The sequence below is a fragment of the Geotrypetes seraphini genome, chromosome 4, assembly GCF_902459505.1.
Source record: "Geotrypetes seraphini chromosome 4, aGeoSer1.1, whole genome shotgun sequence".
Taxonomy (NCBI): domain Eukaryota; kingdom Metazoa; phylum Chordata; class Amphibia; order Gymnophiona; family Dermophiidae; genus Geotrypetes; species Geotrypetes seraphini.
In genome coordinates this window covers 128,845,932-128,990,110 of record NC_047087.1, presented here as the reverse complement: position 1 = coordinate 128,990,110, position 144,179 = coordinate 128,845,932, and the positions used below count along the sequence as shown (strand labels likewise).

At 44.1% G+C, this 144,179-nt stretch overlaps 2 protein-coding genes and 1 pseudogene across 2 annotated transcripts; 1 reads left to right on the top strand and 2 right to left on the bottom strand.

The window, feature by feature from the left end:
- Positions 1 to 1,184: 1,184 nt before the first annotated feature.
- On the bottom strand, positions 1,185 to 5,221 carry LOC117358702 (E3 SUMO-protein ligase KIAA1586-like). Its single transcript, XM_033940244.1, has 2 exons — positions 5,165 to 5,221; positions 1,185 to 3,604 (listed from the first exon to the last, which is right to left on the bottom strand). The coding sequence occupies exon 2, from the start codon at positions 3,569 to 3,571 to the stop codon at positions 1,547 to 1,549; it is 2,025 nt and encodes a 674-aa protein (XP_033796135.1). The 5' UTR covers positions 3,572 to 3,604; positions 5,165 to 5,221; the 3' UTR covers positions 1,185 to 1,546.
- Positions 5,222 to 60,127: 54,906 nt separating this feature from the next.
- Positions 60,128 to 115,957, top strand: LOC117359710 (beta-1,3-galactosyltransferase 5-like). Its single transcript, XM_033942925.1, has 2 exons — positions 60,128 to 60,421; positions 114,986 to 115,957. Exons 1-2 carry the CDS (start codon positions 60,128 to 60,130, stop codon positions 115,955 to 115,957), a joined length of 1,266 nt encoding a protein of 421 aa, XP_033798816.1.
- A 2,102-nt stretch (positions 115,958 to 118,059) lies between these two features.
- On the bottom strand, positions 118,060 to 121,347 carry LOC117359528 (annotated as a pseudogene).
- Between the last annotated feature and the right edge of the window lie 22,832 nt (positions 121,348 to 144,179).

Below are 144,179 nucleotides of genomic sequence, written 5' to 3'. Positions count from 1 at the left end.
AATTGCAAAATGCAGAAAGTGAGGGAACAACATATTACACAGAAATTGACAGAGGGAAAATATAACTTTGTAAGTAGTGAGGCTTCTGTTTAGGAGATAAATTTGTCAAACAGTACAGTTTTAATTGCTCTCCGGAAGGCGCCTTAGGTCAGCATGGCTCCTTTGATGTAATTACCCTGCCAGGACTGCTGTTTACTTGCTTAGAACATGAAGGACCTGTCCAAAAAGGATTTGTATTTGCAGCCTGTGATCTTTGGGTATGTAAATATGTTACGGTTTCTGGTTGACCATGTGGTGTTATGTAGTACGAAATGTGATAGTAGGAAAGAAGGCGCTAGTCGCCAGACCTGCTTGAAACAAGTACAGGCAAACTTGAACATTATTAGCACCTCCATTGGCAACCAGTGCAACCTTCTATAGTAAGGGCTAATGTGGTCGTTTTTCCTCAATCTGAAGATCAAGCGAACCGCAGTGTTTTGCACTATTCTTAATTTTTGTACTGTTTTCTTTGGGATACCTAGTGAGAGGAGGAGGAAGATGGAAAGAAGGATTATGGAAAGTTCTGGTATGACAAATCCTTGTAAGTCCTGGTATAAAACAGGTGAAGTAGGATAAGAAGACACCAGAGCTCACAGAAGCACCCCCTCCCTCTCTTCCTCTCTCTGCAACTGATATCTATTTCTGCAACTGATAATAACAGTAGATTAACTGTGAAAAGATATTTCACACCATTTACCAGAAGGCATACAAGGATGGGGAAATACCCTGTTTGTAAGTTAGCTACTGTGTCAGTGGAACTTGAGAGAAACAACAGGTCCTAATCAGTGTTCCCTCTAAGCGGGCGGGTGTTGTGAGCAAACTTTTTTCACTGTGAGCTAAAAATATCGGGCGCCAGCAAGTTATGAGCCAAATAAATATGTTGTCAAAGTTGCTGATACATGAGGACGAGGTATTCAAAGGAATTTTAGGCCTACACGCTAAATTAAATAACGTTAAATAATATTTTTAAGAACACAAAACAACGCATTAATTCTTGAAAGTACAAAATTCTTTTTTTTTTTTTTTACCAGAAAAACTCAAATTTATTTTAAAACAGTCTACAGAAATTGTAGGGATGAAATGATATCTTAATAAATGTTTTACAACAAATGTAGTTATGTCTGTTACATCCATATGTGTAAACTGTAAATTAAAAACAGTCCAGAAGACAATACGTTTGATGCTTTCAATTTCTAGACAATCTATCAATTCCAGCTTCTACACAAAAGTATAAATACATTAAAACAAAATATTGAAAACCATTTTATTGGGCACAAAGTTTGCCTTCAGTGAGAAGAGTTCACTCAATATGTTGTAGAATAATTGTTGTGAAACTGGAATGGAATCAATTCTTCACTCAAGTTAGATATCATCAATATCTTCATCATCATCCCCAATATCATCAAACTGGATTTCATCGTCATCACCGGGGCCAAATGTGTCCGTTTCATTGATTTTAGCATGTTCTGGAAGTTCTCCATAGGCTTTTAGGCTCCAAAATTCTTTATTAAGATTGTTCTCTTCTGCCTTTTTCTGATTTCCAAAAATTGTAAACACTGTCTATGTTTACATTATTTCCTGTGGCTAAATAAAGTTTGATTCTAATTAGGCATTCCAAATGTTCTACTCTTAACTTATTACGAGTCTTTGTCTTTATAGCATTCATCAAGCTAAATCCTCTCTCACAATCGGCACTTGAAGCCTGAAAGGTGCCACACACGTCTAATAGAGCATTTAGTCCACTGAACTGTTTATGCTGCTGAGCAAAATTGTACATTTCCTGAATCGTTTGTATAGCTCCTGCTTTTACTTTTTCAGCAATAATATATTTGAACTCCGAATATTCTGAAATAAGCTGCCTTTTGAAACAATGTTCATCATCTTTGTTCATTAACAGAAAATAACGGTTAGATAATCGTGAAAATTGTTCGTTTCCAAATGTAAATTCCTCTAAGTTGGACGGATTTGAGATACAGTCTTTGTCGAAAACACGCCAGTCCTCTAATTCATTGTCAGGAAATCTTTTGTCCATATGATCACAAGTTTGTGTAATAAATGTAAGAATATGATCTGTTTTAATTACAGAATTACAAGATGAAATGAGAGTTTCAACATTTTCATTGAAATGTGGTTTTTCTCCCAGATATTGAGATCTGAGTTTCCTTAATTTGGCTTTAGTGAACTGGAATGCATCCAAAGGTGCCAAACAACTCTTCTGAAGAAGCTTACACAGTGATCCAAGCTCCTCAAGAACATCGCAGAGAATAAATAGCGCAACTTTAAATTCCAGATTACTCAATTTAGTCAGGCAGTATTTGTGCACGGGATCATTGTCTTCTTCCACCTGTTCTTGACAATATTCTAACAGGATGTCATAATTTCTAACCACTGCACTTACAGCAAAGTGCCGAGACAGCCACCTAACATCATGTATAGCTTTAAATGAAATGACATCTGAGTCTGCAGCATTAGCAATATCCTCCAGTTTGGCTTTTCGTACGCTCGATCTACTGAAAATCGTATACACGGTGCGTATTAGAGTTTCGATCTCTTTCATGAATGGGATCGTTTTCCATGCATCGTCTATGCCTAGATCTTCGCGGTGAGCTACACAGTGTTGCTCTAGAAGATGAGGAACTGATTGACGTAACTTTGCAGCTACACCATTATGCTTCCCAAGCATGACTGATGCTCCATCGGACGTGAACATGACCATACGACTGAAATCTAAATCGTTCTCACTATAAAACTGCTTTATAGCATCAACTATAGCTGTGCTGTCACAAGCAGTTAGATGTTTGATGCCAGCAAAAACTGTCTCATGAATGTTGCTGCCACTTCTTCTAAATTTAATGTATATTATGAGCATTTTCGAAACAGAAATATCAGTACTTTCATCAATTATTAGGGTATGAAAAGGAGACCTCCGGATTTCTGTAAATGTTTCCCGTTTAACAATGGCATTTATGCAGTCAAGGAACTCGAAAGCATAGTTTTTGCTTTTCCAGCTATCAGGTATTTTTACGTATTTAGCCATGTGATTGTGAATTTCCTGGACGGATAGCATGGACGAATTCAACTTTACCGCTAGCAATATATTATCAATTAAAATGTTAACTTCCTCTGGACTTGATTTATATCTCTGTGCGTATTCGATTCTGTTGTTCCGACTATCGGGAGTTTCTTTCAAGAAATTCATTAGAAAACCTCGGCTTTGATTGTGAAGCTTTTGAACCGCTTCTAAATGAGAATTATGATTCAGATGACGCTTTAAATAATCAATTTTCCACTCAGACCAAGTCTTCCCTGTGCTCCATTCTCCGTTAACACCTGCTTTTCGGCATAGGGAGCAAATTAATGCGTTGTCCGTGTCGCTATATTCGAATATTTCTTTCATCGCCACTGTTTTCCGTCCACTCGCGTGCGGCAACGTGGTGTCAACCAAAAACTCGGTCAGCCATTCCTTCTTAAATTGGCTGCGCTTTTTCTTTGTGCTGCTACCAAACTCTTCATTCTCTTTACGCTTCGACATTTTCGAATGGATGTAAAAATTATTTGACTGAATCTATGGAAGATCGCAAAAGAAAGTTTATGCACACGCTTCAAACGATCGAAACTTGAAAAGAACTTGCTTCATGCATGTATAGATAAACAATGGCGCTCGTGCGGCCTCAGTTTTGTAGCGCATTACTAATTTACTAGTAGTAGTACCGTGTTTCCCCGATGATAAGGCAGGGCCATCAAATAAGACAGCTCCCCCTTTTTAGACAAAAATATAAAATAAGGCACCCCCGCAAATAAGCCACCCACCGATACCTGCGCTTACCCGAATCGAGTGGTACGGTGGGTGACTTCATGTGGTGCCTAGTGCAGGAAATCACTCGCGTCTGCTCTGACCGCCTCTTCCTGCACGAAGTCGGGCCTTATCCAATCAGGAGCTGCATGTCAAAGCAGCTCCTGATTGAATAAGACCCGGCTTCTTGCAAGAAGAGGCGGTCGGAGCGTACGCGAGTCCGGCTGCCTCTCCTTGTTGGCGAGCTGAGCGGACCGTCGGGATCGACCCCCCGCACCCCCTAGGTACGCCTCTGCAAGTCTTGCCTTGCCCGGATTTGCCGCTCTCTTCCGGTGTTACTCCCCCCCCCACCCGACTCTCCTCTCGCCGCCCTGCCATCTGCCGTACGCCTCTTCCGATCGCCCCCCTCCCTGCTCGCACCCGGGATCCGGAAGGTTCGCCCCCCACATTTCGCCCCCAGCAATTCGCCCCTCATATTTCGCCCCCCACATTTCGCCCCCAGGTATGTTTCGCCCCCACACATTTCGCCCCCACACATTTCGCCCCCCGGATGTTTTGCCCCCACACATTTCGCCCCCGCACATTTCGCCCCTGAGCCCTGCAGCCCTGAAATCAACCTGCTCTCTGCCTCCCCCAACTCTCTCTCTGGCTCCCCGGCTCTCCAGTGCATCGCGCCCTGCCCGGGGCCGGAGCAGGGCGGCTGGGAGACAGCGACGCGGCCGCCAGGGTCGGAAACCCCAATCCCCCCTCCCACACAGCCGGGCCGCCCAGGGAGGGGAAGACAGCGACGCGGCCGCCAGGGTCGGAAACCCCAATCCCCCCTCCCACACAGCCGGGCCAGGGTCGGAAACCCCAATCCCCCCTCCCACACAGCCGGGCCAGGGTCGGAAACCCCAATCCCCCCTCCCACACAGCCGGGCCAGGGTCGGAAACCCCAATCCCCCCTCCCACACAGCCGGGCCAGGGTCGGAAACCCCAATCCCCCCTCCCACACAGCCGGGCCGCCCAGGGTCGGAAACCCCAATCCCCCCTCCCACACAGCCGAGCCGCCCAGGGAGGGGAAGACAGCGACGCGGCCGCCAGGGTCGGAAACCAAACCCCAATCCCCCCTCCCACACAGCCGGGCCGCCCAGGGAGGGGAAGGACTCCAGCCACGCTGAGCAGATGAGACGGCGGCAGCCACACCACCGGGGGCGAAACATACCTGGGGGCGAAATGTGGGGGGCGAAATGTGAGGGGCGAATTGCTGGGGGCGAAATGTGGGGGGCGAAACTTCCGTGAACCCTCGCACCCCCACCCCGACGTCCGATTCCTCCCCCAGCCTCCCCTTACCTTTGCGACGCGTGTGTGCGCTGTGACGAGAAACTTGTGCGCTGCGATGTAATATTTTGTGCGCCAGCGCACGCCAGCGCAGCTTAGCGGGAACACTGGTTAATGTTGAGGTTTGGCACCAGGGCCGCACCCAGGCGGATATCATGCAAAGATGAACACAGCCCATGATCAGAAGATAGAATTCTCAAGAATTATCATCTAATAACATATGCCAGAAATGTGTTAGGACACCACAGCAGGGAGGGGGTTTGATGCTCGGAATTGCTTATATGGTATAGGGAAGGGGCATTTACGGGAAAAGTTTAGGTCTTACGGTAAACAGAGCAAACGTATAACATGACGCAAATAAACAAGCCAATAAATGAATTTAGTTAGGTAGTGATGCATAGGAAAATAGCCAATAAAGATGTATCAGGTGATTTAGGACAACGTGGTGTTGGCCACCAAGAAATGTATAAAACCAGGCCTGTAGGAGGAAGTAAGCAGAACAGACATCAGAGGATCCTCAGGCCTGAACATCACCTTCTGTTATGCTATATGCTAAATGCTTTATTTCTGTAAGCTGTTATTGATTGGCTAAATAAATATATACTTATTGAAATCAGTATATAGCGTGTGAGGTCTCCTTTGAGGTAGGACTAAACAGCGGCCTACTTCAGTGGTGACCCTCGACTGTGTAAGAGGGGATAAAGACACGCGCCTTAAGCGACCTCAATTGCAGGCCTATACTCAGCTTGTCAGATTGCCTCTCCATTACTTTTGGCCAAAAGTTCGCTTCTGGGTTTTTACGTTTTACTTATGCATTGTCTGTATCTAAACTTCATTATTTTCTTGCAGATTTGCTAGTTTGTCCTTCGTATCTTGCTCGCCCTTTCATACTGCTTCTTTCCTTTCTAGCTTAAAAACCAGCAATGGAATATGGTCGGCCCTAAACACCGGTTTCTCCTTCCTTACTAATCCTGTTTGTCTTTCTTTGCATAGGCCCAGTGGCGTCAACTTTGGACGATCCCGGACCCTGGAGCAGGATTCTACGTCGATTCGCCCGGGACCGGGCTCCCATCTTTAGTTATCCTACTGGTCCTGCACAGACTGGCGGGAAACGTAGTCAGGATAAAGTTCAGGAATAAGGGATAAGTTCACGACTGACGGGAAACGTAGTCAGGATATAGTTCAGGAGTCAGGATATATTCAGGGCTGGCGGGAAGCGTAGTCAGCATATATAAACGTAGTTAATAACTGGCGGATAGCGCAGCCAGAATAGAACCAAGAAGAGTGACTAGGAAAACATAGATATAGTTCAACGCAGCCATATTTTCACCCACTAACACTTCTCTTTATATACCTTCTTGTTTACGCTCCTTTAATTTTTCTTTTTGGTTCAGACTCTGATTCGATTGCTGGTTGAATTCTTTCCCCTGCAGCAATTGTTAAAATCAAAGCCCACGACAACACAGACAGGTCCTTCCCTCAAAAGGCACATCAGCATGTTGATCTTTTGGCTAAAGAAACCACCACATATTCACATTCTGCTCCTTTGTATGTAAACACAAGGGCCCGCTCTACTGAGCTAGCAGCCTCCTTTGCCGAAGGAGCCACGTTAGAAGTATTACAACAATGGCAGGAAATGGGGTGTAAACAGGTAAAAGGCGTCTGGAGAACACAAGATATGAGAACATGTATATCCACAGCTTCTTTATGGCTGTATGCCCAAGATTACCATGTGAAAACACATGCTCCTTTCTCATACCTTAGTGCCCGACTCAAAACGTTAGTTTGGCACCCCAAACTAGATGCCATCTTGAAAGAAATAATCCGGTCATGTCCAACTTGCATTAAAACGAATCCTAGAGGCACTCCCACCCCCCTAGGGGTTATACCCATTCCAGAAGGGCCATGTAGGAAGTGGCACATTGACTACACATATATGATATTTGAAAACCAAGGGAAAAGGTACCTCTTGGTATGTATTTGCCCTTTTTCACAGTGTATCGAAGATTATCCATGTGCCTCCGAAACTGGGAAAGACGCAGCTCAGAATATTTGTACCGAAATTGTAAGTAGACATGGTGTACCGGAAGCCATTATTTCAGACAATGGAAGTCACTTCCGAAACGACCTCCTAAAGGAACTATGTGGCTCGTTGGGCAATGAACAAAAATTTGTTACTGTTTATAGACCACAAGCTAATGGACTAGTCGAGAAGGCCAATGATCTCATTAAAGTGGCCTTAAAGAAACTAATGCCTTTAGAGTCCAAAAATTGGCTGAAATATTTGCCGGCCGCGCTCTATGCAGTCCGGATTCAGACCCTTCAATTTAAGGATCTTGTAACCAGTCCATTCCAGTTGTGCACTGGAAGGTTACCATATTTTCCGCCTTTCCAACAGCCTGGCCAGAGAGCCTTGCCCCAAGTCATATCTGATTATGTGTTTTCCTTGCAGACAGCACTACAATTACTGGACGACAAAAGACAATCCTCAACAAGGGCCCCAACGCCGTGGGTCTACAAATACCATAAGGGACAGCAGGTATACAAACGCAACTACCAAAAGCAGAACTGGAAGCAGCTGGCCTTCCACGGACTGTATACTATCGAGGAAGCATACCCATTCGCAGTCAAGCTGCAAGGACAAGTTACATTGGTGCACCATAAAGACCTCAAGCCGGCTCCTACTGAAGAGTCAGCCTCAACTGAAACTCAACGCAAATAAGTAATCCAGCTTATGAGCTGGTGGACTAGATTACTGTCTTCTGACTTTATTTGTTTCTTATATATATTCAGTATTTCTTGGTTGGTATTAGTATTGTGTTCCAAAAAGTGTAGAACGGCCATAGACTTTGGGTTTCATATGCACTTTCTTAAATGACAACACACATACCCCCTTACCTTTCATGAGCACCCACAACGAGATATGTGTTAGCATAGTTAAAACCCTAGCATATTCATTTGCCGCCCTTATTCTGTTTTTTGCTTTGTGGGGCTTCCTTTCTGCACTGCAAGCCCTCGTCTGGTTTTGGGGTTACCAACTTCCCTGGTGGATCTGTTGTATAGGCAGCTGTTTTCCCCCGCTAACCCAATCCCGTCCTCCTTCTCCCGATTCTCTAACCGTGTGACCCAGTAATCTGAAATGGGAATTCCGTGTAGCCTCTTTCCCGATCCCCATCCAAGTAGACTCTCACTCCTCCGGTTCATGGGGCATAAATTATAAAGCCTAATACAAAGATTGATTATCTTTTTCTGGCTATGCACAGTTGTTCTTACGTCCCCTCCAGGTGAATCCAGACCTAGGACACCTCCCCCTTTACAGGCTTGCACCCCTTGTGTGCATCAGACACGAACGGCACCCACATCACTAATACGCTGATTTATTACAAGCAGTTTACCTGTAATACTACCATCACAGAGTGTGCATATAAAGACTATACCTACCATATGTGCGCAGCTAACAGGGGGGGGGGAAATACCTCCACTCATATTTGTTTCGATCCTCAAGCCCGACCCTCTTATCAGTTGTATTTACGTTCCTGTGACAACCATAGACGCACTGGAGGGTTTCGCTGCTGGAATACAAAGAGCAGCACTTCCACAAAAATCACTTCTCTTAACACACCTATGGGTTTTTCCTTTGATGTTTGTACAGTCATCAACTATCAGAAGTTTTCGCATCATATCTGTGATAAGCGCAAACCCTTCAAATATTTCCCCCTTAGGAAATTTCTCTGTCCACAACGGGACTGGTACACCTATGATAAAGACGGGTACTATTGGTGTAGTACCTGGTCCCTGGTGATAGCAGACACCCAAAATCCTGCTTTTGGGGGAGATCCTTTAGTAAAAATAACACAAAGTTCCACAGCCCCATCAAGACAATGCGTTCGCCACAACAATTGTTTCTTAATCTATTTTCATATACAGAAACCTAAGGCTTTCTTGACCCCTCAGCGATATCAGATAGCTATTGAGGTCAGAGGAACTGCCCCCTATGGGTTTATGGAAAAAGGCATTAGACTAACCCAACCAGTCTCCTTCCATAAGACCCATCATATTGAGGAAATAGAACATCCAGTTGAGTACGGCACCTCCGCGAACAACCTCTTTCTCACCTTAGCTGAAACCATAGCAAGCAGTTTAAATATCACCGATTGTTATGTTTGCGGTGGTACCCATATGGGGGAACACTGGCCGTGGGATGCACAGGAAATTGACCTTACTAAGACATCTTCATTTGTAGTGAACCTCACTAGGCCTCCCCTGGTAACAATAGGCTCCCCTTGGGTTTTGAAAGCCCTTTTTGTACCCCGTTATTGCCTTGTAAGACCCCAAACCTCCCAAACCTCAGGGGCTTTCCAAGCAGGATGGTCCGCCTGCACCCATACCTATTCCTGGAATCATTCCCGGTGGGTCACATGGCCCACTGACAACTGACCCTTCAAAGATACCTTCTTTCAGCTATTACACCATTCCCGTTATTCTAAGCTTCAGAAAGGCCCCTCTGAACTAGTTAATTGGCCATCCCCAGATGGTCTTTATTGGATATGTGAGAATAAAGCTTATGCTTGGCTACCCAAAAATTGGGAAGGATCATGTGCCTTAGGTATAATCCGCCCCAGTTTCTTTCTACTTCCACATGAACATGGAGACCGTTTAAGGTTCCAAGTGTACCAATCTCTCAGCCGATCCAAGCGGGCTTTAGATGTTAGTAAGAACTTGCAAATTGGTACCTGGACAGATAAGGATTGGCCCCTGCACGTATTATCAGTTACTATGGGCCTGCCACTTGGGCAGCTGATGGCATGTGGGGATATCGTACCCCTATTTATATTCTGAATAGACTTATTCGACTCCAGGCGGTTGTCGAAACCATTACTAATGCTACCTCACTTGCCCTAAACCTTTTGGCTGTCCATGATGATCAACTTAGAAATGCCATTTACCAGAATCGTTTAGCTTTGGACTATTTACTGGCTGCCGAAGGTGGGGTGTGTGGTAAATTTAATTTGTCTAATTGCTGTTTGCACATTGATGAAATAGGCCAGGTCGTGAAAGATATAACTGATAGTATGAAAGAAGTCGCACATGTCCCTGTACAGACTTGGAGTGGAGTTGCACCTTATTAGTTCACCTCCTGGTTTCCTATCATTGGTGCCTTGCGTCCTATTTTGGTCTTCTTAGGTATCCTGTGTCTCCTTTTCTTACTCATACCCTGTTGTGTCCGCTGTTGTATCAGTCTTGTATGCAGTACTACGGCGCAGGTGTCTCGACAAATGCTGGCCACACATATATATTGTCCTCTCAACCCCCAAACGGCCGATGCCGGATACCAGACTATGAGACCCTTACACAATCATTTTAACGATAGTGACCTGGCTGATATTGACGCCCCATCTTATGAAACAACAGCACCTGATGTTCTTTCCCAAGAGCTGATACCGCCACCACCACCACCTATCCTCACTACATCGGTAATCTATGCTGATGTTTCTAACACATCAGTATAACCTTAACAGTATAAAGTCATTTATTTAGATCTTAAATGCCCATTTGATTTCTGCTTCGCACAATATCTTAATCAGTGGCTGCTTATTTTAGTATTGTAAGTAATAAGTGCATTGTGACATGTTATGCTGCTCTGTCCTCGGTAGTATAGTAAGGGTGGGTACTTGTCCCTTTCATTTTTATCATATACAATTCCTAGCACGTAGCCCTGGGCCTATGCTGTACACTTACTGACACAATCTAACCCTTCGCCAAATGTCCGGATGTCAAAGCCACCGGGAGGGGCTTTGAAGAGGGGATGAGAAGAGAAGGAAGATGGAAAGAAGGATTATGGAAAGTTCTGGTATGACAAATCCTTGTAAGTCCTGGTATAAAACAGGTTAAGTAGGATAAGAAGACACCAGAGCTCACAAAAGCACTCCCTCCCTCTCTCCCTCTCTCTGCAACTGATATCTATTTCTGCAACTGATAAAAACAGTAGATTAACTGTGAAAAGATATTTCACACCATTTACCAGAAGGCATACAAGGATGGGGAAATACCCTGTTTTTAAGTTAGCTACTGTGTCAGTGGAACTTGAGAGAAACAACAGGTCCTAATGTTGAGGTTTGGCACCAGGGCCGCACCCAGCCAGATATCATGCAAAGATGAACACAGCCCATGATCAGAAGATAGAATTCTCAAGAATTATCATCTAATAACATATGCCAGAAATGTGTTAGGACACCACAGCAGAGAGGGAGTTTGATGCTCGGAATTGCTTATATGGTACAGGGAAGGGGCATTTATGGAAAAAGGTTAGGTCTTACGGTAAACAGAGCAAACGGATAACATGACGCAAATAAACAAGCCAATAAATGAATTTAGTTAGGTAGTGATGCATAGGAAAATAGCCAATAAAGATGTATCAGGTGATTTAGGCCAACGTGGTGTTGGCCACCAAGAAATGTATAAAACCAGGCCTGTAGGAGGAAGTAAGCAGAAGAGACATCAGAGGATCCTCAGGCCTGAAGATCACCTTCTGTTACGCTATATGCTAAATGCTTTATTTCTGTAAGCTGTTATTGATTGGCTAAATAAATACATACTTATTGAAATCAGTATATAGCGTGTGAGGTCTCCTTTGAGGTAGGCCTAAACAGCGGCCTACTTCACTAGATAAACGATATTGCAGTAGTCCAGAATTGATAGGATCAGAGACTGCACTGCCTCATACAAGTAAGGGTAAAAAAATATCCTAACACTGCGATCTTCGGGCTGCCAGTTGGACTGAGACCTCAGGCCCACTAAAATGGTGTTGGGGAAAAAGAAAAGCAGCTAACACCCTCTAAAACCCACCATACTGCAATGGTGTATTACCAAAACAGCGAACTATGTTGGGTTGAGCAAGAAAAAATTGCATGACAGTTGTAGATTCTCATTTAACAAGATTTTGGATCAGATAAGTTGGACAGCATATCTACATTAAAAAAAAAATAAATAAAAAACTTTGGTTGCACTAAAGCAGCTTTGGATTTTGACATAGGGCTAGATTCACTAAGCCCATGGATCTGATCCGATCCGTGAACAATCCGATCTGATCCGTGGGCGGGGGGCTGATTCATGAAGTGTCCTCATACAAATGAGAATACTCGGAATCACACTCCCAACCGACTGCACAGATCGTTGAGTAGCGATCCCAACGCATGCGCAGCCAGGCTAGTAAATCCATGTATGGGATGGTTGTTTTGTCTTGTATTTTTAGGTTTACGGTGTTTCTGACTATGATGGCAATTCCTCCTCCTCTTTTATTTTCTCTGCAGATCATTGTTATCTTATGACTCTTTGGGCAGTCTTCCATTATTCTGGGATCTGAGTCAGAGGTGAGCCAGGTCTCTGTGAGGAAAAGGTAACCTAGGTTTTCTCTTCTATCCAGATTTTTATGTGTTCTGTCTTCGGGCCTATGATTCTGATGTTCACGTTTGCAATGTGAGAGTGGTGTAGTCTGTTGGTGTGTTGTGAGTTGTTTTCGGGTAGATGAGTGATCTTTGGTGGGGTTGTGTTTTGGTCTTGTAAGGGTTTGTCGGTCTTCTTGTTGTTTGTGAGGCGGGTTGGTAAGTGTGTGTCTGGTAGTTTCAATTTCTGTCTATAGTGGGTGCCTGTTTGGATGGGTAATTTCTTTGGAGTCTGCTATAGTTGGTATTGGAGATATGTTGTTTGCTGTTGCTTTCCAGTTGGTTAGGAGCAGGGTAATTAGTAGGAAAGCTAGCGGGTATTTTCGTAGTGTGGTTATCATGGTGGTGCTAAATGTGGTAGATATTGCATCTGTGTGGAGTAGTGAGGAAGATCTGTTCCTTCTTGGTTTGCTGAAAGTTTGTGATGGAGCGGGTGATTTTGTCGTTGTATGTGGGTAGAGTTGGATTGTAGTTAGCAGGACTGGGTTGACAGTTTTGTGAGGATATTGGTTTGGTCGCTTCGCAAAGGCACTCGCTAAGGCAACTTTGACATGTGCCTTAGATGGTGCGTCGAATGGCTGAGTGCCGTTATGCGCTGAGCCTTTTATCTGGCTCAGCGACTAGCAGCGGTGGGGAGGGGCAGAGTGCTCTCCCGCGTTCGGGTCCCACAGCTCCCGGTCTGTCGAGAAAGAGGTGAGTTGGCAAAGTAGAGAGTAAAAATTCAAACTAGAGTCGCTGGCCTTCCAACTGGCTCAGTGACTAGCAGGGGGGGGGAGGGGCTGCTTTTACAAAACTGCGGTAGAGGTTTTTACCAAGGGCCAGCGAAATAATGTTCCAATGCTCATAGAATTCCTATGAGCGTCAGAGCATTTACCTCGCTGGCCCGCACCAGAAACCTCTACCACAGGTTTATTAAAGGAGCCCTTAATTAGCAAGACACAGTTTTACAACTTTGAAAAATTTTCATGTTCTTTTATTAAGGATTCTGTTCCTTCTCCTGAAACATTTTGAATTTGGAAATATGTGTTATTTCCAATTTATTCAGGAGAAATCACTGTCTTTACATTTACAGTAAAATAGTCTTGTAACCAGGGCTTGATTTGCAGAGAAAAACAGATGTGGAACTGTGGAGCCAGGCAAGGAGGCAGATGGGCTAGGCAGTAGCAACAGGATAAGAGGGAACGAATTAGGGAATAAAAAGTCTGTTTTCTGCTCTGCTCCACGTTTACTCCATCCCCTCCTGCTGTAAGCAGGCTTCCTGAAAGAGAGGTCAATCAAAAAAACTAGCGCCGTATATAGAATCACACCTAGCGGCACCAAAACAGACAGGCATCACTAGGCATCATAGAAATAGGTGCTGCTCCATTAGGTCAGCTTTTCACACTCATAGAATACAATGGGTGCTGTACCATTTGGTGCATGCTAAATCGGTTAGCGCGCCTTAGTAAAAGGACTCCCTAATTTGGTGACATCTATGTCAGATACCTAAATCAACCACACTTATTCTCCACCCATAAGCATGTCTTGTCTACTTTTAACATAGACGTCATTAGGTGTCCTTAAGTGTGGGAGGGCGCCTCCACTCAGGTGTCCTAAGAGTTTGGCGCTGAACTCTTAAATTGTTTAATTTTTAAAAAAATTAGCTGAAAACTGCCATGGTCAATTACCACGCCGATTAAGCCAATTAAAAAATAAAAAGTAGGCACAGATCCCGAACTTAGGCATTGCTAAGTGACTACAATTAGGCGCCATTTATAGAACATAGCTGTTAATGCCTTAACAAATGAAAATATTCTGGAGCTATTTATAAAAGAGTCGTGGCCACATTCTATAAACCTCCTTTGGGCCTGTTTTTGTGGAATCAAAGCAGAATCCTTTTGGAGGCCCTTTTGGGACATTATCTCACGAGCTCCCGATGTAGTTGCTTTTTATTGTGAATATATTTTTATATTTTCAAAGACAGCAACAGCTTGTGACAGTTTACTTATTTCTCAAGGATGAGGTTTGGTTAGTGGGGAAGATGACGCTGGAGACTATGGGAGCATTCTTTGATTTCTGGAGGTAAAGTCAAACCATTGGCTCCCAGCATGCCACTCATGCTTTATGATTGTACAAGCTGATAAGTGTAACTAAGTGAATGCAGTATTTTCTCCTCATCTCCGCCAATCTCCCATCTCACAAAGTCCTAAATTTCTAATTATTCCCAAACTCTCCCGATGCTACATTCCCCAACAACATCTGTCCTGGGCTCAGAATTCCCATGCTAGTATCCTCCAGACCCCATCATTTCAAAAAGCACCGAGGTGCAAACCTCTCCTCCCTAAAACCTGTTCCCCCAGCAAACCTGCCCATCCTTACCTCTGACTCTCTCACCCCAGTCCCTACTCTCTATTGTAATGCCAGGTCCGTCAGAAATAAGACCCAAATAGTAAAAGATTTACTTGAGGATTTTGATCCGGGTTTTTTGTGCATCACTGAATCATGGATCGAAAAAGATGACTTACTCACACAAAATGAACTCTGTCCCCCAGGCTACCACGGTCTTTTCTCTCCTAAATTAAATTGAAAAGGAGGAGGTCTAGCCCTTCTCTACAAATGATTCTTTAATGTTGAGCTCTTAGAAAAGGGTAGTCACCCCTCCCTGGAATTCATGGTAGCCTCAATAAATGATGAACTTCGCCCCCACCCATTAGGCATCCTGCTACTTTACCGCCCACCCAACCCCTGGAATAAATCCTCTGACTTTGTTCTTGAGACCATAACAAAGGCCTATCTAAAATTCCAAAGACTACTGATCATAGGTGACATAAACCTTCACCTAGACGACAACACCAACAATGACTCAACTGAGTTCAAAGACTTCCTCACCTCCTTAGGCTTCACTGCTTACCCGCCCACCTCTACCCATGAAAAGGGGCACTCCATTGACATCATTAGCTTTCTTGACCTGACTGAGCATAAAACTTCCACAGATACGACCCGTTGGGAACATGTCCCCTGGTCGGATCACCTCCTAGGCTCTTTCTGCCTCCCTGTCTTCATGTCAGCCCTTGATATCCCAACCCGTGCCACAAACTCCATCACCTACCGCAAAAAGATCTCAAATGAACTATTCTGGTCCCAGTTTCTCAACAAACTCCCTCCCCTTCCCACTCACACGAACCCTGACTCAATCTGGCACAACTGGGTGACTCTTTACGAATCCACGTACCGTGCCCTTGCCCCTCTAACTACTAAATCCATCTCCTATTCTCACAAGGCTCCCTGGTACCTCCCTTACCACAGAGAATTAAAACAGAAATGTCGGGCCCTGGAACGGAGATGGAAAAAATCAAAATCCCCCCTAGATAAGCAATCCTGGAGAGAAAACATCAAATCCTACAACTCCGTACTAAAAAAAGCTAGGAAGAATTACTATGGAGACAAAATCTCCAGGTCAAAAAACCAAAACAGTACACTGTTCCACATCTGGCGGAACCTAACTTCTAAAAATGACTCCGCCCCCCTCCCCCCCATCTCCAAATGACCTAGCCAAATTTTTCAACGAGAAGATCACTACCATAAAGAGCTCGTTTCCCTCAGCTATCTCCTACAACTCTCTCCCCCCGAAAGACTCCAACGCTATCCCTGTCAACAGATCATGGACTACATTCGAACTTGTATCCGAGACCCAGATCTCTAAACTTTGCCTCAAACTTAAATCCTGCAAGTGCATCCTAGATCCCTTCCCATCCTACCTTTACGAAAAAATCCCTACACAGGCCATCTCTTCCCTTACTAACCTCATAAACAAAGTCTTACTATAGGGCCTGTTCTCCACCGAAATGGGACACATTGCCTTATCCCCTCTTCTGACAAAACCCGATCTTGACCCTTCCTCACCATCGAACTATCGCCCCATAGCAAACATCCCTCTTTTAACAAAACTTCTAGAGACCATAGTCGCCACTCAGCTCTCCTCTTACCTAGAGAGATTCTCCATTCTCCAACACTACCAATATGGATTTAGGCCCAATTTCAGCACCGAGTCCCTCCTAGTTTCCCTAATCTCAAAGGTGCAACAACTACACGTCCGAAACAAATTTTCTGTTCTCCTACAGTTTGATCTCTCCGCGGCTTTCGACGTCGTGCATCACGACATACTAATCTACCAACTTTCCAAGATTGGGATAGACTCTTCTGTCCTAAAGTGGTTCTCAAACTTCCTTTGCGATCGTTCCTACATTGTCAACACAAACGGCTCCAAATCCGCTTCATGGACACCATCCTGTGGTGTTCCACAGGGCTCTCCCCTATCCCCTATTCTCTTCAACATATATATGACCTCCCTGAAGCTCCTTAAACTATCCCCCCTTGAAACAATTTACACATATGCAGACGATATCCTCATCCTCCTCGAAACAGATCCAAACCTTACAAACCTCCAAGAGAACATCACATCATGCATAATGAGACTTCACGCCTGGTCCCTCTCAGTACAGATGAAATTAAATGAATCAAAAACAAAATTACTCTGGCTCGGCCCAAAATTAGCTCACCTGCCCGCCCTCTTCACCCTACCCACAGGCCTTGCTCTACACCTTGAGTTCTCAAGCAAGGTCCTTGGCATCACTATCGACTCCTCCCTTTCCCTCAACGATCACCTGAATTCCCTGGCAAAATCTTGTTTTTTCAGCCTCCACATGCTGAGGAAAGTTAGATCCTATTTTCACCAAAAGCATTTCACCGTCCTTGTACAATCCATCATCCTATCCAAACTCAATTATTGTAATGCCATCTACTTAGGCCTAACGAAAAAAAGTCTTCGCAGACTCCAGCTTATCCAGAACACTGCGGCTAAGCTGATTTTTGCTAAACGCAAATATGACCACGTCTCCCCTCTACTTACCAATCTTCACTGGCTCCCAGTACTTTCCAGAATTCATTTCAAATGCTCCTGCCTGGCTTTAAAGATCATTCCGCCCCTAATCCCTCTATCCTTCCTCGCCCCGACACCAACTACCACCAGATCTGCCCACAGACATAAACTATCCTTCCCCTCTCTACACAGCATCCTCCACGCAGGTAAACTGGGTAGATCCTCCTCTCCAAAATCACCGGCCTCTGGAATGACCTCACTGTCCCGCTGCGGAACCTGGACTCCCTTCAACTATTCCGAAAACAAATGAAAACCTGGCTTTTCTCTAGCATATAATAATCTCTTCTCCTGATTACATCCCCTCTTTTTATGCTTTGTAAACTCTTTCTCTTCTCTCTTCCCATATTTTTTAAACTCTGTAAACCGTGTCGAGCTCCACTTCAGTGGAGAAGATGCGGTATATAAACCTAAGGCTTAGTTTAGTTTAGTTTAGTTTAGTTAATTTTGCCCTTGGGATACCCAGCAGTCCATACAGATCTGTGCTCAAGCCTCCCAATAGGCGTACAACCTCTCTCCTATCTGCAGAGGCATGACCAATGACTTGGTATGATTGGGATCTCTTGGAGGCTGTTGTAGTGTGAGAACCAGGGGGTTGCAGTTGCCTGGCGCTTCTTTACCACTGTCAAGATCCCTGATATGATCACTGTGTCGAGGATGCTCCAGAATATTGACGAAATCGCTGAGAATCTCAAATTACCTCAACCAGAATTCCCTAGGCATATGTGGTCTGCTGTCTAACAAATCTTTAGAATGACAATCTGCCACACTGGCCATAAGGTCGTAAAATCCCTTACCAAAGAGCATTTGTCCTTTAAAGGGGAGCCTACTTAAAGTGGCTTTAGAGGCAGAATCCTCTGCCCATTGTTGAATCCAGAGCATTCTGTGGGTGGAAATCAAATAAGAAGAAACGTTGCTCATACTCTGATTATGTCATATAGCGCATCAGCTACATAATCCACTCCTGCCATTACCAATTGGGGGTAAATGTTGTCAACCACTATGGGAATCTAACATAATCTTATATGGCAGGTGTGTGTCACAAAAGAGGCTGCTGCTGCTGCTGCCACCTTAATTCCAAGGCTTCAAATTGCCTCTTGAGAACTACATCCACCCTGTAATCTGGCACATCCTTTAAAATCACTCCCCCTTCACTAGGCAGGGAGGTATGTTTGGTGACTTGAGCAACCAATAAATCTACCTTAGGCTGAACATAGTTGCTGAAAGTCAGGAGCCATTGGGTATAGCTTTGACATAATCTTAGCAACCAGCAAGGAGCCCGCAGGGGTCTCCCAGTACTCCAAAACTAGCATTGTAATGCCTAGATGTGAGGGGAAAAAATGTGGTATGAGCTCTAGAGCTGCTCATGACAAGAGCATTCTGTAGCTGAGAACTGCAGGGGTTCAAAATTCAGTTCTTGCAGTGAATCAGTAATAAGTTTAAGCAAAGCAGTCAACTTAAAAAGGCAGCATACCATCAGGTTCTACCCCTGGTCAAGGGCTACGACTACCTCTTGACTAACAGCCTTTATCTGAGACCCTGAATCTCCCAAAACTGAAGATTCACTCTGGGGCACTAAAAGCATGGATTCTGACCCCCAGAACCTCTCTGACTGGTCTTCTGGTTCTTGATCATGGGCCTTTACAGGGGGGGGGAGAACGCTTTGTGAGGGGGAGAGAGCAGCCACCGGCATACCCTCAGATGATGCAGGCAAATCCCAACAGCTTAACTAAGTTTTCCACATCAGACTCACAAAATCACCTTGTCTTCTCTTGGACTCTAAGGCGTCCATACATCTACACTTTGCCATGTTGCTATCCGAGGGCTCCAGAAAGGATTTTCTCACTGAAAAGCGAGCCACCTCCAATTCTCCAACCCTAAAGGGACCAGAGGAGGCTAAGCTCATGGTTCCCATCCCTCCCTCATGTGCCCCACAGCATGAGGCACACAAATGCTCCTCAGTCAGCCATCCAGTGCAAACCTGGCATGATATAGTGATAGAAAAAGTGGGTAATAAGATGGTTAAATATTTGTTTCTAAACCTATTTATTAAATACTGATAATTGCTGAAACCTGCTGATCAAAATTAATATTCCATCAACTTGGCAATAAGCTTTTGAACAACTCTCTCTATTTAGTTGTACAGAAAATCCCCATCAAAGATTATAATAAACTGTAATAAATTATAATGAACATGGGAAGTGAGCATATCATATTGTGAGAAAAGGTCAGTTAATAGAACCTCTTATGATTTAGATATCATTCCAAGTCCACATCTTGTGTCCCTATTATATAATCATGTATGGTCACCCCTCCTCCTCTGCCCTACCTTTGATCAAAAAGCCTAAGTACTAATCCTTTGCGTGTGAAAACACTGTGTAACAGAAAGGCAACACTATCTCTAAGCGGCTGTTTACATCAGCGCTGTTTGTGGCAAACAATCACTTTGAGATATTTAACCATCTTATTATCCACTTTTTCTATTCAGTTTTCATCATAGGTAAGATTTTATTTTGAGGCCTGTATTTTGGTAGTATCTCTGATGATATAGTAATAAAACAGTCTGAGGAATTCATTCGATTTTAATTAAAATAGATGAGTTTTGAGGCATAGAAACTTTTAAATTTTAAATTGGGAAATCCAGGGTGGCTGCGGTGGCAGCGTTTTGGCACTAGAAAATGGCCCAGAAGAGGTATATCAAAGTTTAACAGACTCTGGGAAGGGATTTTTGGTGATTGGGGCCCTATACCAATCCCCAGAAACCACCAAAGCAGCACTTTTCAGACACCCCCCTCAGGCTTCAATAGTCAGTACTCACTATGCTCTGCCGGTGCTGGTACCTGCTTCAACTTACACTGCAGCTGGAAACAGGAGAATAACTTTAATAATAATAATAATAATAACTTTATTCTTCTATACTGTCACAGTCGAATGACTTCTAGGCGGTTCACATCGAAAAAGGCTGGACAATCAGCAAATTACAGAATGCAAGAAGCGAGGGTACAATTTATTACATAAGAAATAGATAAAAGGAAAATATGAATCTTAAGTATGTAGTATAGATCTCTTGTATGCAACCCAAGGAATAAAGCTGGACAATCTATGAATTTTAGAATAGAGCTGGACAATAAGGCGAATTTCAGAATGAAGCGAATTACAGAATAAAGCGAGTTACAGAATAAAGCGGATTATAGAATAAAACTGGACAGTCAGCGAATTACAGAATGTAAGTACTGAGGGTACAACTTATTAACAAGAAATAGTTAAAAGGAAAATATGAATCTTAAGTATGCAATTTAGGTCTCATGTATGCAACCCAAGGAATAATGCTGGACAATCAGCGAATTGCAAAATGCAGAAAGTGAGGGAACATATTACACAGAAATTGACAGAGGGAAAATATAACTTTGTAAGTAGTGAGGCTTCTGTTTAGGAGATAAATTTGTCAAACAGTACAGTTTTAATTGCTCTCCGGAAGACGCCTTAGGTCAGCATGACTCCTTTGATGTAATTACCCAGCCAGGACTGCTGTTTACTTGCTTGGAACATGAAGGACCTGTCCAAAAAGGATTTGTATTTGCAGCCTGTGATCTTTGGGTATGTAAATATGTTACGGTTTCTGGTTGACCATGTGGTGTTATGTAGTACGAAATGTGATAGTAGGAAAGAAGGCGCTAGTCGCCAGACCTGCTTGAAACAAGTACAGGCAAACTTGAACATTATTAGCACCTCCATTGGCAATCAGTTCAACCTTCTGTAGTAAGGGCTAATGTGGTCGTTTTTCCTCAATCTGAAGATCAAGCGAACCGCAGTGTTTTGCACTATTCTTAATTTTTGTACTGTTTTCTTTGGGATACCTAGTGAGAGGAGGAGGAAGATGGAAAGAAGGATTATGGAAAGTTCTGGTATGACAAATCCTTGTAAGTCCTGGTATAAAACAGGTTAAGTAGGATAAGAAGACACCAGAGCTCACAAAAGCACTCCCTCCCTCTCTCCCTCTCTCTGCAACTGATATCTATTTCTGCAACTGATAAAAACAGTAGATTAACTGTGAAAAGATATTTCACACCATTTACCAGAAGGCATACAAGGATGGGAAAATACCCTGTTTTTAAGTTAGCTACTGTGTCAGTGGAACTTGAGAGAAACAACAGGTCCTAATGTTGAGGTTTGGCACCAGGGCCGCACCCAGCCAGATATCATGCAAAGATGAACACAGCCCATGATCAGAAGATAGAATTCTCAAGAATTATCATCTAATAACATATGCCAGAAATGTGTTAGGACACCACAGCAGAGAGGGAGTTTGATGCTCGGAATTGCTTATATGGTACAGGGAAGGGGCATTTACGGAAAAAGGTTAGGTCTTACGGTAAACAGAGCAAACGGATAACATGACGCAAATAAACAAGCCAATAAATGAATTTAGTTAGGTAGTGATGCATAGGAAAATAGCCAATAAAGATGTATCAGGTGATTTAGGCCAACGTGGTGTTGGCCACCAAGAAATGTATAAAACCAGGCCTGTAGGAGGAAGTAAGCAGAAGAGACATCATAGGATCCTCAGGCCTGAAGATCACCTTCTGTTACGCTATATGCTAAATGCTTTATTTCTGTAAGCTGTTATTGATTGGCTAAATAAATACATACTTATTGAAATCAGTATATAGCGTGTGAGGTCTCCTTTGAGGTAGGCCTAAACAGCGGCCTACTTCACTAGATAAACGATATTGCAGTAGTCCAGAATTGATAGGATCAGAGACTGCACTGCCTCATACAAGTAAGGGTAAAAAAATATCCTAACACTGCGATCTTCGGGCTGCCAGTTGGACTGAGACCTCAGGCCCACTAAAATGGTGTTGGGGAAAAAGAAAAGCAGCTAACACCCTCTAAAACCCACCATACTGCAATGGTGTATTACCAAAACAGCGAACTATGTTGGGTTGAGCAAGAAAAGATTGCATGACAGTTGTAGATTCTCATTTAACAAGATTTTGGATCAGATAAGTTGGACAGCATATCTATATTAAAAAAAAAAAAAAAAAAAACTTTGGTTGCACTAAAGCAGCTTTGGATTTTGACATAGGGCTAGATTCACTAAGCCCATGGATCTGATCCGATCCGTGAACAATCCGATCTGATCCGTGGGCGGGGGGCTGATTCATGAAGTGTCCTCATACAAATGAGAATACTCAGAATCACACTCCCAACCGACTGCACGGATCGTTGAGTAGCGATCCCAACGCATGCGCAGACCAGGCTAGTAAATCCATGTATGGGATGGTTGTTTTGTCTTGTATTTTTAGTTTTACGGTGTTTCTGACTATGATGGCAATTCCTCCTCCTCTTTTATTTTCTCTGCAGATCATTGTTATCTTATGACTCTTTGGGCAGTCTTCCATTATTCTGGGATCTGAGTCAGAGGTGAGCCAGGTCTCTGTGAGGAAAAGGTAACCTAGGTTTTCTCTTCTATCCAGATTTTTATGTGTTCTGTCTTCGGGCCTATGATTCTGATGTTCACGTTTGCAATGTGAGAGTGGTGTAGTCTGTTGGTGTGTTGTGAGTTGTTTTCGGGTAGATGAGTGATCTTTGGTGGGGTTGTGTTTTGGTCTTGTAAGGGTTTGTCGGTCTTCTTGTTGTTTGTGAGGCGGGTTGGTAAGTGTGTGTCTGGTAGTTTCAATTTCTGTCTATAGTGGGTGCCTGTTTGGATGGGTAATTTCTTTGGAGTCTGCTATAGTTGGTATTGGAGATATGTTGTTTGCTGTTGCTTTCCAGTTGGTTAGGAGCAGGGTAATTAGTAGGAAAGCTAGCGGGTATTTTCGTAGTGTGGTTATCATGGTGGTGCTAAATGTGGTAGATATTGCATCTGTGTGGAGTAGTGAGGAAGATCTGTTCCTTCTTGGTTTGCTGAAAGTTTGTGATGGAGCGGGTGATTTTGTCGTTGTATGTGGGTAAAGTTGGATTGTAGTTAGCAGGACTGGGTTTGCAGTTTTGTGAGGTTATTGGTTTGGTCGCTTCGCAAAGGCACTCGCTAAGGCAACTTTGACATGTGCCTTAGATGGTGCGTCGAATGGCTGAGTGCCGTTATGCGCTGAGCCTTTTATCTGGCTCAGTGACTAGCAGCGGTGGGGAGGGGCAGAGTGCTCTCCCGCGTTCGGGTCCCACAGCTCCCGGTCCGTCGAGAAAGAGGTGAGTTGGCAAAGTAGAGAGTAAAAATTCAAACTAGAGTCGCTGGCCTTCCAACTGGCTCAGTGACTAGCAGGGGGGGGGAGGGGCTGCTTTTACAAAACTGCGGTAGAGGTTTTTACCAAGGGCCAGCGAAATAATGTTCCAATGCTCATAGAATTCCTATGAGCGTCAGAGCATTTACCTCGCTGGCCCGCAGCAGAAACCTCTACCACAGGTTTATTAAAGGAGCCCTTAATTAGCAAGACACAGTTTTACAACTTTGAAAAATTTTCATGTTCTTTTATTAAGGATTCTGTTCCTTCTCCTGAAACATTTTGAATTTGGAAATATGTGTTATTTCCAATTTATTCAGGAGAAATCACTGTCTTTACATTTACAGTAAAATAGTCTTGTAACCAGGGCTTGATTTGTAGAGAAAAACAGATGTGGAACTGTGGAGCAAGGCAAGGAGGCAGATGGGCTAGGCAGTAGCAACAGGATAAGAGGGAATGAATTAGGGAATAAAAAGTCTGTTTTCTGCTCTGCTCCACGTTTACTCCAACCCCTCCTGCTGTAAGCAGGCTTCCTGAAAGAGAGGTCAATCAAAAAAACTAGCGCCATATATAGAATCACACCTAGCGGCACCAAAACAGACAGGCATCACTAGGCGTCATAGAAATAGGTGCTGCTCCATTAGGTCAGCTTTTCACACTCATAGAATACAATGGGTGCTGTACCATTTGGTGCACGCTAAATCGGTTAGCGCGCCTTAGTAAAAGGACTCCCTAATTTGGTGACATCTATGTCAGATACCTAAATCAACACACTTATTCTCCACTCATAAGCATGTCTTGTCTACTTTTTAACATAGACGTCATTAGGTGTCCTTAAGTGTGGGAGGGCGCCTCCACTTAGGTGTCCTAAGAGTTTGGCGCTGAACTCTTAAATTGTTTAATTTTTTAAAAAATTAGCTGAAAACTGCCATGGTCAATTACCACGCCGATTAAGCCAATTAAAAAATAAAAAGTAGGCACAGATCCCGAACTTAGGCATTGCTAAGTGACTACAATTAGGCGCCATTTATAGAACATAGCTGTTAATGCCTTAACAAATGAAAATATTCTGGAGCTATTTATAAAAGAGTGGTGGCCACATTCTATAAACCTCCTTTGGGCCTGTTTTTGTGGAATCAAAGCAGAATCCTTTTGGAGGCCCTTTTGGGACATTATCTCACGAGCTCCCGATGTAGTTGCTTTTTATTGTGAATATATTTTTATATTTTCAAAGACAGCAACAGCTTGTGACAGTTTACTTATTTCTCAAGGATGAGGTTTGGTTAGTGGGGAAGATGACGCTGGAGACTATGGGAGCATTCTTTGATTTCTGGAGGTAAAGTCAAACCATTGGCTCCCAGCATGCCACTCATGCTTTATGATTGTACAAGCTGATAAGTGTAACTAAGTGAATGCAGTATTTTCTCCCCATCTCCGCCAATCTCCCATCTCACAAAGTCCTAAATTTCTAATTATTCCCAAACTCTCCCGATGCTACATTCCCCAACAACATCTGTCCTGGGCTCAGAATTCCCATGCTAGTATCCTCCAGACCCCATCATTTCAAAAAGCACCGAGGTGCAAACCTCTCCTCCCTAAAACCTGTTCCCCCAGCAAACCTGCCCATCCTTACCTCTGACTCTCTCACCCCAGTCCCTACTCTCTATTGTAATGCCAGGTCCGTCAGAAATAAGACCCAAATAGTAAAAGATTTACTTGAGGATTTTGATCCGGGTTTTTTGTGCATCACTGAATCATGGATCGAAAAAGATGACTTACTCACACAAAATGAACTCTGTCCCCCAGGCTACCACGGTCTTTTCTCTCCTAAATTAAATCGAAAAAGAGGAGGTCTAGCCCTTCTCTACAAATTATTCTTTAATGTTGAGCTCTTAGAAAAGGGTAGTCACCCCTCCCTGGAATTCATGGTATCCTCAATAAATGATGAACTTCGCCCCCACCCATTAGGCATCCTGCTACTTTACCGCCCACCCAACCCCTGGAATAAATCCTCTGACTTTGTTCTTGAGACCATAACAAAGGCCTATCTAAAATTCCAAAGACTACTGATCATAGGTGACATAAACCTTCACCTAGACGACAACACCAACAATGACTCAACTGAGTTCAAAGACTTCCTCACCTCCTTAGGCTTCACTGCTTACCCGCCCACCTCTACCCATGAAAAGGGGCACTCCATTGACATCATTAGCTTTCTTGACCTGACTGAGCATAAAACTTCCACAGATACGACCCGTTGGGAACATGTCCCCTGGTCGGATCACCTCCTAGGCTCTTTCTGCCTCCCTGTCTTCATGTCAGCCCTTGATATCCCAACCCGTGCCACAAACTCCATCACCTACCGCAAAAAGATCTCAAATGAACTATTCTGGTCCCAGTTTCTCAACAAACTCCCTCCCCTTCCCACTCACACGAACCCTGACTCAATCTGGCACAACTGGGTGACTCTTTCCGAATCCACGTACCGTGCCCTTGCCCCTCTAACTACTAAATCCATCTCCTATTCTCACAAGGCTCCCTGGTACCTCCCTTACCACAGAGAATTAAAACAGAAATGTCGGGCCCTGGAACGGAGATGGAAAAAATCAAAATCCCCCCTAGATAAGCAATCCTGGAGAGAAAACATCAAATCCTACAACTCCGTACTAAAAAAAGCTAGGAAGAATTACTATGGAGACAAAATCTCCAGGTCAAAAAACCAAAACAGTACACTGTTCCACATCTGGCGGAACCTAACTTCTAAAAATGACTCCGCCCCCTCCCCCCCATCTCCAAATGACCTAGCCAAATTTTTCAACGAGAAGATCACTACCATAAAGAGCTCGTTTCCCTCAGCTATCTCCTACAACTCTCTCCCCCCGAAAGACTCCAACGCTATCCCTGTCAACAGATCATGGACTACATTCGAACTTGTATCCGAGACCCAGATCTCTAAACTTTGCCTCAAACTTAAATCCTGCAAGTGCATCCTAGATCCCTTCCCATCCTACCTTTACGAAAAAATCCCTACACAGGCCATCTCTTCCCTTACTAACCTCATAAACAAAGTCTTACTATAGGGCCTGTTCTCCACCGAAATGGGACACATTGCCTTATCCCCTCTTCTGACAAAACCCGATCTTGACCCTTCCTCACCATCGAACTATCGCCCCATAGCAAACATCCCTCTTTTAACAAAACTTCTAGAGACCATAGTCGCCACTCAGCTCTCCTCTTACCTAGAGAGATTCTCCATTCTCCAACACTACCAATATGGATTTAGGCCCAATTTCAGCACCGAGTCCCTCCTAGTTTCCCTAATCTCAAAGGTGCAACAACTACATGTCCGAAACAAATTTTCTGTTCTCCTACAGTTTGATCTCTCCGCGGCTTTCGACGTCGTGCATCACGACATACTAATCTACCAACTTTCCGAGATTGGGATAGACTCTTCTGTCCTAAAGTGGTTCTCAAACTTCCTTTGCGATCGTTCCTACATTGTCAACACAAACGGCTCCAAATCCGCTTCATGGACACCATCCTGTGGTGTTCCACAGGGCTCTCCCCTATCCCCTATTCTCTTCAACATATATATGACCTCCCTGAAGCTCCTTAAACTATCCCCCCTTTAAACAATTTACACATATGCAGACGATATCCTCATCCTCCTCGAAACAGATCCAAACCTTACAAACCTCCAAGAGAACATCACATCATGCATAATGAGACTTCACGCCTGGTCCCTCTCAGTACAGATGAAATTAAATGAATCAAAAACAAAATTACTCTGGCTCGGCCCAAAATTAGCTCACCTGCCCGCCCTCTTCACCCTACCCACAGGCCTTGCTCTACACCTTGAGTTCTCAAGCAAGGTCCTTGGCATCACTATCGACTCCTCCCTTTCCCTCAACGATCACCTGAATTCCCTGGCAAAATCTTGTTTTTTCAGCCTCCACATGCTGAGGAAAGTTAGATCCTATTTTCACCAAAAGCATTTCACCGTCCTTGTACAATCCATCATCCTATCCAAACTCAATTATTGTAATGCCATCTACTTAGGCCTAACGAAAAAAAGTCTTCGCAGACTCCAGCTTATCCAGAACACTGCGGCTAAGCTGATTTTTGCTAAACGCAAATATGACCACGTCTCCCCTCTACTTACCAATCTTCACTGGCTCCCAGTACTTTCCAGAATTCATTTCAAATGCTCCTGCCTGGCTTTAAAGATCATTCCGCCCCTAATCCCTCTATCCTTCCTCGCCCCGACACCAACTACCACCAGATCTGCCCACAGACATAAACTATCCTTCCCCTCTCTACACAGCATCCTCCACGCAGGTAAACTGGGTAGACCCTCCTCTCCAAAATCACCGGCCTCTGGAATGACCTCACTGTCCCGCTGCGGAACCTGGACTCCCTCCAACTATTCCGAAAACAAATGAAAACCTGGCTTTTCTCTAGCATATAATAATCTCTTCTCCTGATTACATCCCCTCTTTTTATGCTTTGTAAACTCTTTCTCTTCTCTCTTCCCATATTTTTTAAACTCTGTAAACCGTGTCGAGCTCCACTTCAGTGGAGAAGATGCGGTATATAAACCTAAGGCTTAGTTTAGTTTAGTTTAGTTTAGTTAATTTTGCCCTTGGGATACCCAGCAGTCCATACAGATCTGTGCTCAAGCCTCCCAATAGGCGTACAACCTCTCTCCTATCTGCAGAGGCATGACCAATGACTTGGTATGATTGGGATCTCTTGGAGGCTGTTGTGGTGTGAGAACCAGGGGGTTGCAGTTGCCTGGCGCTTCTTTACCACTGTCAAGATCCCTGATATGATCACTGTGTCGAGGATGCTCCAGAATATTGACGAAATCGCTGAGAATCTCAAATTACCTCAACCAGAATTCCCTAGGCATATGTGGTCTGCTGTCTAACAAATCTTTAGAATGACAATCTGCCACACTGGCCATAAGGTCGTAAAATCCCTTACCAAAGAGCATTTGTCCTTTAAAGGGGAGCCTACTTAAAGTGGCTTTAGAGGCAGAATCCTCTGCCCATTGTTGAATCCAGAGCATTCTGTGGGTGGAAATCAAATAAGAAGAAACGTTGCTCATACTCTGATTATGTCATATAGCGCATAAGAACATAAGAACATAAGCAGTGCCTCCGCTGGGTCAGACCAGAGGTCCATCGTGCCCAGCAGTCCGCACACGCGGTGGCCCATCAGGTCCAGGACCTGAACTGTAATCCTCTATCTATACCCCTCTATCCCCTTTTCCAACAGGAAATTGTCCAATCCTTTCTTGAACCCCAGTACCGTACTCTGCCCTATTACGTCCTCTGGAAGCGCATTCCAGGTGTCCACCACACGTTGGGTAAAGAAGAACTTCCTAGCATTCGTTTTGAATCTGTCCCCTTTCAACTTTTCCGAGTGCCCTCTTGTTCTTTTATTATTCGAAAGTTTGAAGAATCTGTCCCTCTCCACTTTCTCTATGCCCTTCATGATCTTGTAAGTCTCTATCATATCCCCTCTAAGTCTCCTCTTCTCCAGGGAAAAGAGTCCCAGTTTTTCTAATCTCTCAGCGTATGAAAGGTTTTCTATCCCTTTTATTAGACGTGTCGCTCTTCTCATCAGCTACATAATCCACTCCTGCCATTACCAATTGGGGGTAAATGTTGTCAACCACTATGGGAATCTAACATAATCTTATATGGCAGGTGTGTGTCACAAAAGAGGCTGCTGCTGCTGCTGCCACCTTAATTCCAAGGCTTCAAATTGCCTCTTGAGAACTACATCCACCCTGTAATCTGGCACATCCTTTAAAATCACTCCCCCTTCACTAGGCAGGGAGGTATGTTTGGTGACTTGAGCAACCAATAAATCTACCTTAGGCTGAACATAGTTGCTGAAAGTCAGGAGCCATTGGGTATAGCTTTGACATAATCTTAGCAACCAGCAAGGAGCCCGCAGGGGTCTCCCAGTACTCCAAAACTAGCATTGTAATGCCTAGATGTGAGGGGAAAAAATGTGGTATGAGCTCTAGAGCTGCTCATGACAAGAGCATTCTGTAGCTGAGAACTGCAGGGGTTCAAGATTCAGTTCTTGCAGTGAATCAGTAATAAGTTTAAGCAAAGCAGTCAACTTAAAAAGGCAGCATACCATCAGGTTCTACCCCTGGTCAAGGGCTACGACTACCTCTTGACTAACAGCCTTTATCTGAGACCCTGAATCTCCCAAAACTGAAAATTCACTCTGGGGCACTAAAAGCATGGATTCTGACCCCCAGAACCTCTCTGACTGGTCTTCTGGTTCTTGATCATGGGCCTTTACAGGGGGGGGGGAGAACGCTTTGTGAGGGGGAGAGAGCAGCCACCGGCATACCCTCAGATGATGCAGGCAAATCCCAACAACTTAACTAAGTTTTCCACATCAGACTCACAAAATCACCTTGTCTTCTCTTGGACTCAAAGGCGTCCATACATCTACACTTTGCCATGTTGCTATCCGAGGGCTCCAGAAGGGATTTTCTCACTGAAAAGCGAGCCACCTCCAATTCCCCAACCCTAAAGGGACCAGAGAAGGCTACGCTCATGGTTCCCATCCTTCCCTCATGTGCCCCACAGCATGAGACACACAAATGCTCCTCAGTCAGCCATCCAGTGCAAACCTGGCATGATATAGTGATAGAAAAAGTGGGTAATAAGATGGTTAAATATTTGTTTCTAAACCTATTTATTAAATACTGATAATTGCTGAAACCTGCTGATCAAAATTAATATTCCATCAACTTGGCAATAAGCTTTTGAACAACTCTCTCTATTTAGTTGTACAGAAAATCCCCATCAAAGATTATAATAAACTGCAATAAATTATAATGAACATGGGAAGTGAGCATATCATAATGTGAGAAAAGGTCAGTTAATAGAACCTCTTATGATTTAGATATCATTCCAAGTACACATCTTGTGTCCTTATTATATAATCATGTTTGGGGGGGTCACGTGATGTCGAGCTGCTGAGCGGACGTCGGTGGGGTAGGCTCCCGATCCCGTTCCCACCTTCAGCGCATATCGAACCCCCGAGAGCCGCGATTTTGCCGTGGTTGTCCGGTGCTTGGATCGCGGTTGCCTTCCGCCTGCTTATTTTCACCAGCTGGGGGCTTTATGACCAGCAGATTGCCCCGTCGGGAGAGGGATCGCGGCCGTGCGGGTGATTCCAAGATGGCCGACCGCGAGTCCCCCCCGCCGCTCCAGGCGCCGACCGCGTGGGTCTCAGAGATCGTGGCCGAAGTAAAGCTGCTCCTGGAGGGATCTCTGACCTCGAAATTGCAGCCGATAGTGGACAAATTAGACACGGTGGATGCGCGTCTGGAGACACTGCAGGGTGAGTTTTCTTCCTTCCAGCACCGTTTTACTGCCTTGGAGGATCAAGTACAGCAACGTGAGGGGGGATCATCAGCTACTCCGTGCTCAGCTCTCTACACTGGAAGCTAAGATTGAGGACCTTGAGAATAGGTCCCGCCGGGGAAACCTGCGCCTGGTTGGCCTGCCTGAGTCGGTGAAGGATGGTGAGCTCCATACCTTTTTGGAATCTTGGCTGCAGCGCACTCTGAATCTAACCACAACGCATGGTCCCCTGAGAATTGAACGTGCTCATCGTTTGGGTCCGCTGGGTGAGCCGGGCTCGAGAGCTCGCACCGTTATCCTTAAGCTGTTGAACTCAGCCCACAAACAAGAGATTTTGCGAGCTATTCGTACTTCGGGCCCCCTGATGTATGACAACTCCAAGGTGCTGTGCTTCCAGGATTATTCACCAGCTTTGCAAGCCAAGAGGAAGGAATTCACCCCCATCTGTTCCCAGCTGTTTCGGAAGAAAGTGCCTTTTGCCTTGCTGTATCCAGCCCGGTTGCGGATCAGGCATGCTGGTCAGACCCGCTTCTTCACGGTGGCGGATGCTGCTCTCCGATTTCTCCAGTCCATGCAGGCACCGGACCCGGATCCTTGACTGATTTGGGTTTAGTCCCTCTGTTTTAGGTTGGTCTTCTGGTTGGAGCATGGAACCCTGTGTACTGCCTCTGATTGTCGTCTCCTGGAGGTCTCCGCGCCTGGCAGACCGCTCACGGGGGGGCCTGATTGCTGCTGTGCCTTCTTTTGCTGGCTTGGAGGCCTGTTCCGGAGCCTGGGGCGCTGGACTGATCAGGACTTTATGCGACAATCTCTTATCCTTCTTCACGGACGGTGTGGATGGCAGGGGGGGGTGGGCCTGTGTGTGTTGGTGGGGTGGCCATGCTTTTCACTGGAGGGGGGGTCTCTATTTCTTGAGGGTGTTGTCTGGTTGAGGGAGGGGTGTGCAAGAGTCTGACAAGGGTGGGAATGGTTGCATGCTGGGTGGGTGAATTTGGAAGGCACGGGTGGAGGCTCTTAGAGCCATTATATGCTGTCTTTAGTATCTTACCGGGTTGGATTTGTGGATAACCGATTTTGCTACCCGGCCTACTCCTGGACAGTTTACTTGTTGTGTGAATTGTGTATGTACTGGCTGGGTGGGATTTCTGGATGTTCTTCTTCTTGATTGTCTATAGGTGGGGATGCTTGTTTGGAGGGGGGGGATTACTGTAGGATTAGTTTGATGGGAGGGGGAATTGGGAGCTGTTCCACAGGACCCTTGGACCACTAGTGGGTCGCATGAGGGAGGGGGATGGGGGGGTGGGGGTGAGGGGGGGCGGGGAGGGTGGATATGCTTGGGTTTCTGTTTGTTCTCTCTTTATCTCCTGTTCTTTCTCTTTTTTCTTCTTTTCTACTTCTGTATTCCTGGTGCCCTGTGGTTGGCTTTTTCTCCTTTGGTGGATGCTCGGGTCCAGATGGAGGTTCTGGGAGCGGGTCGCTGGCTGGGACGGCCTTGCTCTCGGTTTTCTGTATGGATTTTTGCCTGATTTTTGTCTATATCCTTTTTCTTATGAAGCCTCTTAGATGTATTTCCTGGAACATAAATGGTGTCACTTCCCCTATTAAACGACATAAGATTTTGAGAGCCCTGAACCGTCAGAGAGCTGATTTGGTCTTTTTGCAGGAGACGCATCTGTCAGCGGCGGAGCATGCTAAACTTCAGACCTGGTGGGTTGGTCAACATTTAGGGGCCCCTGCGAACAACCGTAAGGCCGGAGTTTTGATTTTGATTCGGAAGGGGTTACCCTTTGTTCTTCAACAGCAGTGGACGGATCCTGGAGGTAGGTATATCATCGCCAAGGTACTAGTTAATCGTCAGCCCCTGATTCTTTGTAATGTTTATGCTCCTAACAACTATGACTCTCGATTTTTCTCCTCACTTATTCGCCATCTTGGCCAACATTCGGATGTGCCCATGCTCGTAGGGGGGGATTTTAATTGTGTTCATGACCCCTTGCTGGATAAATCCATCCCTGCTCCCCAGGATCGGTTGCATCCGACTAGGGGTATTTCTTTACTTTGTTCATCGTTGGACGTTATTGATGTTTGGCGGACGCTTCACCCAGGAGAGCGTGACTACACTCATATTTCTAGAGCTCATGCGTCCTTGTCCCGGATTGATTATTGGTTGACCTCTAGCGCTTTGTTTTCTCAGATTGAATCGGCCACGATTGGATCCTTTGACGTTTCCGATCATGCCATGCTTTTGTTAATCTTGCATTTGGATGTCTCTCCTCCGGGTTCCTTTCGTTGGCGATTTCCGCTCCGTTTGTATAAGGACCCGAAATTTCAGGAATTCCTGCTTCACAAGTGGTCTGACTATCAACTCCATAATATTGACCATCGGGCTGATTCTACGCTTTTCTGGGAGGCTGCGAAAGCGGTCCTCCGCGGTGAGATCATGGCCTATTCCAGCCATCAACGTCGTGCTCGGGATAGGGAGCTGTTGCAGTTGGAACGAAGGATTGGGAACCTCCGTCGGCTTTATAGTCTGTCTCACGCTTCCTCTTTGCGATCCCAGCTCTTAGCCTCCCAATGTAAGCTTCAGGAATTGTTGCATGCTAGAACGGTCAAGTCACTCGCTTATTATAGATATCAATTTTTTCGCCATGGGAATCAACGAGGGGCGCTTCTGGCAAAGGTGGTCCGTCGTTCGGCGGGACGCACACATATCTTGCAACTTCAATCGGCTGGGGGTGGTATGGTCAGGACGGATGCCGAGATTAACGCAGTATTTTTTGACTATTATAAGACGCTCTATTCCCCACAATCTGATTTAATGGACGGCACGGCATATTTGGATGGCCTCTCCCTGCCATGCTTGGCTGATATGGCGGTAGGTAAACTTAATGCCCCTATAACGGCTGAGGAGGTGGCAGGCGTCATACAGAAGGGGTCCTTGTTAAAGGCCCCCGGACCAGATGGTTTCCGGATGGAATTCTATAAACTCCTACTCCCTACGGTGGCTCCAGTCTTGGCTGATACCTTCACAGCAGCTATTCGACGGGGTGCCCTTCCGGAGTCTCTCACTTCGGTTCAGATAGTTGTGTTATTGAAACCTCATAAGGATGCAGCCCTCTCTTCTTCTTATCGCCCCATTTCGCTGCTGAATGTGGAGGCCAAGCTGTTCGCTAAGGTTTTGGCTAATCGATTGGCTTCTGTTCTTCCTGAGTTGATTGCTCCCCCTCAGGTGGGATTTGTGCAGGGGCGTACCAGTGTGAAAAACATTAGATCTATATTGGCATCTTTGGAATTCGTGGAGAGAACCCAACTCCCTTCTCTATTGGTCAGCTTCGATGCTGAAAAGGCCTTCGATCGGGTCTCTTGGAATTTTCTCTTTGAGGTGTTAACTCGGTATGGTGTTACGGGTTTTTTTCAGGATGCGATTCGGGTACTGTATCACTCTCCTACAGCTTTTGTTTGGGCCAATGGACTTTGTTCTCCTTCATTCCCCATTTGTCGTGGCACACGTCAGGGCTGCCCCCTTTCCCCATTGCTTTTTGCTTTGTCGTTGGACCCTTTGATCCGTGATATTCAGAGTAATGGAGCTATTTCGGGTATTCGAATTGGTTCTTCCGAATTCAAAATCTCGGCATTTGCGGACGATCTCCTGGTCCATATCTCGGATCCCGCAATCTCTCTTTCTAATCTGATGGCCACTTTTCAAGAATATGGAGACTATTCGGGTTTTAAGCTTAACCTTGATAAATCTCTGGCAGTGGCCACGGCCTCGGTTTTGCGGGACTCTTGGCCTGGACCCTTTCCTCTTCAATGGGCTTCTTCTTCGTTTCGTTATTTAGGGATTCTGCTGACGCCTCGTACTTCCGAGTTATATCGTGTTAACATTGATTCTTTGTTCAGTTCTTCGGCTGAGTGTTTTGCTCGTTGGTCTCCTCTTCCTCTGTCCTTGTCGGGTAGGATTAATTTGTTTAATATGGTCCTTTTCCCAAAATGGCTTTATACTTTGCAGCTGCTCCCTTTATGGCTCTTGAAACGGGATATCACTAAATTACATTCTATGCTTTCTCGATTCTGTTGGGGGGGACGGCGACCACGGGTGGCGCTGCGTTATCTGTTTGGCGCGTGGGGTGGAGGGGGACTGGGGTTACCACACTTTCGGTTATATAATGCTGCCTGTTTGATGCGTTTTCTAGGGGAGTGGCTTTCGGATCGCCAGGATTTTACTCCAAAAGTTTATGAGAAAGAACTTTTTGCACCTTGGCATATTCTGTCTTTGGTGCATACGCCCCGTTCTGCCTTGCCAGTGGCTCTTCGGGGGAGTTTGTTGTTGCATTCACTACGTGCGGTTTGGTCTTATGTGTTGGACTCCTGGAATGGTACTCCCTCGATTACTAGATACTTACCTATTCAGGGGAATTTGCATTTCAGCCCCGGCATGGAGACTGCTAGTTTTCGTAAGTTGGCATCCCGGGGCTTCACGTTGCTTACCCATGTTCTCCAGGCGGATGGTTCTTTAATGTCCTGGGATGCTCTGGTCCGGTCGGGTGTTTTTTCAGTGGGTGACTTTCTTGCGTATCGGCAGCTTCATCATTATGTTCGATCACTCCCCCGAACCGCTCTGGCTTTTCCTATTGAGGACAGATTTGCGGCGCTGCTGGATCCCTACTTGGAAGATGGGTTCACAGTTTCGGGTCTTTATAAGGACTTCCATCGTTTATTGGGTCCGGCTGACCGCGCTGTTCTGCACGCCCGTTGGTGCCAGGATCTGGGGATAGCACGGGAAGCTTTAGATCTCCCTTCCTTGATTGCAAGAATCCCCGGAGTCTCCGTTAATGCAGATCTACGGGAGTGTCAGTTTAGGGTTCTTCATCGGGGCTATTTTACGAAAAGTCAGTTATATTATTCGGGTTACGCGGACTCTCCTTTATGCCCTAAGTGTCTACAACAACCCCATTCGTTTATCCATGCCTTTTGGTCTTGTGTGAAAATCAAACGTTTTTGGCGGCAGGTTGTAACTTATGTGGAAAGCGTCCTAGGCCATGCTTTACCTTTCTCTGCCGCTGGTCTCTTGCTAGATAAGTATGAGGCCTTCCGCTTGTCTGCTTCGGGTCAGCGGCAGTTTATGAGACGGGTGGGGGTAGTAGGGAAGAAGGTTATACTATCAGTTTGGATTGGGGACTCTTCTCCATCCTTTTGGGACTGGAGGAATCGTTTGCATGCTCTGCTGCTGCTGGAGTGTAAAGATGCGTCTTACAGCTTACGACGGAAGCGACTCTTTCTTCGGATCTGGGATTCTTACCTTTTTTCATTATCACCACGGGCTAGAAGTGACATTCTAAATTCCTTGTGACTTTTTCTGAGACCTGGGCTTGATTTCCATCTTTGAGGGGCGCCAGGTATACTTTTCTTTCTCTTTCTTTCCTCTTTTTCTTCTCTTTTTCTTCTCTCCTTCAGTGTTGGGGCTACTTCTTGTATTGGGCAGTGGGCTATCTGAGTCCAAGCCTACTGCATTATTTTTTTTTCCGCTTCAGACTCAGGGGTTTGGGGAGGGGGGGTGGGGTGGGTGGAATTGTTGGATCTACTATTTTGTTTATGCTGTTTCTTCTGTTCTTGTGGTTCTGACATATTAGTCTGTTATGTGTTATTTGATAATAAAAATCGATTCAACATAATCATGTATGGTCACCCCTCCTCCTCTGCTCTACCTTTGATCAAAAAGCCTAAGTACTAATCCATTGCGTGTGAAAACACTGTGTAACAGAAAGGCAACATTATCTCTAAGCGGCTGTTTACATCAGCGCTGTTTGTGGCAAACAATCACTTTGAGATATTTAACCATCTTATTATCCACTTTTTCTATTCAGTTTTCATCATAGGTAAGATTTTATTTTGAGGCCTGTATTTTGGTAGTATCTCTGATGATATAGTAATAGAACAGTCTGAGGAATTCATTCGATTTTAATTAAAATAGATGAGTTTTGAGGCATAGAAGCTTTTAAATTTTAAATTGGGAAATCCAGGGTGGCTGCGGTGGCAGCGTTTTGGCACTAGAAAATGGCCCAGAAGAAGTATATCAAAGTTTAACAGACTCTGGGAAGGAATTTTTGGTGATGGGGGCCCTATACCAATCCCCAGAAACCACCAAAGCAGCACTTTTCAGACACCCCCCCTCAGGCTTCAATAGTCAGTACTCACTATGCTCTGCCAGTGCTGGTACCTGCTTCAAATTACACTGCAGCTGGAAACAGGAGAATAACTTTAATAATAATAATAATAATAACTTTATTCTTCTATACTGTCACAGTCGAATGACTTCTAGGCGGTTCACATCGAAAAAGGCTGGACAATCAGCAAATTACAGAATGCAAGAAGCGAGGGTACAATTTATTACATAAGAAATAGATAAAAGGAAAATATGAATCTTAAGTATGTAGTATAGATCTCTTGTATGCAACCCAAGGAATAAAGCTGGACAATCTGTGAATTTTAGAATAGAGCTGGACAATAAGGCGAATTTCAGAATAAAGCGAATTACAGAATAAAGCGAGTTACAGAATAAAGCGGATTATAGAATAAAACTGGACAGTCAGCGAATTACAGTAAGTACTGAGGGTACAACTTATTAACAAGAAATAGTTAAAAGGAAAATATGAATCTTAAGTATGCAATTTAGGTCTCATGTATGCAACCCAAGGAATAATGCTGGACAATCAGCGAATTGCAAAATGCAGAAAGTGAGGGAACAACATATTACACAGAAATTGACAGAAATTACACAGAAATTGACAGAGGGAAAATATAACTTTGTAAGTAGTGAGGCTTCTGTTTAGGAGATAAATTTGTCAAATAGTACAGTTTTAATTGCTCTCCGGAAGGCGCCTTAGGTCAGCATGGCTCCTTTGATGTAATTACCCAGCCAGGACTGCTGTTTACTTGCTTGGAACATGAAGGACCTGTCCAAAAAGGATTTGTATTTGCAGCCTGTGATCTTTGGGTATGTAAATATGTTACGGTTTCTGGTTGACCATGTGGTGTTATGTAGTACGAAATGTGATAGTAGGAAAGAAGGCGCTAGTCGCCAGACCTGCTTGAAACAAGTACAGGCAAACTTGAACATTATTAGCACCTCCATTGGCAACCAGTGCAACCTTCTGTAGTAAGGGCTAATGTGGTCGTTTTTCCTCAATCTGAAGATCAAGCGAACCGCAGTGTTTTGCACTATTCTTAATTTTTGTACTGTTTTCTTTGGGATACCTAGTGAGAGGAGGAGGAAGATGGAAAGAAGGATTATGGAAAGTTCTGATATGACAAATCCTTGTAAGTCCTGTATAAAACAGGTTAAGTAGGATAAGAAGACACCAGAGCTCACAAAAGCACTCCCTCCCTCTCTCCCTCTCTCTGCAACTGATATCTATTTCTGCAACTGATAAAAACAGTAGATTAACTGTGAAAAGATATTTCACACCATTTACCAGAAGGCATACAAGGATGGGGAAATACCCTGTTTTTAAGTTAGCTACTGTGTCAGTGGAACTTGAGAAAAACAACAGGTCCTAATGTTGAGGTTTGGCACCAGGGCCGCACCCAGCCAGATATCATGCAAAGATGAACACAGCCCATGATCAGAAGATAGAATTCTCAAGAATTATCATCTAATAACATATGCCAGAAATGTGTTAGGACACCACAGCAGAGAGGGAGTTTGATGCTCGGAATTGCTTATATGGTACAGGGAAGGGGCATTTACGGAAAAAGGTTAGGTCTTACGGTAAACAGAGCAAACGGATAACATGACGCAAATAAACAAGCCAATAAATGAATTTAGTTAGGTAGTGATGCATAGGAAAATAGCCAATAAAGATGTATCAGGTGATTTAGGACAACGTGGTGTTGGCCACCAAGAAATGTATAAAACCAGGCCTGTAGGAGGAAGTAAGCAGAAGAGACATCAGAGGATCCTCAGGCCTGAAGATCACCTTCTGTTACGCTATATGCTAAATGCTTTATTTCTGTAAGCTGTTATTGATTGGCTAAATAAATACATACTTATTGAAATCAGTATATAGCGTGTGAGGTCTCCTTTGAGGTAGGCCTAAACAGCGGCCTACTTCACTAGATAAACGATATTGCAGTAGTCCAGAATTGATAGGATCAGAGACTGCACTGCCTCATACAAGTAAGGGTAAAAAAATATCCTAACACTGCGATCTTCGGGCTACCAGTTGGACTGAGACCTCAGGCCCACTAAAATGGTGTTGGGGAAAAAGAAAAGCAGCTAACACCCTCTAAAACCCACCATACTGCAATGGTGTATTACCAAAACAGCGAACTATGTTGGGTTGAGCAAGAAAAGATTGCATGACAGTTGTAGATTCTCATTTAACAAGATTTTGGATCAGATAAGTTGGACAGCATATCTACATTAAAAAAAAAAACAAAAAAACTTTGGTTGCACTAAAGCAGCTTTGGATTTTGACATAGGGCTAGATTCACTAAGCCCATGGATCTGATCCGATCCGTGAACAATCCGATCTGATCCGTGGGCGGGGGGCTGATTCATGAAGTGTCCTCATACAAATGAGAATACTCGGAATCACACTCCCAACCGACTGCACGGATCGTTGAGTAGCGATCCCAACGCATGCGCAGACCAGGCTAGTAAATCCATGTATGGGATGGTTGTTTTGTCTTGTATTTTTAGGTTTACGGTGTTTCTGACTATGATGGCAATTCCTCCTCCTCTTTTATTTTCTCTGCAGATCATTGTTATCTTATGACTCTTTGGGCAGTCTTCCATTATTCTGGGATCTGAGTCAGAGGTGAGCCAGGTCTCTGTGAGGAAAAGGTAACCTAGGTTTTCTCTTCTATCCAGATTTTTATGTGTTCTGTCTTCGGGCCTATGATTCTGATGTTCACGTTTGCAATGTGAGAGTGGTGTAGTCTGTTGGTGTGTTGTGAGTTGTTTTCGGGTAGATGAGTGATCTTTGGTGGGGTTGTGTTTTGGTCTTGTAAGGGTTTGTCGGTCTTCTTGTTGTTTGTGAGGCGGGTTGGTAAGTGTGTGTCTGGTAGTTTCAATTTCTGTCTATAGTGGGTGCCTGTTTGGATGGGTAATTTCTTTGGAGTCTGCTATAGTTGGTATTGGAGATATGTTGTTTGCTGTTGCTTTCCAGTTGGTTAGGAGCAGGGTAATTAGTAGGAAAGCTAGCGGGTATTTTCGTAGTGTGGTTATCATGGTGGTGCTAAATGTGGTAGATATTGCATCTGTGTGGAGTAGTGAGGAAGATCTGTTCCTTCTTGGTTTGCTGAAAGTTTGTGATGGAGCGGGTGATTTTGTCGTTGTATGTGGGTAGAGTTGGATTGTAGTTAGCAGGACTGGGTTGACAGTTTTGTGAGGTTATTGGTTTGGTCGCTTCGCAAAGGCACTCGCTAAGGCAACTTTGACATGTGCCTTAGATGGTGCGTCGAATGGCTGAGTGCCGTTATGCGCTGAGCCTTTTATCTGGCTCAGCGACTAGCAGCGGTGGGGAGGGGCAGAGTGCTCTCCCGCGTTCGGGTCCCACAGCTCCCGGTCCGTCGAGAAAGAGGTGAGTTGGCAAAGTAGAGAGTAAAAATTCAAACTAGAGTCGCTGGCCTTCCAACTGGCTCAGTGACTAGCGGGGGGGGAGGGGCTGCTTTTACAAAACTGCGGTAGAGGTTTTTACCAAGGGCCAGCGAAATAATGTTCCAATGCTCATAGAATTCCTATGAGCGTCAGAGCATTTACCTCGCTGGCCCGCAGCAGAAACCTCTACCACTGGTTTGTTAAAGGAGCCCTTAATTAGCAAGACACAGTTTTACAACTTTGAAAAATTTTCATGTTCTTTTATTAAGGATTCTGTTCCTTCTCCTGAAACATTTTGAATTTGGAAATATGTGTTATTTCCAATTTATTCAGGAGAAATCACTGTCTTTACATTTACAGTAAAATAGTCTTGTAACCAGGGCTTGATTTGTAGAGAAAAACAGATGTGGAACTGTGGAGCCAGGCAAGGAGGCAGATGGGCTAGGCAGTAGCAACAGGATAAGAGGGAATGAATTAGGGAATAAAAAGTCTGTTTTCTGCTCTGCTCCACGTTTACTCCATCCCCTCCTGCTGTAAGCAGGCTTCCTGAAAGAGAGGTCAATCAAAAAAACTAGCGCCATATATAGAATCACACCTAGCGGCACCAAAACAGACAGGCATCACTAGGCGTCATAGAAATAGGTGCTGCTCCATTAGGTCAGCTTTTCACACTCATAGAATACAATGGGTGCTGTACCATTTGGTGCACGCTAAATCGGTTAGCGCGCCTTAGTAAAAGGACTCCCTAATTTGGTGACATCTATGTCAGATACCTAAATCAACCACACTTATTCTCCACCCATAAGCATGTCTTGTCTACTTTTAACATAGACGTCATTAGGTGTCCTTAAGTGTGGGAGGGCGCCTCCACTCAGGTGTCCTAAGAGTTTGGCGCTGAACTCTTAAATTGTTTAATTTTTTAAAAAATTAGCTGAAAACTGCCATGGTCAATAACCACGCCGATAAAGCCAATTAAAAAATAAAAAGTAGGCACAGATCCCGAACTTAGGCATTGCTAAGTGACTACAATTAGGCGCCATTTATAGAACATAGCTGTTAATGCCTTAACAAATGAAAATATTCTGGAGCTATTTATAAAAGAGTCGTGGCCACATTCTATAAACCTCCTTTGGGCCTGTTTTTGTGGAATCAAAGCAGAATCCTTTTGGAGGCCCTTTTGGGACATTATCTCACGAGCTCCCGATGTAGTTGCTTTTTATTGTGAATATATTTTTATATTTTCAAAGACAGCAACAGCTTGTGACAGTTTACTTATTTCTCAAGGATGAGGTTTGGTTAGTGGGGAAGATGACGCTGGAGACTATGGGAGCATTCTTTGATTTCTGGAGGTAAAGTCAAACCATTGGCTCCCAGCATGCCACTCATGCTTTATGATTGTACAAGCTGATAAGTGTAACTAAGTGAATGCAGTATTTTCTCCCCATCTCCGCCAATCTCCCATCTCACAAAGTCCTAAATTTCTAATTATTCCCAAACTCTCCCGATGCTACATTCCCCAACAACATCTGTCCTGGGCTCAGAATTCCCATGCTAGTATCCTCCAGACCCCATCATTTCAAAAAGCACCGAGGTGCAAACCTCTCCTCCCTAAAACCTGTTCCCCCAGCAAACCTGCCCATCCTTACCTCTGACTCTCTCACCCCAGTCCCTACTCTCTATTGTAATGCCAGGTCCGTCAGAAATAAGACCCAAATAGTAAAAGATTTACTTGAGGATTTTGATCCGGGTTTTTTGTGCATCACTGAATCATGGATCGAAAAAGATGACTTACTCACACAAAATGAACTCTGTCCCCCAGGCTACCACGGTCTTTTCTCTCCTAAATTAAATCGAAAAGGAGGAGGTCTAGCCCTTCTCTACAAATTATTCTTTAATGTTGAGCTCTTAGAAAAGGGTAGTCACCCCTCCCTGGAATTCATGGTAGCCTCAATAAATGATGAACTTTGCCCCCACCCATTAGGCATCCTGCTACTTTACCGCCCACCCAACCCCTGGAATAAATCCTCTGACTTTGTTCTTGAGACCATAACAAAGGCCTATCTAAAATTCCAAAGACTACTGATCATAGGTGACATAAACCTTCACCTAGACGACAACACCAACAATGACTCAACTGAGTTCAAAGACTTCCTCACCTCCTTAGGCTTCACTGCTTACCCGCCCACCTCTACCCATGAAAAGGGGCACTCCATTGACATCATTAGCTTTCTTGACCTGACTGAGCATAAAACTTCCACAGATACGACCCGTTGGGAACATGTCCCCTGGTCGGATCACCTCCTAGGCTCTTTCTGCCTCCCTGTCTTCATGTCAGCCCTTGATATCCCAACCCGTGCCACAAACTCCATCACCTATCGCAAAAAGATCTCAAATGAACTATTCTGGTCCCAGTTTCTCAACAAACTCCCTCCCCTTCCCACTCACACGAACCCTGACTCAATCTGGCACAACTGGGTGACTCTTTCCGAATCCACGTACCGTGCCCTTGCCCCTCTAACTACTAAATCCATCTCCTATTCTCACAAGGCTCCCTGGTACCTCCCTTACCACAGAGAATTAAAACAGAAATGTCGGGCCCTGGAACGGAGATGGAAAAAATCAAAATCCCCCCTAGATAAGCAATCCTGGAGAGAAAACATCAAATCCTACAACTCCGTACTAAAAAAAGCTAGGAAGAATTACTATGGAGACAAAATCTCCAGGTCAAAAAACCAAAACAGTACACTGTTCCACATCTGGCGGAACCTAACTTCTAAAAATGACTCCGCCCCCTCCCCCCATCTCCAAATGACCTAGCCAAATTTTTCAACGAGAAGATCACTACCATAAAGAGCTCGTTTCCCTCAGCTATCTCCTACAACTCTCTCCCCCCGAAAGACTCCAACGCTATCCCTGTCAACAGATCATGGACTACATTCGAACTTGTATCCGAGACCCAGATCTCTAAACTTTGCCTCAAACTTAAATCCTGCAAGTGCATCCTAGATCCCTTCCCATCCTACCTTTACGAAAAAATCCCTACACAGGCCATCTCTTCCCTTACTAACCTCATAAACAAAGTCTTACTATAGGGCCTGTTCTCCACCGAAATGGGACACATTGCCTTATCCCCTCTTCTGACAAAACCCGATCTTGACCCTTCCTCACCATCGAACTATCGCCCCATAGCAAACATCCCTCTTTTAACAAAACTTCTAGAGACCATAGTCGCCACTCAGCTCTCCTCTTACCTAGAGAGATTCTCCATTCTCCAACACTACCAATATGGATTTAGGCCCAATTTCAGCACCGAGTCCCTCCTAGTTTCCCTAATCTCAAAGGTGCAACAACTACACGTCCGAAACAAATTTTCTGTTCTCCTACAGTTTGATCTCTCCGCGGCTTTCGACGTCGTGCATCACGACATACTAATCTACCAACTTTCCGAGATTGGGATAGACTCTTCTGTCCTAAAGTGGTTCTCAAACTTCCTTTGCGATCGTTCCTACATTGTCAACACAAACGGCTCCAAATCCGCTTCATGGACACCATCCTGTGGTGTTCCACAGGGCTCTCCCCTATCCCCTATTCTCTTCAACATATATATGACCTCCCTGAAGCTCCTTAAACTATCCCCCCTTTAAACAATTTACACATATGCAGACGATATCCTCATCCTCCTCGAAACAGATCCAAACCTTACAAACCTCCAAGAGAACATCACATCATGCATAATGAGACTTCACGCCTGGTCCCTCTCAGTACAGATGAAATTAAATGAATCAAAAACAAAATTACTCTGGCTCGGCCCAAAATTAGCTCACCTGCCCGCCCTCTTCACCCTACCCACAGGCCTTGCTCTACACCTTGAGTTCTCAAGCAAGGTCCTTGGCATCACTATCGACTCCTCCCTTTCCCTCAACGATCACCTGAATTCCCTGGCAAAATCTTGTTTTTTCAGCCTCCACATGCTGAGGAAAGTTAGATCCTATTTTCACCAAAAGCATTTCACCGTCCTTGTACAATCCATCATCCTATCCAAACTCAATTATTGTAATGCCATCTACTTAGGCCTAACGAAAAAAAGTCTTCGCAGACTCCAGCTTATCCAGAACACTGCGGCTAAGCTGATTTTTGCTAAACGCAAATATGACCACGTCTCCCCTCTACTTACCAATCTTCACTGGCTCCCAGTACTTTCCAGAATTCATTTCAAATGCTCCTGCCTGGCTTTAAAGATCATTCCGCCCCTAATCCCTCTATCCTTCCTCGCCCCGACACCAACTACCACCAGATCTGCCCACAGACATAAACTATCCTTCCCCTCTCTACACAGCATCCTCCACGCAGGTAAACTGGGTAGACCCTCCTCTCCAAAATCACCGGCCTCTGGAATGACCTCACTGTCCCGCTGCGGAACCTGGACTCCCTCCAACTATTCCAAAAACAAATGAAAACCTGGCTTTTCTCTAGCATATAATAATCTCTTCTCCTGATTACATCCCCTCTTTTTATGCTTTGTAAACTCTTTCTCTTCTCTCTTCCCATATTTTTTAAACTCTGTAAACCGTGTCGAGCTCCACTTCAGTGGAGAAGATGCGGTATATAAACCTAAGGCTTAGTTTAGTTTAGTTTAGTTTAGTTAATTTTGCCCTTGGGATACCCAGCAGTCCATACAGATCTGTGCTCAAGCCTCCCAATAGGCGTACAACCTCTCTCCTATCTGCAGAGGCATGACCAATGACTTGGTATGATTGGGATCTCTTGGAGGCTGTTGTGGTGTGAGAACCAGGGGGTTGCAGTTGCCTGGCGCTTCTTTACCACTGTCAAGATCCCTGATATGATCACTGTGTCGAGGATGCTCCAGAATATTGACGAAATCGCTGAGAATCTCAAATTACCTCAACCAGAATTCCCTAGGCATATGTGGTCTGCTGTCTAACAAATCTTTAGAATGACAATCTGCCACACTGGCCATAAGGTCGTAAAATCCCTTACCAAAGAGCATTTGTCCTTTAAAGGGGAGCCTACTTAAAGTGGCTTTAGAGGCAGAATCCTCTGCCCATTGTTGAATCCAGAGCATTCTGTGGGTGGAAATCAAATAAGAAGAAACGTTGCTCATACTCTGATTATGTCATATAGCGCATAAGAACATAAGAACATAAGCAGTGCCTCCGCTGGGTCAGACCAGAGGTCCATCGTGCCCAGCAGTCCGCACACGCGGTGGCCCATCAGGTCCAGGACCTGAACTGTAATCCTCTATCTATACCCCTCTATCCCCTTTTCCAACAGGAAATTGTCCAATCCTTTCTTGAACCCCAGTACCGTACTCTGCCCTATTACGTCCTCTGGAAGCGCATTCCAGGTGTCCACCACACGTTGGGTAAAGAAGAACTTCCTAGCATTCGTTTTGAATCTGTCCCCTTTCAACTTTTCCGAGTGCCCTCTTGTTCTTTTATTATTCGAAAGTTTGAAGAATCTGTCCCTCTCCACTTTCTCTATGCCCTTCATGATCTTGTAAGTCTCTATCATATCCCCTCTAAGTCTCCTCTTCTCCAGGGAAAAGAGTCCCAGTTTTTCTAATCTCTCAGCGTATGAAAGGTTTTCTATCCCTTTTATTAGACGTGTCGCTCTTCTCATCAGCTACATAATCCACTCCTGCCATTACCAATTGGGGGTAAATGTTGTCAACCACTATGGGAATCTAACATAATCTTATATGGCAGGTGTGTGTCACAAAAGAGGCTGCTGCTGCTGCTGCCACCTTAATTCCAAGGCTTCAAATTGCCTCTTGAGAACTACATCCACCCTGTAATCTGGCACATCCTTTAAAATCACTCCCCCTTCACTAGGCAGGGAGGTATGTTTGGTGACTTGAGCAACCAATAAATCTACCTTAGGCTGAACATAGTTGCTGAAAGTCAGGAGCCATTGGGTATAGCTTTGACATAATCTTAGCAACCAGCAAGGAGCCCGCAGGGGTCTCCCAGTACTCCAAAACTAGCATTGTAATGCCTAGATGTGAGGGGAAAAAATGTGGTATGAGCTCTAGAGCTGCTCATGACAAGAGCATTCTGTAGCTGAGAACTGCAGGGGTTCAAGATTCAGTTCTTGCAGTGAATCAGTAATAAGTTTAAGCAAAGCAGTCAACTTAAAAAGGCAGCATACCATCAGGTTCTACCCCTGGTCAAGGGCTACGACTACCTCTTGACTAACAGCCTTTATCTGAGACCCTGAATCTCCCAAAACTGAAAATTCACTCTGGGGCACTAAAAGCATGGATTCTGACCCCCAGAACCTCTCTGACTGGTCTTCTGGTTCTTGATCATGGGCCTTTACAGGGGGGGGGGAGAACGCTTTGTGAGGGGGAGAGAGCAGCCACCGGCATACCCTCAGATGATGCAGGCAAATCCCAACAACTTAACTAAGTTTTCCACATCAGACTCACAAAATCACCTTGTCTTCTCTTGGACTCAAAGGCGTCCATACATCTACACTTTGCCATGTTGCTATCCGAGGGCTCCAGAAGGGATTTTCTCACTGAAAAGCGAGCCACCTCCAATTCCCCAACCCTAAAGGGACCAGAGAAGGCTACGCTCATGGTTCCCATCCTTCCCTCATGTGCCCCACAGCATGAGACACACAAATGCTCCTCAGTCAGCCATCCAGTGCAAACCTGGCATGATATAGTGATAGAAAAAGTGGGTAATAAGATGGTTAAATATTTGTTTCTAAACCTATTTATTAAATACTGATAATTGCTGAAACCTGCTGATCAAAATTAATATTCCATCAACTTGGCAATAAGCTTTTGAACAACTCTCTCTATTTAGTTGTACAGAAAATCCCCATCAAAGATTATAATAAACTGCAATAAATTATAATGAACATGGGAAGTGAGCATATCATAATGTGAGAAAAGGTCAGTTAATAGAACCTCTTATGATTTAGATATCATTCCAAGTACACATCTTGTGTCCTTATTATATAATCATGTTTGGGGGGGTCACGTGATGTCGAGCTGCTGAGCGGACGTCGGTGGGGTAGGCTCCCGATCCCGTTCCCACCTTCAGCGCATATCGAACCCCCGAGAGCCGCGATTTTGCCGTGGTTGTCCGGTGCTTGGATCGCGGTTGCCTTCCGCCTGCTTATTTTCACCAGCTGGGGGCTTTATGACCAGCAGATTGCCCCGTCGGGAGAGGGATCGCGGCCGTGCGGGTGATTCCAAGATGGCCGACCGCGAGTCCCCCCCGCCGCTCCAGGCGCCGACCGCGTGGGTCTCAGAGATCGTGGCCGAAGTAAAGCTGCTCCTGGAGGGATCTCTGACCTCGAAATTGCAGCCGATAGTGGACAAATTAGACACGGTGGATGCGCGTCTGGAGACACTGCAGGGTGAGTTTTCTTCCTTCCAGCACCGTTTTACTGCCTTGGAGGATCAAGTACAGCAACGTGAGGGGGGATCATCAGCTACTCCGTGCTCAGCTCTCTACACTGGAAGCTAAGATTGAGGACCTTGAGAATAGGTCCCGCCGGGGAAACCTGCGCCTGGTTGGCCTGCCTGAGTCGGTGAAGGATGGTGAGCTCCATACCTTTTTGGAATCTTGGCTGCAGCGCACTCTGAATCTAACCACAACGCATGGTCCCCTGAGAATTGAACGTGCTCATCGTTTGGGTCCGCTGGGTGAGCCGGGCTCGAGAGCTCGCACCGTTATCCTTAAGCTGTTGAACTCAGCCCACAAACAAGAGATTTTGCGAGCTATTCGTACTTCGGGCCCCCTGATGTATGACAACTCCAAGGTGCTGTGCTTCCAGGATTATTCACCAGCTTTGCAAGCCAAGAGGAAGGAATTCACCCCCATCTGTTCCCAGCTGTTTCGGAAGAAAGTGCCTTTTGCCTTGCTGTATCCAGCCCGGTTGCGGATCAGGCATGCTGGTCAGACCCGCTTCTTCACGGTGGCGGATGCTGCTCTCCGATTTCTCCAGTCCATGCAGGCACCGGACCCGGATCCTTGACTGATTTGGGTTTAGTCCCTCTGTTTTAGGTTGGTCTTCTGGTTGGAGCATGGAACCCTGTGTACTGCCTCTGATTGTCGTCTCCTGGAGGTCTCCGCGCCTGGCAGACCGCTCACGGGGGGGCCTGATTGCTGCTGTGCCTTCTTTTGCTGGCTTGGAGGCCTGTTCCGGAGCCTGGGGCGCTGGACTGATCAGGACTTTATGCGACAATCTCTTATCCTTCTTCACGGACGGTGTGGATGGCAGGGGGGGGTGGGCCTGTGTGTGTTGGTGGGGTGGCCATGCTTTTCACTGGAGGGGGGGTCTCTATTTCTTGAGGGTGTTGTCTGGTTGAGGGAGGGGTGTGCAAGAGTCTGACAAGGGTGGGAATGGTTGCATGCTGGGTGGGTGAATTTGGAAGGCACGGGTGGAGGCTCTTAGAGCCATTATATGCTGTCTTTAGTATCTTACCGGGTTGGATTTGTGGATAACCGATTTTGCTACCCGGCCTACTCCTGGACAGTTTACTTGTTGTGTGAATTGTGTATGTACTGGCTGGGTGGGATTTCTGGATGTTCTTCTTCTTGATTGTCTATAGGTGGGGATGCTTGTTTGGAGGGGGGGGATTACTGTAGGATTAGTTTGATGGGAGGGGGAATTGGGAGCTGTTCCACAGGACCCTTGGACCACTAGTGGGTCGCATGAGGGAGGGGGATGGGGGGGTGGGGGTGAGGGGGGGGCGGGGAGGGTGGATATGCTTGGGTTTCTGTTTGTTCTCTCTTTATCTCCTGTTCTTTCTCTTTTTTCTTCTTTTCTACTTCTGTATTCCTGGTGCCCTGTGGTTGGCTTTTTCTCCTTTGGTGGATGCTCGGGTCCAGATGGAGGTTCTGGGAGCGGGTCGCTGGCTGGGACGGCCTTGCTCTCGGTTTTCTGTATGGATTTTTGCCTGATTTTTGTCTATATCCTTTTTCTTATGAAGCCTCTTAGATGTATTTCCTGGAACATAAATGGTGTCACTTCCCCTATTAAACGACATAAGATTTTGAGAGCCCTGAACCGTCAGAGAGCTGATTTGGTCTTTTTGCAGGAGACGCATCTGTCAGCGGCGGAGCATGCTAAACTTCAGACCTGGTGGGTTGGTCAACATTTAGGGGCCCCTGCGAACAACCGTAAGGCCGGAGTTTTGATTTTGATTTGGAAGGGGTTACCCTTTGTTCTTCAACAGCAGTGGACGGATCCTGGAGGTAGGTATATCATCGCCAAGGTACTAGTTAATCGTCAGCCCCTGATTCTTTGTAATGTTTATGCTCCTAACAACTATGACTCTCGATTTTTCTCCTCACTTATTCGCCATCTTGGCCAACATTCGGATGTGCCCATGCTCGTAGGGGGGGATTTTAATTGTGTTCATGACCCCTTGCTGGATAAATCCATCCCTGCTCCCCAGGATCGGTTGCATCCGACTAGGGGTATTTCTTTACTTTGTTCATCGTTGGACGTTATTGATGTTTGGCGGACGCTTCACCCAGGAGAGCGTGACTACACTCATATTTCTAGAGCTCATGCGTCCTTGTCCCGGATTGATTATTGGTTGACCTCTAGCGCTTTGTTTTCTCAGATTGAATCGGCCACGATTGGATCCTTTGACGTTTCCGATCATGTCATATAGCGCATCAGCTACATACTCCCACTCCTGCCATTACCAATTGGGGGTAAATGTTGTCAACCACTATGGGAATCTAACATAATCTTATATGGCAGGTGTGTGTCACAAAAGAGGCTGCTGCTGCTGCTGCCACCTTAATTCCAAGGCTTCAAATTGCCTCTTGAGAACTACATCCACCCTGTAATCTGGCACATCCTTTAAAATCACTCCCCCTTCACTAGGCAGGGAGGTATGTTTGGTGACTTGAGCAACCAATAAATCTACCTTAGGCTGAACATAGTTGCTGAAAGTCAGGAGCCATTGGGTATAGCTTTGACATAATCTTAGCAACCAGCAAGGAGCCCGCAGGGGTCTCCCAGTACTCCAAAACTAGCATTGTAATGCCTAGATGTGAGGGGAAAAAATGTGGTATGAGCTCTAGAGCTGCTCATGACAAGAGCATTCTGTAGCTGAGGACTGCAGGGGTTCAAGATTCAGTTCTTGCAGTGAATCAGTAATAAGTTTAAGCAAAGCAGTCAACTTAAAAAGGCAGCATACCATCAGGTTCTACACCTTGTCAAGGGCTACCACTACCTCTTGACTAACAGCCTTCATCTGAGACCCTGAATCTCGCAAAACTGAAGATTCACTCTGGGGCACTAAAGGCATGGATTCTGATCCCCAGAACTTCTCTGACTGGTCTTCTGGTTCTTGATCATGGGCCTTTACGGGGGTGGGGGGAGAAAGCTTTGTGAGGGGGAGAGCGCAGCCACCGGCATACCCTCAGATGATGCAGGCAAATCCCAACAGCTTAACTAAGTTTTCTACATCAGACTCACAAAATCACCTTGTCTTCTCTTGGACTCTAAGGCGTCCATACATCTACACTTTGCCATGTTGCTATCCGAGGGCTCCAGAAAGGATTTTCTCACTGAAAAGCGAGCCACCTCCAATTCTCCAACCCTAAAGGGACCAGAGGAGGCTAAGCTCATGGTTCCCATCCCTCCCTCATGTGCCCCACAGCATGAGGCACACAAATGCTCCTCAGTCAGCCATCCAGTGCAAACCTGGCATGATATAGTGATAGAAAAAGTGGGTAATAAGATGGTTAAATATTTGTTTCTAAAGCAATTTATTAAATACTAATAATTGCTTAAACCTGCTGATCAAAATTAATATTCCATCAACTTGGCAATAAGCTTTTGAACAACTCTCTCTATTTAGTTGTACAGAAAATCCCCATCAAAGATTATAATAAACTGTAATAAATTATAATGAACATGGGAAGTGAGCATATCATAATGTGAGAAAAGGTCAGTTAATAGAACCTCTTATGATTTAGATATCATTCCAAGTCCACATCTTGTGTCCTTATTATATAATCATGTATGGTCACCCCTCCTCCTCTGCCCTACCTTTGATCAAAAAGCCTAAGTACTAATCCTTTGCGTGTGAAAACACTATGTAACAGAAAGGCAACACTATCTCTAAGCGGCTGTTTACATCAGCGCTGGTTGTGGCAAACAACCACTTTGAGATATTTAACCATCTTATTAACCACTTTTTCTATTCAGTTTTCATCATAGGTAAGATGTTATTTTGAGGCTTGTATTTTGGTAGTATCTCTGATGATATAGTAATTAAACAGTCTGAGGAATTCATTCGATTTTAATTAAAATAGATGAGTTTTGAGGCATAGAAGCTTTTAAATTTAAATTGGGAAATCCAGGGTGGCTGCGGTGGCAGCGTTTTGGCACTAGAAAATGGCCCAGAAGAGGTATATCAAAGTTTAACAGACTCTGGGAAGGGATTTTTGGTGATGGGGGCCCTATACCAATCCCCAGAAACCACCAAAGCAGCACTTTTCAGACACCCCCCCCTCAGGCTTCAATAGTCAGTACTCACTATGCTCTGCCGGTGCTGGTACCTGCTTCAACTTACACTGTAGCTGGAAACAGGAGAATAACTTTAATAATAATAATAATAACTTTATTCTTCTATACTGTCACAGTCGAATGACTTCTAGGCGGTTCACATCGAAAAAGGCTGGACAATCAGCAAATTACAGAATGCAAGAAGCGAGGGTACAATTTATTACATAAGAAATAGATAAAAGGAAAATATGAATCTTAAGTATGTAGTATAGATCTCTTGTATGCAACCCAAGGAATAAAGCTGGACAATCTGTGAATTTTAGAATAGAGCTGGACAATAAGGCGAATTTCAGAATGAAGCGAATTACAGAATAAAGCGAGTTACAGAATAAAGCGGATTATAGAATAAAACTGGACAGTCAGCGAATTACAGAATGTAAGTACTGAGGGTACAACTTATTAACAAGAAATAGTTAAAAGGAAAATATGAATCTTAAGTATGCAATTTAGGTCTCATGTATGCAACCCAAGGAATAATGCTGGACAATCAGCGAATTGCAAAATGCAGAAAGTGAGGGAACAACATATTACACAGAAATTGACAGAAATTACACAGAAATTGACAGAGGGAAAATATAACTTTGTAAGTAGTGAGGCTTCTGTTTAGGAGATAAATTTGTCAAACAGTACAGTTTTAATTGCTCTCCGGAAGACGCCTTTGGTCAGCATGGCTCCTTTGATGTAATTACCCAGCCAGGACTGCTGTTTACTTGCTTGGAACATGAAGGACCTGTCCAAAAAGGATTTGTATTTGCAGCCTGTGATCTTTGGGTATGTAAATATGTTACGGTTTCTGGTTGACCATGTGGTGTTATGTAGTACGAAATGTGATAGTAGGAAAGAAGGCGCTAGTCGCCAGACCTGCTTGAAACAAGTACAGGCAAACTTGAACATTATTAGCACCTCCATTGGCAATCAGTTCAACCTTCTGTAGTAAGGGCTAATGTGGTCGTTTTTCCTCAATCTGAAGATCAAGCGAACCGCAGTGTTTTGCACTATTCTTAATTTTTGTACTGTTTTCTTTGGGATACCTAGTGAGAGGAGGAGGAAGATGGAAAGAAGGATTATGGAAAGTTCTGATATGACAAATCCTTGTAAGTCCTGTATAAAACAGGTTAAGTAGGATAAGAAGACACCAGAGCTCACAAAAGCACCCCCTCCCTCTCTCCCTCTCTCTGCACCTGATATCTATTTCTGCAACTGATAAAAACAGTAGATTAACTGTGAAAAGATATTTCACACCATTTACCAGAAGGCATACAAGGATGGGAAAATACCCTCTTTTTAAGTTAGCTACTGTGTCAGTGGAACTTGAGAGAAACAACAGGTCCTAATTCTCAGGTTTGGCACAAGGACCGCACCCAGCCGGATATCATGCAAAGATGAACACAGCCCATGATGAAAAGATAGAATTCTCAAGAATTATCATCTAATAACATATGCCAGAAATGTGTTAGGACACCACAGCAGGGAGGGGGTTTGATGCTCGGAATTGCTTATATGGTATAGGTAAGGGGCATTTACGGGAAAAGGTATGGTCTTACGGTAAACAGAGCAAACGTATAACATGACGCAAATAAGCAAGCCAATAAATGAATTTAGTTAGGTAGTGATGCATAGGAAAATAGCCAATAAAGATTATCAGGTGATTTAGGCCAACGTGGTGTTGGCCACCAAGAAATGTATAAAACCAGGCCTGTAGGAGGAAGTAAGCAGAAGAGACATCAGAGGATCCTCAGGATCCTCACCTTCTGTTACGCTATATGCTAAATGCTTTATTTCTGTAAGCTGTTATTGATTGGCTAAATAAATACATACTTATTGAAATCAGTATATAGCGTGTGAGGTCTCCTTTGAGGTAGGCCTAAACAGTGGCCTACTTCAATGGTGACCCTCGACTGTGTAAGAGGGGATAAAGACACACGCCTTAAGCGACCTCACTGGATTGCAGGCCTATACTCTGTTTGTCAGATTGCCTGTCCATTACTTTTGGCCAAAAGTTAGCTTCTGGGTTTTTACGTTTTGCTTATGCATTGTCTGTATCTAAACTTCATTATTTTCTTGCAGATTTGCTGGCTTGTCCTTCATATCTTGCTCACCCTTTCATACCGCTTCTTTCCTTTCTAGCTTAAAAACCAGCAATGGAATATGGTCGGCCCTAAACACCTGTTTCTCCTTCCTTACTAATCCTGTTTATCTTTCTTTGCATAGGCCCAGTGGCGTCAACTTTGGACGATCCCGGACCCTGGAGCAGGATTCTATGTCGATTCTCCCGGGACCGGGCTCCCATCCTTAGTTATCCTACTGGTCCTGCACAGACTGGCGGGAAACGTAGTCAGGATAAAGTTCAGGAATAAGGGATAAGTTCACGACTGACGGGAAACGTAGTCAGGATATAGTTCAGGAGTCAGGATATATTCAGGGCTGGCGGGAAGCGTAGTCAGCATATATAAACGTAGTTAATAACTGGCGGATAGCGCAGCCAGAATAGAACCAAGAAGAGTGACTAGGAAAACATAGATATAGTTCAACGCAGCCATATTTTCACCCACTAACACTTCTCTTTATATACCTTCTTGTTTACTCTCCTTTAATTTTTCTTTTTGGTGCAGACTCTGATTCGATTGCTGGTTGAATTCTTTCCTCTACTCGGCCAACGCCCGGCCTTCCAATCTTCCATACTATTCTTCTTAGGTTCATTTCAGAAGAGTGCTTTGCTTTAAGGTAAATATATGTTTTTTTTTTACAAATATATGATTGCTGAAATAAGTTGAGGTACTATGCTCCCCTTAGCTCTCCTAAAAAGTGTAACACACCCAGAATTACATAAACTGCTTCACCATTTCCATGATAAATGGGTTAAGTATACTTCCAAGAACCACCCCCCAAATTCTACCAGATGGACATGGCGCCTAGAGGGATCACTCTTTTACAATGATTTGCTTTCCCTCTGTACCATTATCCTTAATGACAAAAAAGGGAAATCACGAGATAAACACTTAGAAATGTGGAAACTGTGGCGAGCACAATGTGTGGACCCACCCCTTAGGGGTACACCATCTATGGCTAATATCAACCCCTCAGCCCCAGATCCAATGCTGCCTGAGCTTGGTCTCAATAAGAGTGCCTATCCACCCCCATATACTCATGTCCCTACCACTCCTAGTCCGGCCGCACCATCATCTGGCATATATCCTTCTCTGCAACCCCCGGCCTGCGGATATGATCAGGCCCCTTATGTACCCCCAGAAACTACAAAACTCTGTCAGGCAAAAATATCTGCTCCCCTTGCCACCAGTACTGCACCCTCTTATCAGATAAATGGCTTTGTTGATCTGTCCCCTCTACCCCCTGACACACTATTTCCCTCTGACACCTCATCATTACCCGCCACGTCTTCTAATCCCGGTTCCTTCGAACCACAACTCAAACATACACAGGTACACTGGCAAGACAAGGAATTAGCCAGGTTTAAAATAGATGTCACCGTCCGCACAAATCCCTTACCCCCTAAGACCGTCATTACACCTCCGGCTCCACCTGCTGAAACTCCCGTACTTCCTACGACCGCCATTACACCTCCAGCTCCACCTGCTGAAACTCTCCCTCAAGGGGGCTCCTTAGGAGCCCCCCCCTTGATATACAATATCCTTCGGTCCAGTGACCCTTTACAGGCCAGCAAAACTCGGCGGGAGCGCTCCATAGGAATATCGCTCCCTTCCCAAACACTTACCATAGACTTTCATGCCCCCGCAGCCACACCCGAGGATCACGATACTGTGGCTACACCCCAGGCATCCTTGATCCTCCCAGGCTCCCCTGTTCTTACTAACTTACGCACACAGCCCTTTAAAAATGCATGCTATACCGATCCGACAGAAGCTTCTGAAACATGGTACAAATCTCTTCCTACCGATCATTCTGTCCCCACCACCATCCTGACCCCCCAAGCCTCACCATCCATGTCTGACAGTATGTCAGCCGCTCCCCAGCACACCTCGCCCTCCATTTCTACTCCTCAACCTCCTACCCTCACTCCACACCCCCTCCACTCTCCTTCGGTACCATCTCTTACTCCACCTTCCTCCACTCATCGCCCTACAACTCCCTTTACTCCCGACTGGAAGCTTACATCTTATCCAGCCCCCCTTCGACCGCTACTGTTTTCAGAATATGTTCCTCCCGTCCCCCTCGGACCACTGATTTCTGACCTAGCAGGAACATACTATAAATCTTGCCTTACCCCAAAACAGATAATTGCTCAGCAGGAGCACTCTACCCATTATGTCCACCCGTGGCTTGACAATCTTGCTGGTTGGACAGAGTCCTGTGCTCCCCACTTACCCCCTTTCCCCGAGAGGGCTCCTTTGAAACAAAACATATGAATACAGCCCGTTTATGCATTCGCCAGGGCTTCCCGGATTCAGGTTGGGATTTACAATACATGAAAGATGGTCTCAAACTCTGGGAAAAATATGAGCGGAAATTTTATGGCCAACCAGCTGAATCCCCTACCAACACCACTCCATGGCTGCACTTGTTACCCATTACTACAAATTCCACTCCTGCCAATTCCACTCCTGCTACTTCTCCTACCCCCACACTGCAGGCCCCCCTCATTACTAAACATACTAATGCAGGCTCCACTAAAACCGAATATGATGCTTGGAGCTTTGCCGATAAATTTTCTATCAAAGCCCAACTTCCTCCTCTGTGGCAGGTGCGTCCCCGTGGATTTCTAAATTTGAGCAAATTACCTCCCAATGGGAACTTGCCTTGGGGGACGTCCGCTCCCTATTAGTTGAATGTGTTGGCAAGGTGACTACAGATATTTTTGCTAACGCAGGCATTGCCAATTATACTATTGATGTTAAATATTTTGACGGGGACCGCTTTAATAATTATAGGTCCTCCGTCTGGAAAGCCCTTCGCTCTCATTATCCCAATGAGAAGGATATGTCTCAGCTTACCTCAATGCAGTATAGGGTTGGCTCTGACATATACTCTTTCATTCGGGATTTTGAGGACAAATGGGAACTACAAATTGGGGATCCTTGTTCCAAGGAAAAGATTAAAGGCTTAGCCTTTCAAACGTTGCGTGGCACTATGCCTAAGGCCATACAAACCAAATTGGACAGTGTTGTGGGGATGGCCGGTAAGCCCTGGTCTGAAATCATTACACATATTATTCATTACTCCCAACTTTTAGCCGATGCAGAAACCAAAGAGCAGAAAGAATTACTCCAATTACAAAAAAAGGCTTTAACTTCCCAGATTCAGTCCCAGTCTCAACCGGCGCCCACACCTGCACCTTCACAGCCTCCTACCCCAAAGGCACCCGATGCAGTCTCTCAGATGAAGCAGGCTGTCCACCTTGCTCAGCAAGAGGCCGTTCAGCTTGCTCACATTCAATGGGCTCAGCCTATTTCCCCCTAGCAGCCCCAGCCTGCTCCCATTTCTGCCCCTCGGGGTATGCGCGGCGTAGGACGTAACGGCTTCTCTCAACCTCGAGACCGATCCCAGGTCCAGTGTTGGACCTGCAATAAACATGGCCATATCTCTTCTGAGTGTTGGCATAACCCCTTCACACGGGGCGCCAGGGGAAGGGCCCGTGGCCGAGGTCGGCCTACTCCCCCTACTACTGCTCCTAATTCTGCCTCTCCTCACCCTTTCTCTTTTCCCTACCCTTATGCTCCCCCGCAACCATGGCAAAACCCCACCGAGCCTTTTGTTCCCGAACCCTCACCTGACTCCCTATGACTAGCCCACTATGTTAACATTTCTGTTTCCAGCCACACTGAGCCTATCAAGCTGGTACAAATCGGTGACCAAACCAATATCCCCTTTTTTGTTGACACCGGTGCCACATTAACCTCCATAATTTCATTCCTCGCCACTATCCTGTTTCCACCCGGACTGTCCCAACAATTGGTATCGAGAGGGCAGCCCAGCAACATCACATCATTCCTTATGTGTTATTGATCATTGATGGCCAAGTTGTACTGTCTGATATTCTGTATGTTTCCTCCTGTCCTGTAAACCTCCTGGGCCGTGATGTGCTTTACAAAATCAAGGCCATCATCACCTTCGTAGGTTTTCATCACTCTGCACCCACATTTGATCCTGCTACCCGATATGGTTGCGTTACAAGTGTGTCTGGTGTCAAGCTTATCCTTAAAGACCCTACCACCGGTCCTACCATTCCTCAATACCCCTTAAAGCCGGATGCTTTACAAGGTATCCGCGCTTTAATTCAGGAACTCTTGGACAATGATATCATCGAGCCCACTGAATCCCCCTGGAACACTCCCCTTTTTCCCATTCGCAAGGCGGATGGCAAATCCTGGCGCCTGGTACACGATCTGCGTGGTTTAAATCGCCTCTTACAACAAGAATTTCCGGTAGTCCCTAATCCTGTCATGTTACTTACCTCTTCCACCCTACATGCTTGGTTCTCTGTCATTGACCTCAAGAATGCTTTTTATTCTATCCTCTGACATCCTGATTCTCGGCCTCTTACTGCATTCACAGTAGGCACTGACTGTTACATGTGGCAGCGCCTTCCCCAAGGCCTCCATGAAAGTCCTGGTATCTTTTCTCGTGTCATCGCCCATGACCTACAGAGGATCCGCAACACTTTGCCCCCTGATTCCCAAGCCTCCCTTTTTGCTTATGTGGACGATCTTCTCTTGTCCGCGGACACTGAATCTCTTTGCCAATGGCTCACTGATGATCTCCTGTACTATCTACTTTCAAAAGGGTACGCCATTAACTCTGACAAATTACAATATTGTCAACAGGAAGTCACCTTTTTGGGCCACACTATACGTGCTGACAGCAAATTTCTCTGCCCTACTCTACTCAATGAAATCGATACACTTTCCATCCCCAACACTGTACATGATCTCCCTGCCCTACTGGGACTACTTAACTACTGCCGGGAGTATATTCCCTGCTTAAGCACCCGTGTTCTGTATCTTCGTGCACATTTAAAAGGGAATCCAGAGGGGAAACATGCCATTCATCTCGCCCCCTCGGATGTAGATATTATCAAATCCCTACAAGCTGATCTCAAATTAGCCCCTCAGTTCATGTTACCCCTCCAAACGCTCCCGGTCGAGTTGTACGTCATTAACCACCCAGAGGGGTGGGCTGCCGTCGCCTGTCAAGACAATCACCAATTTGTTACCTATCAGGCTCTTTCACACCGGTTGAAGCATGCTTCAACCACTGTGAACAGGGGGTAGTTGCAGCCGTTAGCGCCGTTCTCAAAATTTACCAGTTTTTACCATACGCCTGCATTACTTTACATTCTACTCATGCACTGGCAAAAATTCTATCCCTTCCCACCGTCACTTTCACTACACGAAGACTGGCTACTTACCTAGCGGTTCTCCTCACAGGGAATATTGATATTCACCCCGTCTCTAAGGATGATGTCCTGAAGGATAAAGTGCAGCCATTCCTTGCTTTCTTTGGTCCCGAAGCCACGGCCTTACATGGCTGCCCCCAAGAACTGCCTACTAACCAAGTCATCAAACCATACAAAGATGGTTTTCACATTTTTGTTGATGGTTCGCAAACAAGCGCAGGCACGGCTTTTGCCTGGTTTGTTTACAATATTAAAGATCAAATTTGGGAAAGCGGTTGGAGCATCATGCCTACATCCCTTACAGCACAAGCAGCAGAGCTGGCGGTTCTATTACACGCCGTTGAAATTTAGCCTGATCAAAATCTGACAATCTATTCTGACTCTATCTACGCTATTAAATGTATTACAGAAAATCATGACAAATGGCAGGTTAGAGGGTTCATTGATAGCATGGGTAAACCACTACAACACATCGCTCTTCTGGAGCGTCTTATGACAGCCATACAGAATAGGCACACCCCTGCAGCAATTGTTAAAATCAAAGCCCACGACAACACAAACAGGTCCTTCCCTCAAAAGGCACATCAGCATGTTGATCTTTTGGCTAAAGAAGCCACCACATATTCACATTCCGCTCCTTTGTATGTAAACACAAGGGCCCACTCTACTGAGCTAGCAGCCTCCTTTGACGAAGGAGCCACGTTAGAAGAATTACAACAATGGCAGGAAATGGGGTGTAAACAGGTAAAAGGCGTCTGGAGAACACAAGATATGAGAACATGTATATCCACAGCTTCTTTATGGCTGTATGCCCAAGTTTACCATGTGAAAACACATGCTCCTTTCTCATACCTTAGTGCCCGACTCAAAACGTTAGTTTGGCACCCCAAACTAGATGCCATCTTGAAAGAAATAATCCGGTCATGTCCAACTTGCATTAAAACGAATCCTAGAGGCACTCCCACCCCCCTAGGGGTTATACCCATTCCAGAAGGGCCATGTAGGAAGTGGCACATTGACTACACAGATATGATATTTGAAAACCAAGGGAAAAGGTACCTCTTGGTATGTATTTGCCCTTTTTCACAGTAGATCGAAGCTTATCCATATGCCTCTGAAACTGGGAAAGACGCAGCTCAGAAAATTTGTACCGAAATTGTAAGTAGACATGGTGTACCGGAAGCCATTATTTCAGACAATGGAAGTCACTTCCGAAACAACCTCCTAAAGGAACTATGTGGCTCGTTGGGCATTGAACAAAAATTTGTTACTGTTTATAGACCACAAGCTAATGGACTGGTCGAGAAGGCCAATGATCTCATTAAAGTGGCCTTAAAGAAACTAATGCCTTTAGAGTCCAAAAATTGGCTGAAATATTTGCCGGCTGCGCTCTATGCAGTCCGGAATCGGACCCTTCAATTTAAGGATCTTGTAACCAGTCCATTCCAGTTGTGCACTGGAAGGTTACCATATTTTCCGCCTTTCCAACAGCCTGGCCAGAGTCATATCTGATTATGTGTTTTCCTTGCAGACAGCACTACAATTACTGGACGACAAAAGACAATCCTCAACAAGGGCCCCAACGCCGTGGGTCTACAAATACCATAAGGGACAGCAGGTATACAAACGCAACTACCAAAAGCAGAATTGGAAGCAGCTGGCCTTCCACGGACCGTATACTATCGAGGAAGCATACCCATTCACAGTCAAGCTGCAAGGACAAGTTACATTGGTGCACCATAAAGACCTCAAGCCGGCTCCTACTGAAGAGTCAGCCTCAACTGAAACTCAACGCAAATAAGTAATCCAGCTTATGAGCTGGTGGACTAGATTACTGTCTTCTGACTTTATTTGTTTCTTATATATATTCAGTATTTCTTGGTTGGTATTAGTATTGTGTTCCAAAAAGTGTAGAACGGCCATAGACTTTGGGTTTCATGTGCACTTTCTTAAATGACAACACACATACCCCCTTACCTTTCATGAGCACCCACAACGAGATATGTGTTAGCATAGTTAAAACCCTAGCATATTCATTCGCCGCCCTTATTCTGTTTTTTGCTTTGTGGGGCTTCCTTTCTGCACTGCAAGCCCTTGTCTGGTTTTGGGGTTACCAACTTCCCGGGTGGATCTGTTGTATAGGCCGCTGTTTTCCCCCGCTAACCCAATCCCGTCCTCCTTCTCCCGATTCTCTAACCGTGTGACCCAGTAATCTGAAATGGGAATTCCGTGTAGCCTCTTTCCCGATCCCCATCCAAGTAGACTCTCTCTCCAACGGTTCGTTGGCCATAAATTAAATAGCCTAATACAAAGATTGATTATCTTTTTCTGGCTATGCACAGTTGTTCTTACGTCCCCTCCAGGTGAATCCAGACCTAGGACACCTCCCCCTTTGCAAGCTTGCACCCCTTGTGTGCATCAGACACGAACGGCACCCACATCACTAATATGCTGATTTATTACAAGCAGTTAACTGTAATACTACTATCACAGAGTGTGCATATAAAGACTATACCTACCATATGTGTGCAGCTAACAGGGGGGGGGGGGAAATACCTCCACTCATATTTGTTTCGATCCTCAAGCCCGACCCTCTTATCAGTTGTATTTACGTTCCTGTGACAACCATAGACGCACTGGAGGGTTTCGCTGCTGGAATACAAAGAGCAGCACTTCCACAAAAATCACTTCTCTTAACACACCTATGGGTTTTTCCTTTGATGTTTGTACAGTCATCAACTATCAGAAGTTTTCGCATCATAACTGTGATAAGCGCAAACCCTTCAAATATTTCCCCCTTAGGAAATATCTCTGTCCACAACGGGACTGGTACACCTATGATAAAGACGGGTACTATTGGTGTAGTACCTGGTCCCTGGTGATAGCAGACACCCAAAATCCTGCTTTTGGGGGAGATCCTTTAGTAAAAATAACACAAAGTTCCACAGCCCCATCAAGACAATGCGTTCGCCACAACAATTGTTCCTTAATCTATTTTCATATACAGAAACCTAAGGCTTTCTTGACCCCTCAGCGATATCAGATAGCTATTGAGGTCAGAGGAACTGCCCCCTATGGGTTTATGGAAATAGGCATTAGACTCACCCAACCAGTCTCCTTCCATAAGACCCATCATATTGAGGAAATAGAACATCCAGTTGAGTACGGCACCTCCGCGAACAACCTCTTTCTCACCTTAGCTGAAACTATAGCAAGCAGTTTAAATATCACCGATTGTTATGTTTGCGGTGGTACCCATATGGGGGAACACTGGCCGTGGGATGCACAGGAAATTGACCTTACTAAGACATCTTCATTTGTAGTGAACCTCACTAGGCCTCCCCCGGTAACAATAGGCTCCCCTTGGGTTTTGAAAGCCCTTTTTGTACCCCGTTATTGCCTTGTAAGACCCCAAACCTCCCAAACCTCAGGGGCTTTCCAAGCAGGATGGTCTGCCTGCACCCATACCTATTCCTGGAATCATTCCCAGTGGGTCACCTGGCCCACTGACAACCGACCCTTCAAAGATACCTTCTTTCAGCTATTACACCATTCCCGATATTGTAAGCTTCAGAAAGGCCCCTCTGAACTAGTTAATTGGCCAGCCCCAGATGGTCTTTATTGGATATGTGAGAATAAAGCTTATGCTTGGCTACCCAAAAATTGGGAAGGATCATGTGCCTTAGGTATAATCCGTCCCAGTTTCTTTCTACTTCCACTTGAACATGGAGACCGTTTAAGGTTCGAAGTATACCAATCCCTCAGCTGATCCAAGCGGGCTTTAGATGTTAGTAAGAACTTGCAAATTGGTACCTGGACAGATAAGGATTGGCCCCCTGCACGTATTATCAGTTACTATGGGCCTGCCACTTGGGCAGCTGATGGCATGTGGGGATATCGTACCCCTATTTATATTCTGAATAGACTTATTCGACTCCAGGCGGTTGTCAAAACCATTACTAATGCTACCTCACTTGCCCTAAACCCAGTGGCGTACCTAGGGTATGTGGCACCCGGGGCCCATAATTTTTTGACACCCCCCATGTAAAAAAATATTTTTTGTAATAACCATGAAACTGAATAAATGGTCATAATAGAAACAGGCAGTGAAAATTTTCTTTTATTGAACCTCATATATGTAACCATTATTCCAAACATACCATAACATAACATAAATTATGTCTGAATTGTCATGACATCAGAAGTACATATGGAGTAGTTGCAGGTGATGCTTGGGACAGTTCTGATTGTGTTAGTTCGGTTTTATGTGTTTTTTGAATAGAAGGGTTTTTATTTCTTTTTTGAAGGTTTTGTAGTTTGTGGTCGAGGTCAATAGGTTGTAGAGTTGGGGGTCGATTGTTCCAGCTCGAATGGCTAGGAGGTTGTCGAACTGTTTTTTTCTTTTGACGTTTTTGGTTGGAGGGTGTGTGAATGATACGTGAGTTCTCCTATGTCTGGTTGAGGTGGATTGAATTATTTAGCTGAAGAAATTAGTTACCCCCCCCCATTCCACACACATTAATTCTCTTCCAATTTTGATCCCATTCTAAAAAACACTGATAAGCTCCCAGAAAAAAAATACTTTAAAATAAGAAGTGAAAACAAAGGCCCCTACAGATGAGAACATAACATAAGAATAACCTAACTGGGATCAGACCAATGGTCCATCATGCCCAGTAACCCATTCTCATGGAAGCCAATCCAGGTCACTAGTACCTGGTCAAAACCCAAAGAGTAGCAACATTCCATGCTACCGATCCAGAGCAAACAGATGTTTCCCCCATGTCTTAATAACAGACTATTGACTATTTCCTCCAGGAATTTGTCCAAACCTGTCTTAAAACCAGCTACGCTATCTGCATTTTACCATAACTTCTGGCCACTTCATTTTTAAGCTGAGATCTTTCCTTCCAAACAGAGACTTTGCTAGATGTCAAATACAGCACAAGGTAACTTCACACGGACTTAGCTGTGCAGGAAATGTGAATCTCTTCATACACCCACCATATAGTGCAAAAATGTGCAAAGGTCTGTTTTTTTCTTTTGATCACTACATAGACTAATGCCACACAAGCAGCGCTGTTACAAACATATTCTGTAGGTCAGTGCTAAGGTTAACAAAGTTTCCTTCCTTGGACCAGAAGGAGATACTGACAAACCACTGGAAGAGATCCCAAAACAACTACCCAGGAACAACACCCAAAGACCTACTCAGTGTGTGAACCAGTTGAGTGGAGTGGACTAACTGGGGGGTGGAAATGGGCCCGGAGTTTGCTCAGCAGAATTTCCCAGATCACCTCTTCCTCTCAACACATTGACATGCTGCTGCCACCATCACTAGGAACACCTCACCGGGTAGGCCAGCAATGTTATAAACTTTATAAAACACATTATTATATTTTCTTATAAAGCACATATTTTAACTGAACTCTCTGACATCCTCAGCCTTGCCATTCACAAAAATAGAAGGAAGAAAAGTTCCCATTTCCTGCTGTCTCATGTCCCCGGGATATACATAGTAACATAACATAGTAGATGACGGCAGATAAAGACCCGAATGGTCCATCCAGTCTGCCCAACCTGAATCAATTTAAATTTAAATTTATTTATTTATTTATTTTTTCTTCTTAGCTATTTCTGGGCAAGAATCCAAAGCTTTACCCGGTACTGTGCTTGGGTTCCAACTGCCAAAATCTCTGTTAAGACTTACTCCAGCCCATCTACACCCTCCCAGTCATTGAAGCCCTCCCCTGCCCATCCTCCACCAATATTTTTCTTCTGCAGAGTGCAGACCCTTCAAAAATCTGACCAAATCCTCATTTCACTTGCATTATAAAGTACTGAGGATGCCATTTCTCCCCAATCCCAGGTCCTAAAGTCTAAGACAGTAGCGCAAACTAGTGCTGCCAGATTCAGGAAATAAAATTTCGATTCAGCCTATTGAATTGGTTTATCGATTCGATTTTCCTGCCCAATTGGGTGTTTTTTTCAAACATCCTGGTGGGTTTATTTTATAGCTTTTTCACCCCCCTTTGGCTTCTCCTAACCACACTGGCGCTGTGGTGTAAATAAAATAAAGAAACAAAAAGGACTTTTCCTCTTTCTGTTAAATCCTAGCTCACATTTGCGGTCTAACACCAGCTCTGGCAGGATACACATTTCAAATCTGACATATTGTAATCACAAAACAGAAAATAAAATTAGTTTTTCTACCTTTTTGTTGTCTGGTTATTTTTCAAATCTTGTTGGTCCAAGGCTCTGGTTGTCTTCTGATAACTTGCTTGTCAGGGTCTCCTTCTTTCTTCTTTCTCCGTGCTAACCATCCATCTGCCATCTCTGTCCTCCCCTTCCATTTCCCTTCCCTCCCCCGGATGTCTGGCATCTTTCCTTTTTTTGTCTCCCTCCACAGATCCACCTTTTCTTAACTACCCTTTCATCCAGCAGCTCTCCCTCCTTCCCCACCACCCCAGGGTCCACCATTTCTCCCTTTCTTTTCCCAACTACCCTCCTAATCAGTATCTCTATCACCCACCCCTCTACACCATCCCATGTGTCCAACTTCTCTCCCTTTCTGTTTCTTCCCTCCCTAAAACCCATGTCCATCACCTCTCTCTCTCCTCTATTTTCAGACCCATTATTTCTTCCCACCCAAAGTCCGGCATATGCACGTCTCTTTGAACCCCTCCCCTTCCCTCCGTGTACTTCTACACCAGGGCCCCCCCTCCCCTGAAGGCCTGTCCCCCCTTTAAAGGTCTGCATCCCACCCCTGAAGGCCTGTCCCCCCCTTGATGGCCTGCCTGCCTGCTCCCCTTGAAGGCCTGCCCCCCCTGAAGACCTGTCCCCCCCTTGAAGGCCTGCACCCCCCCTGAAGGCCTGCACCCCCCCTGAAGGCCTGTCCCCCCCTTGAAGGCCTGCACGCCCCCAAAGGCCTACACCCCCCTCGAAGGCCTGCCCCCCTTGAAGGCCTGCACCCCCCCCCCGAAGGCCTTCAACCCCCCTGAAGACCTACACCCCCCTCGAAGGCCTGTCCCCCCCTTGAAGGCCTGCCTGCCTGCCCCCCCCCTTGAAGGCCTGTGCCCTCCCTTGAAGGCCTACCCCCCTGAAGGCCTGCACCCCCCCCCGACGGCCTGTCACCCCCCCCCCGAAGGCCTGCCTGTTCCCCTTGAAGGCCTGTCTCCCCCCCTCCACAAGGTCTGCCCGCCCGCCCCACCCTGAAGGCCTGCTGCCACCCCCCACTCCCTCGAAGGACCACTCGGCCCCACCACCACTAAGCACTGCTCATTCCTCCGGCCTACCCGCTTCATTTCCCTGGGGAAACAGCCTGCAGCAAGATCGCACGATGCCAGCGATCTTTGCTTGCTTCGGCTGTTTCCTCCGCCCCGGTCCCGCCCCTCCTCTGATGTCAGAGGAGGGGCGGGACCGTGGTGGAGGAAACAGCCTGCAGCAAGATCGCGATGCCAGCGATCTTTGCTTGCTTCGGCTGTTTCCTCCGCCGCGATCCCGCCCCTCCTCTGATGTCAGAGGAGGGGCGGGACCGTGGCGGAGGAAACAGCCTGCAGCAAGATCACGCCTGCAGACTACCATCGGGAGCCAGCCCAGAGAGAGGCACGCGTGCACCGCGCCGCCCCTCCCCCGAACCAGCGGGGTAACTTATTAGGATCGCCGCCAGGGCCCAGCCACTACCATCGGGAGCCAGCCCAGAGAGAGGCACGCGTGCACCGCGCCGCCCCTCCCCCGAACCAGCGGGGTAACTTGCTGGGATCGCCGCCGGGGCCCAGCCACTACCATCGGGAGCCAGCCCAGAGAGAGGCACGCGTGCACCGCGCCGCCCCTCCCCCGAACCAGCGGGGTAACTTATTAGGATCGCCGCCAGGGCCCAGCCACTACCATCGGGAACCAGCCCAGAGAGAGGCACGCGTGCACCGCGCCACCCCTCCCCCGAACCAGCGGGGTAACTTATTAGGATCGCCGCCAGGGCCCAGCCACTACCATCGGGAGCCAGCCCAGAGAGAGGCACGCGTGCACCGCGCCGCCCCTCCCCCGAACCAGCGGGGTAACTTATTAGGATCGCCGCCAGGGCCCAGCCACTACCATCGGGAGCCAGCCCAGAGAGAGGCACGCGTGCACCGCGCCGCCCCTCCCCCGAACCAGCGGGGTAACTTATTAGGATCGCCGCCAGGGCCCAGCCACTACCATCGGGAGCCAGCCCAGAGAGAGGCACGCGTGCACCGCGCCGCCCCTCCCCCGAACCAGCGGGGTAACTTATTAGGATCGCCGCCAGGGCCCAGCCACTACCATCGGGAGCCAGCCCAGAGAGAGGCACGCGTGCACCGCGCCGCCCCTCCCCCGAACCAGCGGGGTAACTTATTAGGATCGCCGCCAGGGCCCAGCCACTACCATCGGGAGCCAGCCCAGAGAGAGGCACGCGTGCACCGCGCCGCCCCTCCCCCGAACCAGCGGGGTAACTTATTAGGATCGCCGCCAGGGCCCAGCCACTACCATCGGGAGCCAGCCCAGAGAGAGGCACGCGTGCACCGCGCCGCCCCTCCCCCGAACCAGCGGGGTAACTTATTAGGATCGCCGCCAGGGCCCAGCCACTACCATCGGGAGCCAGCCCAGAGAGAGGCACGCGTGCACCGCGCCGCCCCTCCCCCGAACCAGCGGGGTAACTTATTAGGATCGCCGCCAGGGCCCAGCCACTACCATCGGGAGCCAGCCCAGAGAGAGGCACGCGTGCACCGCGCCGCCCCTCCCCCGAACCTGCGGGGTAACTTGCTAGGATCGTCGCCAGGGCCCATCCACTTCGTCGGGAGCCATCTGTTACTACACGACCTGGCACTAGCTGCACAACCAGCCCAGCTATCTTACTCCATATACTCAACTTGTTAGCACTAAGCTACCGTACGACTATCCTTCTTCCCCAGAGATAAGCTTCCTCCACTTTATACCGTAAGTTCTCCCCTCACTTAAACCCCTCTCTCAATTCAACTCAGTTCCTTACTTCCAACTCTCTCTGTCTCCTCAACCAATTTCTCTACCTCTACCCATTTCCATTGCTACATAGGCAACAGTCCCTACTTCTCTCAATCCAAACCGCACACCTTTTCACACAACATGGCAATCTGCAATAAACAGCAACTACTCTTAGGGATACTATACCTATTATGCTCTACATGCTGGGGCAATGAAGACAACCCCCCCCAACCCATGCACACCTACCCCATCTCCTGGCGCAGACCAGCCGAGCTAACTAAGCCTTCCAACCCTCTCCAACCCCTACAAAACCAGCCACAACAAGACCTCCATCAAATCAAAGTACTAAACACCACCCGCAAACACCGTAAACCTCACAGAAACAAGACCTGTAACAGAAACTTAAGAAAGATAACATACTCTGAAACCCCCACAGCTAACAGTTACGAAAACATTAAGGGATACTACCTAAATACCCGTTCAGTGAGAAACAAAGCACAAATAATAAATGATTGGATACTACAAACAAAACCTGATCTCCTATTCTTGACAGAAACATGGATGATCTCTGACAATGACACTATCATGAAAGAAATCCTTCCCCAGGGATACAAAATCATTCCACTATCAAGAAACTGGAAAAAAGGAGGAGGACTAGCGATCATCCTAAAAGACCACTTCAACTACATTAAGACAGACTCCAAATCATCTGAAAACCTTGAAATACTAACCTGCAAAATTACCAACGCACAGTTAGAAGAATCTCTAATTACAACTTTATTCTATATCCCACCCAAAAAATGGGCAAACGCTAAAGAGGAATTCGCCGAATTCCTTACCTTATCCACCCTAAAAGGATCATACAACCTGCTTCTGGGAGACATAAACACACATCTAGAACAACAGACAAAACCGGAAATATCCGAATTCGCCAACTTCCTAACATCACTAGACTTTCCAAACCCTGACACAGAAATAACCCACGAAAAAGGACACAAACTAGACTTAATCACCTTCTCCCACAAAGAAACAACAGATCCCAAAATACAATACTACCCAGGACCCTGGGAAAAATGCGTCTGGTCAGACCACTTCATTGGCAAGTTCAATCTACACTGGCTAAAACAGAACACACAACAAAAACGCAAAAACGTCAATACGAACACAATAACCAGCCGGGGCATTATTAACCCAACAGAATTCTGGACCCACTATGAATTACATCCTATAACTAATGATAATCAGGATTTCCCTACAAGATGGGAAACTTACAGCAAAGAACTCCTAGACCAAATAGCACCATATAAAACATACAAAAAGAAAAATAGACCACCAAACGAATGGTTTGACTGTGAACTATTAACCACCAAACAGGAACTAAGAAAATTGGAGAGAATCTGGCAAAAAACAAACAATGAAAACATACAAAAATCTGATCAAAGAAAAACGCACTAAGCATTATGCAAAAAAAATTGGTACTTCAAAAATAAACAGCAAGGAATTGTTCAAACTAGTAAAAACAATAACCGATACAACACAAATACTGAAAAAGGACAATGAACCCACTCCATCGGCACAAACCCTAGCCAACTTCTTTCAAAATAAAACCACTAACTTAAGAGCAACTCTACCCACTACCATAACAAATGCTCTTCAATACCTCGAACCTCACGACCAAGATACCAGAGTAGACATGATATGGGACCACCTCGAATATCCAAATTGGCATCAATTCCTAAATCTCTTCAACAAATACACCAAAACTAACTGTCTACTTGATGCATGTCCCCCTAAAATCATGACAGTTGCCCCTCTAGAATTTAAAAAGGAACTATTTGAATGGCTAACATCCACCTTCACAAGCGGAACACTAAACAAAAAATTGGGACATATACTAATCACTCCAATCCCCAAAGATCAGAAAACCTCTTCTGCTCTGACATCCAATTTCAGACCCATAGCAAACATTCCCCTTTTCACAAAGTTACAAGAAGGATTGGTCAACCTTCAACTAGTAAACTACCTGGACAAATTTAACATCCTTAGTGAACACCAATCAGGATTCAGGAAAGGATACAACACAGAAACTGTCTTAGCCTCCCTACTAAACCACCTTTATGATCTCTTTAGCAAAGGCAAAAGCGCACTAATTCTACAATTAGACCTCAGCAGTGCGTTCGACCTGGTAGACCATGAAATCATGCTACTTTGCCTTGAAATAATGGGAATTTCTGGAAAGGCAAAGAAATGGTTCCAAGAATTTCTATCAAACAGATCCTACCGAGTAATCAGCAATGGAAATTATTCCAAACCATGGAAAAACCCATCAGGCGTGCCTCAAGGTTCCCCCCTATCGCCCACACTCTTCAACATCTATATCGCCTCCTTAGGCCACCTCCTACAAAAACTAAACTTAATACACTACATTTACGCAGACGACATATCCATCCTAATCCCCTTAAATGACATCACAAAAGAAATTGTAGACAATCTCTCAAACGTAATGACCGAAATCGATAAATGGACCACCAATTTCAAACTAAAATTAAACGCAGAAAAAACAAAAGTCTTTCTGGCTAGTCCTAATGACAAAATTACGAGAACATCGATAAAAATAAACAATCACGAATACCCAATTTCTAATAATATAAAAATACTTGGTATCACCCTAGACACACACCTAACTATGACCGACCACACAAACTCACTAGTGAAAAAATGTTTTTACACGCTATGGAAACTAAGGACCATAAAAAAATACTTTGACCCAACATCATTCAGGTTGCTGGTACAGGCACTGATCCTATCCATTCTTGACTACTGCAACATCATCTACTTGGGCATCCCACAAAAAACAATAAAAAAACTGAGATTAATACAAAATACCGCCGTTCGACTAATCTTCGGACTAAGAAAAAACGACCACATCAGCCCCTACTATAAAAAGCTGCACTGGCTTCCAATAGAAGCGCGAATACTATTCAAATTTGCTTGCACCTGTTTCAAGCAAGTCTGGGGACTAGCACCTTCATACCTACAAACTCACTTCATCCTACACAACCCCACACGAACGACCAGAAACAAAAACATATTTGCATACCCAAAGATTACGGGCTGCAGATACAAATCATTCCTGGATAGAACCTTTAAGTTCCAAGCGAACAGACAGCAAGTCTGGCTGAAAAACTACATAAACGAACCCAACCTGTCTTACAGTGCATTCCGCAAATCAATCAAAACCGCCCTATTCGAAAAATTCACGGACTAAAATCGTCCCCTCCCGCACTAGGACTCCCCTCCCTCTAAACGCCTTTCTTTCTTTCTCAAGATGCCCCTCATGTACTCAGATATTCGCTATCCATAGTACTCCAATTCAAATGGAAGTTCTAAAGAAATACTCAGTTACTCATTACCCATTGAACCCCAATCTGTAACTTTCCCCTCTTCACTATTGTATTATATTTAGACTCATTGTACAATACTGTATTAGACTTATGTATGGTGTTGTCTTTAGACTTATTGTATTGTAGTATATTTAGACTCGTTGTATTATATTGTACTGTGTTGTATACACTCATTGTATTGTATCGTACTGTATTGTATTGTTTTGTCTTGTATTGTATGTTGACTTATTGTATTGTATTGTGACCTTCTTATTCGCTGAATGTCCAGCCTTCTTACATTGTGAACCGCCTAGAAGTCACCTGACTATGGCGGTATAGAAAAATAAAGTTATTATTATTATTATTATGTCAGAGGAGGGGCGGGACCGTGGCGGAGGAAACTGCCGAAGCAGGCAAAGATCGCTGGCATCGCGATCTTGCTGCAGGCTGTTTCCAGATGCGACACCCGGCGCAGGGGGGGAGAACCGGACCGGACCGGGAACACCCCCTCAGGGCTTGGCACCCGGGGCGGAGCGCCCCCCACGCCCCCCCTTGGTACGCCACTGGACATAGTAGATACAGCGACAGCCTCAACATCCTGAGCAGGGTCTGATTAATGGGTAGGCCAAGTAGGCATGTGCCTAGGGCCCGAAAATATCAGGGGAGCCCCAGGGTCGGTAGTAGGGGGGGAGCAAAAAGGACAGAGGACCCCCCAACTGCCTGGTGAGGTCTTCTTCCCTCCCTTCTACTCCCTCACTACCCTCTCGCCTGCAAGCAAACTGAACTCAGGCCGCGGGGCTCTAACACTGTGCGTGCTGGTTTCCCTTGCATCCGAAACAGGAAATTACATCATTCCTGTTTCGTCAGAGAAGGGAAGTCAGCGTGCACAGTGTTAGATCCCTGTAGCCTGAGTTCAGTTCACTTACGGGGCGTTATTGTAGAGACAGCAGGACGCTTTCCCATCTCCCACGCACTACCTGTCTCAGTGCCTCTCCACTGGGGTTACTGAGCAACGGAGATGGGCCCAGACTGGAGAGAGAGCTCGTGGGGGTGGCAGACTGCCCACCACATCCCGAGGGCCACAGCAACCAGCAGGTAACCGCCCAGCGTACAAGACTCAAGCAGTCAACTTCTAATTAGCCACTGGATGCTATTCATTTTGGATTTTCTTCTTCTCCTTCCTTAAGGTACATAAATAATCCTTACAGGAATGAGAAAAAGAAAATCCAAAATGATTAGCATCCAGTGTGACTGACCATTCTACAAAGGTAGGGATTTATGGGCTCTCTTACAAGTGTAGCCAGTATTCAAAGGACCACTGCTAAAGTCTTTTTTCAATTTTTTTTTTACCAGCACTCTAAGGCCAACTCTCTAACTGAGCATCTGCATTTACCCATCACTTGCACATGGAGGGGGAAGGAGACAGATGCAGACCAGGGGCAAGGAAGGAGGGAGGGCGAGAAAGGAAGGAGAGACAATGCCAGATAATGGAGGGGGAGGGGGGAGACAGAAGAGGAGAGCAGAGAGATGCCAGGGTATAAGGGAAGGGAAACTAAGGAGACAGATGCCAGGCCAGAGGGAAAGGAAGGAGAGGAGATGCCAGAGCATGGAGGGGGAGGGAGAGAGAGAAGAGAAGGAAAGGAGAGAGATGCCAGGCCATGGGGTTGAGTGGGAAGGAAGGAAGGAAAGGAGAAGAGAGAGATGCCAGAACATAGGGGAAGAGGTGGAGGCAGAAAAATGGAGAGGAGTGAAGCTGAAATGAATCATGTACAAAGGAAAGAAGGGGAACAGGACCGACAGCTTATTGAAGAGAATAGAAAGAGGGAAATTGCCATATGGAAGATAGAGGGCGGACACAGAGAGAGGATATGCTCTTTCATTTCTGGATAGAAAGGGCAGAGAGGGCAGTGGATGGAAGGGATGAGACAGCGTGTGAACAGTAGATGGAAGGGGTAGAGAGAGGGGGACAGATGCTGAATGGAAGTGTGGGGGGAGATGGGGGACAGATGATGAATGGAAGTGTGGGGAGGGGGGCAGACATTGAATGGAAGGGGGGTGAGAGAGGGGAATAGACGCTGGAAGGAAGTGGAGAGGAGAAAGAAAAAAGGACACATGCTGGACTGGGAGAAGAGAATAGAGTTAGATACTGGAAGGAATGAGGGAAAGAGGTGGCAATGAAAGAGGGAAATTGAGGACTGAATAGTAAGAGAGAATTTAGACAGAGGCAGAAAATAAATTGAGATGGAAGTACAGGAGGAAAGGAGCAGAGAGAGAGATGCCAGAGCATGGAGAAAGGGGAGGAGACAAATACCATACCTGGGAGGAAGAACGAAACAGATACAAGATCTGAGGGGAGGAAAGGAGGAGAGAGAAAGATGATAAATCTGCTAGGAGGGAGGGAGAGATGGAAGGGAAGAAGACAGATGCCACACCATGGGGGGAGTGGAGAAAAGTAGATGGATATCACACCAATAAAGGGGGGGGGGAGATCGAAGGGAGAGGCAGATAGTTTTTGGAAGAGGCATAGAAAGAGAGCAGATGCCATATGGAAGAGGCAGAGAGAGGACAGACAGTGGATGGAAGGAAGAGAATGATGAGAAGATGAGGAAAGCATAAACCAGACAACAAAGGTAGAAAAAATAATCTCTATTTGTTGTATTTATTTTTGCTTTAGGATAAAGTATTATTGTAGCTGTGTTGATAATCATTTATTAATAGAAAATGGAAATAAAGCGATCCTGTTTATTGGACTAATTTTAATATATTTTTTTTTTTTTTTACTAATTCAGAGACCATAACTCCTTTCCTCAGGTCAGGACAGGGATATTGTAACAGCAGTATAGTTTACTGACCTGAAGAAAGAGGTTTTAACCTCTGAAAGCTAATTGAGAAATGTATTAGTCCAATAAAATGACGGGTACTAAATTTTCTTCCTGCCATCTGCCATGCCCCATGCCTCCTACCCAAATGCAAAATATAAATTGGTGTCTAGGCTCCTGGGCCAATCAAGCCTTAGACTTAGTGGAGATGGGTGGACCCGCTATGCCTAAGGCCTGATTGGTCCAGGCTTCTAGAGCCTGGGCCAATCAGGCGTTAGGCTTCGGCGGGATGGGCCGGGAAGGAGCGGGCCCGCCTTATTTCGATGAGGCGGGCCTGCCGGCTGGACGGGCAAGACCCATCTGGCCAAAAGAAAAGGTTAGTTTGGTGGGGGGAGGTTTGGGGGCTGTTAGCGCGGGGGGAGGAGGGTGCGTCTTCGGGCAGGAGGGATTGGGCACCCTCCTGCCAGCGATCGATATTGTCGGAGGGGCATCTTCTGGCAGGAGGGTTTGGGCACCCTCCTGCCAGAGATTGGTAGTGTCGGGGGGGGGGGATCTTCTGGCAGGAGGGTTTGGGCACCCTCCTGCCAGATCGGTAGTGTCGGGGTGGAAGGGAGATCGATAATGTCGGGTTGGGGGCGGTCAGTAGTGTCGGGGGGGCAGTCGGTAGCGTTGGGAGGGAGCATCTTTCGGCATGAGGTTTTGGGCACCCTCCTGCCTGCAATCGGACAGGGGGCCTCGGCCCGCTATACTTATAGCGGCAGAGAGATCCCTTGCCGCAATAAGTTTAGCAGCCGCGTCTACTTACTATGTAGACCAGCATTTTGTTGGCCTACATTGTAAGCATCTCTTCCTCTACTAGGGAGATGCATAGGGCCGCCTAGGTTCACCTAAGGCCCTTAGGCGAGCTTAGGCGCCTTGCGGGTCTCCCTAGGCTCCCGGAGGCGCCTTCAATATAGGCGGCCTGCCTGGGGAGCATTTTTTTTTTAAATCGTGCATCCCGATTGGCTGATTAGACAGCTGTAGGACGCCTACAGCTGCCTAAAATCGGGACGCACTTTGGAGATTCAGGGCCATAGTAATTACAGACTGGGTGTACCCTAGGACATTACAGGCAATACGATTCCTAAGCCTCCACACTAAATAACACAAAACCCTCAAGTTTAAATTTTTGAAAGAGGAGCACCCTCAACGTGAGTTTGAAAGCTCTAAAGAGCAGCTCAACAGAGCGGCTCTAATGCTTAAAGAAGCAGAGCCGGCAAACACCGAGCGGAAAGAACTACTCCCGCCGGCCGCACACCATCATCTGAGTGCTCCTGTGTGCTTTAAAGTGAAAATTCAGTGCAAATATGTGCAATAAATAAATAAATATTGGTGGAAAGGCAGGAGATCAACTGTCCAGTAATGCCCCATGTGCCTAAGCCCACTGCCCCAAAAACAGGCAGTATAACGTTAATGCTTAAATCACACTGACAGGTGCCCACTGCACGTTTCCATTTCACAAGCCGTAGCAAAACAGCCTCTTCACAGGTTCACACAGACACCTCTTGCCAACCAAGATGAAAGAAGAGATTTCAAAGAACAAATGAACAGGTGTTAGTGCTGCCAAATGTTGATGAATTATGGAGGTGGACGCATTACTTTTCATTTAACCCTCATATTTTCTGAAGTAGGAGTGTCTGAGCAGAGAAAACTGAAATAGGAAAGGCAGAAAAGCAATGAGCTGAAAATCTCTGTTATTTTTTTTAACCAGTCTTTAATGTTTATGGGCTCCTTTTATCAAGCCATCTTTTGTTTAAATTTCTGTTTGTTAATTTGCCTTGACCTCTCTGAAAAAAGCAGAATATAAATGATAGTAAATTAAAATTTTCTCTGCATACAGTGTGCATTGTGAAGTTTAATTATATGGCTACATTATGTTTTGTTAATAAGATTATATTGTGTATATATAAAGAATGAATGGGAGAAAGGCATTACAATTAGTACTATTATTATGAAGATGGGGGTCTAGATATAAGCCTGGGTGGAGTCTGAGGTAGAGCTTGAGTGGGGTCTAGGGTAGAGCTTTTGGGACCCCCCCACCCCCAACAAAAAAGCATTCCGCTGCCTATGATTTCTAATTGTCTGTGCAGGTAGAGGCTATCTTTGACTTCAGAAGCTCCCACCTGCTGCAAAGTCTTTAAAAGAAGCATCAAAAGAAGACATTTTCTGATCAATGACCTCCATTTTAGAAATCATATCTTGAGTGAAACACAGAGCTTCCATTCTGATCCTTGCAACAGAGTCTCAGTTTGCTTCATAACTTTCCTTATGTCTATTAAAGAAATCTGTGAGGGTGTCCCCTCAGATTCTGGGACTCCCTCAGGAAATACAACTGGTCTAAGAAAAATCCCTTTGGACAATGGTAAGGGAATCAATTGAGGCACAATAGCAGTTCCTTCTGTAGGAATAAAACCATTTGGGGAAAATCCTTTTCCTTGAGCTTAAAGAAGCACCTGAATCTAATCATGCAATAGATGGTAAAGGAGATCCCAAACTCAAAGAAACCAAATATATCTCAATAGGACCCGGCAAATTAGGGGTACTCTGTACTCACAGTAAATAATTTTGATTTAGCTTTATGCTTCCCCGTTTCTCGATGTCTCAATCTTCCATTAGAGTCTTCTAACCACTAGGGCTCCAGAGGGGCTCTTAAGGGGCCTGGCCTGCCCCTAGGGCATGCCCCTTTGGCTATGCCCTACAGCACAGCTGCAGGGAGCTGCTGGGATGTATTCTTGGGAAGGGCAGTTCACAATAATGATGTCAGCAGACTGCCCTACAAGCAGCAAATTCAGGAATACCACAACACCAGTTAAGAATCAGGGCTGTGGAATTGGAGTCAGAGTTGTGGAGTCAGATTCGGAGTCAGAACCAATTTTGGGGTTACTGGAGTTGGAGTCAGTGAAAATGTGCTGACTCCAACTCTGACTTTTAATAGAGTTGAATTTTATGCCATGTAAATATTATAATGCTTAAATTTCTTATTTCACAGATAATAATTTGATTAATCCATTTCTTTTAAGAATATGTTTTACTTCTGATTGAACTAGAATATATTTTGATATCAAGTTCTTTGATGAATACAAAATGTAATATATTTTGTTATTTATATTAGTGAACGTAACACCTAGAAAATGATATGGGGATGTTAGACCCTGTCCCTGCCCCACCCCCACGAACTCTGATCCCATCTGCACAAGCCTTAAATAGTTATGATTTTATATTGAAATCATTTTATTGTAGTATAAAAAGAAGCAATATTCTGTATAACTATCATATTATAAATCACAAATGTAGAACAAGGATCAACAAAACTCCTATCTCCCCTCCCCCTCACACATATCTCCTCCACTATTGAGACAACTGAACAAGCCAAATTACTACAAAATGCTGCATAGAAAAATGATACTAACAGAATACCTCAGTCACACACACAGAACACAAATGGCAAATCTATAATAGCTGACCAAAAATAATAAACATAAATTAATTCCAAAATTCAAAGAAGCCTCACCTTGCATGTATATATAAATATGATTATGATTATTGAGAGCTTCTATACCACTACTAATGACTGGGGAGTCAATTCATAGCGGTCTACATGAGCCTCTGCAATGGCACTACACTACATGAGCTTCTGTAAAGGTGTTATGATACATTAGCTTTTGTAGAGATGTTACCATAAGGAGTTGTGAAGTGTTACAATGCATGGGCTCTATACTGAAATACACAGAGCTCTGTGGTGGTGTTGCAGGATTATTAATACTGGCATGGTTATGCCATAATCCGTCATCTTACTTATATGCACATGTTTATACCAAATCAGTTGTCTTATGTATATATCAAGTTATCAAGTTTATCAAGTTTATTAACAAAATTTGATTAATCGCCTATTATAATCACTAAGCGATATACATAACAAAAATATAATAAAGTAAAAAGGGATTCACAATTTAACAAAAAACCTTATGTAATACTAGGTTTACTATTGCAGCTAAATACACTATACACTTTTTTATTAATAATAATAATAATAACTTTATTTTTCTATTCCGCCATAATCTTGCGACTTCTAGGCGGTTCACAATGAAGAAAAGCTGTACAGAGAGCGAATTACAGAGTATAGGTTGATGAGAGAACATTGAACAATCAGTGATAGTACAAGGTGAGTTACAGGGTCAGTGAATTACAAGGTTCACAATAAGTAACACTATACAATCAGCGGAATTCAGAGTGGATGTAGATAAGAGAACATTGCGCGGTCAATGAATTACAAGGTGCAAGACGGAATAGATGAAAAAGATAACATAGGATGTTGATAAGAATTTACTTGTTTCCATGATACATTAACGATGATCGGGCACCAGCGGGAAACTGGTAACGATTGTGGTGAGGATGATTATGGCAGATGAAGATTAACGGGCTCCTATTATGATGAAAGAAGGACTTCAGATGGGAGGAAGCTCTGAATTTAGGGGTAAAAAGTCTGGCTAGGGTATGAATTTCTTAAACAAGGTGGTTTTTAATTCTTTCCTAAAGACACTGTATGTCTCTCTAGCGGCATCAGTGAAGTAGCCTAGCCAAGTTTGCTGTCTACCGGCTTGGAACTTGAATGTTCTGTCAAAAAAGGTACGATATCTACAGCCTGTGATATTCGGGTAAGTAAAGAGGTTGCGGTTTCTGGTAGGCCTGGTAGAGGAGTGGAATTCACTCTTAAGGAGTGGAATAACTCTTAAGGAGGTTGGCCATTTCCTTTCTCTGTCAACTTAATAATTTCATTTGAAGTAGTTTGAAAAAAAGATAGTGTTTATCCCTTTCTTGAATTTTCTGATGTTCTTTTCTAACTTTAATTCCTTCGGTAGGGCATTCCACTGCGTCGGGGCCATTACCAAGAACATTCTTGCCCTGGTGCTTTTGTATTTAATGTCTTTGAATGAAGGTATTTGTAGTAAGGACTTTTGGCATATGGTTATTTAGTCTGGTTGCTAGGTATTGCAGTTCCAAGAAGAGATGGAGTCGGAGTGGAGATAGAATTGAAGGTTTTATGTACCGACTCCACAGCCCTGGTAAGAATCTCCAAAACTCCCATGTCTATCGTTCATATAGATTTGAATGTCTAACTATGAAATGGAAGCTAATGGAATTGCTTGTCAAAAATTAGATTTGCATTTCTGTTGTTTAACAAATGGTGAAATTCATTTAATATTTCCACACTACCATCTCAGATCATGAAGACATCATATACATAAACAGCGCCATAAGTTGATATTTTATTTATTAGGATTTTATTAGGATTTTATATACCGCCTAACAAGCTTATCTAAGCGGTTTTACAATCAGGTACTCAGCATTTTACCTATCTGTCCCGGTGGGCTCACAATTTATCTAACGTACCTGGGGCTATGGAGGATTAAGTGACTTGCCCAGGGTCAGAAGGAGCAGCGTGGGATTTGAACTCACAGCCCCAGGGTGCAGAGGCTGTATGAAAATGCATTGTTATCAAAATATTATCTCTTGAAATTTGCCACCTATTAGTAATGTCAGTGGCTCCCCATCACCATACCTTTAATCTATTCATAAAAAAGTGCCATCAAACACAAAATAGCTACTTCAGTTATGAATTCTGTGAGAATGCATTGAAAATCAAGTCTTATGGAAAGTGTTTCGCTAATCAATTCTACAGTATCATCCTGCAGAATGTTGGTGTAAAGAGACAGAATATCTAATGTAACTAGGTACCAATGGTCACATGCAAACAGCAAGAGGATAGAGGCCAAACAAAATAGTTTTTTTTCAGTTTTAGCTGAAACCCAAACTGCAGCTGAATCTTATTGCCTGGTTTCGGCTGAAGCTAAAGCCAAAATCAAAGACTAAAGTTTGTATGAATGTAAACAGTGAGGCCTACTGGGTATTATATGAAATCTTACAGTCGGCAGCCATTACATTCCAGTCCCAGGAACTGCAATCACAGGCTGTCAAACCACAGTCTAATTGCCATTATTCCTTTCCCAAGAGCAGAGAAGTTTCTCTGCAAAACCAAGCTGTGAACCAACCTAGAAGGGGCGGGGCTACACTTGGGAAACTGCAAGCATATAAGCTTTCAGACCTGCAGCAGAAGGGAAATAAATTAACCCCAGTTGTGGCTGGAAGGGAGATTTGAGCCCAGCCCACAGCTCCATGCTGGACATTCCCTCCACAGAGACAGAGAGGCAGCTCTTTCCACCCAGAGAAGGTCAAACAGAAATTCTCCAAGCAGTAAGTATTGGGTCTTTGAAGAGGGTTTTGTAAGGGGAAGGAAAAGTAATGCTACAGAGGGGGAAAGGGAAGCTTGGCCAGCCTGCTCTCCTAACTACCCTGAAGGGGGAAGGTAATGGGAAAATGTAAATGCAGAAAGCATGGAAATAACTGAGTATGTTTGTGATACCAGTAGTATGGGCTGGGAGAGCTATGCTAATATCCCAGAAGAATATAATTTGCCAGAAGAAGGCATGGAGTAGTAATGAAACTGCTCACCAGCACTGCACTTTGCAAATGTCTTTCCAGCCAGAATATTAAATGAGCTAGGAACGTGTTGGTGCTGGGAGAGGGCTATAGAGTGCTGACAAGAAACAGGGACCAAGCCCAAGTGCTAGGGGAATTAGCCATTCCCCTGAACAAACTTTTAAACTGCTGTGCAGAATAGAGAGCTGCACAGGAACGGGGACGACGGGAATCCCATGGGACCCGCGGGGTTCCCGCGGGTTCCCCCCTCAGGTCACGGAGATCCTGTGGGGACGCCCCCTCAGGTCATGGGGATCCCGTGTGGATGCCCCTCGTGGTCTTGAGGATCCCGCAGGGTTGGAGGCGGTGAGAGGCTCCTCTTCTTTTCCTACCTGCACACACACGTAGCCGAACAAAAATCTAACCCCCGACGTCAGAGCTGGCATCGGAAAGAAGGCTCCACATCAGTCACGTGCAGGGTAGCGGGCAGATCTCTTCCTGGCTGAAGAACACATAGCTGTTGCCTCTGGCCAGCTCGTGGAGGGCCGCGCAGTCCTTCTCCTCCAAGAACCAGTAGTTGAGGTAGGCATGCACCTTGAGCGCCCGTGAGCAATGGAAAGGCTGGTCCGAGGTGGCGTACTTGGGCAATCCGTAGAGTTGGGGAGCAATGGTAGAGACGCCCTTTACTAGAAAGACGCAAAGCTTATGGCAAACTGCATTCAGGGATAGCGTGAGTTAGAAGCTCTCCTTAAAAGCTTTTCAAGGATGGGTTCTGAGTCCTTCCTCCAGGCAGATCTCAATACAAGGACTCTCAGTATGGACGGTGAGAGGCAAACAGGCAAGAGCTCACTCACGCCATCCCCGTTTGGGTATCTCTCCCTCTCTCTCAAATCCAAACCCTCAGCCTCTGTCCCACCAGCAGTTCAACCCTCCGCTCCCCCCCCCCCCAATTCTTCCAACCTGTTCGACACAACTGTTTTTCTCCAGTCTCTCACTCCCTCTGATGCATTTACTGCTGTTTCTCCAGCAGGGCAGAGGGAGAGCCAAGTCAAGAAGTGGTGTTGGAGGGGGCGGGGTGCTAGAGAAGAAAAACGGTGGATGATTTCAGACATGAGTAAGAAGGTAGGATTAGGGGGTGGGAATGAGATTAAAGTGGCTGTGCTGGATGGTGGGCTGGGAAGAGCGGGAGAGATGTTAGACCACAGGGTGAGATGATAGGCCACAGGGTGAAGAGGGGTGCTTAAAGGGTGAAAGCAGTCAAATGTGTGTGACTTTGTCTCTGTGGTGGGCATTGGTTGGCAATTGAAAGTGTGGGAGTTCTTTGGTTGAGAGCTTTGGAGAGCATCACCTACCCCCCCCCCCCCCCCCCCCCCGTCTTCCGAATAGTTCTGCCCACTGGAAGCCAAATGTGTTCATCAGAGCCTTGCAGCCCTGCTGCACCCATTCACAGATGGACCAGCACGGTGGGATGGCTTGCTCCAGCACCATGCACACCGGGGTATACATGGAGCAGAGGAAAAACTTGAGCTCTGATGAGCAGTGCACCTTCACTAGCGGGTAGAACTGGTGCACCTCCAGGCTGGCGTCCTCCTGGTTCTTGTAGCCCAGCAGTTCCAGTTAATTACCAGGTAACTGTAACTGGAAAGGCACCAGAGAATTTGCTAGCCTGAAACCCAACCATACTTGGTTTGTTTGGGCTTTTACTGCTTTATTTGATGATGCCAGTTATGGAAAAATGCTCAATATATAGGGCCATGATGGTCTGGTTGTAGGCGGTCCATGCACAGGGGGATAGAGATGGGTTGGCAGAAGGCGTGGTCCTGGATGGAGATTCCCCTTTCCCCATGGAACTGGCACGCCACTCAACAGTTCAGGAAGGGCAGCAGCGTAGAGGCCGGATGGTGCCAGATGCCGGGGACAGGTATGGCAGGTGAAATGGAGCAAAAAATCACTGCAAAAAAAGAAAACCTTGGGGGGGTTGAAATTCTCAATTCTGGGGCTTGTGAAGACCAAACGGATCCACCATGCAAAGAAAGTTTTCAGAACAGAAGCTCATGGGCGCTCAGTATTTCCAAATAGGCCCTGCACGCTGCATGTGACTGACGCAAAGCCTTTCATCCAACGTCAGCTCTGACATCGGGGGAAGACTTCCGGTTGGCTACATGTTCGTGCTGTAGGCAGGAAAAGAAGATGAGTCTCTCGGCTCGAGCTGCCTCCAACCCCTGCTGTTATCTGGACACAAATGTGGGACACAGAAGGAGTCAAATGTGGGAGGCAAACGTGGGACACAGAAGGGGGGGAGGGAGTGCGTTTTTAGACACAGAACCTCAAGGCATGAACTTGAGAGAGAGGATGGAGGAAGGTAGGGAAAGAGATGCTGAGGTGGAGGAGGGAATAGAAAGGGAGAATTGGGTGTGGGTGTGTCAGTGAGAGGGAAAGAGAGATGATTGTGTACATGGGGAATGGAAGAAAGGAGAATTTTTGGTCATAGGGAGGGAGTAAGGTGCAGATGAGAGGGAGAAATGTGGTGGAAAGGGAACAGTGGGTCATATTGAAAGGGATGCAAGAGGGAGGAATGTTGGACATAGTGGTAAAGGGAATGGAGGGAGAGATGTGGCATGGTGCTGGAGAAATGTAGGGCACTGGGTTGGTGGGCAGGGGCGAAAGATGTTGCACATGGTCTGGGGGATGAGAGAGGGATAAATGCTGGACCATGGTAGGAGGAACCAATGGACAGCAACAGAAGAATTTACAGTAGATGGGAAAGCAGAAAAAATATAAACTGGGACCAACTTGATGGAAAAATAAGTCTCCAGATAACAAAAGTAAACAACAGAATTTAATGACTAAAATATGTTAGCTTTGGGAAATGTATATAGCAGATGTCTTTGTATTGTGTTCAAAAGAAAAGGAAATCCATTTCTGGTTTTATTTCTACAATGTTGAAGTACTTGCTGACCCTTGCTGTAGCTGGTAGGAATCCCCAAGCACCACCAGCAGAGACGGCCAGAACTCCCCTCCACCAAGCGCAGCAATTGCTGGCAGCATCCATGAGCCACTGAGATGCCATCATCTGTGACTCAGGGACACTACTGCTGCCTGCCAAACTTGGCAAAAGGACCCCTGGCCAACTGCAGAGGAATTCCTCAGCTGACAGCTTGGGGGTCCTCAGCAGCTGAGTATTTATATTTTATATTTACATTAGAGGCTCTGGTAGAAACCCGTTTACAAAGTATGTATTCTTCCCAATTAATATTTCCAAATTAATAAAGTGTCTTTGCTTATTTGTAAATGGGTCTCTACCAGAGCCTTTAATTCAGTAGCATAATTAAATTAAATAACTATTTCTGAAGTTTATAGGAACGGGCGGGGACGGAGGGGATTCCTCGCGGGGATGGGCAGGGACGGAGGGGATTCCTCACAGGGACAGGTAGAGACGGAGGGATTCCTCGCATAGACAGGTGGGATTTTGGCGGGGACGGGTGGGATTTCTGTCCCTGCACAACTCTCTGGTGCAGAAGCAAGGGGTGCTTGGAAACTTGGGTGGGGCATAGCACAACTTTATGCATAGGAAGGGTTACATAGAAACATAGAAAATGATGACAGAAAAGGGCCACGACCCATCAAGTCTGCCCACCGTAATGACCCGTCCCCCTAACTTCACCCTACCAGAGAGCCCACATGCGTATCCCATTTCTTCTTAAAATCTAGCACTTGCTGGGCCTAATCACCTGCAGTGGAAGTTCATTCCAATGATCAACCACCCTTTCGGTAAAGAAATACTTCCTGGTGTCACCAAGAAATTGCCCGCCCCTGATTTTTAGTGGATGCCCTTTTGTGGCCGAGGGTCCTTTAAGAAAGAAGATATCATCTTCCACCTCGATACGGCCTGTGATATATTTAAACGTCTCAATCATATCTCCCCTCTCTCTACGTTCCTCGAGTGAGTATAGTTGCAATTTATTCTGTCTTTTCTCATATGGGAGATTCTTGAGCTCTGAGACCATCCTGGTGGCCATTCGCTGAATCGACTCAATTCTCAGCACGTCTTTTTGATAATGCGGCCTCCAGAATTGTACACAATACTCCAGATGAGGTCTTACCATGGATCTGTACAAAGGCATAATGCTGATGAAACCTCTACGGATACAACCCATCATTTGTCTAGCTTTAGATGAAGCTTTCTCCACTTGACTGGCAGTTTTCATGTCTTCACTAATGATCACTCCTAAATCCCGTTCTGTCTTAGACCTAGCTAAGGTCTCACCATTTAGAGTGTAAGTTCTGCACGGATTTCTGCTGCCAAGGTGCATGACTTTACAATTTTTAGCATTGAAGCCCAGCTGCCAAGTCGAGGACCAATGTTCCAATAAGAGTAGGTCCTGCGTCATGCTGTCGGGCAAAGGGCTTTTACCTACTATGTTGCATAGTTTGGTGTCATCTGCGAATAATGTTATTTTACCTTGAAGCCCCTGAGTCAGGTCTCTTATGAATATGTTGAAAAGGATCGGGCCCAAGACTGAGCCCTGCGGCACTCCACTGGTCACCTCCAACGTATTGGAGAGGGTGCCATTAACCACCACCCTCTGAAGTCTACCACTCAGCCAGTCCCTGACCCATGTAGTTAATGTTTCTCCTAACCCCATCGGGTTGTTTGTTTCTACCTCCCACTGCTTAGGCAGAACGGGTGAAGTCCCAAGAGAGAAAAGCAGTAAAAGCTGAGAAGCCAAAAATCAATGAAAACTGTTTTGGTTGATTGTTTGGACTGGCTATGATATACCAGGCATTGCCTTAAAAGAGTGGAGTATGCTGGCGAGTGCTCCCTAAGAGGGAACCCAGCTAACTGCGGGTAGGGATCCAAACAGAGACTATCATATTATTTGAACATTAATATTGGAGGCAAATGAAGTCTGGTGGCAATGAACTTTGAAATGAAACACAATAATGAGAATGCATGCTTTACCTAGGTGGCAGTGAAGACTGAACTGCAGGGAAATTGTCACTGGATTTAAGTCTGATATTTTGGGGGGTTTTCCTTGTGGACAAATAAAGTGTAAACCTTATTTTGAACTGAATCCAGAAAAATTCTGTGTTTTTCTTTTCACCAACCAAATCAAAGGCACCCAAAATCTTGCCTGCAGTCCAAGTCGGGTCTTTTACAAGCCGAGAACCTGACTCAGCCACAATATGTATGGAAAGGGTTCAGAGTTAAAGTCCTGGGTAAGTAGGTGGTAAGGGAAGGAAGGGGATTTGTTCAGAGATGTTTGGGGGTTGCATAGAAGAAAAACTGTGCATTGGTATGCTAATCTGTGTTTGTTTTGAATTTAAAAAAAAAGAAAGAAATACAAGTGGAAATAAAGTAAATAAGAAAACAGATAAATGGGGGTGAGGTGGGGCAGGGGGTGGGGCAAGGCCAGGGGGGCCCAGTATACTTGTATGCCTAGGGGCCCTCAAAGAATTAATCCTGCCCTGCATATAATGTCATTTCTTTATAATGTCACTGGGGTACTAATAGTTAAATATTAGTGGAAGTCAGAAAAATATTAGCGTTCAAATAAAAGAACTGTCTTCTCATTCAAATTGGTAACCAAACTTCAGGATTGCAACCGTCACGTTTGAAAGTCACTCAGAGGTATAGAGTTCTTCAAGAAGAGAGTTGCGCTGATGCTATGTTTTCTCTGACAGTTTAAATTCACAGCACCGACAGCGTTCTTTTGACGATGTTACCACATCGCAAACTTGAAGCATTCTATCAGCATTGAAAAGGTTTTTCAATTTACATACAATAGGGTCTCCTGATGAAGGAATCGAAACGGGGCCACGTAGAGACCCCGAACCTGTTATAAACTGAATTATCAAACTGCTCTCAATTTTCTCACAGAGCGATGTTCATTTGAAAAGATTTGTAAAGATAAGAAAAAACAAAGTATTTTCATACAAGTGTTTGAAAGACTGTAAAGACATTTATATATTTATTTATTTATTTACTTTTGTAATCAAACTTGGAGCGTAACCAGAACTAATAAAGTTGCAACGACTGAAAAATATACTTTGGTTCGTCACTAGAGGGCGAAACTCTCTTCTTGAAGAACTCTATACCTCTGAGTGACTTTCAAATGTGACGGTTGCAATCCTGAAGTTTGGTTACCAATTTGAATGAGAAGACAGTTCTTTTATTTGAACTGCATATAATGTCTGCAATCCCTCATTTTGCTTCCCTGTGGTACCTTTGACAAACTCTCTATAATGTATGTTGTACTTTCCATTAACATCCTGCTCCGAGACAATTATGTACAAAAGCATCAGCAGTTCAAATCAGTCTTCAATTCATTTTCTTACTCATAAAATCAACATCAGAGCACATCAAAAACCTTTACCTTCATATACTTATAAATCTAGAATTGACTACCTAACTAAACTAAATTATTATTATTAATATTTGTGTCTATTAAGAACTTGCAGCTATTATACTTCCTCATTCTATTCCCCTTCTATTTCTGTTACTGGTAAACCACAAAAGAACAGGAAGCAAGATCCTTTCCTCTGAATTTAGCTGAAATCTTTCTATCTGCCTTTATAAATTACTTTCTAAAGAATCTATGTGCTTTTCACAGCACTGGGGCAGTTAATCATCCTTGTTTACAAATGTTATCATCTAAGAGTCCCAATTTTCATAGCTGCTAATAACATCATGACCACAGAACTTGTTATTCTGCATGACAAACCTAAATTTATACTTAAATTTCACTAATCCCTGGAGCCCTGCTAAAACGGAGAAAAATAACATCTCTACTGCAGAAACTAATATTCACTCTCTATAATAATATCAACATTAATATGAACATAATGGCTCTATTTCCCTATATTCCTTTGATTAGTGGCTGTCACCATTGTTGGGGACAGTATAACACAGGAGAGTCAAATCCACAAACACAAAAGTGCACGACAAGGAGTGGAAATGTCCAAAAAAACTGATGGACTCAGATGTATTTCACAAAAATCCTTTATTTCTTCAAACAAGTAACTCAATGACTCAACAGGTACATGTTTCGGCCAAGATGGCCTGCCTCAGGAGTCTACAATCATAGACAAACATATTAGTAACAGAAGCAGTCAATACAATTAAAATGCATAATAAAACATTATGATAAAAATCAACAAATAGTTAAAAACCATCATTCATCAATAAGATCACAAATAAAACAACTTAACACATTTTGAAGAGCAAATGACACATAAAAAAGAATAAATTGACAACAACCACAAACTTTAATTAATTGATAATGAAATAAACATGACAATGGAATTTTATGGGTATGCATCGTATGTGAACCTCCAAACCCATATGGAAACCTTCAAACTTTAATCAATTAATAATTAAATAAAGGACACCAATATAAAAACATGACAAAACCAGATGATATGTATGGCTTTTGTATAAAAATTAAAACAGACAAATTCATTTAAAAAAATGCATTGCAACAAGACCCTTAGGGCTCCCTTTACAAAGGTGCATTAGGGCCTTAACGCGTGGAACAGCGTGCGCTAGCTGCTACCGCCTCCTCTTGAGCAGGTGGTAGTTTTTTGGGTAGTGCGCACTAATCCGGAGCGTGCGCTAAAAACGCTAGCGCACCTTTGTAAAAGGAGCCTTTAAAATTTATAAAGAATGTTTATACAAATATTGGTTTTAAAATTAAAAGCACCATTAGAGATAAAAGAATAAATAAATTAATATAACTCATATGCAAACCTTCAAACTCTAATCAATTGATATTAAAATTAAGACCACCCCTTCAAAAAATTATGAAAAAGTAAAAATTGATGGATTTGACTCATATGCGAAGCTTAAAATGAACAAACCCATTTCAAAAAGCCATTACAACAGAACATTAAAAGATATTATACATTAGTGGCTGCACATAAAACCACCACCAATAAAGACATAATATGTTGAACCAAAAAAGGCCTTACAAATAGAGACAATCAAGATACGTTTTAAGGATCTTATACTGCATCAATCATAAGTCAGAAAACCAAGCAAATAAACACAAGTAAAAATAAAATGAAATAAAATAAGCAATCAAAACATACCTTGCAAATCGCGTAATTAAATGAAAAACAGGTCCACATAAAGGCATTTACTCGAATCATCCATGCACAGCTATGAAAAGCTAAATAAAAACACACAACATTACGAGTCTAAACAGTAAATGAAGAACAAAATTTAAAAACAGGTTAGTGTGAAACCGGCCAAACATAATGACCAAACAGCTGTAAACATGTAGTGCTAATCTAATGAAAGATATAGGGGGACTAGCCAGCTAATTGCTGACAGCCAATGATAAATATGAACTAATGAAGCCAATGATAAATATAAACAAATGAAGAAAAAGACTTATCAGCCAGTGCACAGCAAGGCGGGTCTACATAAAAATAAGAGCTGAGGCACCTTCCCACCTAAATTGGCTATAAACCCAAAAGCATATCCTTGACCACCTAATGGTGTGCCCCAGCAAATGTAAAAACGAGTTAACATTGCAATAAAGTTAAAATTCAAATAGAGTAATGGCGAACGTATAACTATAACTAATGCCAACATAAAAGCGGCCAAACAACGCCACCACCTAGACCCCCCCAAAGAAACTAAGACGTGTCCAGAACAAACACAAACTTACTTAGAAGCTCCGTACTGAGTGCTGAAGAGCAGTCATTTCCAAGTGCATTCAAAGAAAAAATGGTGCTGCTAATGGTACCAGCTTTTATGCATATGTGTGAACTGTAATCACGTCACTAATACAGCATGAGGATGTAACCAATCAAAAAATATAAAACCATATCAAAATGATGGCGCCATAGAACAAGAACAAACTTAAAAAACAGATTAATACAATGGGAACACAGTTGAAAAAAAAACTTCCTATAAAAAGTGCTGCTATAGTACAAAACTGGGAACGCATGTGTGAAACGTCACCACACCATGACTGCAGCATGGAGATGTAACCTATCAAACAAAACTGAACAATTAAAAAAAGTGATATCAAAATCAAAGTATAAAAACAAACAAAATAAAATGCAAAATAACAACAAATAAAAATGAAAATGCATATAATGATGTATGACAATCTTCTATTTGAACATGAAAGCAAAACAATAATAACAAGGTTTATTAATATATACAAACTATGGGGCTCATAATCAAAAGAGAAAAATGTTCAAAAACCGGCCTAAGTCAGCACTTGGAAAATCATAAACGAAAGGCGTCCCAGTGACGATAATCAAACCGGGTTTTGCATGTAGTTCTAAATGACCTAGGCCTTCATAGTGCCGCTGAATGACCATAGCTAAACAGGGTGTGTCAGGAGGAGTGTCGAGGGTGGGATTTGGACGGGACGTGGGCAGGCTTAGACTTAGTCGTACTGCATGTATAACCGAAAGTTATACAGCACAGGATCGACAGAACTTGGACGTTGTGACTTAGACCATTTAAAATATGGTCTAAGTCACAAAAAACCACCTAAAGTCACCAGATAAGCACTGCAAACATGTAATACAGACCCCCACACACTACCCCAGTGATCAGCCTCCAAATTTTCGAAAGGGAAAAAAATTTGGAGGTAGTTTTCGAAAATGTGTCCTAAGCTGTTTTTTTTGGGGGGACGACTTGCAACTTAGACGAAAACGGACTTAGACGTTCCTTTCGATTATGCCCCTCTAAGTGTATTAAATAAAAGCTTCAACAATAATAATTAAAGATTAAAATATGTTTATATGATACCAAAATAAAAGAAAGCTTAGATAAAGGGTCTGAGATCTAACTCCATATTTAGACCATATGGTGTCACTGTATTGAATTCATAAATAAACCACTGTTCCTCTTTCAATGAAATAGTATCTGGGTCTCCTCCTTTTCATCTTATCTCAATCATTTTTAAAACAAAAAACTTCAAATCATCAATAGAATGTCTCTTAACATACCAATGTTCAACAACTGGAGCGCTCTGTATATTCCTGCTAATACAGCTTCTATGTTCTATTATCCTTATTTTAACCATTCGTTTTGTTTTGCCAATATACCATTTTTGGCATGTGCATATTATCACATAAATTACATTATAGGAATTACAATCACTATAATCCTTTAAACTAACTAATGTTCTTTTGCATGGATGATCATAGCTTAAAACAGTCATGCTGCAAATTTAATCACCTCACTCGTCGAACCGATTTCCAGATCGTTTATAAATATGTTGAAGAGCACGGGTCCAAGCACCGAGCCCTGCAATACCCAACTGGTGACGCTCTTCCAGTCCGAGTATTGTCCATTTACCTCCAACTCTCTGTTTCCTATCCGCCAGCCAGTTTTTAACCCATGTGAGTATTGCACCCTCGATTCCATGTCTCGCAATTTTCCGAAGTAGTCGTTCATGTGGAACGTTGTTGAACACCTTCTGAAAATCCAGATATACAGTGTCGACTGGGTCACCCTTGTCTATCCGCCTGTTTACTCCCTCGAAGAAGTGCAGCAAGTTCGTCAAGCAAGATCCTTCCTTTGCTGAAGCCGTGCTGGCTGGTCCTCATCAGATCGTGTCCGTTAAGGTGATCAATGATGCGGTCCTTTATCAGCTCTTCTACCATCTTTCCCAGTACAGAGATCAGACTCGCCGGTCTGTAGTTTCCTGGATCTCCCCTCAAACCTTTCTTGAAGATTGGCGTAACATTCGCCACCTTCCAATCTTCCAGAAATATTTCCTGATTTGATCAACAGATTGGCTATTAGTTGAAGGAGTTCAGCTATAGTTTCTTGATGACCCTCGGATGGTGGCATTCGGTCCCGGGGATTTATCTCTCTTAAGCCTATCAATCTGCCTGCATACCTCGTCTAGACTGACTGCCAACCCTGTCAGTTTCCCGTCTTCGTGTCCAGCATATAGCCTGTTGCGTTCCAATATGTTGTGTATATTCTCGTCGGTAAATACAGACGCAAAAAATGTGTTCAGTTTGTTGGTGATGGCTTTGTCCTCCTTTGTTCTTGTTTTGCACACTCGCAGTAGGATGTCATTCTTTAACCAATGCCCATTGGGATCGATTCTACAAATTGCACTTTAAGTTAGGTGGTAGTGACCCGCACTTTTGTAGGCAGCTGCCAATAGCGGCGCTGTTTGCAGAATCTGGCCCATTATACTTACAATAATTTTCTCTGGTATCTATCGTCTCTATTGACAATTCAATCTTCCAAAAGCTGCTGAGAGAAAATGTCCCTCATTTCTTCACTATCAGCTCCAGGAGAAAAGGAAGCATAACATGATTGGAACTTGCAAATATTTTGTTTCAAAAAATTTAAAATTTATAAAATTCTATTGGATTTTCACATTGCTGCCAGTGAGTTCTTAGTCTCTACTGTTCCTGTCAGTTAAAGGACAACCATTGGCAAAAGTTTTTATAAAGTACTTGCTGCAATCTAGTGTGAAACTATGCCACATTTCACAGTTCTTCATAAGACCACAAGGTAGTAACAGCTTTTAGTCCCAACTAAACAAGCAATTTTAATTAAAGTGCAAAACTACGCCTCTTTCTCATTTCAAGGTTGCCTGAACCAGCAGGCAGTACTTACTGCAGCAGCTGCTGATAGAGATGCTTTTGTTCTTCTCTGATACAGGGGTCTGTACACCTCATATCAATTTTTTGGGATGCCCTTTTGCCAGACTTAACATTGAGAATCTTGTTATCATCTAGTAACTGGTAGGTATCAGTTGCCGATACCAACTCTCCGTTATTGTATTTCCAGCTATATTTTACAGCTGCATTGCTAAACTCATTACAGAACAGGATGAGAAAGCCATTTTCTATTTTGTAGTCCACCACTAACTCACCCCCTCCCCCTCTTTTACCAAAGCATGATAGGGGTTTTTATGGTCAAACTGCCTGCTGATACTGCTCACACACACTCATAGAGCGTCAGGTGTAGCGCAGAGCATTAAGCACCCTGTCTAGCATTAAAAACCACTAGCACAGGTTGGCAAAAGGGGTGGGGGGTTGACATTTATGTGTAACAGAGTACATCTACAGTAGAACAGCATTAAGGTTAGTGACACGTTGTTCTCTGCATTAGTAAACACCACACACACACCTTTTACAAAACCACACAAACAGTTTTTTGCACCCTGACCCCACAGAATGCTTCCCACTTCTCCCAACAGTCATAGGAACCATCAGGAGCAGCACAGGACATTGAGTATAGCTCCCGCGTGCAAAACAATGCTAGCACAGTTTTGTTAAAGGGATGCACTAAACTCTTCTACTTAGCACATGGAGAAAAGTTGTGTCCATAAGATGAATAGGCATAACGTTGGTGGATTAGCGCGCGCTAATGTCTGTCTTTCCCGTGCACTGTTTACTTATGCGGCAATCAGCATGTGACAGTTACATTAACGCGGCTATTAGCGTGCGACTACCTTAACGCGGTTCTATCGCATACACGCCCTCCTAAACGCCATGCACTAATTAGACTATTATCGCGTGCTATTTCAGGCTACGTGCCTCGGTGCGCTAATTTTTTTAGCACACCTTAGTAGAAGAGGAGGTTAATATTAGTAGCAATTCAAGACAGCATCGTTTCCACTTTAGATTTACCTTTTGGGGTCTCCCAGCAAGGGCACGACGTCCACGGCAGAACAGCTGATGGTTGCAAGCAAGAGAGAGGAGTTTTCATCCTCTCCCACAGAGGCGTCCTTGAATAACATCTGTCTTCTCCTTCAGCATATGGAGAACAAAATCATCGGAAAAGGTAACCAAAATAACAGATAAACTTGACTCCTTAACTAAAACTGTTGAATTAATGAAAATGGATTTTAGAGGCCAAGCAAATGCAGGATGAAATACACCATTTGCAGCAGTTTAAGATTGCATCAATTGAGGATAATACCTCAATACATAGGAAATTGGAACAATTTAAGAATTTTAATAGACTTTAAATCTTCATTTCCTAAACTTTCCCCTAATTCCGGGAGTGTTACCCCTGTATTTTCTAAAAAGGAATTTGACTGAAAATCTATGAATTTCCTCAAATTGTTTTCCTCTGATAAATATGATAAATTATTTGCCTAATAAAAAGATTCCCGGAAGAGAAGAAGAAGAAAAAGGAAAAAAGAACAATGAGATAGATTTTGGTAATGTGACTAATCTTCTTGAACAAACAATAACAGCTGACACTGATAGAGCTACGCTCTTTGGGCTCCTTTTACAAAGCCGCGCTAGGGCCATAACACGCGGAATAGTTCCCGCTAAATTGCCGCATGCTCTAGCCGCTACCGCCTCCTTTTGAGCAGGCGGTAGATTTCCGGCTAGCACGCGCTAATCCGGTGCATGCAATAAAACCGTTAGCACGGCTTTGTAAAAGGAGCCCATGGTGTCATTCGTATTAGAGTAGGATGTTAACATGATCTTGAAATTATATTTTAAAAATTCTCAAAAACTATTTGGGGAACAGAAAATATGGATATACCCTGATGTTGCTAAAGACTACTCAAGAACGGAGGAAAGAATTTCTTTCTTTGCGTCAAGAAACAACTAAATTAGGTGCTGTTTCTTTTGGCATACCCCTGCAAGTGCCTGGTTAGGTACTTAGGAGTCAAGGAAATTTCATTTTAAAGCCTATTAGACAGACATTGGATCAGCATTGCAAAGACATATTTCAAGTTTATTAGGATTTTATATACCGCCTATCAAGGTTATCTAAGCGGTTTTTACAATCAGATTCTCAAGCATTTTTCCCTATCTGTCCCGGTGGGCTCACAATCTATCTAATGGGGCTACAGAGGACTGAGTAACTTGCCCAGGGTCACAAGAAGCAGTGCGGGGGTTTGAACCCACAACCCCAGGGTGCTGAGGCTGTAGCTCCAACCACTGCGCCACACACTCCTATTTCCTAAATAACATCATTTTGATTTATTTCCGGAAAATAATTTTAGCATAAATTTAACATTTGAAGTGACAAACCAGTTCCTCGGGAAATTCTTGATCTGGAAGCAAAGGTTCAGCTTTAACCAGCTGATGGGAGCTGCTTTTAAATGAGTTTTCCCAGATATTTGCTGATTTTTGCCTGGGCTTGGAGTGAAAATACTGTAGCTGTAGTTGGCAAAAAGGGCTACACTGCCTAGGAAGCCCTTGCTAGGGATTAATAGACAAGCATTGCTTCTGAGAGTGGCAGTGTCCTAAAGTTTAACTGTGCTGGTGCTGGTGCTAGAAGTGACGAGTGAGTCTGACTGTATCTACATGCTGTATCTGACTTAAAAGGGGGTTGGGAATCTAGATAGGGACCCTTGCTTATATTCCTTTTGCATGGGGTTAGCTAGAAGTTGATTTTGAAGTGGAGGGTGAGCCAGAGGAGCACTGATGTGTCCGACTACATGCTTATGAAGCTGTGAATTTTGATACCGCTGACGCAGCACGACAACGCGAAACGGGAGGTTCCCCGTTGGGTTTCCTAGCTGCTTTGCCCAGGATCGTGAATTTTGAAGTGCCTGGAGAACGGCAGCAGCTAAGTGGTTTTTCTTTTCATGGGCCTCTTTGCATGTTGTGTTTTTGTGCCCCTCATCCACAGTTTCACGTTTGGGGTTGTGTACCCCTGGTACTATTGGACATTTTCTCTGCAGGCTACTATAGTGTTTTTTGCCTTACAGTTTTTGTGTGGATGCAGGAGTGTTTGGAGAAGTGGAGTTTTTTGCCAAATGAAGCTGAACTGAGGCTTTTTCTCCACTTCTTTTTTCTTTTTCTTTTTCAAATTTTTTTTGTTGGGTTTGGCCTCCTGCTGGTTTAACACCTGTGCTGTATGAGTGTGTGTGAAAGGCCTTGTAGTGTTGCAGTACTTTTGGTGTACCTTTGGTCCATATGGGGTTGTGTGGTAATTAGAATAGTGGTTTATAGCCGACCCTTATCCTTAGTTTAAGTGTGTAGTGTTAGCTAGTAAACACCACACACACACACACACACTCACACACATACACACACACACACACACAGTGTAGTTCTAGGCATCTATGAAGCTGAAAAACATTATTGTTTTAGAGGATCTTCCAATTTCCAAGTTTATTATTAATTTGATATACCGCCATATCAGTTTTTTCAAGCTGGTTATACATTAAAAATTAGGATAATACAAAGAATATATCATAAGAACATAATTAACATAAACGAACAGAAAACAATACATATCACTGGACAAACAGGTACACATGGAAAAAGGGGAAGAACTACATTAATGTTAAAGAAAAGGAAAGATACAAGGAAAAGAACAAGAGGACAGGGGTTATGACAAGATGGTCCAATGCAAATGGACTAAAAAAGTTTAAAAATCCTTAAAAGGAAACTCAAACTTGAAAAGTGTCTTTAAAAAGAAATTTCTTAAGAGATGATTTGAATTTATCGAGGTTCGTTATCTCTCTTAATGCATTCAGTGCTGAGTTCCAAAGAATTGGGGCAACTACAGAAAAGATTGTATTTCTTCTAGTATTTATATAGTTGAGGGATGAGATTGCTAATAGATTTTGATCAGAGGATCGGAGAAGACGTGATGAAGTATATGGTATCAAAAGTCTATTGATGAATTCTGGCTGGCCAGTGTTTCTTTTTTTTTATTTATTTATAAGATTTTCCATTTTAAATACAAGCATTACTTTTATACAATGCAACAGATCCAGTAATAATATTCAATAAAACTTATAAAGAAAAATAATAATATCTTATTTAGTCCACAATTTAAAGATCAAGAAAAGAAATAAACTTCTAAATAATAGTAACAAATTAAGGTCACGGCATTAGATTCCCAAATTACAGCCAGCTGGCAGGTCATACATTACTAGACATGGTTACCAATCTCTCTTTTGATCCAATAAATTCCAAAAGTTGTTTGGGCTCAAAAAAAAGAAAATTCTTATCTTGAAAGATACATAACACTTTGCAGGAAATTTAACAAGAAATGTAGCCCCCAGAGCCAGGGTTCTTGACCTCAAGGACAAGAACTCCTTCCTATGTCTCTGGGTCCTCTGAGCTAAATCTGGAAAAACTCTAACATTAGATCCCAAAAACTCATCATTTATATGACGAAAATACATACGAAGAATAAATTCCCTATCACTCTCCAAGGCTAGAGTCAACAACATGGTAGTTCTTTGGGTGACAACCTCAAGGGAGTTTTCCAGAAATGAAGACAAATTTATATCCACTATTTTATCCACTGGGGTTTCTATAGGTGTGGATTCCCCTTGTGTTGTCTTTATATTCAAGTAGTATGCTCTAACAATTGGAGGTAGATTTTCTGGTGGGATGGCTAAAGTCTCACGGAAATATTTCCTAGCCATCTCAACTGGTGAAATAATAGGACACTTTGGAAAATTCAAGAATCTTAAATTATTTTTCCTCAGTTGATTTTTGAAATTTTCCATCTTGCGGGAAAAATAAGATCTCTCCTTAACCAATTCCACTTGTACCTTCTTTACTTCATTCAAATTATTTTCCTGTTTCTCCAACTTTTCATTCACATTAGTAAGAAGTACCCCTTGTTGTTCCACCTTGGAAAAAACAGTTCCATAATCTGTCTTAATTGTAGATAAAGTCAATTTGAGATTGGAATCCATGACTGATATGGCCTGCCATAGCGCCTCCATATCTATCTTGTCTGGTTTCTTCATCTCCCCAAAACTGATAATATTCCCTCCCGAGGCACCTCTCACCTCTTCTTCCAAATTGCAGGGGGATTCTTGATAGTTCCCATCTCCTCCTTCCACTGAAAGGTTTGATAGGGATGTCCATCCTATGCTGGAATCGCACTCTCCTTCTCGGGGCCGTCAGCTTCCAGGCATTCCCTGCACTTGTGCACTTCCGGGCTGGGGAGGAACCAGCCTCTGGTCAGGACTCAAAGTAGTCCGACTCTCTGCACTGAGGTTCCCCGAAAGATACGGGTTCCCTCCCGAAGTGATTTGGGACGCCTCACCCGTGCGAGCTAAGACGCTCGTTAAAGTAGTCTGTATCAGCCGTTGAGGGGGTTCAGCCGCCGGAGGGGCCAAGCAGGAAACTCCCTTCCTCTTCCCCATATCGCCACCGGGGAAGAGACACCCAACGCGAAAACAGGTACTAACGAGCCAGAGCTCGCTCAGGCGTCTGCTCCCGACGCCATCTTGATCTCGTTTAAGCATCCTTATATGTCTCCACAGACCCTTGACAGACGCCTGAAATGTAGGCCTGCAAAATGCTAGCCTACATTTCCCATTCGTATTCCATTTCACCGCAATGCACAGAAGGAAACAGAGGCTTCTGCTGCGAGAAATTTTTTGCTAGGTGGATAGTGTAGAAGAGTTTTATGCCAGCTTTTGGGATTTAAATGCTTAGAGGGGCATAATAATAAAAAAAAAATGTCTAAGTCCCCTTTTGGCCTAAGGCCTTAAACATTGAAAGTAGAAGCAGGAAAAATTTCCATTATCAAAAAAAACGTCCAAAAGGTCTTTTTTGATAATGGCCTGCCTCTAAGTTCAGCTGTTTAAACTCCCAGACCACCACTACATCTAAACTTAAACCCTATAATCAACCTAAAAAAAGCCTAAGCCCCCAAACGTCCAAAACAAGGGCTTTTAGGCGAAGGAGGAGCCATCCTTCGCCTAAAAGCTGGATTCGGTAACCGGTGTCTGTCAAAAACAACACCGGTTACAGAATCCACCCCCCCCCCACACACACACACACACACACGCACACACACAACATCGGGGCAGGAGGGAGCCCAAGCCCTCCTGCCCCGCGGCCCCCGCGATTACGTTCGGGCAAGAGGGAGCCTAAGCCCTTCTGCCCCACAATCCCTAATCCCCCCCCGAGTCCGATGGGGCCAGGAGGGAGCCCAAGCCCTCCTGGCCACGCGACCCCCACCCCCTATAAGATCGGACAGGAGGGAGCCCAACCCCTCCTGCCCAGTTGGACTCCCTATCCCCCACCCTCACTAAAATATGGGCAGGAGGGATCCCAGGCCCTCCTGATCTCAAATCAATCTCCCCACGACTGCTCCCCAGAATCCCCGATTGCCCCCCCCACTGACCCACGACCCCCCCGCTGACCCCACGACCCCCCCATCCCACCCCCCATACCTTGTAAATGTTGGTTGGACGGACGGGTGCCAAGCCCGCCCATCCGGCAGGCCAGCCGGCTCCGGAATGGGGCCGGATTGGCCAAGGCGGCTCAAACCCCACCCACAGGTGGGGCCTGAGGTACCTGGCCAACCAGAATAGGGCCATTCCCCTTGTCCAGCACAGCTCCCTCCTGCCCTGAACATAATCGGGGGGGGCCGCGGGGCAGGAGGGCTTGGGCTCCCTCCTGCCCTGATCGTTGTGGAGGGAGAAGGGTGGATTGCGGCAGGGGAGATGAGCAATCTCTCCTGCCGCGATCATTGCTGTAGGGGGGTAGGCAGGTTGCTGGGGCCGCTGAGCTGATCGCAGCAGCCACGATCAGCTCAGCGGCCCCTTTACGGCACTTATACCTGTTTTGACTTGGTCTAAGTCAAAACGTATAAGTGCCAACTAGACAACCTGCCTAAAGTTTTGGTTATACCTGCTGCACGCCTAGATCTAGGTCGGCCCACCACTCGCCCTTTCCCCTCCTCTAAAAACACCTCTTTTCGCTCTGTGCATTTAGAGGCAGGGGAAAGGCCTAAGCTGGTTTTAGATACGTCTAAAACCAGCTTTGATTATGGGTACTTGGACGATCGGGCTTTTTGATCGTCCAAGTAGCCATTTAGTCCACTTTTTAGATGTTGGTGTTTTTTTTATTATGAGCCTCTTAGCCTCCCGCCCTTTTATCAAGCTGCATTAGGGTTTTTTATTGCAGGCTGTGGCAATAAAAGCTCTGACGCTGATAGAATTCTTATGAGTGTCGGAGCTTTTACCACAGCGACCCGCAATAATAAAAATCCTAACGCAGCTTGATAAAAGGGGGTCTTCATTTTTGTTCTGTTTTGGGTTTGTTTTTGCAACCTGAACAACTTTATAGAACAAACAAGTTAATAGCACTAATGTGTACATTTCCAAACAAAATTAAACATGCTCATCTGCATCCATTCTATGCATAAATATTAGCTGCCCTAAAACTGCTATGCAAGAATGTTTTCCAAGTTAATATTTATGTGCATATGTTTTATCCTTGTGCATAATTTTATTGTAACACCAGTGCTCGTACGCCAATAAGCTTACAGTACAATACCAGCACAGCACATGCGCAGATGCGTTTTCATATTTATAGTTTTCTTGACCCAGATGGAACTGTGCAGGAAGGTTAGTTTATTGTGTTCTGGTCCTTTGATCCTATTGGATTGCAGTATAGAGCACAATGGTGTCAATAAATAAAATTCATCTGTAGATAGTAGTTATCTGGTTTTGCCTTGATGATCACCCGTGTTAGGAGTCCCTGTAGCAGGACAAGCTAAAGAAAATGCTGAAAATAGGGCATCCAGGCAGAAGAAGAGAGGAGAGAGGAATGTCTGATACTGACCTGCCATGTAAATCTGTAATTTGTCTTCCTGCTACTGGATCAGACGCTATGAGAGGAAACAAGGTCCGACATAAGATTATAGAAGACAGTTTTTTAGCTCGTTACATTAACGGGTGCTAGAATAGATATGTAGACTTAGGCATTTCTTTCTGTATGTATGTATGTATGTATGTCTCTTTCTTTCTGTCTTTCTTTCTGTCTCTCTCCCTGCCCACTGTCTATCTTTTTTTCTTTCTGTCTCTCTCCCCCTGTCTGTCTTTCTTTCTGTCTCTCTCCCTGCCCTCTGCCTGTCTGTCTTTCTTTCTGTCTCTCTTCCTGGCTCTCTGTCTGTTTTTCTTTCTTTCTTTCTGTCTCTCTCCCTGCCCTCTGTCTGTCTTTCTTTCTTTCTGTCTCTCCCCCCCTGTCCATCAGCACCACTTCCCTGCTCCCCTGTACAGCAGTAGCCCTTCTCCCTTACTTTTACCTCCCCCCCTGTCCAGCACTAGCCCTTCTCCCTTACTTTTACCTCTCCCCTGTCCAGCAGCACCCCTTCCCTGCTCCCCCTGTCCAGCAGTAGCCCTTCTCCCTTACTTTTTCCTCCCCCCTGTCCAGTAGTACCCCTTCTCCCTTCCCTGCTCCCTGTCCAGCATCCACTAGGCTGGACAGCCTCGGGGCTTTTACAAGGTGGCCTGCCTCACATTATCGAAGTTGGCCAGCCTTGCAAATGCTTGATGAAACCACAGCAGCTGCCGCTGTTGGTCCGGGGGCGAGAAGAAGAATTGTCCCAGCAGTGTAGTCAGAAGGCAGAAAGTCAGCCAGCATCGGAGATCGGGGCAGAAAATCAGCTGAGGCAGGCACTGTGCATGCACGGCACGGAAGCACAGATCATGGAGGCACGGAGATTAAAGTGTGCATGCATGCTAAGGGTTTTATTATAGTGGATTATAGTGTATAGCAGAAAGAACCTTGGAAGTTTTCTACAATTCAAAGACATGTATATATGTGTAGGCCTGGTCCTGCCCGCACACAGTTCGTGGGTTCTGACCAGTTCATTGGGGTTGAGGCACCCACACCAGGGCTCATAAATAGATAATTTCTATAGTGGGGCAGTTCTTTCAGTTTATACTTCACAATCTGGATGCAGGCCCGAGCTAGATAAACTTGATAGGCCAGAGGATTACAATCCCAGGGTCTCAATCACTACCCTTTAGAACATAAGAATAGCCTTACTGGGTCAGACCAAGAGTCCATCTAGCCCAATATCCCGACCTCATAGAGGCTAATCCAAGTCACAAATACCTGGCAAAAACCCAAAGAGTATCAGCATTCCATGCTACTAATCCAGGGCAAGCTGTGGCTTCCCCCATATTTGTTTCAAAAGCATACTATGGACCTTTCCTCCAGGAACTTGTTCAAACCTTTTTTTATGTTCAAATATATTTTATTGAGTTCAACAAGAAAATTAAGCAAATACACAAGATGAAAAGCAAACAAGCTCAAATTTTGTTACAAAACCCCACACAAAACTCCCCCCGTTCCCCCCTACCCGCCCCCCAGGGTCCTCCTTCCAAGTACATCACTAACATAGGCAATGATATAATACAAAATGATACAGGCATACCAACAGAAACATAATGATACAAATAAATATGGAATCAACAGTTGAGCAATCGGCTGTGAACCAAGGGAGTCAGGGTAGGTCAAAAGAGTTCCCAGGTGCGTTGAAAAACGTTCCCTATGAGAGAGGAAAAGTCTGTCACATCTCTTTGTTCCCACATCAGGAGGGTAATCAGCCGGCACCGCCAGAGAGAGTAATCTGGTGCTTCACCATCAGCAAGATACATTTCAGAGCCATAAGGACAGTCCACTTGAGGAAAGCAGCAGCCCCCCTTTGACGAAGGTAATAATGGGGAACAGCTCCAAATAACTGCTCTTACCACATCCTCCGGCAACGCGTTCCAGAGCATAACTATTCTCTGAGTGAAAAAATATTTCCTCCTATTGGTTTTAAAAGTAGTATTCTGTAACTTCATTGAGTATCCACTAGTCTTTGTAAATCTTGATGCAGAAAAAAAAAATAAAATCAATACACTTGTGCACATTCTACACCACTCAGGACTTTGTAGACTTCAATCATATCTCCCCTCAGCCATTTCTTTTCCAAGCTGAAGAACCCTAACCTCTCCAGTCTTTCCTCATACAGAAGTTCTATCCCCTTTATCATCTTGGTCACTCTTCTTTGAACCTTTTCTAGTGTTGCTATATCTTTCTTGAGATAAGGAGACCAGAACTGAATGCAATACTCAAGGTGAGATCGCACCATTGAGCACAATACAGAGACAGATAAAATGTTTATATATTTTGCAAAATTTCATCAAAATTTTTTTATTGCAGGATTACAATCTATACTGTAAATTGTGGAATAGGAAGGCAGGTTACATTGGATTAAGATATGGAACGGGTGGAGAGCAGTTTGGGGAGGGACTTGGGTTGCTAGTGATGGTGATGGTCTGGAAGCTCCTCACAGAACTCTTTGTATGCAATGAAAAAGGCCTATTCCTATTAAATGCAAAGCATCTTTCACCCAAGGGAAGTAAGAGAGCATAGGCTGGCTTCAGAGCAAAGATACTTGGCTAATGGTGTCCAAGATGTGCAGGAGGAGAGGAAACTAGATAAAAACCATATCTGCCATATTCTCTCTAATCTACTCCAAACAGTAGTATGGGAAGTATCTGATGGATTTGGCTTTTACCTTGTGCTGAGTGTGGATATGGGGCATCCCCTATTTGCCTTCCACATCACATTGATCCCATATTCTGATGCATTCCAGAGCGAGGACCTGAAGAAAGAAGCCCTTTTACCTGAGGAAGGACAAGGAGATATAACTTGAACATGGCATTGCAGGCTTTAATATGTCCATTTGTGAGTATTGCATTGTGTGACACAAGTTTACATTGAGATGGCAACCTATTGTGAAATGAGAGACAGATTTGTGCTTTCTTTTTTTTTTTACATAGCGATATGTAGCTCGTGTTATTTCATTTTGTCATACACCATTTCGTCCTGCATCCCATTTCCCTTTTTTTTTTTTACAACCCCCCGCCCGTATCTGTGCTCCCACCCCTTCAACCCATGCAAGAACCTGTGTTAATATATACTAATGGCTGTCTTAGGCTAGGAAAAAAGTCTCTGTTTCCAGTTTGTGCATAAAGAAAAGAACCATCCATTGGGATTTAGGCTATTATATCCACAATTCCTTTGAAGAAACCTTATCCGGACCCCTGAATAAGACAATTAGGTCAAAACACAGACCGTGTTGAGTCCTCTTCACTGTCTAAAGTTGTGGATGTTTGCTAATGTCCAAAGTTGTGGATTACTCCATTGGAACAATAAAGTCTGCGTCAGTAACATCGGTCTCCACAGCATCTTTTGTTTTGGACTTTCGTCTTTCTCTGGATTCAACGGGTCAACTCCTTGGTTGATTGTCTTAGGCTAGGAACGTAACTAGTAAAGCAGTTTTATTTACAATAGCAGAACATATCAAGAAATATATTTAAATATAGCATGGCCAGCATTTATTACAGTTATGAAAATGTATTTACAATTACAGAACATATAAACAATAATATAGAAACAATGTAACCAAGACAAGATTTTATTTTTTTATATCTGTATTAAAGACAAACCCAATAACAAAACAACATATCCAGGTTCAAACACAATAAAAATAACATTCCCCAACCCCCTATCCCACCCAGTCACAGTCAGAAACATACCCAAACATCGACATCAGATCCATGCTTGGTCACTGGTTCATTATTTCTTTTATTTTATTTATTTAAAAATTATTTTAACCCGCTTATACCTAAGCGGTTTACAAAGATACATATTTAACTATCAAATAACATAAAACATAAGTATATATATTACAATCATAAAATTTCACCAACAAATCATTTAGCAAAAGGCTTCTACGAATAAAGATTTTTAAATTTCTGTCACTGAGATAATAGAAGACCTTATTTTCTCATAATGCACAGTTGTAAATTCTTCACTAACTAATATCTGTAACATCCCTCCTAACTCAAAGATCTTAATAGATGACATACTTTTAGCACCTGTGTCAAATACCATGGGATATTAAAATGAACTGTCTTAAATATCAACACAAGCACTAAAAATAACTTGATATTTTACTGGTAGCCAATGAGGCCATTTCAGTAACAGATTTGCATGTTCAAATCTGCTCCCTCCACATATTAACTGTGCGGCAGCATTTTGGACAATCTGCAAGGCCCTACATCTAGAAGATGCTATCCTCAAAAACAATGCATTGCAGTAGTCTCATTTCTGCAAAACTATTGTTTGAACTACTATGCAAAAATCATAATGTGATGACATAGATTTTAACCTGCTAAGCACCTGCATCTGAAAGAAAGCAGCTTTAATCACTGCCAGCACCTGATCCTTCATAGTCAAAGTGGGGTCTAACCAGACCCCTAATGTTCTAAGCTTCTTCTGTATTGGAATATGGAGTCACAAATAACAATAGATTTGGGCTACCTTGGGTCCTTGTCCTTGCTCATCAATATCACTTCAGTCTTATTAAGTATCAATGCCAACTTATGATTTCTCATCCACTCTTCCACCAGTTGTAAACATATCAATAATTTGGGTTGAAGTTCAACTTCCCAGTCATCTATCTGGAAAAAAAATTGAATATCAGTTGCATAAAAGTGATAGCTTACATTCAAGTCTTGATACACAGATACCAATGAGGCTAAATAGAGATTAAATAATAACGAGAGCACAGAACTTTGTGGTATTCCTGTTCAAGTGGGCACTAATTTAGATGCCTGCACATGAACTGAATGATCCTGGAAATAGGATTTTAATCAATAGTACACTATACCTACTACTCCCATTGATCTCAATTTATTCAACACCCTTGTATCTACTGTATCAAATGCTGATGATACATCTGAGACCATACAAATCGTCTTTCCTTTATCCCCAGGTCATAGGGAGAGAGAAGTGCTTGGATAAACCGTGGAGATAGGAGAAGAAAAGATGTATAAAGTAAAATAAGATACACATGTAAGCTGGGCCGGATTAATGGATAGGCCTAGTAGGCACGTGCCTAGGGTCCAAAATAGTCAGGGGGGCCTGCTAAAGGATGACTTACCATGACAATTTTTTTTTCAAATGGCAACGTACCCCCATCCGACAACGATGACAACACTGGCCGGCCGCCCCCTGGCATCGACAAACGGCAACGTGACCTCCCGCCGGCAACAACAGCAATGCGGCCAGCTCAGCTCCAAGAAGGTCCCGCAATGAATGTATCTACTGATCCATCCCCCTTCCACGTCACTTCTTCCAGCAGACGCAGTCATCTTAGGATCTTCATAGAGCTGAGCTGGCCGCGTTGCCATTGATGCCAGGGGGAGGAAGCTGCTTGCCATCCATCAATGCCGGGGGGGCTAGTGTTGTCGTTGATGCCGGGTGGGGACCCGTTGCCATTGCTGGGGGGGCTTTTCCATTGTCGTGTGGAAAGGGTGGTGGAGGGAGAGAAAGGGGGCAGATGCTGATGGAATTGGTGTGCAGGAAAAGGGGAAGACATAAGGTGGAAGGATACTGTATGGCATTGGGTTGGAGGGAAAGAAAGGGGGCAAATGCTGTTGGAATTGGTGTGCAGGGAAAGGGGGGAAGACATAAGGGGGAAGGATACTGGATGGAATTGGGTTGGAGGGAATAAAGGGGGCTGAGAGGAGAGTAGCGGGAGGAGAGTGGAGGGGAACAGCAGGAGAAACCCGGAGGAGGAGGGGAAAGCAGGAGAGAAGAACATAAGAACATAAGAATTGCCTCTGCTGAGTCAGACCAGTGGTCCATCATGCCCACGCGGTTGCCCTCTGGTCTAAGACCAGCACCCTAACTGGGACTAGCCCTTCCAGCGCACGTTCTTGTTCAGCAGAAACTTGTCTAACTTTGTCTTGAATCCTTGGAGGGTGTTTTCCCCTATAACATCCCCTGGAAGGGCGTTCCAGCTTTCTACCACTCTCTGGGTGAAGAAGAACTTCCTTATGTTTGTACGGAATCTATCCCCTTTCAACTTTAGAGAGTGCTCTCTTTTTCTCCCTACGTTGGAGAGGGTGAACAACCTGTCCTTATCTACTAAGTCTATCCCCTTCAGTACCTTGAATGTTTCGATCATGTCCCCTCTCAATCTCCTCTGTTCGAAAGAAAAGAGGCCCAGTTTCTCTAATCTTTCGCAGCTCCTCCAGCCCCTTAACCATCTTAGTCGCTCTTCTCTGGACCCTTTCGAGTAGTACTGTGTCCTTCTTCAGGTACGGCGACCAGTGCTGGACGCAGTATTCCAGGTGAGGGCGTACCATGGCCCGGTACAGCGGCATGATAACCTTCTCTGATCTGTTCATGATCCCCTTCTTTATCATTCCTAGCTTTCTGTTTGCCCTTTTTGCTGCCGCCGCACATTGTGTGGACATCTTCATCGACTTTTCGATCAGAACTCCCAAGTCCCTTTCCTGGGAGGTCTCTCCAAGTATCGCCCCGGACATCCTGTATTCGTGCATGATATTTTTGTTACTGACATGCATCACTTTACACTTATCCAAGTTGAACCTCATCTGCCATGTCGATGCCCATTCCTCGAGCTTGATTATGTCACGTTGCAGATCTTCGCAATCCCCCTGCGTCTTTACTACTCTGAATAACTTCGTATCATCCGTAAATTTAATCACCTCGCTCGTCGTACCTATGTCCAGATCATTTATAAAGATGTTAAAGAGCACGGGTCCAAGCACTGAGCCCTGCGGCACCCCACTGGTGACGCTCTTCCAGTCCGAGTATTGTCCATTTACCCCCACTCTCTGTTTCCTATGCTCCATCCAGTTTTTAATCCACGTGAGTATTTCACCCTCAATTCCATGGCTTACAATTTTCCGAAATAGTCATTTAGCAGGGGCAGCGGCTATAGTTAGCTCTGCCCAACCCTGACGTCATTCATCAAAGTTCCCCCTTAAAAGGGGAGGAGCCGATGGTTCTCAGCCGTTCGGCATGCGTCAAAGGTGAGAGTCAAATGTGCTTGCCTTAGCGAGAGCGCTTTTGTGAAGGGCCTTGAGAAGGGATGAGCCACCAATAAAGAAAAGCAGAGGGAGACCACAGCAGACACAGAGGACATTCAATCAGGCAGACCTAGCAGGTACAGAGACACACAACCAGGCAGACAGCAGGTACAGAGGACACACAACCAGGCAGACACAGAGGACACAGGCGCAGAGGACAGCCACTGGAGAACAGCAAGCAGGCAGCAATGGAAGTAGCAGACATAAGCAGGATGTTGAGCTACCCAGTTTTCTGCACCGTCTGCCATATGTATACTACCTCCCTTCTGGGAGGCGGTCTTACGTATGCGCTCGATGTGGAGAACTAGAAAGCCTGAAGAAGCAAGTCAGACTCTTTGATGGCAGAATACTGGAACTGGAGGCACTTCAAGCAGTGGGGGAGGAAGACAGAGATCCAGAGATCATCAAGATGGAAGACACCATTGAGGAGGGAGCTGGAGAACTTCATAGAAGAGGCATACAGGGAGGCCGTGATAAAACTCCAGAACTACCAGGATACACCTACAGAGAGTGTGGACCACCAGATGGACAGCAACCAAGAGGAAATGGGGGACACAGCAGCAAGATCTGGAAACAGCAGCGGGAACTCACAAGAAGACGAACGCCAGGATGAGAGGAAATGGATAGGAATGAAGGACACGGACCTACGGCTGGAGAGATGGACATACACCAGGGACATGGACTTGCGGATTTAGAATCAAGAGAAGATAGAGAGGACAGCAATCGTCGTGGGGGACTCTATCATCAGACAAGTTGAAAGCCACATAGTGGGAGGAAGACTTGATCGACTGGTGATTTGCCTACCGGGAGCCAAGGTAGAAGATATAGAGAGCCACATCGACAGGATCGTCAACAATGTGGAAAAAGAAGATATGGCGGTGGTGATCCATTTGGGGGACGAACAATGTGAGCAACAGGAATTACAACAGAGAAGTACTGAAGGATCAGTTCCAGATGCTAGGAAGGAAGCTGAAGACCAGAACGCAGAGGATAGCATTCTCTGAGATCCTGCCGGTACCTAGAGCAGATGAGAAGAGACAGATGGAGCTGCAAGCGGTCAATGCGTGGATGCGGCACTGGTGTGAGGAAGAAGGATTCCACTTCGTGGGCAACTGGACAATGTTCTGGGGAAAGAGCAAGCTATTCAGGAAGGACGGACTCCACCTCAGCAGGGACAGAACGAGGCTACTTGCAAGCAACATCAAGAGAGAAGTTGAGAAGTTTTTAAACTAGGAAGAAGGGGAAAGCCGACAGTTGACCGAGAGATAAGAGTCGATAGTTCAGGAACCGATATACCCACAGGATACCGTGCAGGAAGATGGAGGGGAAGACTCACCAGATCGCAGACAAGACAGACCAAAAGGGACACAAGAGGGAAGGACATGCAAGAAAGGAACAGGCTGCAAACTCAAGTGTATGTACACGAACGCAAGGAGCCTTAGAAATAAGATGGGTGAATTAGAAGCTGTGGCACAAAAAGATATCATTGACATCATCGGCATCACGGAAACATGGTGGACTGATGAAAATGTCTGGAACATGGTGCTACCAGGATAAAAACTATACAGCAGAGAGAGAGTGACTCAAAAAGGAGGAGGCATTGCCATATACATCAAAGAGGGAATTGAATCTACTGGAGAGAACATGCCACAACAGACGGATAAGTTAGAGTCTCTATGGGTCAAAATTCCAGGAACAAATGGACTAGAAATGAGGATAGGCATCTACTACCGACCCCCAGGGCAGTCTGAAGAAATTGATGGAGAAATGATGGATAAGATTAAACGCAACTGCAAAGGAAGCAACGCAGTTATCATGGGCAACTTCAACTATCCGGGGATAGAATGGAACCTAGCCACCTCTGGCTGTGCTAGAGAGACCAAGTTCCTGGAAACTGTAGGCGATTGCTTCCTAGAACAGCTTGTCAAGGAGGCGAAAAACTTCAAGCCATTCTTTCGATATATTAAAGGGAAACGACCCGCGAAGGAAGCGATGGGACCATTGGCTGACCAAGGAATAAAGGGAGCGTTAAAAGAGGACAAAGCAATCGCCGACAGACTGAACACGTTTTTTGCGTCTGTATTTACCAAAGAGGATATACACAGCATACCGGAACCCATCAGGCTATAAGCTGGAAGTGAAAATGGGAAACTGACAGAGTTAACGGTCAGTGTAGAAGAGGTATGCAGGGAGATTGATAGGCTTAAGAGCGATAAATCCCCGGGATCAGATAGCACCCATCCGAGGGTCATCAAGGAACTGAAAGGGAACATAGCTGAACTGCTTCAACTAATAACCAATCTGTTGATCGAATTGGGAAAGGTTCCAGAGGACTGGAAGGTGGCGAATGTTATACCGATCTTCAAAAAAGGTTCGAGGGGAGATCCGGGAAACTACAGATCGGTGAGTCTGACCTCGGTACCGGGAAAGTTGGTAAAGGTGGTTTTTGGTTTTTTTAAAATTCTTTATTGATTTTTAATCAAAAACAGTGTCATACAAATGAAAGAACAAAAGATATTCCACATATTCCACTATTATCTATACAGGTAACATAAATATCATTCAATAATTTCATTTTCCTGCATATAATAATATCATAATATATCCTAATATACAATACAAATAAAGAATAAAGTTACCAAAATATCACTATCAATATTTATTACCCTCCCTCCAACCCCCCACCCCATGGTAAAGGTGTTGATAAAGGACCACATCATTGATCACCTTGATGGACACGGTCTGATAAGGACCAGCCAGCACAGTTTCAGTAAAGGCAAATCTTGTTTGACAAACTTGCTGCACTTCTTCAAGGGAGTAAACAGGCAGATAGACAAGGGCGACCCAATCGACATTGTATATCTGGACTTTCAGAAGACGTTTGACAAGATTCCACATGAACGACTACTTCAGAAAATTGCGAGCCATGGAATTGAGGGTGAAATACTCACATGGATTAAAAACTGGCTGGAGCATAAGAAACAGAGAGTGGGGGTAAATGGACAATACTCGGATTGGAAGAGCATTACCAGTGGGGTGCCGCACGGCTCAGTGCTTGGACTCGTGCTCTTTAACATCTTTATAAATGGTCTGGACATAGGTATGATGAGCGAGATGATTAAATTTGCAGACGATACAAAGTTATTCAGAGTAGTGAAGACGTAGGGGGATTGTGAAGATCTGCAACGTGACATAATCAGGCTTGAGGAATGGGCATCGACATGGCAGATGAGGTTCAAGGTTGGTTAAGTGTAAAGTGATGCATGTCGGTAACAAAAATCTCATGCACGAATATAGGATGTCCGGTGCGGTACTTGGAGAGACTTCCCAGGAAAGGGACTTGGGAGTTCTGATCAGCAAGTTGATGAAGTCGTCCATGCAATGTGCGGCAGCGGCAACAAGGGTGAACAGAATACTAGGAATGATAAAAAAGGGGATCACAAAGAGATCGTAGAAGGTTATCATGCCACTGTACCGGGCCATGGTGCGCCCTCACCTGGAGTACTGCGTACAGTACTTGTCGCCGTACATGAAGAAGGACACGGTACTACTTGAAAGGGTCCAGAGAAGAGCGACTAAGATGGTTAAAGGGTTGGAGGATTTGCCGTAGTGCAAAAGATTAGAGAAAATAGGCCTCTTCTCCCTTGAACAGAGGAGATTGAGAGGGGACATGATCAAAACATTCAAGGTACTGAAGGAGATAGACTTAGTAGATAAGGACAGGTTGTTCACCCTCTCCAAGGTAGGGAGAACAAGAGGGTACTCTCTAAAGTTGAAAGGGGATAGATTCCATACAAACGTAAGGAAGTTCTTCATCCAGAGAGTGGTAGAAAACTGGAACGCTCTTCCCGAGTCTGTCATAGGGGAAAACACCCTCCAAGGATTCAAGACAAATTTAGACAAGTTCCTGCTGAACAAGAATGTGCGCTGGTAGGGCTAGGTCTTTAGGGTGCTGGTCTTTGAGAGGGCCGCCGCGTGACAAACTGCTGGGCCTGATGTACCGTTGGTCTGACCCAGCAGTGGCAATTCTTATGTTCTTATGATGCTTATGGAAGTGGGGGTAAGGAAGAGGAGAGAGTGAAATGCTAGACCATGGGGGTGTGGGAGAGGGAAGGGAAGAAGAGGAGAGGAGAGAGATGCCAGATCATTGGAGGAGGGAATGGAAGAAGATGGATGCCAGACCAATGGGGTGAAGGGAAAGATGGAAGGAGCTTACAGTTTCTGGAAGTGGCATGGAAGGACAGAAGATGAAAGGAAGAGAGTGACAAGAAGATGAGAGCAGAAACCAGAGAAGACAAAGGTAGAAAAAAAATTTATATTTTTTTTTTTTTTGCTTTAGGGGACATGCATCGCTGTTTCTGTGGTATTAGCCAGCTTCTGGGTGGTTTAATTTAACCTTTGTCTACGTATTTCTATTTTATCCCCCTTTTTACAAAACTGTAGAACATTTTTTAGCGCCAGGTGTGGTGGTAACAGCTCTGATGCTCAGAATTGTATGAGCATCTGAGCTGTTACCACCATGGCTAAAAACCATACTGCAGTTTTGTAAAAGGGGGAAAGGTTAGTTTGTGATTACATATTCCATACTAGGTGAAGGTGTTTTTTGTGTTCTGTTTGTATGAAAGACATGGTTTTTTGTTAGTGTTGACTAGCCTTGTTTGGCGAAATGCTTCGGGCATGGTTCTTGGGAGCACCTTGAATAAACCTGATTTGAATCTTCTTATTTTCTGCCAATCTTCTTTTGTTTCATGTTGGATTCTTTGGTGGACTGCTTGCCTTGTTATTTTGTTGCAAGTTAACATACATGGAGTGGAACATACTAGAGGAGTTACAGATTTGGTTGTTTATACATACATATGGGTTACAGTTGGTTGATGTAGAGTGAGGCAGTTGAGAGGCATTGTAAACTTGGTTATTAATATAGACTTATATTTCAGATAGTATTACTGCTTTACAATATATTTGAACACTTTTATAAATGCATGGAAAGGGTTCAGAGTTAAAGTCCTGGATAAATAGCTGGGAAGGGAAGGAAGAGAGATTTGTTCAGAGATGTTTGGGGGTTGCATAGAAGAAAAACTGCACTGGTATGCTAATCTTTGTTTGTTTTGAATTAAAAAAATACAAGTGGAAATAAACAAGTAACATAGTAACATAGTAGATGACGGCAGATAAAGACCCGAATGGTCCATCCAGTCTGCCCAACCTGATTCAATTTAAATTTTTTAAATAAAAAAACAGATAAATAAGAAAACAGATAAATGGAGGCGGGGCATAGTGTGGTGTGGGTGGGGCAGGGCCAGGGGCCCTCGAAGAATTAATCCTGCCCTGCATGTAAGGGCTGTTGCAGTGGACAGGCATCAATCCCCCAGCCCCCTCCCCCTAACATCCCTTGGCACTCCTAACAACACTGGCAACACCCCACCCCACACACACACACACACACACATATACACACACACATCAGCCAATACCCCAGCAGCATTGATAACACCCCACATACACATCACCTGACACCCCCAAAAGCACTAGTAACAACCCCTCCCTCACATCACCCGACACCCCCGAAAGCACTAGTAACAACCCCTCCCTCACATCACCCGACACCCCCAACACCACTAGCAACACCCCCCCACACACACACACATACATCACCCGACACTCCAGTATCTTGCGCTGCAAAAGCAGCAGGAGGGAAGCCCATTCTTTCCTGCATAAAGGGCCATGTGCTGCGAATGATGGGCCTTCCCCCTCCCAATTCTTCTTGGAATTCGGTGGGAGGTGCCTAAGGCCTTGATTGGGTCAACTTCGCGATTTAAAAATTTTTTTAAATATGGAAAAAAATCTGTGGGAATATCAAAAGTAGCAGGACAGAAGAGACTTTTAAAGATTGACCCTAAATAAATCTCATCAAAATACAAACTTTTTTCCATATTTACATAAATATATTTACATAAATATATAGCAACATGTGATGTAGCATCGTGATGTAGCATCGTGATGTAAAACACCATGTAAAATGTGATGTGACATGTAAAAAAGTGTGATGTGACAATATTTTAGTCTTTGCCTTGGAGTAAAAACATTTAGTTGGAGATGAAGCATGGGCAGGATTGGGGTAGAGCTTGGTCCCCCTAAACAACAAGGCATTCTAGTGCCCCTGATCTAAGCTGATCTGATAGCAATAGATGGTACTCTCTTGCATTGGCTGAACTTTATACACCACTGTGCATGTGAAGTGAGTATCTAGAAAGTTTGAGCTTATTTGGTAAGCTTAGTAAATAAGAATATGATTTGGAAGCTACAACTCAGACTTAGTCTCATGTTGACCCAATTCCTTTCAATACTGTTAGGGAGCGTGACTTCTTGGAGCTGCTGTTTGGGCACTACCATTTTAGCACTCATGACTTTTGAGTACTTCTGTATTGACACTAGACTTTTGGGGACCCAAACAGGCAGCATCTAAAATTCCTTTCCTTCCCCTCTCCTACACTGATTGTGATCTGGCCATAAGGTCTAGCAGAGGCACAGTGCTGTAGGCAAGGACAGTCCTTGGAGCATGAAGGAGCTCATAGCTTCCCCAGACTTTGCCTATAAGAAGATGGAAGAGGCAGCGTTCTCCTTCACAGGCACTGCCTAGGGATCTTTGATCACCATTCTGCTCTGAGGACCGCTGCTGCAAGAGAGTCTATAGCTGCCCCTGGGCAGCTAAGATCTTATACTTCAAAGACTGCCCTGCTCACAGAATTGTGTGTCTGCTGGCTCAGAACACAGTTAGTATGGGGGAGAACTTTTAGGCACCCCCATTTGGGTGCCCAAAGCACAATGCTAGTGTGTATAGGCATCCAAAGGGTGATTCCTATACCATGGTTCCCAAAAGTCTTGCTTTGAGGATAGTGAACTTCTCTAATAGCTGTTTATTAGCAGATATAAGTTATTTTCTTCTGTAATGTGTCTTTTTGTCTGTTTCAGAAGGCTCAGCTTAATATTAGAATTACAGGCATCTTCACGGTGGTACTGCTCCTTGCTTGTCTCTGCTTACTTATTGAACTGAATTTTATTGACTTATGCATATTCTGCTACAAGTCAAAAGTACCATCCTTCTACAATAGGAGTAACAACTTCTTGCTCTTACCGGACGTTGATTGCCAGGCGATTCCCCCATTCTTGGTTATTCTCGTCACTACAGAATATTGGCAGCTGGAAGCAAGGACAGCAATCCGCCAGACTTGGGGGAAAGAGAGAATAATAGGTGACAAGCGGGTGGTGTCCTTTTTTCTCCTGGGGACCCAAGTGAAACAGGACAAGAACGCAGAATCCAGCATTATTAGTGAAAGCTTGAAGTATAAGGATATAATCCAGAGAAATTTCACAGACACCTACTCCAACCTGACTTTGAAGATTTTGATGGCAATAGACTGGGTTCACCATTTCTGCCCACAGTCCACCTTTGTGATGAAGACAGATAGTGATATGTTTATCAATACATTCTACCTCACAGAATTGCTTGTAAGGAAGAACAGAACCACTAATTTTTTCACTGGCTTCATCAAACCTGAGGATTCTCCCATACGAGACAGGTTTAACAAGTGGTATGCAAGCAAGACTGAGTATCCAGGAGAGAGGTATCCTCCTTTCTGCTCTGGCACAGGTTATGTTTTTTCTATTGATGTTGCCACTCAGATCCATAACATTTCACCCTCTATCTCTTTTTTCAAGCTGGAGGACGTATATATAGGGATATGCCTGAAATTTCTGCAAATACAATTAGAGGAGCTTCACACCAAACAGGCTTTTTTCCCTGTAAAAGTGAAATTCTCTATCTGTCGCTTTAAAAAGATTGTGACATGTCATCATGTCACGCCCTATGAATTGTTAATATACTGGAATGCCTTACTGAGTTCAACAGATAAAGAATGTTTAGGAGATGAATACAATGAATGATCTGCCAGTTCTACTGAGCCAAAATAGAGTCTCTAAAATTACTGTATAGAGTTGTATAACTAACACCCATGTATTATACAAGGGATCCTCAAAAAGTTTCCGCATTTTTATTTTTCTAAACACTATTTATTAAATATCTCAAAAGACAATAGCCTCACTTTTGTAATCACCCGGTTTGCGTGACTGACTAGTCAAATGGCATTCTACATCACACCCTCTTACCACTTCTCCCGCCCCGACTATTTCCTGTGAAAATATGAAAACACGGAAACTTGTGGAAGAACCCTTGTATTAGACAATGGAATAGATTTTTGCATTGTCTCTCTAATAATGTCATCCATTGAAGTGCGAACAAAGGATAGGTGAACAATACCTGTGTGTGTTTACGAACAGTCATTGGGATGTAATTATATTGTAATTGACCCACAATAATTCATGTTGCAAAAACAATATCAACAGCCATGTTTTTAACAATTTATAGTTGCATTTGAAGACCTTGAATGTCAGCAATTAAAGCACACCTAAAAAGCAAAAGGGTCTTTATAACAAAGTGCTCCTTTTATCAAGCCATGCTAGCGAGTTTAACGCGCGCGACTTTTCATCACGCTTTAACCCCTGCGCTGGCCAAAAACTACCGTCTGCTCATGAGGAGGCAGTAGCGGCTAGCGCAGCCAGCGTTTTAGCATGCGGTATTATGCGCATTAAACCGCTAGCGCGCCTTTGTAAAAAGAGCCCAAAGAGTGGTTAAAAGTGCCCTAGTGCGCCCTTACGCAGGTCATTCCCCTGTTGCTGGGGTAAATTGGCTGATTATATTATTTTTCTTATTAATGGCCATGCGTTAATTTTCCCATTAGTGCCAACCCAATAGCACAGGAGCCCTTACTGCTACCCATTATCTGGCAATAAGAGTTCATATGCTAAATCTGTACTAAAACTTTTGCTAATTGGTTAGCATTAAAGACGCAGGGTGTGCCTCACACCTCAATATACAGGGTATTTCATGCTAGTAACTCATACACAGACATGTAATTTAATCAAATAATATTTATTTAATTTATATTCAATTAACTTAAAGTTCAAATTAAAATTAAGATTATATTGCCAATTAATTATATGCATTTGCCAATTCTGGAAGACATTCTGTGTTTGAGGGGGGGCCCCGTCTCTCCTAAGTCTCTGGCCCAGGAGAAAAATCTCCCCATGAACAAAAGCTGGTGCTTGCTTATGTACTTTCACAATGATCAATATTACATCACTTCAATCTACTAATGGTCAGCCAGCACATCATTGTACAAGGGCTGGACTTATTTGAACATAGATACTAGGCTTAAAGAAAAGTTTTACCGAATTATATATTTGTTCACAGCAATTTCTGAATATGCATAAAACATTATAATATACCCGAAGAAAGCTCCCTTTCCCAGTATCCTTAAGAGTCTCAGGTTCCGACGTGCCACATTTCGACTACTGCTTCAGTTAAGTTTGAATGTTTTTAAACAGGGTGTTCTCTCAAAGTCTTTATCTTGAATTCAACTGCGAGTGAAAAAGTATTGTTTGTACAGACTTTGAGAGAACACCCTGTTTAAAAACATTCAAACTTAACTATCGGTTCCCTGAAGCAGTAGTTGAAATGTGGCACGTCGGAACCTGAGACATTTCTAAAAGTTTCAAGTTTCAAGTTTCAAGTTTATTAATGTGTTTGATGAATCGCTTATTAGAATTACTAAGCGATGTACAAAATCAAAATAGAGAATAATATAAAGAAACAAACATTTTAACAGTATACTTTCATAGAATACAAACATGAGTCAGGAGGGAAAGAGTAAAAGTTACAATTTTCAATTTATGGTAGAAAAATGGGAAAAACAAGAGGGTGAGGGGTAGTTAAACCATAGCACGATTTAAAATCTCACTAAAAAATCTAAATATTAAAAGCATCTTTAAACAGATAAGATTTTAAAAATTATTTGAATATTGTGACATCTCTTAAATTCAAAATATATTCTTAAGCTCTAAAAGTATAATGGAACAGCTTAAGTAATAATAACCAGCAACAGTCTTGATCTATATTGAACCCTGCAATGATTGGGTGTTGAGGCGGTGGTAACTGCCTCCATGACTCTGAGCAGATTTTGATTAGGAGTGGATAAGAATTCTGTATTAGTTTTTGCACAATCATTTTACAGAGGGACTATTTTTAGAACTGCATTCGTGTGCATGAGCTTCTTTTACTGTGATGTCGAGAGCGCCGCATTCTTCATTAAAATTTATGCCCAAAGCTGACTTTCGTCAGTATGTGCATAGACAGTGAGGGAATACTGAAAAGAAGGGCTCCAGAAGATAGAAAAGAACCTTGATAGCTTATATCGTTCCAGGATAATTTAATCCTTCTTCTTGCTAGCACCAACATTGGCCTTTGCTGTCCCTCTGACTTTCTTCATCCTGTTCTTACTTTGTTTACGTTGTTTCCTGGAAGTCTTTTTTTTTTTTTTTTTTTTTCTATAGACCATGCCTGGCCATTCTATGTTTTGATTCCTTTTTCTTTGCAAAGTCCAAAGAATCAGAAATCATGCCCTTCATAATCTTGTAAGTCTCTATCATATCCCCTCTAAGTCTCCTCTTCTCCAGGGAAAAGAGACCCAGTTTCTCCAATCTCTCAGCGTATGAAAGGTTTTCCAACCCCTTAATCAGACATGTCGCTCTCCTCTGAACTCTCTCGAGTAACGCCATATCCTTCTTAAGGTACGGTGACCAATATTGGACACAGTACTCTAGATGCGGACGTACCATTGCCCGGTACAGCGGTAGGATAACTTCTTTCGTTCTGGTTGTAATACCCTTCTTGATTATACCTAGCATTCTATTCGCTCTCTTAGCGGCCGCTGCGCACTGTGCCGTCGGCTTCATTGTCATGTCCACCATTACCCCCAAGTCCCTTTCTTGGGTACTCTCATTCAATAACATCCCTCCCATCGTATAATTGTACCTCAGGTTTCTGCTTCCCACATGCAATACTTTACACTTCTCAACATTGAACTTCATCTGCCATCTCTCTGCCCATTCCCCTAGTTTGTCCAAGTCTTTTGCAATTCTTCGCAGTCCTCCTTTGTCCGAGCTCCACTAAATAGTTTGGTGTCTGCAAATTTTATTATCTCACACTTCGTTCCTGTTTCTAGATCATTTATGAATATATTAAAAAGCAGCGGCCCGAGCACCGAGCCCTGTGCAACACCACTTGTGACCTTCCTCCAGTCTGAGTAGTGGCCCTTCACCCCTACCCTCTGTTTCCTACCCTCTAACCAGTTTCCGATCCATCTATGCACGTCTCCATCCACCCCATGGTTCTTCAGTTTCTGGAGTAGACGTTCATGAGGCACTTTGTCAAAGGCTTTCTGGAAATCTAGGTATATAATGTCTATGGGGTCTCCTCTGTCCATCTGTTTGTTAATTCCCTCAAAGAAGTGCAATATGTTAGTCAGGCACGATCTTCCCCTGCAGAAGCCATGTTGGCTGGTTTTCAGAAGTTCGTTTTTTTCAAAATGTTCATCGATGTTTTCTTTTATCCGTGCTTCTGCCATTTTCCCCGGAACTGAGGTCAGACTATCCGGTCTGTAGTTTCCCGGGTCACCTCTTGATCCCTTTTTAAAGATGGGCGTAACGTTGGCTATCTTCCAATCCTCCGGGATCACACCTGTTTTCAGAGATAGGTTGCAAATTTGCTGTAGTAGTTCCGCTATTTCCTCCTTTAGTTCCTTCAGAACCCTTGGATGGATTCCATCCGGACCCGGTGATTTGTCAGTTTTTAGTTTTTCTATGTGCCTGCGCACATCATCAAGGCTCACTTCCATGGATGTTAACTTTTGTGTTTGATTTCCATTGAAGATTTGCTCAGGTTCCGGTATGTTGGTTGTGTCTTCGTTTGTAAATACAGATTAAAAGAACATGTTAAGTCTTTCTGTGACCTCTTTCTCTTCCTTCACCGCTCCCTTTCTGTCTCCGTCATCCAGCGGTCCCACCTCCTCCCTAGCCGGTTGTTTCCCTTTAACATATCTAAAGAACAGTTTGAAATTTTGTGCTTCCTTGGCTAGTCTCTCTTCATACTCTCTTTTGGCTTTTCGAACCACACGGTGACATTCTTTTTGATACTTCCTGTGCTTTTTCCAGTTTCCCTCAGATTTGTCCATTTTCCATTTTTTGAATGAATTTTTCTTATTGCCTATCGCTTCCTTCATTATTTTAGTTATCCACACTGGGTCTTTTGTTTGACTCTTATTGCACCCTTTTCTGAATCTGGGTATATACAGATTTTGCGCCTCGCTCACCGTGTCCTTGAAAAAGGACCAGGCATGTTCTACCGTCTGCCATTTTTTGGAAGTGTTCCTAAGTCTCTTCTTTACCATTTCCCTCATTGCTTCGTAGTTTCCCTTCCTGAAATTAAAAGTTGTCGCTATGGTTCTCTTTCCTTTCAGCATTCCTACTTCCACCTTGAACTTGATCATATTATGATCGCTGTTTCCCAACGGTTCCACTACTTCCACTTCCTTTACAGGTCCCTTTAGTCCATTTAGGATTAGATCCAGAGTGGCATTTCCTCTCGTCGGTTCTCTAACAAGCTGCTCCATGAAGCAATCTTGTACAGCCTCCAGGAATTCTGTCTCCCTAGCGCATCTTGAGTTTCCAAGACTCCAGTCTATCCCAGGGTAGTTGAAGTCTCCCTTAATAACCGTGTTACCGCTTTTCCATTCTCGCTTCATCTCAGCTTCCATTTCTTCATCAATATCTCAGGTTTGTCCGGGTGGACGATAATATAGACCTATCTTTATTTCAGGCCCTTTCCTTCCTGGTATTTTAACCCATAGCGATTCTAGCTTGTTGGCCGTCTCTGCTGTATTCATTCTTGTCGATTGTATGATTTCTTTTATGTATATTGCTATTCCACCGCCTTTCTGTCCTGGTGATAGAGCTTGTACCCCGGCAGTGCTGTATCCCATTTGCTTTCCTTATTCCACCATGTTTCATAGATTCCAATGATGTCTATGTCCTCTGCAATGGCCATGGCTTCTAATTCCCTCATTTTGTTTCTTAGGCTCCTTCCATTAGTATATATGCAATTTAGCTCCTGGAATTTTGTTGCCTTCATTTCCTTTCCCTGTGCTTCGGTCTTTAGATTCTTCTCTTTGGCTTCAATCTTTCTAACCTCCTCTTCTGGGTTAGTTCTAAAGCCAAACACAAAAATGACATCTGGAGTTGTCTTGTACATCTTTGCCAACTTGTTCCGGATTTCAGTCTTGGGGACGGTGGCCTTTCCAGGATGAAGAACATCAATGCCCATCTGCTTGCACTGCAGAAATCATGAATTTGCGAGTTCTGATGGTCACAGTGTCGTTCATCTTGACTGCAACCTCCTCACTCCGGACGTAGAAAAGGAAGAGACGGAGCAACGCAGCCAATCATATGACAGCTCTCAGGTTCCAAGGGGCAGGCACAAAGAGCGAGGTTAGCTTGCTCTGATGTCACAAATCAAACTTTTAAGGCTGCTGCTGAAACTAAGATGCAGGTCCCTTTAAAGTTTAAGACAAATCTAATAGCAGGTTCTCAACATGGACTTCATTTGCCAAGTGGCTCATCCTCTCCGCTGGAATAGTTTCTACTGGTTATGCTGGTTCTTCTACGCTGGCATGTCCACTGTGGCGTTAATGTAGTGTCTCCCTGAACCTGATTTTATTCAGTGGCTGCTGCACTCCTCTGGTTCTTACAAATGCTTGCGCTGGAGGTATCGCAGCAGCCTTTGGCAATAGCGCTGCAGTTGGTCTCAGTAAGGATTTTCCTCCCAAATTCATTTTTGTTTTGTTTCCTACACTCAGCGTATTTTAGGTAGGCGGTCTTTCCTGGTCGACGTCATGGCACTTTCTATAAAAACTCAGCTTGGTGCTCAATTACCCAGTTTTGGTATTTCTCTGCACTGGGCCAGCAGTGCTGAGTGAGGTTATCGGCAGGGGTAAACCTGATGATTTTGTTTGGGGTATCTCTCCTTTGATCTACATTGTCTGAACTCGATTAGCAGTGGCTGAAACTTTTCCTGTCTCTTCTCCTTACATATCCAGCTTCTGAACGTCTATTCTAATTGGAGGATGCTCCAATGGAAAGAAGGAAGCATACTTCTAAACTGCCATTTGCTGAGAATAAGTCAGAGATCGATTTTTGTCCAATCACAAGGCTTTCTGAGATAATTATGATGTCCTTGGGGAATTCTGTCCGTTGCAGTTAGAAGTTTAAAGTAACTGTTATTATTATTATTTAATTCAAATAAAATTCATGTCTACTAAATCCAATTCGACCATGTTTATATATATTCATCTAATTAAAACATAAAATCTGATTCTGTATATGAGACATATCCTCTTATTCTATTCCACAACTCATAGGACAGCTAGTTCAATTCATTGTTGTTTCTTGCTGTCCTAAAAATTCCTTCAGCTTTTCCGGCTCCTCAAATTGAAAACTTTTACCTTTGTATGTAACTCGCATGAACCCAGGGTAATAAAGGCCATATCTTGCTCCCAGCTCCTGTAATTTTGTTCTCATTGCTAAAAATAGTCTGCGTCTGTTTGCAGTTTTCCTTGCAAAGTCCTGAACAAAAAGGATCTCTGAATCTTTATAAATTAAATTTCTATTTTCCTTTGCAATTTTTAAAATTTCCAAAACATGTTAGAAGTGCAACATACGGAAAATCAATGGTCTAGGACCTGACTGCCCATTAGACCTTTTGCCTGGCACTCTGTGTGCCCTTTCAATCTCAAGTGGCATCATTTGAACATTTTTAAAGCGTTTTGAATTGTTCCCTGAGAAGCTGTTCTACCTAAATCTATTAAACAATGACATCTGTCAAACAAAACAAGGTTGAAGTGTCTGGAGGAAAAGCTAAATGGCAGAAGGCAGATCCATCTACACCTTCTAAGGCTATGCTACCTTTGGATGCCCTGGATATGATTGAACTGATAGAGGATATAAGAAGTATTAAAGCAATGGTTACAGCAAATACTGATCAGCTGGCTGAAATGAAAGAAGAATTGGCAAACTTATCACAGAAGATGGAAGTGGTAAGCAGGAAAGTGGGACAGTTGGACACACAAATTTAAAAACTTGAAATGAAACAGGTACAATGTAATAATGATCATAAGGCTATCCAAAAACTTAGAAAAAAAGGTTGGTGGATATGGAGAATAGGAGAAATAATTTAAGAATATTAGGTTTGGCTGAGGGGATTGAAGGGAAAGATGCAGTAGCCTTTTTGGAGGAAAATATACCAAAGATGTTCCCCATTAAATTTATTAAGTCATGTTTTAACTGGAAGAATAAGTGGGTTTTTTTATGAACTTGGAGATGCAAGGAAAATTTTTAGCATGATTTGTAATTATCACAATATAGGAAAATGCAAAGAAATTATGCAGACCTATAGCTGTTTACTTTTAAGGAGCTTGTATAATAACACATTTGCATGAGCCAGTCAAGAATCTGCTCAGCGCTAAACAGGAGCGCCAAATTGCATTCCTGCTTGGTGCCGCTCAGCAGCTGAAGAAACCTGATCTAGCAGCAGCCACCATCAACCGGGTTAGCAGCGGGGCAGGAGCGCAGAAAGCTCGCTTCTGCCTCACCTCTGGACCACCAGGGATCAGCAGAGGAGGTACGAGGACAAGGCAAGGAGGGGGAACAGGGTGCAGAGCCTGAGAGAGAGAGAGGGGGGCTTGGTGCAGAATCTGATAGGGGAGGGAGGGGGGCTGGGTGCAGAGCCTGATAGGACAGGACACTACCCGATTTATATTCGAGTCAACATTTTTATTTTTATTTTTCCTTTGGGGGGAAATGGGGACTTCGACTTATATTCAGATCAACTTATATTCAAGTATATAAGGTACATTCCCTCCACCTTATTTATTAAATTGGAGAAGTGCCCTTACTAGTGCTATCCAGCCAAAAGCAGTACACGAAGAAGGATGCTTTTCTGACTTCTGCCTGTGAAAACCTCACATCCTTTGCAAGAGTAATGGCACCCTATGGTGGGGTGCCAAGGGGAATGGGGAGCTCAGGGTGGTTATAACATAGGACAAGACCTATGATTTTTTAATGGGGGTTGGACTTTTGAATTTGAGTGCCATGGAAGCCCGATTACTTGTACTGGGTGTTACGGGAAGAATTATTTTGATGGGGGCCGATTCTGTCTGTCCTTTATGGCATTTTAATTAAATTTAGCTCACAACCTCCCCAACATGGCGTATTTTAACCTATTCTCTACACAGTAGATAATTAACATCAGGTCCTATCTAGAATTAACTAGGAGCTGTTTTAGTGAGGGCTCACTATGTAGTGTGAACAGCTTGCACAGCCATGCCATTTAGCATGAACTTGCAAAGCCCTTTATTCGCATATGGCATGCCTTCATTTGCATGTCGAGGCTACAAATTTTTGCAAGCCCACACAAATGTTTTTAAGGACTCTGGTAAAGGAGGACATTTTCTTTGTATCACTGATCCTGTTTTATCCATGGTAAAAAGCTTTTCTAAAAACACATGAATATGTTACATGTATGTAAGAATGCAAATTGCCAATAACATGCATACTTTTATGCATGCTGTCCAGTAGGCTTAGTTTACCCTAAGTGGAATATTTTAATTTTACATATAGGAGTAAATCTATAATCCTGCGGTACTCCACTGATTTCCTCTGTCATTTCGGAGGGGGTACCATTCACCACTACCCTCTGAAGCCTACTTCCAAGCCAGTTCCCAACCCATTTCGTCAATGTGTCGCCCAATCCTATAGAACTCATCTTGCTCAGCAACCTGCGGTGTGGTACGCTATCGAATGCTTTACTGAAGTCCAGGTACTCTCCAACATCCAGCTTCCTCGTCACCCAGTCAAAGAAGCTGATCAGGTTGGATTGCCAGGATCTCCCCTTAGTAAATCCATGTTCACGGGGATCCCGTAGATTCTCCTCGTTCAGGATCGTATCCAATTGGCGTTTGATTAGAGTTTCCATTAGTTTGCACACTATTGATGTGAGTCTGTAGTTTGCTGTCTCCATCTTGGAGCCTTTCTTGTGGAGTGGAATGACCATGTTACTGATTTTTATCATCAACTGCCATTGGTTTCAAGTTGAGGCATAGGTTAAATTTAAGCTGGGCTATATTTGTTTTAAGGCACTAACAGGCTCAATTCCTGAGTATCTTATACAATCTTTTATTATCACACATTCTAAACATCCTAGGAAAATTCATTCATTGTTTTCTTTCCCTTCTGTGAAAGGATATAAATATAAGAAATTTCAGGAACAATCTTTTCAGGCAGCCTCATGGACTAGGGATTTAACTTATATATTTACACTCCCAACTTCATATCAACAATTTTGACGTGTCTTAAAAACATATCTTTTCAGGGAACACTTTGGAAGTTAGAAATCGGATGTCTATTCATTTGTATTACTAGGCCTTGTGAACTGCATAGAACTTAATGGTATTTGCAGTATACAAGTGAGTTTTATGTTATGTTATGGTGAGATGATGCATTTATTATCTTGTTAGGACTGTGTACAGGAAAACTGAAGATAATTGTATAGATAATAGTGGAATATGTGGAATATCTTTTGTTCTTTCATTTGTATGACACTGTTTTTGATTAAAAATCAATAAAGAATTTAAAAAAAAAGAAATGCACTTGAATTATAGATTATTTTTCAATGTAATACTTGGATAGATAATGTGTACAAATCTACTCTCTTATTCCTAGATGCTCAATAGTGTTCAGGTAAACTAATTCTAATATATTTTTATGGGATACACTGAAACATAGTACTGTAGAACATTTGTATAAAATTGTTTTTATTTTTTTGTCTCCTATTTTTAAATTGTTATACGCTTTGAAGTACTTGACATTGTGTGTATACCAAATTTTTAATAAACTTGAAACTTGATGTGTCTTTGTGATATGTTGTTAATGTATGTGTATGGTCCATTATGTTCCTAATCTGTGTTTTCGACATCATTAGTGAGAGAGGCTAACACACACACACACCAGATTCTATACATTTGGGATCCCAAATTTCCAAGTAGTGTGCAAATCTGGGCATGCAGTTTACAGAATAATGCCAGTTGCATGCCTAATTTACCCCCTTTTACAACAACGCACAAGAGTTTTTTAGTGCTGGCCGATGCACTAAATGCTCTGCGCTGCTCCGAAGGTAATAGAATTCCCATGCACGTTGGAGCGGTGCAGAGCATTCTGCACTCCGGCCAGCACTAAAAACCTCTTGCACAATTTTCTAAAAGGGGGGACGTAAATTTTAAATTAGACATCAGTTGTCATTGTGGTGTTAATAGGTGCTAATTGACACTAATTTGTAAGTAGTTATGTGTTCAACTGCACTTAGGCGCTTCTCTATATGCACAGACCTGGATTCTATATAAGGCGCCAATATAATGTATCAATCAAGCAATGGCGCAATATAAAGAATCTCTCCTCCGAGAAAGATAGGCCCTGGAAATGTAGGCCAGGGTTTTCCAGGTCTACATTTACGGCACCTATCTTTGTCATGAATCATGCCTGCGTAGGTGCTGTAGGTCATCTAATGCCACTTCCAGCATTAGCCACGCCCACAGTCATGTTAGGCAACCTAAAGTGCCTACGTAGGTGCAATTCCAGCGCCTTGAAACTCAGTTAAAAATGTTGTTTAAATGCCTAATGGCACCTAAAAAAATCAGCACCTTTTAGAGAATCCGGGTCACAGTGCCTAAATGCTCTAGCGCACAACTACAAATGAGGTATGAAAATGGATGCACAACTGCCAAATTCGAGCAACAGCATTTACACCAGTCTTTAACATGGCAAAAGTTCTGATGCCTAAAATTAGGTACAAACAAGCCAACTTACACCCTATTCTATAATGGCAATATCACATACAATCACTGTTACAGATTTGGTGCTTAGGTCCTGATTCTATAAACGGCGCCTAACTGCTAGGTGCCGTTGAGCACAATTGTCAGTCTTCCACTAGGCACTGTTTATAAAATCATGCCTCGTGGCACTTAAGCGGTCTTAGGTGCAGGCAGACATTGAATCCTTAGGGCACTGCCATTTAGGCCAGGGTTTTCTTGGCCTAAATGAGTGCGCCAAAGTCAAACCATGCCCAAAATTTGCCCTGAATGCCCAGAATCTGTCCCTAACCAAGCCTACTTGCTGGTAAGCACCTCGGAGCAGACGTCTACCTTGAAGTGGTAAGCACCTACTAGCTAATTAATAGTTCTTTAAATTGATTTATAATGGTGCTTTCAGTTAACAGCACCAATTAAGCCAATTTAAAAAATTAAGTTTGGCTAGGCACGTCAATCTAGTCATCTAACATCAATTGCCGTTTATAGAATCTGGGTCTTATTGTTCATAATTCTAGTGCCTAATTTTTGATGCCCTCTGTAGAATCTACCCTTTAGTGTCTTTTACTAGAGTATACCTAATCAGATATTTTGGTTACATATAAAAAAAAATTCAGAACTTGATTCAGAATTTGTTTCATTTTTATTATTTTGTAGAATCAAAAGGGTTGTTGTTAGTTAATCTCAAGTTTCTCAGTCAACATTCATTTATAGTGATTTACTTTCTGGTCAGCTGTAGAGTTTAAAATATGTTTTGAACATGAACTTGCTTTGAACTGTATTTAAACTTTAAAGGTACTAAAGAAAGACACACAAGACTTCAGTGGCTGCAATACATGAGATGAGGGCATATAAAGATGCATTGTGAAAGCATTTTTTATCAAGACCAGAGAGATAATAGAGTCGTATCTTGAAGTTCAACTTCTCATTGGACTCTGCCTGTTGTTTTTAGATCTCAATATTGTCACACCTGTGCCCCCAAAGGAAACCCAATGTATAACTACACGATGGGGGGATGATACTGGGGGAAGGCAAACTGGAAAAGGACTTGAGGGTTTTGGTGGATAAAACAATGAAGCCGACGGCACAATGCGCAGCAGCCTCAAAGAAGGCGAACAGAATGTTGGGCATTATCAAAAAAGGTATCACTACCATAACGAAGGAAGTTATCCTGCCACTGTATCAGGCGATGGTGCGCCTGCATCTGGAAGACTTCATTCAGTACTGGTCGCCGTACCTTAAGAAGGATATGGCGATACTCGAGAGGGTCCAGAGAAGAGCAATGAGAATGATAAAAGGCATGGAAAACCTTTCATCTGCTGAAAGGCTAGAGAAGCTGGGGCTCTTTTCCCTGGAAAAGCGGAGACTTAGAGGGGACATGATAGAAACTTATAAGATCATGAAGGGTAGAGAGAAGGTAGAGAGGGACAGATTCTTCAGACTAGCGGGGGCAACAAAAACAAGAGGACATTCCAAAATATTGGAAGGAGACAGATTCAGAACAAATGCTAGGAAGTTCTTCTTCACTCAGAGGGTGGTGGACATCTGGAATGCGCTTCCAGAGGAGGTGGTAGGGCAGAGTATGATTTTGGGTTTCAAAATGGGATTAGATGATTTCCTGAAGGAAAAGTGGATTGAAGGGTATAGTTAGAGGGTTACTATACAGGATATTAAATGATTAGGGAATAAAATGTTTTAGGTAAAAGATCACTTATAGGTCATGGACCTGGAGGGGCCGCCGCAGGAGTGGACTGCTGGGCATGATGGACTCATAGTCTGACTCGGCAGAGGCGATGCTTATGTTCTTATGTTACTTCAATCTGGCGTGGTCCCTTTAGAATTAGGGTGCCTTTCAAATTGGTTACCAATAGGCAGTTGCCTATCTTAGCTTATCTCCAAGGTCCCTTTAAAGAACACCATGTAACCATGTGAGCATGGAAATATAACCAAAAGAAAAGGTTACTCAAAACAAACTAACTCTAATGCCAGCTCTGGACTTTAGTAGGCAAATTATATACAGTCCTCTTCACCAGAGTCTTAAGGTTAGTCATACATTATGCAGGAAAAGAATACAATCCTTTAGCTTAATGCTTCACTGTTGTACAACAGCTGAAATAAGCAGCTCCTTATTCCTGAGCTGCAGGAGGGGAGTTTATGGCATTAATTAATGAGCCAACACTACTGGACTGCTGGTACAGGTAGCCATGAGAAAGAGACAGAATCATTTATATTTCTGAGAAGCAGGTTCCTTAGCAAGGCACACACGGCTTTATATCATTCAGAGAAAACATAGCAGTTTTACACTCAGAGATCCTCAATACGTTTCTGAGAAGCAGGCAGGCTAAATGCAATTAACAGGTTGCTATAGTAACCACTATCAGTTGGGATTCTCACACGAAGATCTGTTAACAGTGAATCAGAGAAACAAACAGACTGAGTTTCCGGATCAGTAGTGCTGCCCGATTCAGGAAAAAAAATTCGATTCGATTCAGCCTATTGAATCGATTTTTCGATGTGATTTTCCTGCCTAATTGGGTCTTTTTTTAAACATCCTGGTGGGTTTATTTTATAGCCTCGTCACCCCTTTTATAGCTTCTTAACTCCTTTGCCTTCTCCTAACCATATTGGCACCATGGTGTAAACAAAATAAACAAACAAAAATCCTAGTTAAATCCTAGCTCACGTTTGCAGTTTAATACCAGGTCTAGCAGGATACACGTTTCAAATCTGACATATTGTTATCACAAAACAGAAAATAAAATTTTTTTTTCTACCTTTTGTTGTCTGGTCATTATTCAAATCTTGTCGATCCCAGGCTCTGGTTGTCTTCTGATAACTTGCTTGCCAGGGTCTCCTTTCTTTTTTCTCCATGCTAACCATCAATCTTCTATCTCTGTCCTCCCCTTATGTTTCCCTTTCCTCCCCTGGAGGTCTGGCATCTTTCCTTTTTTTTGTCTCCACCCACAGTTCCACCTTTACTTAAATAACCTTTCATTCAGCATCTCTCCCTCCTTCCCCACCACCCCAGGGTCCACCATCTCTCTCTTTCTGTTCCTTTCATCCCTAATCCCATTGTCCACAATCTCTCTCCCTCTCCTCTGTTTTTAGACCTATTATTTCTTCCCCCCAAAGTCCGGCATATGCACATCTCTTTGAAACCCCCCCCTTCCCTGCATGTTCCCCCTGAAGGCCTACACCCCATCCCTGAAGGCCAGCCTGTCTCCCATGAAGGCCTACACTCCACCCCTGAAGGCCTGCATGTCCCCCCTGAAGGTCTGCACCCCCCCCGAAGGCCTACACCCCACCCTGAAGGCCTGCATGTCCCCCTGAAGGCCTACACCCCACCCTTGAAGGCCTGCATGTCCTCCCTCGAACGCCTACACCCCACCCCTGAAGGCCTGCCTGTCCCCTCTGAAGGCCTGTACCCCACTCCGGAACGCTGCACACACACCCCCCCCCCCTGAAGGCCTGCATGTTTTCCCTGGCCTCCCAGCATCAATTTACCTAATTTCAGCACCCTGCATAAGATCCTCTGACATCAGAGAAGGGGCTGGCAGAGAGAAGAGAGCTCCAAAGACGTATGGCAGCTTGTAAAGATCGCTAGCACCAGCGATCTTATGCAGGCTGCTGAAATTAGGTAAATTGATTCTGGGAGGCCAGGGGGGAAGCCGGACTCCAGCGGGAGGCCAGCAGATAAGCCACTTCCCGACTGACCCTTCCTATTTGCCCTCTAAAGCAGGAGCAGCAGGCCAGCAAGAAGCAGCACTGCCGCTCCTGCTTTAGGGGCGAGGGGGGAAGGTCAGTCAACGAATCAGGAGGCTGATTTTTTGTCGTTGTAAATTGATTTGAATTGATTCGAATCGTGAATTGGGCAGCACTACTGGTCAGTGTTTGGTTTATTTTAGTCACTGTTTTGTACAGTGAAGGATACTGTCCCTTTGCTTAAAGCACAGAAGAAAAATGTAGAAAACTTTACAGTCCAAAGTTATCCTCTCTGGTAGACCACGCAGTCTGCTTACCAGAGAAAAAAAATCCATTTATGGAAAACATCCAAAAGACTCAGGTTTGTTTCAAGCCATAAGAACATAAGCAATGCCTCCGCTGGGTCAAACCTGAGATCCATCGTGCCCAGCAGTCCACTCACATGGCGGGCCAACATGTCCAGGACCTGTGCAGTAATCCGCTATCTATACCCCTCTATCCCCTTTTCCAGCAGGAAATTGTCCAATCCTTTCTTGAACCCCAGTACCGTACTCTGCCCTATTACACCCTCTGGAAGCGCATTCCAGGTATCCACCACACGTTGGGTAAAGAAGAATTTCTTAGCATTCGTTTTGAATCTGTCCCCTTTCAACTGTTCTGAATGTCACTTCCATTTGCTCTGGCCAAACCTCAGCAGCAGCATTGTGGACTTCCACGATCATAGCTTCATCTGGCTCTGAGGAAAAGAGACCTGAGGGAAGGTTGCCTTCACCTTGCTCATCTCTCATTTCTCAGTCAGGGCTGCCTGCCTGGTCTTGGGTAAGCTCAGTCCCATTCTGAGCTTCATGTCTCTCCTCCTGTCCTGCCTCTGCTTTCTGTTGAGCCTCGCTTTAAGCTGAGGGGAAAAAACCACACACCCTTGGCTTCAGTGGGGGAAAGGGCTTTCCTTCCTCTGCCTGGGATGTTTCTCTGAGGGAAAACTGTCAATTTTCTGCCTTAGAGGAATTGGATAATAGAAGGGCAGAGATTTCTTACTTTGCTTTGGCACTGCCTCAGGTAAGGCAAAGCTTTCCTGTTCTGTCTCAGTCTCATCTTCACTGCACATAGAGTAGTCAGCTAAATTACTGTCATGGGCTCTGACCTGGTCTGCCCTTCTGCACTGGGGTTTATATGATTTCCTATACTTCTCTGTGATAAACCTTGGTGTTGCAGTAGGTTTGTCACAATATAAAGCAATAATGATTTGCTATCAATTCTTGTATGGAACCATACCTGAATTGTTTAAACGTAAGATGTCAAATTATTTACCATCCAGGTCTCTGTGTTCTGAGAACTCAGCGTTACTAAAAACAAATGTTAATCTAAACTATGCTGAGACCAGTAAAATAGCCTTTTGCTGTGTGGGAGTCAAATTGTGGAATTCACTTGTTGGTCAATTACGAAAATGTCATGACAGGGGTAATTTCAGAAAAATATTAAAAACGCAGTTATTTGTTAATGCATTTTTCTAGGAACTGATCTTTGCAGTTCTTTTGATGGGCACTTCACATGATTTTCTGATATTTAATGTTTGTTTGATTTTATTTGTTTTATTGAATTATGTATGTAATGATATATAAACTGTTTAGGTTTAAACAGTATATCAATTTTTAAAATAAAATAAATACTGTAACAGACTTCTTATTCTGAATATGGTAAAGAATAAACGAGATTCAATACATGGATATTTGGGGGGCAATAATTGAAATATTTTAATATGGGCAGTGACAAAGTAAGGGGGGCAAGGGGGCAGTCTTCCCCGGGGCCATCTTCCTAAAGGCACAGAACCCCTTTCTCTCCACCCCCTTTCTTCTCCTTGCAACGCCTTCCCCCAAACCTTTTTGACTTCCCTGGTACGAGGTTGCTGCCTGTGTCAGCAATGGTGCTCTCTCCGATGTCACTTGTGGGACCCACGCCTAGGAAGTGGCGTCAAGGGGAGAGCTGACACCGATGTGGGCATGCTGCTTACACTGGAGAAGTTAAAAAGGTACCATGTATATTGATCCGGCGGAACTCAGGAATTTACTTGAATCAGTCAAAATGCAGTGACTGTGATCTTTCTATTCACTTTCTTCTTGTTTGTCATAATTTTGTGCCATGCCTAATTTTTTCTAGCTTTCTGCAAAGACATGATACTGATTATTCTGCTGATTTCTAGGAGGTAGTGGATTACTCTGCAGTATTTCTCTACTGTCCTTACATAAACTGTATACGTTGTACACTCAGCGTGTTCCCTTTTGTGTGGACATGCTGCGTACTGACAATCTTTGTTTTTCGCTCTACAGGCTGATGTTGCTATTTTTTCTGTTTTTGTTTTTAGCATTCCCTTGTTTCTTTTATGCTTTTCCAGGGTAATGAGAATGAGGAGCCCACAGTCTATCTGTGTTTTACAATTTGATCCAGATGGCTGATTTACACATTATTTCTTTTAATGTAAATGGTTTAAATCACCCAATTAAGCGCACTAAGATTGCTATCTTAAGACTAAAAACCCAGATGTTATCTTTATTCAAGAGACTCATCTTCCCTTTGATGCTGCTTCCAAGCTTTCCATCCCAAGATTTTCCAATCACATTTTCTCACCAGCCACCGTTAGGAAAAAAATTGAGTTTCATTTTTTTTCAAAACTAATTTACCGATCTCCATTCTTTCATATAAAACAGATTCAGAGGGACGATGGTTTCTGGCTCATGTTGGGTTGCACTCAACTGAATTAGTATTGCTCATTGTATATGGATCTGACCTTGATCATCCAGAATTTTTTTAGAGAACTGCAAACTGTCTCAATAGATTTTGCTGATCATCCCATTCTTGCAGGAGGAGACTTTAATCAGGCTCTTGATCTCATTCTAGATCTTCCTCATGCAAATCCTCCAAATCTAGATCACATGTTGAAATTCATAACCTTATAGATAATTTCTCTTTACTAGACCCATGGAGACTTTTGAACCCGAAAGGGAAAGATTTTACTCACTTTTCACCACCTCATACTACATACTCAAGAATTGACTTTTTTCTTATACAGCCTCAGCACCCTGGGGTTGTGGGTTCAAACCCACGCTGCTCCTTGTGACCCTAGGCAAGTCACTTAATCCCCCCATTACCCCAGATACATTAGGTACATTGTGAGCCCGCCGGGACAAACAGAGAAAAATGCTTGAGTACCTGAATAAATTAATGTAAACCATTCTGAGCTCCCCTGGGAGAACGGTATAGAAAATTGAATGAATGAATGAATGAATAAATAAATAAATAAATAAGTAAGTAAGTAAGTTTGGCCCGGTCACTGACAAATGTTGTTATTCATCCTATTACACTCTCCGATCACTCCTCCATTTCCCTATATCTCAAGATTGAACTCAACTCAAAAAAGCCCTCCTCATGGAGATTAAGAAATTATCTATTTGCAGAAGAGGATATTGTTACTAAACTTAAAGAATTTACAACCAATTTTTTTCAAATAAACTCAGTTGATCAGGAAATAGCAACTTTCATTGTGTGGGAGGCTTATAAAGCTACATTGCATGGAGAGTTGATCAAACTTTCATCATGGAAAAATAAATTATCCTTATACAAAGAGAAAGTTCTTGAACAAAGTATCAAACATTTAGAGAAACAACACATGGATGATCCCTCTCAACATTCATAAATCCGGCGTTGCCCGGATATTTATTTATCCCAAAATGTCCAACCCCCTACATGTCCCACCCCCCTATGTCCCACATGTCCCACCCCCCACGTTACCCCCCCCCCCACATGTCCCATATGCCCCACCCCCATGTCCCAACCCCCTACCCTCCACATGTCCCAAAGGAATGTCCCTCTCTATGGGGCTGAACTTAGACTTAAACGGCATCGGGAGTGTCGGTATTCATCTCTGCGAGCCCGAAAACTATGGATTGGACATTAATATCTGTCGCTTTTGATAATTTTAACATATCACCCCCCTTCCCACCCCCACAGTATTTTACCCCGTCCCACCTGCACAATATTTTTCCCCAGATAGTAAGTCATATGTGTACCAAGTTTGGTTGAAATCTCTCCATGCGTTTCAGAGTTATGCTGAGTATTCATGTGTGAGCCCGAAAACACTATGGGGTAGATACTAAAATCTGTCATTTTCAATCATTTTTACATATCCCCCCCTTCCCACCCCCAAAGTGTTTGTCCTCAGATAGTAAGTAATGCGTATGTCAAGTTTGGTTGAAATCTGTCCATGCATTGAAGAGTTATGCTGGAACATACATACATACACACACACATATATTCAAATTATAATGTGAAATATTTGACAAAATGAATACAATACAACTAACGCAAAACTTGATTATAAACAACAATTTTAGTTTCACCTCCAGGAGCAAGAACATATAAATTCTTGGGTGAACCCACCCTTGAGCAAGCAACATAGAGTTGTGGGCCGCGAGACCCCCAGAACATATCACCCCAGGTAGTGAGGGATCTGCATACCAAGTTTCGTTCAAATCGGTCAAGCCGTTTTTGACTTACAGTGAGAATGGCAGCTTTTTACATTTTTTCCATTGACATGAATGGGTGAAATCTGATTTTCTGTTTGTAGCTCCGCCCACATGTGCAGGTGGGCCGCGAGACCCCCAGAACATATCACCCCAGGTAGTGAGGGATCTGCATAACAAGTTTCGTTCAAATCGGTCAAGCCGTTTTTGAATTACTGTGAGAATGGCAGCTTTTTACATAGAGTTGTGGGCCACGAGACCCCCAGAAAATATCACCCCAGGTAGTGAGGGATCTGCATACCAAGTTTCGTTCAAATCGGTCAAGCCGTTTGTGAATTACTGTGAGAATGGCAGCTTTTTACATTTGTTCCATTGACATGAATGGGTGAAATCTGATTTTCTGTTTGTAGCTCCGCCCACATGTGCAGGTGGGACGCGAGACCCCCAGAACATATCACCCCAGGTAGTGAGGGATCTGCATACCAAGTTTCGTTCAAATCGGTCAAGCCGTTTTTGAATTACAGTGAGAATGGCAGCTTTTTACATTTTTTCCATTGACATGAATGGGTGAAATCTGATTTACTGTTTGTAGCTCCGCCCACGTGTGCAGGTGGGCTGCGAGACCCCCAGAACATATCACCCCAGGTAGTGAGGGATCTGCATACCAAGTTTCGTTCAAATCGGTCAAGCCGTTTTTGAATTACTGTGAGAATGGCAGCTTCTTACATTTTTTCCATTGACATGAATGGGTGAAATCTGATTTTCTGTTTGTAGCTCCGGCCACGTGTACAGGAGGGCCGCGAGACCCCCAGAACATAGCACCCCAGGTAGTGAGGGATCTGCATACCAAGTTTTGTTCAAATCGGTCAAGCCGTTTTTGAATTACTGTGAGAATGGCAGCTTTTTACATTTTTTCCATTGACATGAATGGGTGAAATATGATTTTCTGTTTGTAGCTCCGCCCACGTGTGCAGGTGGGACGCGAGACCCCCAGAACATATCACCCCAGGTAGTGAGGGATCTGCATACCAAGTTTCGTTCAAATCGGTCAAGCCGTTTTTGAATTACTGTGAGAATGGCAGCTTTTTACATTTTTTCCATTGACATGAATGGGTGAAATCTGATTTTCTGTTTGTAGCTCCGCCCACGTGTGCAAGTGGGCAGCGAGACCCCCAGAACATATCACCCCAGGTAGTGAGGGATCTGCATACCAAGTTTCGTTCAAATCGGTCAAGCCGTTTTTGAATTACTGTGAGAATGGCAGCTTTTTACATTTTTTCCATTGACATGAATGGGTGAAATCTGATTTTATGTTTGTAGCTCCGCCCACGTGTGCAGGTGGACCGCGAGACCCCCAGAACATATCATCCCAGGTAGTGAGGAATCTGCATACCAAGTTTCATTCAAATCGGTCAAGCCGTTTTTGCGTGATCGCGGCACATACACACATACACACACATACACACATACATACCTCCGATTTTATATATATAGATTACCAACTTCTAAGACTTAAATATGAATACAATTCTCTTCTCTCTCATAAAGCTAGACGAGACTTATTTGTCCATGCCTCTGGACAATATTTGGGAGACACTATTGTAGGGAAATCCCTTGCAAAATATCTTAGAACTAAATGGAAAAAATTCACCATCTCCTCCATACTGACTGATTCCAGTCAATCGAAGATGAATCAGGCCTCAATTATGTTCCAATTTGAACAATTTTATGCAACTCTTTATTGTTCCAAATCCTATTCATCGACTTTAGACATTGATACATATTTAGAACACATTTCTCATCCTCAACTTCAAGAAAATCTCAAACAGGACTTAGAATCCCCGATCTTAATTCCAGAAATATTATCTGCTATATCCTCATTAGCAAAATCTATCAAAACCACTCTGTTTGACAAATTCATCACCTAAACAGACCAATCCACGCTCACTACGCTTTTTCCCCCTACAACTCAAAGCAATCTTCAGGCAATTCCAACCCCTCTCACTTTCCCTCCCACTTTCAACCCCTCTTACATTTCCCTCCACTACTCCTTTCTTCTGTAACTTTCCCCTCATGCATTTGTAATTCGCTGAATGTCCAGCCTTCTTTCGATGTTGAACCACCTAGAAGTCGTCTGACTATGGCAGTATAGAAAAATAAAGTTATTATTATTATTAGTCCGGCACTTGGATACTCATGACCTGATGAAAGCCAATCAACATGGCTTCAGGAAAGGAAGTCATGTATGACGAATTTACTTCAATTTTTTGAGACAGTGAACAAACAAATTGATAGTGGACAACCGGTGGATATAATATACTTAGACTTCCAGAAAGCGTTCGACAAGGTTCCACATGAAAGACTTCTCAAGAAACTACAAAGCCATGGAATAGAAGGAGACATACTGAGATGGATAGACAAATGGCTGGAGAATAGAATGCAGAGGGTGGGCATAAATGGGAAGTTCTCAGACTGGGAGAAAGTGACTAGTGGTGTGCCTCAGGGCTCGGTACTTGGGCCCATCTTATTCAATATTTTCATCAATGACCTGGAAGAAGGAACGTCCAGTGAGATCATCAAGTTTGCAGATGACACAAAGCTACGGCGGGCAATCAGATCACAGAAGGATAGCGAGGAACTCCAGAGCGACTTGTGTCAGTTAGAGAAATGGACAGAGAAGTGGCAGATGAAGTTTAATGTGGAAAAGTGCAAAGTAATGCATCTGGGCAGAAAGAACAAGGAGCACGAGTATAGAATGTCAAGTGCAACTCTGGGTAAGAGCGAACAAGAAAAGGACCTGGGAGTACTGATAGATAGGACCCTGAAACCATCAGTGCAATGCGCGGCAGCAGCAAAGAAAGCAAATAGAATGTTAGGCATGATAAAGAAAGGAATCACGAGCAGATCACATAAAGTTATGATACCGCTTTATAGAGCAATGGTCAGACCACACTTGGAATACTGCGTCCAACATTGGTCTCCCTACCTAAAGAAGGATATAAAACTGCTGGAGAGGGTGCAGAGGCGAACATCGAAGCTAGTATAAGGTATGGATAACTTGGATTACAAAGAATGACTTAGGAAACTGGGACTGTTCTCCCTTGAGAAAAGGAGACTGCGAGGGGATATGATCGAGTCTTTCAAAATACTGAAAGGAATCGACAAAATAGAGCATGAAAAAAAGTTATTTACGATGTCCAAAGTGACTCGGACAAGAGGTCATGGACTGAAGCTGAGCGAGGACAAGTCCAGGACAAATATCAGGAAGTTCTGCTTCACGCAGCGAGTGATGGACACCTGGAATGCTCTCCCAGAGGAGTTATTGCGGATTCCATTGTTCTAGGATTTAAAGGCAAGCTAATTGCACATCTCCTTGCAAGGCGCATAGAGGGATACGAGTGACTAAGGTTACGCCAGGGTACACATGGCTGGGCCTTTGCATGTGCGGATCGCCGGACTTGATGGACCTAAGGTCTGATCCGGAGATGGCAGTTTTTATGTTCTTATGTTCTTATGTGTTTATAGAATTGCACCTAGCGGCACCTAAATTGAGCATAGGAATTCCCTATTTATCCCTATTTTTCTTGACCAGCGCCTAAGTCCAGTATAGGCACCTACCATTCCAAACACACATGATCTTATTCCTAACCGTACCTACTTTCTGGTAGGCACCTACTATCCAATTAATTTTAATATTTGCCAATTATGAGTTGCTAATTGCTCATCATTGCCGATTAAACTTTTAAAAAAATTACCCCCCATACAAAATCGTAGCATTGAGTTTAGTGCCGGTTGCGGCAGTAACAGCTCCAACGCTATAGAATTCCTATGAGCATTGAAGTTTCAAGTTTTCAAGTTTTATTAAATTTTGATATAATTGCCTATCAATAAATTTCTAAGCAAAGTACAGGTATAAAAAAAAAATACAGATTAAAACAAGAAGTACATAATAAATAAGCCTCAAATATGGGATAGCAAACATCTTGAAACATGAAGGGAAAATGGGGAAGAAATACAATCATTATAGGACAGAGAGACATGTAAGGTTATAACAGCTAGGAAAGGGTAAAGAGAGAGAGAAGGTCTTAAAATAGGGTCTTAAAAGTAGAGGTTAAGATGAAAAAGCACCCTTAAATACGTGACATTTCAGTTTGCCTTTAAATTGGTCAAGTATTTTTTCCTCTCTTAAATGTAAAGGTAATGCGTTCCAAACATGAGGAGCTGTGACAGAAAATATTTCTAGACGTTTTGTACCAATTATCCCTTTTAATGACTTGCCTGAGTGAACTTGATAAAAACTTAATTATGAAGTTATATTTCCAAAACAAAACAACAAAATTCTGTGGCGATAATGTCCTTATATTTCCAGATGTTGTGAGAGCAACTCAAATGCGTAGAAAATAATTTTTATTGTTAAAAGCTAGAGTCCTGGCTCTTGCAGCCACATATTTTCTAACATTTCCATACAAATGTATAATTAAATTAAAAGAGGAGGAATTTATTTTTTGGGATCCTACACAGCTTCAGCAATTTTTAAGCTTTCTTGAACAGGGAAAGAAAATAGAGAAATAATTTGATTATAGGTCTTTATTGAGAGTCATAGAAACATAGAAAGATGACGGCAGATAAGGGCCATAGCCCATCAAGTCTGCCCACACTATTTACCCACCCTCTTAAGTCTACTGACCCCCTAAAGTATAATTGTGATTATACTGTCACTCTACTGACCCGCTCATTCAGTCCTAGTGACCCTATCCCTTGGCATGACCTCGCAGGGATCCCACATAGGTATCCCATTTGTTCTTGAAGTCTGGGATGCTGCGTGCCTCAACCACATACACTGGAAGCTTGTTCCAGTGCTCAATCACTCTCTCCGTGAAGAAGTACTTCCTGGCGTCTCCACGAAACTTCCCTCTCCTGAGCTTGAGCGGATGTCCTCTTGTGGTCGAGGGTCCCTTGAGAAGAAAGATATCATCTTCCACCTCGACCCATCCCGTGATGTACTTAAATGTCTCAATCATGTCTCCCCTCTCCCTACGCTCCTCGAGAGTGTAGAGCTGCAATTTGCTCAGTCTTTCCTCATACGGGAGACCCTTTAGCCCCGAGACCATCCTGGTGGCCATCCGCTGAACCGATTCAACTCTGAGCACATCCTTACGGTAATGTGGCCTCCAGAGTTGCACACAGTATTTCAGATGCGGTCTCACCATGGCTCTGTACAATGGCATCATGACTTCAGGTTTCCTGTTGACAAAGCTTCTCTTGATACAACCTATCATTTGCCGTGCTTTAGATGAAGCCTTCTCCACTTGAGTGGCTGCTTTCATGTCAGCACTGATGATTACTCCTAAGTCTCATTCTGCCGTAGTCCTGGCTAAAGTTTCTCCATTCAGGGTGTAAGTTCTGCAAGGATTTCCGTTACCGAGATGCATGACCTTATATTTCTTGGCGTTGAAGCCCAGCTGCCAGATCAAGGACCAACTTTCTAAAGTACACAGGTCTTGCTCCATAGCATCCTGAAGATTATAGCCGTTTACTATATTGCAAAGCTTGGCGTCATCAGCGAATAAGGTTACCTTGCCTTGAAGCCCTTGAGTTTGATCCCCAATGAATATGTTGAAGAGGAGTGGGCCCAGGACCGAACCCTGTGGCACTCCGCTGGTCACCTCCGACATTTTAGAGAGGGTACCGTTGACCACCATCCTCTGAAGTCTGCCACTAAGCCAATCTTTAACCCATGCAGTTAGAGTCTCTCCTAATCCCATCGATTTCATCTTGTTCAGCAGCCTGTGGTGTGGGACGCTGTCAAACGCTTTGCTGAAGTCCAGGTACACGACGTCCAAGGACTCTCCTGAGTCCAGTCTTCTTGTTACCCAGTCAAAGAAGCTGATTAGATTGGACTGACATGACCTACCCTTGGTGAATCCATGTTGGCTGGGATCCTGGAGATTTCCCTCGTTCAGAATTGTATCTAATTTATACTTAATTAGTGTTTCCATGAGTTTACACACTATTGAAGTGAGGCTTACCGGTCTATAGTTCGCAGCCTCAGCCTTGCAACCCTTTTTATGTAGAGGAACGATGTTGTCTGTTTTCCAGTCCAACGGAACTTTCCCTGTACTTAGTGAGAGATTGAAGAGCTCTGCCAACGGTTCTGCCAAGACATCTCTCAATTCTCTGAGCACTCTTGGGTGTAAATTGTCCGGTCCCATGGCCTTGTTTACCTTTAGCCTTGCCAGTTCGTTGTAGACGTCCCCAGGTGTGAACTCAAAATTCTGAAAAAGTCATCCACGTCTTGTTTTATCATCAACTGTGGACCGTGTCCCGGTGCTTCGCAGGTGAAGACTGAGCAGAAATATTCATTTAGTAGTTCTGCTTTTTCTGAATCTACCACCGCGTAGTTTCCGTCCGGTTGTCTAAGGCGTACTATACCGTCTGGGTTCCTTTTCCTATCGCTGATATACCTAAAGAAGGATTTGTCCCCTTTTTTAATGTTTTTTGCCAGAGTTTCTTCCACTCGACGTTTGGCCTCCCTAACTGCTGTTTTGACTGCTGCAGATCTGGTCTTATATTCATTCTACTTTAGTTTCTCCTCTCTGCGTGCATTTGTAGGAAAGAAATGCTTTTTTCTTCTCCTTAATGAGGAGTGAGATCTCTTCAGTGAACCATTGGGGTTTGTTGTTTCTTTGCCGTTTATCTACTGATTTTATGTAGTGATTAGTTGCTTCGTGTATGGATGATTTCAGGTACGACCACATAGTTTCCACATTGCCGGTCTCTGCTTGGTCCTGCAGCGTGTGATGAACGAGATCTCCCATGCGTGCGAAGTCGGTGCCCCGGAATTTGAGCACCTTTGTTTTTGTAATTGATTTAGGGGATCCTTTCCCAATGTTGAACCATACCATGTTATGGTCGCTGGAGGCTAGCGTATCTCCTACCGAGACCTCTGAGACGCTTTCCCCGTTGGTGAATACCAGGTCTAGGATCGTCTGGGCCCTAGTGGGCTCCGTTACCATCTGTCTGAGATGTACTCCTTTTATGGAGTTCAAAAGCCTCCTGCTGCTGCTGGTTGCTGCTGAAAATGTGTTCCAGTCTGCATCAGGCATGTTGAAGTCCCCTAGCAGCACAGTGTCGCCCCGTAGAGTTATATTCTCTATGTCTTCAATTAATTCTGCGTCCATGTTTTCCGGTTGTCTTGGAGGTCTGTATACCACACCAAGATACAGGCATTTTTTACCCCCTCGTGCCAGGTTCACCCAGAGGGACTCCCCGGTATACTTGACATCAGTGATCCTGGTGGTTTTGATGTCCTCTTTAATGTATAGTGCTACCCCTCCACCTAATCTGCCCTCTCTGTCCTGATGAAGTAGATTGTACCCTGGTATAGCCATATCCCACCCATGTGCGTCCGTGAACCAAGTCTCGGATATTGCCACCACGTCTAGGTTGGCATCCCTTATTTCAGTTTCTAGTTCTAGAATTTTATTGCCTAAACTGTGTGCATTAACATACATGGCCCTCCACACTTTGTGTTTGTGTTTGCTTAGTCCCTGTAAGGCTATTCCTGACTGAGTCTGTGTGGCTCCTAGAGAACTGTTTGCAAATTGGGTCCTTACCTCTGAAACCGAGTGTCAACTCGTCCCATCAGGATAGTTCCTTTCCACCCCAGTATATGAGTAGGTCCCCTCCCCCAACTTACCTAGTTTAAAGCCCTACGAAGTAGGTGGGCTAGTCGGTGTCCGAAGATGTTCTTACCTCTGCTGGTCAAATGGAGTCCGTCTGGTCCCTGTAGTCCCTGCAGAGCCTCTCTATGATCCAGGAATCCGAAGTTCATATCTCGACACCATCCTCGTAGCCATTCGTTCGTTCTCAGGATGCATTCATCTCTGGCTCTTCCCTTGCCTCTAACTGGTAGGATTGATGAGAAGACTACCTGCGCACTTGTCTGCTTCAGCCTCTCTCCCAAGGCTCCGAAGTCTCTGGTGATGGTTTCTGGGGTGTTCCTGGCAGTGTCGTTCGTACCTATATGGATAAGAAGCATAGGAAAATGGTCATGAGGTGTAAGTAGTTTCCCTAGGCTGGTGGTGACGTCCCGTATTTTGGCTCCAGGCAGACAGCAAACCTCTCTTGATTGTGCATCCGGTCTGCAGATTGGTCCCTCGGTGCCCCTCAGCATGGAGTCCTCAATGACTATAACTCTGCGCTTCTTCCGTTGTGGAGGGGGAAGTCGGTCAGCAGATGGGGTTGCGTGTTGGGCCTGTTCCTGTTCTTCATGCTGGGCCTGCTCCTGTACCTTGTCGGCAGCTTCTTCCTGAAGAATCTGGAATCTATTCTTCAGGACGAGTTGAGGGGTTGATGTAGGGTTGGCCTGTTGGGGAGAAAAAGAAGAGGATGAAGAGATTGAAAAAAGGGGGGGGGAATCTTCTATGTTTACCCGTGGAAGAGGTCACCAACTGCCAGGTGTCATTGCCGCCAGCCATTTCCTGTAACCCAACTGTTGGCTTCAGAACTGATGATTTGGGTGTCTCAAGAATGGACTTGTCGTGGGTCTGCTCTGTAATTTGGGACAACTCCTGAACGACTCCGTCAATGTAGGCTTCATCCTCTCGGATGCTTCTCAGGCGAACCACCTCCTCCCTGAGGCTCCGTAGTTCTTGCATGAGGGCTCCATCCAGCTGAGCAGCCTCCTCTGTCTGCGTGGAGACTGTAGTGTAGTGTCGGGGGGTGGATTCGGTCTGCACGGAGACCTCTGTCCACCGTCCTGAGTCCTCCTCCCTTCGTACGCAGTCCGTGATCTCCTCCAGGGTCCCCATGGTGGCTGGAATGCTGGAATTGATTGTAGCCTTGGCGCTTCTAGTCCTCCCTGCCATCTCCAAGTTGTGAATTAGGTCAGCCTGTCAGCAAATTAGAAAAAAGAAAGGACAGTTAGAAAAATCCTACTGAGAGCTAGTACGAGATTATGAAAGATTAGTTAAAAGGCACTAGGGTGTTTAACTTGAATTTTTCAAGTTAAATTTAATTTCCTTTGTTATTTGAATTTAGTTATGATAACTTCACCAAATTTAATGTGGGCTAGAAAGGAAT

Excerpts from the sequence above, each read along its gene's own strand:
- LOC117358702 (XM_033940244.1), bottom strand. The coding sequence starts at position 3,571 with ATGTCGAAGCGTAAAGAGAATGAAGAGTTTGGTAGCAGCACAAAGAAA.
- LOC117359710 (XM_033942925.1), top strand. The coding sequence starts at position 60,128 with ATGGGTAAACCACTACAACACATCGCTCTTCTGGAGCGTCTTATGACA. Across the intron at positions 60,422-114,985 it reads AGGAAATGGGGTGTAAACAG|AAGGCTCAGCTTAATATTAG; the intron begins GTAAAAGGCGTC and ends TGTCTGTTTCAG.